This window comes from Rattus rattus, chromosome 10, assembly GCF_011064425.1.
Source record: "Rattus rattus isolate New Zealand chromosome 10, Rrattus_CSIRO_v1, whole genome shotgun sequence".
NCBI lineage: Eukaryota > Metazoa > Chordata > Mammalia > Rodentia > Muridae > Rattus > Rattus rattus.
This window is the reverse complement of record NC_046163.1, coordinates 59690251-59819285: the sequence shown is the minus strand read 5'-3', so window position 1 is coordinate 59819285 and position 129035 is coordinate 59690251. Positions and strand designations below refer to the sequence as shown.

General features: G+C 48.8%; 1 protein-coding gene across 2 annotated transcripts; it reads right to left on the bottom strand.

Annotated features, from left to right (window-relative positions):
• Positions 1–9302: 9302 nt before the first annotated feature.
• Cnih3 (cornichon family AMPA receptor auxiliary protein 3) lies at positions 9303–116622 on the bottom strand. Of its 2 annotated transcripts, XM_032915262.1 has the most exons (6): positions 115554–116593; positions 63671–63739; positions 59463–59564; positions 20030–20142; positions 15254–15397; positions 9303–10109 (listed from the first exon to the last, which is right to left on the bottom strand). In XM_032915262.1, the coding sequence occupies exons 1-6, from the start codon at positions 115632–115634 to the stop codon at positions 10082–10084; spliced, it is 537 nt and encodes a 178-aa protein (XP_032771153.1). In that variant the 5' UTR covers positions 115635–116593; the 3' UTR covers positions 9303–10081. The 2 variants fall into 2 exon arrangements, with proteins under 2 accessions (XP_032771153.1, XP_032771154.1); XM_032915263.1 differs by lacking the exon at positions 15254–15397 and having other exon boundaries at positions 59517–59564; positions 115554–116622.
• Between the last annotated feature and the right edge of the window lie 12413 nt (positions 116623–129035).

Sequence of the window (129035 nt, the reverse complement as noted above, 5' to 3'; positions counted from 1 at the left end):
AAAATCAGTGGCCCCACGTAAAACTCACAGTGGCGGAAGCTATAATTTTAGAAACCTGACTAATCTTCATGAATTTTGCACACAGGATAATTGATCTTGGTGAAAATAATCTTAGGAAGCTGATAATGGAAAGATTTGGGACTGCCTTAATGAAGCTATGAATTAAACCAGCTGAACAGAATCCACCACAGAAATAGCTTTCTCAGTAAAGTCATCAACACAGACAAGGCTCTCATGGAAGGACTCAGATTTTTAGACATGGCCAAAGCACTTACCTTGGGGACGATGTCAAACTACAGCGTCAGAAATATCTGTGTCCCCCATTGCCTTACAGACAATGGGATAGCCTACATGCCAAGGATAACCTTTCTCTCTTCCTCCGGTCAGTCCTCTCAGCCTCTCCCTCTAATAATCTAGTTTATTATTTATATATTTAATGTATTGGTCCTTTGTGATGTGTTCTCACCCGAGTCCCTGCTGTACTTGTGACTATCTCCCAACCCAGCTGCCTCCCTAAAACAGGAGTGGACTTGACCACACAGGCCTATCAGGTTTCTGGCCGTCTTCCAATGCTTCAGTCACACTGGGACATCCCAGCTCCCCCTTATCCTGACTCTAACATCTCTACTTTGTTCCAACAAAAAAACATGAGTATAAAATTATAATTTTTTGCAGTGCTAGAGATGAAGCCAGAGCCTTGCCCATGCAAAGCAACTATCCTACCACTGAGTCACATCCCCAGCCCTTAGATGATTGAAAATCACTGTAGGAAAACTCCTGCTGTGACTACTATATTAATAGTCCCTCATATGTCTACTGCATAGTCTATTCTATAAGTTGATTTCATATAAATAGTTTTATTCATGACAACCTTTAAAAACCATTCATTAGTGCACACACACACACACACACACACACACACACAAACTAAGAAATGTGACCAACATTACACAATCAACAAGAGAAGGAGTCAGGTCCTTCCTACGTCAAGAGCAGGGCTCATTCAATGATGTAAGAGTTCATAGATTGTCTGATCAACCACACAGCCCTGGTTGAAAATTAAACATAAAGAAATTATCTAATCATGAAGGTCCCCATCACTCCTGGCTGCCTTTTGTCCTAGTGTTAACTCTGAGTCCTCGGGGTCTAATCACGTCTGACAGCTCTGTAGCACAGCAGGTGAAGAGACTTGTGTTTGAATGAACCCAAGCTACATCTTATTACACACCTCAGCCTAGCCTTTCTCCTACCTCCCTGATTTAATTGATCAGCCAAGCTGACCCATCCCCAAACACTGAACATGCACAAAGACGGTTAGAGAGGAGGCTAAAGTCATTCTCTAAATGACCCCTGCCACTCTCTTCCCTTCCAGGATCTCTGTATCAGAGAACTGCCACCGAGGGCCAAGGGAGACACCGAGTTTGTTACTTCCAGAGGTTCCCCACAAGAGCCAGCTCTGTGAATGACTCCAGGCCACTTGGTGGGGAATTAAGCGTAAGATTCTTTATGACACTCCTCAAAAAATATTGTCTGATCACCAACCAGACTCTGAGGCCAGTAAACAACATCCAAAGGCTCTCCTTGGACCAAGGTTTCCTAAAGTGTTCTGCGCCTGAAAGATGATGACAGAATTCCCTATTAGTCACTCTGGGTCTAAAGGGCCAGATGTCTGCTCCCTTGTCTAAGACTCCATGCTTCTGTGGCCGGAAGATTCTAGAAGGTTGCACTGATAAACCAGTCTTTTCCATATATCTCTGCTGTGTGCTACTGAACCCAGAATGTTCTGGCGTGCAGGCCACAGGTGGCTATCGCATAACTGAAGCATTGTCCCTCTGCCCTTGTCCCTGTAATACTAATGGACACTGAGAATCAGTTCTGCAGGTTCGCAGAGAGCAATACAAAAGTCGATCCAATTCAACCTATTAGGCCTCATAAGGACAAAGGCCAGCTCCTAATACATAAACATCTGTTCTCAAATGGCCTCTAACCCCTTGGATCCAAAAATCAGCCCTTTCTATTGATTTCTGCCCTAAACTTGGCAGTGTGGCCCTCAGTTGTCCAGTGTTGGCCTTGCCTGGCATTCTTTACGGTACTCCTGATGCTGGGTTTCACCCATGGAATTCTCCTTCCACAGCACATGCTAGCCCTTTGCTCTGCTATTCCCTCCCAGAAGCTCTGTCTCCAGCCTGTCCTCTCTAGACCTCCACCTCCCTATTCTTTGAGAAAGGTCCTACAAGCTGTCCTCCTTCACTTCATCCCTCTCCATGCTTGTGATGGGGCCCTGCTGAGGGGCTGGGACGGCAGCTATGGATGTGGTCCATTCCTCCAACATTAACCTGCTTAATGCTTCACAGAGCTTTCAACAGGAAGCAATTGCCCTGGCCTCTTACAGAGAGGAAAGAGTCCAACTTGTGTTTTCTGCCCTCTTGGAACCTTTACTTTTGAAACCAGTCTTCCAGATGTTTCTCTGCCCAGTCTCATGAAGTAGAAATACCAAGCTCTGGGCAGGTTCACAGCTCTCCGTGTTCTGAGCTCCAGATCGCAGTGACTACTACATTCTCAGGGTCTCTTCTCAAGCACAGAGCTTGAGCTGCACAAGCTCCTCACAGTGAACTAGCGAAGCAAAGGACCCCATCCTTTTAATAGCGGGGGTCGGGAGGGGTGGCTGACTGTGTGGTACTTTGAGGAAGGCAGATGGCACTGCTAAATGCTTGAGCTGTGCAGCTAGTAACACTCCCCACTCAACCCGGTCACCACTCGAGCCTACGTTAGTCCTTTTGTGTCTTGCTACTTCCTTTAAGCTCACTTTTCAGTGTCCTATTTCAAGTACGACTACAACGTCTGGGCTTCTGACATTTTCCTCATGCTCCCCTTTCCTGACCTGATCTAATTCCTGCCCTGTACTGATTGGCTGTGCTCATATGCAAACAATGAGAGGAGAGGTCAAGTGCAAGGCCCAGTGATGTCCACTCAAGCGGACCATCAAGTCACCTTGGTTAAGTATCCTGTACAGTGCCAACATCTAAACGCTGCTATGTCGGAGTCTGGCATGGGTTCACCCTCCTCACCTGTGCCACTGAAAGCTTATGTTGAGTCTCCCAGTAACCAACCCAGAGCAAGGTGACACATGTCTTAAATGCAAACTACAATCTGTGCTCTTTTTCTTATAGTTAGACAGGGTTAGTGCTGGGGCTGCTGCTGAGTCTTATGGGTAATTTTTTTACCCTGGACTTATGACTCAGACGGACGAGTTCTGGCTCTTAGGGCTTGACTGTTTTAATGCAGTCTTGAAATATTCCTTAAGAACAAAGCTAGTTACTCCAGGCTGAGGATTCCACACAACGTCTTCCAGGGGTCTGATCCCCCTGCTGGGTACCTCCACTTCTTAGAGAGGGCTTGATCTGTTTTATGGAGCTTAGGAAGTTACCTCTACTTATGGATCATTTCCCACTTAGCTAAAGGAAAATAAAATAGCATCCTAAGAGTTGCCCATAAGGGCAGTATTGGGCAGAAGTCCCCTCAGCCTTTTGCACTATTGGGCTGTCTTCACTGCAGGATCCAAAGCCACCATCCTGGGCCTGGGCCGACGGCTGAGTCTCATGACTGTTTACTGTGGGCCTGGCATTCAACTGGGATCCCGTTTTCTTCCCTTCTCTTGCACTGAAAGAGACACACATCATCCCACCGCAAAGGTGACAATATTTTGTGATGAGTCAAGCGTTTCTGAAAAGGACGAGGGTTGACTATTCACACTTCTGGGGACGTTTGAACAGGGACTCAGTGCTGGCATTTAAGCCTGTCTTGCTGGCTTCTCAGATAGTCAGATTCTAGAGAACACCATGATGTCTGAGACCGCCTTGTCTCTGAAGCACAAGGCAGGTGTCTTCCCTGAGGCACCTGGGGTTACAGAATGGAGATGGAGTGGAAGAATCTGTGCAGGGGGAGAGAGCAAAGCCTTGAACCCTGGAGGAGGGAGGAGCAGCAGCGATGGGGATGATTTTATGCACCAAGTGCAGGACTGGGTATGGTACCTTAAAAAGCTCTCTTTCTGCTGGTTTGGGCCACCCAGGGAGGTAGATGGATGCCTACTGTGACTGTCCTCCAAGCCAAGCAACTGCCATTTTGAGGAATACATCTGAGCACCCCTGTAAAAGGATTATCCGGGATGCTCTTGTTGACTGTTCACACCCCATGGTGGACAGTTGGGGAGGGTCAAGACACTCACCTGAGTATCCAGCTGCTCCTTAACAGCTACTGTCTGCCATGCTGCCTTAAGTGCACATGGCCTTGGCAAGGAACTAGAATTAAGCTAGCATGGCTGAGAGGGCCATCCATGGCTGTGGGGAAGCCCTCATCCCTGGTAGATAAAGGCTCTCCAGATGTAGCATTTTGTGGACAGGACACCCATACCCCTGTAACACCTTACCTACACTCTTCCTGGAAGCCCAGTGAATTCATTGCTTTCCCAGAGTTAACTTTGCTGAGACCCTAGGCAGAGGGTAGATGCTGCTTGTGTCTCCCCCTGGGGAGGAATTTTAGCAACAATACCCAGCAGAATATGAATTCTATTCACCCTACTACCAGGAGGAGGCATGGACCCCACTTGGATGGGGATGCTAAAGGCTCCGGAAGTGACGTGTTTCCAAAGAACGAAAACCCCAAGTTAGCTTAGGAAAGTGGAACTAGGATCTGTGGAACTAGGATCTGTGGACCAAAGTGGTTTCATGCTTAGCAGAGAAGGTGTCGCTCATCCCGCACCCCAGGTCCCTCTCCCTGCAGTGCCAGGCATCTTAAAAGGCTGCCTTCCTGCTGCTGAAAGTTACTTCTATTGAAAGGCAGGGTCTCACTGTGTAAGCCAGGTGGCCTTGAACTCATGGTTCTTGTACTCGTGACTCAGATACTAAGCAAGTGACACCACTCCTGACCTGTAGGTTGGACATATCTCCCCAAGGTCCCCAGGGTGGCACCTCCTACATGTGCCACCCTAGGCTCAAAGGCATGGCATCAACTAATCACATTCAGAAACTTCTATAGCCAGGGGACAAGAGTAACTCTTTTTTTTAAAGCTGGTGCCCGACCATCAAATCCACAAGAAAGCCGGATGCCAGCCCCACACGACTTCTAGTGAACAACAGTAGCAGCTGTCACAGAGATGATGACAAGGCCTGGTCATGAAGACAGTGCCACCAGATGCCCAGACCCCCAAGGCCACCAGCCACGGCACACCACTGCTTTGAAGATGCAGTTATGGTTGCTTGGTTACGGGCTCCCGCACCGTGGTCGCACAACTGTGCCAGAGTTAAGACCGGGGTGTACTAATCAGGGCCTTCAGACGGGGTGAGGAAGAGGTCCATTGGCCAATTTCTGTGAGGTAAACACTTCTATCATGGACAATTTTCTGGTACTAAGGGCATCAATGAACTTGAGACTAGGAAGAACGAGTAGGATCACATAGTCACACGGTATTCATATCTGTCACAGACAGGACAGCCGTATCTTAAAAGCATTAAAGTGTGTGTGTTAGGAGGTAGGCTTGTAGCTATATATCTTGTCTTCCACATAATTAATCTATACTTACATAACTTTGGTTTTGACAGTGGCTGAGCTCAACAACTGCTACCAAATTCCCTACAAGTCAGAACCGTTGGTTCCTGTAAACTCTGATGAGCCACCTCAAATACACAGCTCACCGGAAAAGAGGACAGCGTGGTGGCCATGTGGTAGCCAAGAGTCCAGGGTCAAGGCCTAGAAAAGCCTCCCCAGGACATCCAGGGATGTGGTGAAGAACAGTATGGGGCATGGGGGTGGCAGGGGTGGCCCTACAGTGACCAACATCTGGACGTTGTCGCTTTTGTTGTGGCTGTTTCTGGATCCCTAGCAGTAACTAGAGGTTGGGTCACTGAGGTGTCCTTCCGGTTCTAGTAGAGCTGTGAAGAATGTGTTGAGCATTCCCACCGTATGCCGCGCTCTCCGTAAGGAAAGAGTGTTCCTTTTCGCAAGCCGGGACCCTAACTTTCCCCCAGAAATGCCTACCAGGCAGTGTCCTTTCTCCATTCCACAGAGAGGGAGTCCTGTTCTAAGAGCAACCTAGAGTCCATCCCTCCTTCCTCGCCTCCCATGCTTCCCTTTTGGGCTCAACTTTGGAGCAGAAGCCGTCAGGAAGACGGACGGCCGGTCTGGCTCTGGGGAGCGGAGGAGGTTCTGCAAGTCACGTGCCAGAGCACAGGGGGGGAACAGAACAAGCCAAGCCCCCCACCCCCCAAAAAAGAAAGGGCTACAGAACATAACTGCGTGTTAGCACACTGTGAGCACAATTAGTTGTTGTCAAAGCACTTTGCTGGCTGCGTTCATCTCTTCCGTGGGAGAACGAAACTGTCATAACGATGACAACTTTATTCAACATTGGCGCAATTACCAAGCCTAAAAATAGGGAGCAAAGGGGGTTCTTTTCTTGAGGCTGAGCTCCTACCCCTGATGCACGGCTGGGACAGTGACTCCCCCACCCCACCCCCAGGAAGGGGAGAGGAGGGGAAGAAAGCTGAGACTCGGTGAACAATGCTCTGTGCTCCCATGAGGCACGGCTAGGTTTGTTCTCCCCCCCCCCCCCCACCCCCCCCCCCCCCCCCCCACCCCCACCCCCGGACATAATCATCTGGCACAGAGGAGGGAGGAGCAATGGAGGGAGGACCAGGAAATGAGATTTCCTGGGACAAGATTGTAGAGCCAGGCTATCACAGCCGGGGGAGGCGGTATGCTGCACTTCGTGAGATAGATGTGAGATAGATGAGAAAAGCGCCACAGGGTTCTCCAGCCCCAGACTCTCTAGCACCCCAGGCCGCTTGCTGTGAGGCATTCGAGGCCTGCTGCTCAGCCCCTGCCCTGTCCACAGTCACTCCATTCCCTCTTTTTTTCACATCCCATCACCCTTCCCGCCCTGCACCACAGAAACATCAAGGTTCCAGAAGCAAAAAGACCCAGGTTGGCAACTTGGCCAACTTTGGCTTGAGTCCTTGACCCCTGTAGGGTTTGTATCAAAGCTTTCAACTGTCATTTAAAGACAGTCATAGTTCCCGATTTATAGTGTCACTGGGAGAATTGGATGGGATGTGGGTCGATCAAATTTTTGGCAGGAAGCTGGGACACTGGGTAAAGTGTAGAGAGCAGGGCACACACAGTTCCCTATATCTATATAGGGTACTCACCGTTACCAGGCACGGCAGACATGATGTCACACCATCTTTATAGCAAGCTGGGACAGAGCCCGTCATTCTTCGTTCACCTTAGCAAAGGGGAACGTGACCTTGGGACTCTCCACCATCCAGGTCACACGAAGCACAGCCACACAGGGCCCATACTCCAGGCCAGTACTGGCGCATGCTATGCCCCTAAAGTACCCTTGGTCCTAACCAAGTATGCTTGGTCCTAACTTGCTCAACAAAAACACTTGCTTTAGATTCTTGAGGCTCCCAGGCGACAGCCTGCCTTGCTCCCTCCTTCCTTCCATCAGGCACACAACGGAAGAACGTTAGTCAAGCAAGCAAAATTCCGTGGGAAGAGGTCCGGCTGCATGGTTTGAAAGCCCGGCCTCGGACCAGCTGTGCACGTCTACAAACAGCTTTTCTCTTTTACCTCGGCACCCGGCACACCTGCGCTCCGTCAGTAGCCACCCCCCCACCCCCATCTTGCTTATTTTTACCATCAGGAAAATGAGTTTCTCCTGTGGAAACCCAGAAGTCATTCTAACTCCCATGGGAACACCGGACTTATTTTCCAATCACAATTGATGGCAAGGGAAAGTTTTGAACATTTTTCTTTCATAAAGGTAGGACCTGCCCAAGGGGCATCAGCAGCTCTTAAGGATTTCAAAGGACTAGGGGAAGAATCTCTCTCTCCACACACACACATCTTCTCCCTTAAAGAAATCCATGCCCCCGAGCGCTTCCTCTAAAGCTCTCCGCTTTAAAATCCTTTCTCATAAAAGTCAAGGCTTTTGGTGGGGACAGAAAGGGCATGTTCTCGTACAGTCAGACACCAGGTTCATAGGCAGGTCTTGTGAAGTCCCCCACTTGAAAACAGAAAACGAGGACTGTGCAGAGGGTTCAGTGTGCTAGGAAAGCCGTTTATAAAATGTACAGCCCTGTAGTATATGAGCTGGGACCACTTAGTGCTAAGGGGTGAAGTTAAATCCATCACTCAGGAAGTCGGTATGTGGCACTGACCACCTCAGTAGGCTTGAATTTCCCCATTCCACATTAACAAACTTGGATGTTGGTGTCTCCTGTCAAAAGCTACTCTCAGCTCTTTTGGGAGAGGGTGAAGTGTAAAACAGACTCCTGGGGAGAGGAAAGAAGCCGCCTTCCTTCTCCATGTTTGTTGGGTCGTTTTGTTTTGGTTGTGTTTGGCAGGATCATCATAGAGTTAGTGTTGCACCTGACACCGGACCCTGCTCTTTGTTGATGGTAACTTAGCCACCGCTGGGAATGGTACCCAGCTGAGCTTGGGAAGCCTAGACAAGTTTACCCAGCAGCAGCAAGAGCTCCTGCCAAGGAAAAACATTTTCCCCACCCAGGCTGCAAAGGCTGCAGTTTATAAAGCTGGCCCCTTGGGAAAGTTGTTTTGTTTTTCTTCTTTCTTGCAAGTTTTTTTCTCCCTATTTTGTTTTCTGTGGATTTCTTTTTTTATAGAAACAGTGTTTCTTTTTGAAACTGCTTTTCTACCTACTACTTTGCCAGCCATCTGGAGAGACATGCAGCCCCGGATGGGTTGAAATGAGAGCCGGTGAGGTGAGCTGCTGAAGTTGTTGCTGCATTTTAAACATAGCACACAATGTGTTACACAAACACCATTCAAAAACCTGAGTCACAGAATTCAGATGCGAGCGGTACATATATAAATAGCCTCTCTCTCTCTCTCTCTCTCTCTCTCTCTCTCTCTCTCTCTCTCTCTCTCTCTCTCTCTCTCTCTCTGTGTGTGTGTGTGTGTGTGTGTGTGTGTGTGTGTTGGTAGAAAGCAAGGAAGTTTGGGGAAATCAGGTTAAAATCATTGTGCCCAATTTAAGTATCATTAAAACTCAGCCTTGTCAGTATTTACACCCGTCCTACAACTCCCACTCCCCCTAACCCCCCAAAGGGAGCAAAAGACAAGTGGAAAACTCTAAATAGGCAGATGTCCCCACATTGAACTGAACAGCACAAAGGCTGTGAGGCATCGACTGAAGTGATAATGGTGGTGTCTCATTTCCTGGCTGTCCAGACCCACAGAGCAGCTCTCTCTTTCTGGACTTCACACTGTTTTGAGGGTTGTTTTTTTTTTTTTTAGGCTTTGGCTCATGCCAGACAGCTAACAGGCATGTACTGACTGATGCATTTTTGGTACAGCAGCAGAATACATCTTGGGATGGTGAAGAACTCACACCTGGGACATGTTGCAAACGTTTTAGAAATCCATTTTCTCCCCTCCCCAGTTCCCACTGGATAGGACTTGCTGCCCACACCCAGCTCAGGAAGCCAATGCCCAGGCTCCCAGACAAAGAGCATAAAAGTGACATGAGAGGTGGCTCAGGGCAGTCCCTGTGGCTTTTAGCTTTGCACTGAGCAAAGCATGTGGCCACAGCTCTGGAAAAAATATGACAAGAGTCTTGGGCAGCCCATGGTGTCCTTGTGGGTCTCAGCCATCCCTGAAGATCTGGCACTGACCCAGAGCCATTCTGTTCCTTGATTGACACCTTCCCGGCTTCTGGCCTCATTTCTACCCTCTGGTCGAGCTCTCCGTGTGAACTCGCACCGTTCTGCTGCCCAGTGAAGAAGTGGATGAAGAAAGTAACCGCATCTCCGGAGGTTGAATGTTTCATCAGCTACAGGCTGCCACCCCCATGCTCAGGGGGGCTCTGCAACCCATGTGGGAGGTGAAAGGCGAAGGCAGAAACGCATATGCATGGGTAACACGGCCCTGTCCGTGGTGCGACTCCGTTCCTTCCATTCAGTCTCTGCCAGCCGGGTCTCTCCATCATCCCCACCTGGTGCTCCGCTAGCCACAACTGCAGTGGTTCCCAGCCTCGGTCTCTCCACCAGCAGGGTCTGAGTTAGGAGCTCACTAAGGTGTAAATCATGCTGAATGAAAACAAGAATAGGAAAACAGACGTCAGCAGGAGCCTCTGGCTCTCAACAACCCCCTCCCAAGGCTGGAGCTATGGATTCACCTCAATCCTGTCTCTGTAGTCTCCAAGTCAATACTGAGGCCTTGCTACAGCACACAACGCAGAAATCAATGTCTGTTAGGATGGCATCCCACGGCCCCCATGAAAGGTAGGTTGCCTCTGGAGGCTCGTGAGCATGCTCATTGGTATGATCGCCGTGTGTCATTGCTTTTCCTGCAATTATAGACCAGGTGCCTATGGGGTTCCTCACACCACCAGCTGCTTACATGATGGCTAGCTACATCCAGGAACCCCCAGGGTGGTGCTTCGTGATGTGTCAATTCCAAGGGTCAGGGTGAAGATCATTGTCACTGATTCCAGTGGGGGGGGGTATGAACATGGTCCTCAGGGCAAATGACATAAGTGACCTTAACTGGGCACAGGTCCCCAAACCTCCGGCTTGAGGGGATTAGTAGTGACCAAGTAGGAGGAGGGGACTTGCATTCCTGTGGCCTGACAAGGACTTCAGGCTAATTCTGCAAGGCTGACAAGTTGACCAGAACTACAATCTACTACTTAGTCTATTCAGAAGAAGAAACAAGTCTTTTGACATTAGAGACCCCACCCCTGACTCTAAGAAGATGTCTAGGGAGCAAGCCCAAATAAAAGAACCTAAACTATTTTCCTCCTAGCCCTGCACAGCTGGGAAGTCGGTGAGCCCCTCTAAGATCTGGAGCTCCCTTTCTAGAGCCAGACATGGCAGCCATGCCCAGTGGATTCTCACTGTACAGCTCATGGCAGATCAACCAACCACATTCTAACTGCAAAGCCAGTCCTCTGTCCATTGTGAACTGAGCCTAATTGTGGATAGTTGTGGTGGTTTGAACACGCTTGGCCCAGGGAGTGACTCTATTAGGAGCTGTGGCCTTATTGGGTTAAGTGTGGCCCTGTTGGAGGAAGTGTGTGTCACTGTGGGGGTGGGAAAAGAGAGCTTCCTCCTAGCTACCTAAGATGCCAGTCTTCTTCTGCTTGCCTTCAGAACAAGATGTAGAACTCTCAGCTCCTCCAGCACTATGCCTGCCTGGGCATTGCCATGCTTCCCACTGTGACGATAATGGACTGAACCCCTGAACCTGTAAGCCAGCCCCCATTAAATGCTGTCCTTATAAGAGTTACCTTGGTCATGGTGTCTCTTCACATTAATGGAAACTCTAACTAAGACAGTAACTCTGTCTAACTCGCTGTAATTCTTTTATGTTGGGAGCGATGCCCTTGAAGCCCTCCATTGTTGATGTTATTATTATGGTTAGAATTAAGTATGACTGGGTTCATGGAAAATCCCCAGCCAGCTGCAGAAGACTAATACAATATGGTGGTCAAAATAATAATCATATGATAAAGACACCCAATGTGATGACCTGTAACCTTTCTGAAAAACCAACATCCTGCTGACTAATAGATATGACAAACCTGTGACCTTTCTGACATCCTGTCAACATCAGCCAACTCCCTGACCACACGAATATTGTGTCCTTGGCCTGCGTAAATGTTTCTTATTTTCCCCCTCCCTCTGTTACCCATGTTATGGTATAAATTCAGCCTTGGGGAAAAATAGGATTGTCGCCTTGATCAGACTCTTGTCTTGGCGTCCTTCTTCACATCCCTTGTCCCCCATTCTCTTCCAGGTACCCTCAGGCCCTTCGTTTACACTTTTATTCCATACTAATTGAACACCTTCTATGCACCAAGCACTCACCTCAGCGCAGGGAAATAATGGTGTGTAGGCTGAGCCCTGGTCATGGGGGAATAGGCAGCCAAGCTATGACAAGAAACACCATGGATGCCTACTATGTCCTGTGCAGGGCACTACAGAGGCAGAGTTTAAGGAAACAGATGAGTTCTCTGCAGTCTAGAGATGAATAGTGTGGGCTGGGGCACACTTGTGACCCTCAGCCAGGCCTGGTGGCACAGGCCTGTGATCCCAGCTACCCCATAGATGAGGCAGAAGGTTTGGGTTTAAGGATGGGCCAGGCAATTCAGCAAGACCAGGTCTCAAAATCAGAAGTGAAAGGAGGTGAGGGCATGGGACATGGTGGTAGATTGATTGTCTGGGAAGGATGGGGCCCTAGATTTGCTCTCCAAGACAAGGAAAGAGAGCAGGAGAGGAGGGGGAGGGGAGAGGAAGGGGGAAGAAAAGGGAGGGGAGGGGAGGGAGGGAAGAGGAAGGAAGGGAGAATAGGAAGACTGTAGAGAAAGGGAAGGAGAAAGGGGGAACAAAAGAAAGGAGGATAGAAAGTGGAAGGAGAGAGGGGAAAAGAAAAAAGGAAAGGTCCTTCTACTGAGGGGACACACTGTCCACACTGGACTCACTCACCAGGGTTGTCATACACACCTGTCACACATTACCCATAAACGTCACCTGCACCACAGCACATTCTAAGACGGAGACAGTGCAGTAGAACTTGAGAGACTCCTGTGCTATCCACAGCTCAGAGGCTGCTCTGCAGACGGGGACCTTCCCTCCCTTAACAGAGCCCAGGCTGATGGTCTGCACTCTCTGCCAGTTCTGGGTCTGGGTTTGGGAATTCCCGAAGTGGAAGAAACAGGGAGACGTGAGAGGCACACTGATGCTGGGCTCTGTGAGCATGCAGGCACCCTGAGCTGGTGTGTGGGCTGCAGGAAGCCCAGGAATGCTGTGTACAACCATGGTGTGAAGACAACGCCACGGTTATACTATGAATGCCATGGCGAACTGCGGCTGAAACTAGAAGACAGAAAGTTCAGTGGACTATGGGGAACTCGGTTATAGAATGACTGCTCCTGGTTAAAGGCCCAGAGCCTCCAACATCGTCCACACAATCCCTCTCACTCTACAGCCAGGTAGAGAGCGGTGCTTGGCTCGACAGCTCAAACCCAGAAGGATTGGTCCTGCTTCAGTTTCACAAACTAAGGTGGATCCCAGAGTAATGGACCAGAAGACAGGGAAGGCCTAGCCATGCTCTGCTGTCTTGGGAAAGGCCACTCTGCCTATGACTTCAGGTGGCCAGTAGTAGCCTCATGGAGAAAGGGAGGCTGAGTTTGCTCCAGAGAGGAAACTCTGAGGGGATGTGGAGGTCAACCTTGTGAAGGAAAAAGTGGGATGGAGAGCCAGGCACACAGGCTCCTTCGACTCTTTGAAGAGTCATGACCTCCCATACATGGTCACACTCCTGCTCCTACTGTGTTACCTCATCAGGCAGGGCTTTCATTGGGGCACGGTGAGAGTGTGGTGAGGTATGATTGGCTGAGGATTTAGGGGCTTGAGATTGGCTCTAACACTGCATAAAATGCTATGCATTGGGCAATAAACTCAGCTCTCCACCCTGATGCTGGTCTCTGGAGCCCTGCTTGGATGCTACCCTGCATGCAACACTGTCATCATGAAAACATTGATGATGGCCTCTAAACCAGCCCAATAGCCATGCTCCGGTGGCTGGAATGGACCAGTGTCCCTTAAAAGTGACAGCCAACAGGAGTCTCTGGAGTCTGATTGCCTGGATTCTTCACAGGACTCCATTGCTCTGTCCTCTGTCCTGTTCCCACAAAACTTGAAAACTCTCCGAGGAGTGGCTTCTGCCTTCAAACAACCTTTTCTCACCCTCTGGGAGAGCAGCCATCTTAAGGCTGCTAAAGCCTGAAGCCAAAAGGACTTGGGTGAACTGCTGGTCACCTCGGCTTTCTTCAAGGAGGACCCTACAGCCTCTCAGGCTTCCACAGCTTACAGCAGGAAGCATCCAGACCACTCATGAAGGGGAAGACTCTGACATTGGAATAACCCCTGACTTCAGGAAGAAAGCACTAGAATAATTCTCTGACCCCCTCCAATTCCTCACAGTTGAGGTGAACCGTGAAGCTACACCTCCCTGGCTTCTACATCTGCTGATTCTGGGGATCGAGGAGGGACTCGGGATCAAGCCAACCTTCCAGAGTGCCAGTTTCACCTCAGACACATATACCAGCGTTGTCTGGAGCTCATGGAAGGTGTAGGAGTATGGACAATAGCTCTATTCCTACTGATGGCCTGGACGCCATGAGCTGTCCTGTAATCAGCCGCCTGTCTCCCTTCCCTGGCCCTTGCTTTGATAAAGACTTGTCTAGGGGTTCTTGATGCAGTTTGAAGTTCAGTCTTTGAATTATACTTGGTGTGACCATTAACTGTGACCTTGGGAAGTGTTTTGACCTTCACAGACTCAGGTTCCTCATTTTAAATAAGCGCACAAGGGCAGAATTTATCTCACAAATTCAGCAGTGCACATGGAGTTTATTTTTGAGTGTCCAGCAGTGTAGCCACTTCCCAGCCTTATGCACTCAATTTGAACCCAGGGATGGCTGAAAAGTTAGCACCCCCAACTTCCCCTTGCCTCCGAAGAGACAGCACTGGGACACGAGGACATGAGTGACCCTGCAAAGCTAAGGACAGGATAGCAAGGTGATCAGGAAAAAGCCCCAGAGATGAGCACAAAAGGGATCGAGAGACATTTCCAGAACAAGCAGCGCCAGAGTTCAGACCACAGGATGACAGCTCATAGCGCTCTGCTGAGCAAGGGTGTTCAAGGGACAAGGTGAAGGAAGGGACCCGGAAGCGAAGCTGCAACGTCGGCAGGATTTGCTCAATTAGGACGGTGTTATGAAACATGGAGGAACTGCAGTATAAGCCTTAATGACCCAATGTGCCTCTCTGTGGGGTATGACTGCCACTGTGGCGGGGATAAAAGCCACTAATATGGTTCCCAAGAATCTTCCCAAACAGGCTGAGGGCAAGCTCAGTTCACTGGGTCCCTGATGAGAGGAGCTGCTGAGGTCTGTAGGGCTGGAAGCCATGCTAGTTAGAAGCCTGACAATCCCTCAGCCGCCTCCTCAGAGATGTGATTAGATGTCTCCCGAGTTGCAAAGGATGTGTACAAAGGCACCTTTCTTTCCCAGAAACCTCTGCTCCTGAGTCAGGGTCAGTCATCTGGGATCAGATTCAATCAGCCATGTTCTGTCATGGGCTACCTCCCTCAACCCTACCTCTCCAAGGCCAGCCTCAAACCCCCTTCTGTTTGCCGCTGAAGTCAGCAGGAGGAGGGCAGAACTTACCAGTACAGGTAGTAGAAGAAGGAGAGGAGGTAGAAGGCCAGCTTACACCAGGCCTCCTTCTGACAGTAGCTCAAGGTGTCGGCATTCATGACAACTGGTGGGTCGTAGGCTAGTTCTGAGCTATCTGCTGGACAGTGGAAATACCTGCAGGGAAGAGGGCAAGATAGCGATGTCTCTGAGGCTCAGGGTTCCCCATGTTGTCAGGCCGAGGCCCCCCAGCATTGATTATACGTTTTCCTGAAGATCTGTGGCTCCTGACAACCTCAGACTCCAGCCATTGCTATAGTGAGACCCGGCCACAACCTTTCAGCAGGTGTTAAAGTCTCCCAGCAGATCCATGGTATCATATAAAGGTGCTGACAGAAGGAAACATGTCACCCAGGACTGTGGTTTGAATGTGGGAGCTCTGCCCTATAGGCTTGTGTGTGGATGCACATGGTGCCAGGCTCATAGCCCTGTCTGGGGAGGTCACAGAACCTTCAGCAGGTAGGGACTCACTGGGGGAAGTGGGGAAAGTCATAGGGCAGCCCCACTTCCTGTCCCAGCTCTCTGCTTTCATCTACCAAGATGTAACAACCTGTGAGTTCCTGCTGCCATAGGCAGAGCCCAGCCACCATGCCTCCTCCACCAGAGTGGGATGCACTCCCTTCAACTATGAGTCCAAATAATTCCTTCCTGCTTGGGGTTGATTCTGAAGACACCAAGAGCTCCCTTTGGGTATAAACATATGTGGAAGAGTTGTATGACCACCTTCTCTATGTCTATATTCTAAACACTAAGTGCCTTGAGTTCTTTTAAACTCCAGAATACCATAGAGAGACATTGTAGAGTCATGTTTAGGGATGTGGGTTGTTGTTGCTGTTGTTTGTTTGTTTGATTGATTGATTGATTGATAGAAAAGCCCAGAAGAACAAATGGAACATTGGCCATCTTTGGGGAAGCTGGAAAACAGTACCATGGGCAGATGAGCCCCCGTTAAAGTCTACAGCCATATCAACTCCACAAATGCTGCCCAAGGCCAGGGGGCTGACGTGACAACTGGGGCCCTTGCAAGTGTCTGCAGCTCTCAGTTCATGTCCACCAACATCTGTAGGGCACAGCTTCCCCATGGAGCCCACTGCCCCTGGAATGGCCCCATGCTGTGCTCCTTGGTCACTGTGGGGAAGGATCCTGGGAGGCAGGAGTGCACACTGCTGCTCCTGTCAGGCCTGGAACAGTAGCCGTTCCCCACCCTGAAGAGACACCAAGCACAGGTCTGACCTGAAGACTGCTGGTGGCACATGCTCTCTCGCGAGCTGGCGTCTCTGTCCCCTTTTCCTTCCCCTTCAGAGGACCGCACTGGCATTATCTGTCACTGACACTATGCTAAGAGGATATCAGAAGCCAGATGACAGCTGCCAGCTCATAGCCCTCGGGCCACTCACCTCTCCTCTTCTCCAGACCAGATTTCAAAACCTATTTGCTGTCGCCGGGCTTTGTTCCCAGGTGACCTCATTAAGTGGAGGCAGAGGAACTGGGCTTGGCAGAAAGGACTAAGTGTGACTCTTTCTCTTGCTGTTCACCAAGTTGTCCTTCCTTGGGTCGGTCATCAACCCATCCTGGGCACAGCTTTAAGAGGGGGATGAAGATTGCCCACCTCAAAGGACAAGTGTGACGCTGGTGTACACTGATGTGTGCAACTAACCTCTCTGAACAGTCACTAAAAAGTGACCAGGTCAGTTTCATGGAAGCAAAAACGAGTGTGAACATAAAAGGGACCATGGACAAGGAGGCGGGCAAGCTGGGGGCATCTGATCAGTCTCTAAAGCATGAACACCTGGCACTCATGGTGTGGTGCTGGGTGCAGTGTGGGAGGCTATAATTTCAGCTCTGGAAATGTTGAGGCATGCGGCTCCCTGGGGCTCACAGCCCAGCCAGCCGAGCCTCCCTAAGTTCCAGGCCAACAAGAAACTCTGCTCCCTCCCTCCAAAAGTTAGATGTCACCTGAGGAACTACACTGGAAACTGTCGTCTAAACTACACACATGCACACCTGTGCACACACACAGACATAAACACATGGAGGGCAGAGGCAAACAGAAAAAAAAAAAAGAAAAGAGACTCAAGGGGGTTAGTCTAGGACTCTAGGTGTTCAGGAACCTTCTCTGTCTTCATTCTGTCTGTCTTTTGTATCCTGATAACTTCCTAAGAGTAAGTAGACTAGGCCATCAGAGATTCAAGAACCAAGACAGGTCTTTACAGGCAATGAGACCATGGCTACTCCCCACCTACACACACACACACACACACACACACACACACACACACACACACACACTCATCCCAGGTGTGAAAACAATGGCTGACTTTCCTTTTCCACTCTTGGGACAAGTGCAGCTCTGAGATTAGAGGACAAATCCAGCTTTACAAGCTGATTGCCACCTCTTTATACCTGTGGGGCTAGAGATAAGCCCCAGGGCTGTGCCTGTGCAGTACGTACGTCTCCCCAACCGCTCATCACAGTTAGATAGGCTTCGACTACGACAGACCAGGACTTAAAGACCCTCAGGGGAGATTTCGTCTGTAGGGAGGAGATCCAGCCCCTGTGAGATGGCGAGGACACAGACGGGTTCTCACTGGTGAGGTGAACCATTACCCTCAAAGCTGTCTAGCTCAGAGGCTCCTGTCCCTCACCTACACTCAGCCATGGGTCAAAACCTCAGTCTACTTCCGGTTCCGTTCTCTCCTGGAGCCAGCCTTTGCTCTGCAGGATGGCTCGCCCACTGTCTCGTCCCTTTATTTCTTCACCTGCAGCCCTGTCCTGTCCCTAATTAGTTTTGTCTTCAATATGTCTCCTTCTGACCCATCCTTCACACTTCTTCCAAGATCACCTTCTAAAGCTCAGATCAAGTCGCGCCACTTTCCTCCTCCAGAATGCCTCATGGCTTTCCGGTCCACGCGTGCTCCAAGCTCTTTATCAGAACTTCTTGGCCTCTCAGTATGAGATGGCTGGCTGCTCATCCACTGCAGCCTCCAGGAGCCCCCATCCAACCACGCAGAAACACGAATATTGTCTCCTAAACACGCCAAGTGCTCTGTCACTCCTGGGCCCTGGCACACGGTTTTCTGGACTTTTCCACACTCTAAAGACTAACACGTCTCGTTCTCTACATTCCTACACACAATCCTCGTATATCTGGTAAGAATATATACTCCCTTCTGCTGCAAGGGTATTCCTAGGATAAAGATTCACACATATTTTCATCTAGGAATTCCCCTCAATGCCTAGCCAAGTAGTGTGTGCTCCACATGTTTACTAGTGAAATTGGCCATAATGGACCAGCCGACTTGGGCGCCCAGAGCTCCGGAATTACAGGCTTTGAGGTAGGTAATTAATTGATCCAGGCAATTAAAATCCCCACTTCTCTGGTATTTCTCACTTCTGCTCCATATCCATCCTGCAGAAAACTCACTCAAGTGAGCCAAAGCACAGCCTTACATGAAGAGGGAATATTTGGCATCCTAGCTGCCCCAAAAACCTAGTGCGACTGGTGGGTGTGTTTTTTAAAACGAAACAATTTACACATCATACTGTTTGCCCTTTTAAAGTGCACGTACAATTCAGTGTTGGCGTGTTTATAGAGTTGTACATCTATTCCTACTGTCTGACTTTAGAGCATTTTTATTACTCTTACCCAGGGAGGGAGGGAGCGAGGGAGAGAGGAAGAGAGAGGAAGGGAGGGAGAGAGAGACAGAGACAGAGAGACAGAGAGAGTCAGACACAGAGAGAGACAGAGAGAGACAGAGACAGACAGAGACAGACAGAGACAGAGAGAAACAGAGAGAGACAGAGACAGAGGGACAGAGAGACACAGAGAGAGAGAGAGAGAGAGAGAGAGAGAGAGAGAGAGAGAGAGAGAGAGAGAGAGAGAGAGAGACCCTGTACCTACTAGCAGTCATTTCCTGTTCTCCCTCTTCTTTGGAAACTACTAGCTTATCTTTTGACTATTCTGGAAATATCATGTCAATAGAATCATATAATGTGTTGCTATTGGGTGTGATATCTTAATCTTAGATTTTCTTTGAGGTTCATCCACACTGTAGCACATTTAAGTACTTTCTGCCTTCTTAATTTCCGCACAAATGTTCCACCGTATGGACCAACCACATTTTCCTTATCCGGGTATCCACCAACAGTCATCGATACTGTTTCATATTTTGTCTCCAGTGAATAACATTGTAGCTGTATTTCACACTCACACACAGGACTGGGAGTGTCCGGAACAGAGCCAAGAGGGACTTACTTCAGGCTCAGGAAAGTCAGTTTGTTCTGAGTATCTTTGTATGTGAACTTGAAACAATCTACAGTCATCTCACAGGACAGTCTTGACTGGGGAACTGCCTCGATCATATTGACCTTTAGGCCTGTCTATGAGGGAACATCCTGACTGTTGATTGATGCAGGAGGGCTCAGTCCATTGTAGGTAGAGGGTATTGATTAGGTGTTCCTGAGTTGTGTGAGGAAGTTAGAAAAACATGAGTCTGCCTGGAAGCCAGCAAGAAATAGTCTTCTAATGTTTCTGCCTTCAAGCAAGAGTTCCTGCCCCTCAATGAACTATAACCTGTATTAAATAACCCTATTTGCTTTTGGTCAGAGTACTTAATCACAATGCAATTGTATCTAGGAAAGGGTTTCTTTAAAAGGGGATAAAAGAAGGCACCTGGTGCGGATCTAACCGGGCACACTGTCCTTGGGTGCAGAAGTGAAGGCGGATGGACCAGTCCCAGACAGACCTACCTCCAGAAGTGATAGAAAAGCAGAGGAACATTGAGCCCCAGCGTGAGCCACTCCTGCGCACACAGGAACATGATGCAGAAGAGGCTGTGGATGGAGTACTCTGGCAGCACCAGCTGGAGAGGAAGCAGAGACACACAGGCCCGGTTAGAGGCAGGCAGTGCTCCTCCCACTCACTGTCCCCATGCACAGGTGCTCCCTGCAGCATGGTCACTCCCCTGTGACTGACCACTCTGGGAAGTGCTCCATGTTTTAGACCCAATCCTGAGTAGACACAGGCCCTCTGTACTTGCCTGGGAAAGGGGGAGGAGGTTGCCCAGCATCGGGGCTGTCTGAAGGAACTGGTAGTGTCCCGTGTCACCTTCCATTGTTTGCACTATGTTACCAGCTCCTCTGTGCACCCCTCTAGCCAACAGTGTGCTTATTCCTAATGCAGGAAGGTCGGGAGAACAGAAAGGCCGATGCAGGCCAATCAAGACCAGCACAAGAGAAAAGCCAAGTAGCAATGGTGAAAACAGGTAGCCTCTTTGAGAAGGGAGACGATGAGCTCAGACTTCCTGGGGAGATGCATGGGGACGGGTGGAAGAAGACAGACACCCTTCCTGGGTAGGTGCATGTGGTTAAAATAAAAACTGAAAGATGACTAGAACGTAGATAATCAACCCCTTCAGTAGGGAAAGCCGAAGGTATGCAAACATAGTCATGTAGGCAGAACACACACACACACACACACACACACACACATACACACACACACACACACGTGCATGCATGGCCTGTACACCCCACTCAGACAATCTCAATTGCTCTGCTCCAACAAACTGTCTTTCGGGGCCCATTCTAAAGGAATTTCGGCTCATTCTCCCCTGCTTCTCTCGGCCCCATACCTGATCCTAACTTACATAAAAGAGAAATACTTATGCTTTAAGTTGCTGACTGTAGTCCAGAAGGCAAAAAGTTAACACATTTGCATGTATACATGTGAACATGCATGAGCATGCATGTGTGCCTGCACACATGTTTGGAGGTCAGAAGACAAGCTCTCCTTCTACCTTGTGGATCCCAAGGACAGAACTCTGGCTACCAGACTTAAGGGCAGATGTCTTTGCTGAGCCCTCTCACCAACCCTGCCATAGCATACTTTCTGACCACCCATGGAGACGACCCCACAGGCTAGCCAGCATATCATCTATATGGGCTTCTCTGCCACTGCCTCACACACACACACACACACATACACACACACACACACACACACACACACACACATGCACACACGCACATACACACATACTCCATAATCTGACTCAGCCAAGGTCTGTCCTATTCCAGTCTCCTTTTGCAGTGGCCGTTGCATGTTGCCCAACACATGTGATCAAGTGTACTGTTCTGACCAATCACATACAGAGATGCATTTTGTAACTGGGGGTTGTTCTTTGTCCTTGGCATCTGGTGAAGAACAAACGGCATTAACCTTTTGTGACTCCGGCTCAGCACGGACTCAGAACACAGGCGCCGTCCCTCCAGGGCCAGGACTTCAGTGGGTGAACCGGGCACTGCCTGCACCTATGAGTCTTAACTATGTGGTAAGAGAGGACACGTCCCACCATTTCTCCTCAGAGAGCCTCAAAGCTCTGCTTCTCGACTTCAGCTGTACCCAGGCAGGGCTCCACCCTGCCACCTCCCATGCAGAGAGCGAGCCCACGTTCTCAGAGCCAGCACACCAGCCCTGCTCTAACGTGCACGTCTCTACATTTCCGAGCCATCACTTGCAAGCACTTACGACAAATACTTAACGTGCTCCGAGACAACTACTACAGGCTGGAATCCTCCATTACAGATCCATCCCCTCTGAATGAGGACAGTTCAGAATCCAGGCGCTCTCTCAACCACACCGCTCCTCATTCTCTGGGACTTGGTTGATAATGGAGACTGCGACTGGTGGGGAGGATCTCTCACCATCCCCTGTGTAGAAGAAAACGCTTAGCAGAGGCCAGCTCTCCTTTTAGGGGTAAAGGGAAAACTAGCAAATCCTCCAGCTGTTGTGTGTGCGTCTTCCCACTGCCTCTCAGTATCTAAAATACTGAACAGGTGTGGCCCTTAACCCCAGGAGACTTCAAGTGTCTGCAGTGCCCTTGTGGTACATTTACTGTCCCTCCTTTTTCTCCAGGTGTCCTTTGTCACACTGATGTGGATGATGTAGGGAACTTATTTCTCTCAGGTGAGACGGAGCTTAGCCAGGCCACCCACACCGGCCTGCACCATGCCTTGCCCTAGACCATCCATGCCTGTCCACTACTTGGCCTTTGAAACAGAAGACATCATGTCTCAGATCCCAGCAGCTGGGAGGGGCCCCATGGACCATGAGTGGAAACTGTATAAGAAGCCTGGAACACTTAATGGCCAACCAAAAAATGCCCCGAAGCCCTATTTTGTTTCCTCTGACATTGCAAAGAACAGTCATAACAACAGGCATACTTCATCATCCTGACACCACAAGTGAGGAGAGAGGCCCCCGGGCAACCCACAACGGGCAGAGTGAGAGCAAGCCGTAAACTCTGGCTGTTCTGAGCGACTGAGAGTCACGTGCTCCTTCTCTCTGGGACACACTTTGGTCCATCTTGTCTGCTGCAGTCAGAGCCGAAGAATGGGAAATCGATGAGGAAAGCGAGGCTGTGTTCTTCCCGCTTCATCCTCCCGAGCATCCTTCTGAACCTTTGTTTGATAAGCCACCGAGGCTGGCGTGACGGGCTCCTGTTGCCGGCCGCCTTGAGCACCAGGCGAAAGGCCACCAAACAGGTACAGTGCTTATTCATACGGGTGGGTGACCAGCTGGCTTGCTCCCAGCTCAGAGAGAGTAACTGCTATAGAAAGATGCCCCACGCTTGGACCTACCAGAGGAAGTATAGAGAGGCAGATCGAAATCTGACCGTGCCCGTGGCTAGTGTCATTCATATCGTCGGCAGACACTGTTTCCTGTTGAACGGCGCCGACACCTGTGAATCCCCGGATGAATTATATATAGTCACCACTTCATGTAGGTCACAGCGTGGGACCCCCGTGGCCCGCTTTCTGCAGTTATAAATAGTAAGAGTGGTCTCACTCTAGACCTTGTGGGGTTCTGAAAAGGTAGCAGCTAAAGCCATGCTTGCCCACGCGCACCTGTGATCCCCGGCTGAGGTGACAGGCTACATGGTGAGAACTGGTCTCGCAAAGATCCAAAGCCTAACAAGCGACGCCTGCCAGGTTGAGAGTAGCTGAAGGCTTCGTGATGAAGGCAGGACCACTGTTAAGGAAGAATAAATGTAAATATGCACGGGGAATCCGGCGTTCCATAAGACAGGGCTAGCAAAACCAGAGGGGCTGAGGAGATCGCTCAGTGGTTATAGCACTTGCCACAACGCATGAGGACTAGAGCTTGGATCCCCAGAAACCTGCACAAATATCAGGTAGGCACTTTGTCCCACCTGTAATTCCAGCCTCAGGAGGAGGAGACAGAGGATCCTCAGAGCAAGCTACCACAAGACCAGCTATAAAGGGCACGCTCTGGACTTGATTGAAAGACCTGCCTTCATGACTGACTAAGAAAGAAGAGTGATCGAGGGAGATCTCTGCCATCAGCCTTGCTCTCTACATACTCATACATACATGGGCATGTGTGTACACACATTTCCACATATACATGTACACATACATGTATGCACTCATCCTCATGAGTCCCAAGATAGCAAGATTCCTGGAAGTGTGTGTGTGTGTGTGTGTGTGTGTGTGTGTGTGTGTACAGTGTAGACATGTGCACGCACACACTCGCAACTTCACATACCTGTGTGCGTATGCATGCAGAGGCCAGAAGGGGACATCGATACCTCCTACCACTCTTTCCTTATGCCTTGAGGCAAAGGCTCTCACTGAAGCTTGAGCTCACCTTTCTTTTTTGTTCTTCTGGCTAGGCTAGCAGGCTTTTAAGTCCCAGCAATTCTCCTGCCTCCACTCTACCCAGTGCTAGGGTTAAAGTTGTGTATAGCCACACCCAGCTTTTTCTGTGTTTATTGGAGATCTGAACTCGGGCATTCATACTTGCCAGACAAGCACTCTCATTCACTGAGCCATCTCCCCAGCCAGGGGACCAGATCTCTAAAAGAAACAAACACAGCCCACAGCCATGGAAGGCTGACAGTCATGGAAGGCTGACAGCCATGGAAGGCTTGCTGAAGGAAGATCCAGACCTGAGTTTAGGTTGAAGACTGCAGAAGCTGCAAGGCTTATCTCCCCAGCTCTCAATGTTGCCTGTCAGCTCAGACAACAAGCCTTTCAGCTAATATCACATTGGCCTGAAATGGTGAGCATTATGTAAATTCCTTCCGGTTACATAAGGATTTAACCACATGATATGAAGAACTGCAGCTAACTACACCAGGCCCTATGTCCCTTATCAGTAAACCACCACATATGCTAGTGGAGGATGGAAACTGAACTAGGAAGGCTCTCAGAAGTCAGCCAGCGTTAGAGGACCATGCCACTGCAGCCCCGAGGATGACCTTCAAATTGTGAATAAACACATCCTGGCGAATTCCCTACTCAGGAAGTAACTTGCCCTTCTTCCCTGAAAGTCAATCAAACAGCCCACAGTCAGATTTGGCTTCCAACTTCTCGATCTAGGCTCCTCGGTCTTCTTTGACATCAGCTTCCATTCTCCACAGGTGGGAAGAGAAAGAAGCCAGGGGCTGCTTCAGTGGTTTGCCTATCAAGCCAATGTGCCTGCCAGTGTACGTGACCCTAGTGCAGAAGCCCTCCCGGGCTAAACAGAATTGGGGTGACACCCTATTGACCTGCAGCATGGAATCTATCCCTCTGTGTTCTCGAACGAGCAATCATCAGCAGCAGCAGCCCTGGGCTCTGGTTGACTTACAGGAGCAAGGGAACAGCAGGATGGTGCTACAGTTTGAATGTCCCCCAGAGGACTATGTGTTAAAGGCCTGATCCCCAGGGTAGCACTATTGGGAGACATGGGGCTTAGAGGGAGGGCTTTAGGAATTGGAGGTGTGCTCTTGAAGGGGATCCTAAGATAAACCCCACCCCACCCCTCTCTCTTCAGTGAGCAGATCTGCTCTGTCACATACCTGCCATGACGAAGTGCTCCATCACAGACCCAAACAGGAATGACCACACTAGCAGATCAAGGCCCCTGATACATATACAGCAGAGGACTGTCTGGTCTGGCCTTAGAGAAGAAACACCTAACCCTCAAGAGACTTGAGGTCTCAGGGAGCAGGGAGGCCTGGTGGGGTGTGTGTATGGTGGGGGACATTCTCTTGGAGATGGGGGAGGAGTGGGATAAGGAACTGTCAGTAAGTGGATTGGGAAGAAGATAAAGTCTGGACTGTAAAAAAAAGATTAAAGATAATTTTTTAAAAAATTAAAAAAGAAAAAAAGAAAGACTCTGTAGCCAAAATAAACTTTTCTTCCTCACAAGCTGATTGTCACAAGTATTTTGTTGTGGTGATGGGAGCTGGAAGAGAAAGGCCTGCTTAGATAGGAAACTCTGATTTTGCTGGACTGTGAGGTTCGGATAAAGTGTCTCTGAGCGCAGTCAGGAAGCTACACTCTGAAACTGCCTGCTGTGAAGAAGCCACTTCCATTTGGTTGCCCCAAGTGGTGACTGCCTTGGGGAAATCATGTGATGCTCAGGGAAGTCAGTCCAGCCTCTCCTGTCACCTCTGGGGAACTAGGACCCCGCCTCAGCTGGCACAGGGGAAGTCAGTGCTGAGACCCAGGTTTGAGGTGACTTGAGTTCTGTCTGTTAGAGGACAGTTGAGGGTTTTTATCTGGAAGTTATGCTAAGTGACCTGGCACAGAATTACAGCCTAGAATCATAATTGCAGTTATATCTGCACCAGGTGTGGCTCAGGGCCTGTCACTGCCAGAAGCTCTCCTGAATGTCTCAGGGAAATGTTTGGATGTTGGCCAGTCATAGCCAAAACCAGACCCTCATGGCTGACCTCAGAAGATGGGGACTGTCTTCAAGGAAAACAAATAGATCACCCCTACCCCCCCCCATTTCCTTAGACCAGGAACATGAGGGGAAAATGTGGCACAAAGGCAAGGAAAGAGGTTGCCTGCCTGAGAGACTCAGGACCTGAAGACATGACCATCCCTTCTCCTCTGTGGATTCCCAATGGTCATCGAAGCATGGAGATTCTGAGTGCTCTTTAGGGCCTAGAAGACTTCCTCTTTAGATAGACTGTCTGGGCCTCTATTCCTCTACCACCCAGAGGTCTGGGTGTGGCCTGACCCTTCTGGTGTTCCCTGCTCCTTGGGCTCTGCTTCGAGGTTTACTGACTTGGGCACGTCCAGTCCCACCGCCATCTCCCTCAGGAGCCTCACGGCCTGCTCTGTCACACACTGAGCATACTGGTCAACTACCTGTACACAATGTTTGCACAACCACTTGCTGCCCACTGGGGAACTTCTCCTGTTTTGACCCATGAGAAAACACACACACAACACTCTGAAAAGATGTTTCCTTCCAAAGTATTCATGTAGGGTGGGGGTGGCTTTGTTGTAAGTGGAAGGCAACAGGGCATGAGGTGACGAGACAGACATGGCTCAGTGTCAGGCCCCACCCTCCCCTGACAAAATGGGTCACATTTCTATGAGCTCGTAGCTCTCAATAGCTCCCAGATTTCATGTGCTTCAGAATCATCTGGAGGTTTAGCTAAAGTGGGGTTTGGGGAGTTGCTGGGCTGCCTCTTGCCCCACCCCACATCTGAGCTCCAGATTCAGCAGTTCTGAGAGACTGAGTATCTGAGTAAAAGTTCCCTGTGAGGGATGGGGACAGTCCTCCTCCATGTGTGCTCTGGACCGGCACCCCTACCCCAACAACACCCCACCCCCAACACCCCAGGCCCTGGCACTTGGCAGCTTGTTAGGAATGTAGGATTTGGGTCCCAGCCCAGATCTGCTGGAGCAGAACCTGCCTTGGAAGGTTTCCAGGCGGCTTATGTATGCACATCAAGGTTTGAAAAGCTCTTCTTAACACCGAATCTCAAAATAGAGTTGAGCACCTCGGAATAGCACGCAGATGTGTCAGAAGTGCCGATCTCCGATCTCCGGGTCCCACCCTAGGCCACAGAGACAGATACCACGCAGAAGCTGCAGGTCAGACATTTCCCAGACACATCCGTCAGAATATTTAAGCTGAGGTTACACCTCAAAGCTCTCGCCAGACCCCCAGCCCTCCAGGGAAGTCGAAAGCTTCTCCAGCGTGTCACTGGGACAAACTGGAGCCCTCAGAACCTTCACACCACTGCTTGGGGACTGGGGTATGATCATGAGGGTGAGCAGTCCGGAGCAGGGGAGTGGAGCCTCTGACTCTCTGGCTCTGCTGTAAGAGATGGCTCTAAGGCTTCCCTACCCCAGGGCTGGTGGAATCTGCTTGGTATGGAAGTAAGCACTCGGGCTCCCTGCAGTCTCTATAGTCCCCCCTCAGATTCCCATTGTATTCTTCCTGTGCTGTGCAGGCCGTCTCTCTCCCCCTCTCCCTCTCCCTTGCCTTCTTCCTCTCCCTCTTCATCGCCAGCAACCTCCATCTGTCTTGGTATTTCACTAGACGCTTTTTAGGTAAGACAGGTGGCTAGCTACTTTTAGGACCAAGCTTTGGACTCTGGCCAGGCTGTGCCCCCTCCTCCAAGCCCACTGTGTCTGACATTTTGCATGAGGCAATAAGACACACTCCAAGTTCAGTAACCCTCCTGAAAGGTTCCTCACATACGTGCTGAGTGACTGATCCACCTAAATACCATGGTGGGGGGCAGGGTGAGAACTGAAGCCATTCCTCATGTAGTACTGTTTCCAAAGCAAAATTCTCCTACCATTTGCTAGCAACTCAGGTGGTTGATGTTAGCGCTTACAGCTAGCTATGAGCACACTCCTTTTTTTTTTTTTTTTTTTTTAAATCTAAGCTGGAGATGAGGGAAAGAGGAATTGTGTCCAGACCGAAGGAACCACTAGGAAATGTTTCTGACTGTGTGGAGGGAGGGGCATGAACCAAAGGGAATGTTCTAGAATGCAGAGGAATCTGACTTGACACATTTACATTCTGAGGTAAAGACATAATAACATTGTAACTGTTGCAGCTTCTTAAGGAAAATAGCAGGGTCTATTTCATATGAGCACAGGTATGAACTTCCCTAGTTCAGTCTGCGGTGGAAGAGCCCCAAGTGTGACACACTCACAACTCACAGGTCTTCACGCCCATACCTACTAGGTACTAAGCTCATTACACAGTGTGCCCCCAGGGACAGGACAATATGAAGACGACATTATCTACAAATAAAAATAAGTGGGAACCCAGAGACATCGTGATGGCAAAGAAGAGAAAAAAACAACCAACATTCATCATGACTGGAGAAAGGGTACTTCTTCCTCAGCCACCTCCCAGTCCTCAAGGGAGGAACTTGGGGAAAGAAGGGGCAAACCCTAAGGCCATCTCCTCTCTGTCGGCAGCTTCCCAGTGCACCTCCAAATGAGGTTTCTGAAGACGGGCGATTTTCCACACATGCTTCAAGTATGTGCCCTAACAAAGTCAATTGGTCTTCAATAGCATCACTGCCTTCCAAAGGCTAGCCCTTCCAGGATAAAAGCGGCGGATTATCCCATGTAACAGCTATTAAATGATGCTAATTCCCTGTGAGGTGCAGCAGGTTGGTAGAATGTTTGCTCAAAGCAAACAGAGATGGTTAATCTTACTAAGCATGGAGAATTGACACCTAGAAGAGTGCACGCATGCAGTCCCGTCTGTCAATTAGTGGTCTCCATTTGTTTGTTTGTTTGTTTGTTTTCTGCAGTGATAAGAATCAAGCCCAGTATTTTGTTCACATCCCCAAGCCACCTACTGTTGAGCAAGTCCCAAGTCCCTGAGTTTTTTGATGCAAGGTTTTTTGATGCAGGGTTTCACCCAGGCTGTAGCGCAGGCTGGCCTCAAACTCTCATGGCTCTAGCTTCCAAAACTAGAATTTCAGATGTGTGGCAAGACACCCAAGACAAGAGATATTTATGGACCAGCCTGGATATTTATGTCCAGAGAAGTGTCTTTACCCCACACAGAAATGCTAAGACAAGATAAAGGAGCCCAGTGCCCCAAGTAGACCAGGTGGTCCGAGGCTGAACACCAAAGTGTGGACTTTAGATCCGGCTACGTGCATATAAAATCCGGCTACGTGCAGTGCATATAAAATCCGGCTATGTGCATATAGGTTGGGAGATCCAGATTTACCAAGGAATCTGACTTGATACATTTACATTCTGAGGTAAAGACATAATAACATTGTAACTGTTGCAGCCTCTTAAGGAAAATAGCAGGGTCTGTTTCATATGAGCACAGGTATTTAGAGGCAACGTGTGTGCAGCTCTTAAAGCTGCGTGTGGCACACAGCCACCTCCGTAAATAACAGCCACTGCCTATAAGATGAGGCATTTGACCTGCACAGTCTCCATAGAACTTTTCAGTTCCAGTCACTTTGCAAAAAAAAAAAAAAAAAAAAATAGCAACTGAACTCCCTTAAAAATTAAGCTAATGTGTCTTCCCTCTCTAATCTAGGCCCAGGGCTTGCACTTCGTTTAAATCCTCTCTCTTCCTTCACCACTTTCTGTCCTCCGAAATGTCGGGAGTTTGTGGGAAGCAATAGTGATGCTGTTTTGATTTGAAGACAGTTTGTCCCCTTGAATTTTTTTCGAGAACTTAGTCCCTGGAGTCTTGTTAACAGAATTCAGAGGGTGGAACCTTAATGCACTCTACATTTGGAGCCTTCGGGAATCGGTCAGGTCAGAACACTAAGCTAAGAGCTCTGTCTCAGCCACTGCTATTGCTGTGACAAAATACTACGACCAAGGCAACTGATCAAAGAAAGTGTTTAATTTGAGGCTTATGGCTCCAGAGAGTTGGGAATCTGTGGCCATCGTCATACGGAGCAGGCAGCAGGCAGGCAGACGTGCGGCTCGAGCAGCAGCTGAGAGCTCACATCTTGATCCACAAGCAGAAGGCAGAGAGAGCTGACTGGGAATGGTGTGGTTTTTGAAGTCTCAAAGCCCACCTCCCAGTGATAAACTTTTCACAACAAAGACACACCTTCTAATCCTTTCCAAACAGTTCTAACAACTAGAGACCCAGGAGTCAAATATATGAGCCTATGGGGGCATTCTCTTTCGAACCACCACATGCCCCATAGCTCACTAGCAGTGGTTTCACAAGAAGAAACCATACAGAAACACTCACTCACTACAACCAGGACCTGATACAAACAGGGTCTCTACCGGAGCCTGCACCATACTGTGTGGGGATACCTGGAGCATGGGATGGTTCATCCTCCAGAACCGTGAGCCGGAATAAACTTCTCACTTATAAAGTAATGGAGGATAGATTGATAGAACTCAGTCATAAAGCATAAACACTCCTGTGCATATGCATTTGCCTGGGGGTGGGGGTAGGGGACACAGATGTCAAAGGCAAGCACTGTAGGTACCAAGGTGGATTACACTGTAACTCGGGCGGCCCCAGGAGCAGGTTTTCTAGCTCATAGCTTTATCCAATGCCTGTACCAGTGGCTGGCATTTGGGGGGGGGGGCAGTGAATGAATAAACTGATATTTAGGTCATTTCCCGAACAAATCTCTCATTGTCAAGAATATTTTTAAGTGTGAAAAATTCTACCAGCCCTCCCAGTAGTCTGAAAACCGAGAGACCAGTCAAAGACTAAGTTGGTAAGTCGCAGAATCAGTAGGTCTGTCCCTACTTTGGTGTCTGTCTATCCCACATCCTCAGACTTTGTAGCCCTGGCCATGTTGGTCCTTGACAGGTACGTGCCATCGGCCAAGGAGGGATCTGAGTAGATTTGATGAACTTTGGCTCAAGTCTCCAAGCGTTCACCTAGAGCAGTGACTTAGACATGGCAGATACAGACATAGCTCAAGGCCTTACATAGGTCAGGGAGGTTAGCTGAGCACATGAGCAGCAGCATCCAGCGAAGAACATGGGAAAGTGTAGTGGTAAATAATAAAAATAATTTAAAAAATTCACTGACCCATGCTATCACCAGCATCTTAGGGCCACATGGCGTCTGCGGGGTATTTTCATCTCAGTTAGTGGGACTCAGCAGACTCTCAGGCCCAGAGCCCTCAGAATGTCTCTACCCGACTCACCAATCTCCCAGTCTCCCCATGTCCATCTCCCGCTGCTGTCGGCTACTCTCTGAACCCTGCAGCCATCTCGCTGCCATGGCTAGCCCCAGAAGTGACAGCCCTTCTTGTTCCCATGGCACGGGTCATCGCCACACCAGCCCCATTCAGCCATCCACCCGCTGTGGTTATCGTCACAATTCCCAGTATCCCAGTAAAACCAAAACTCTAGAGGCTTGTAATTTATCAATCAGATTTATATCAGTAAATCCTCACCCTACAAATTGCCCACGCCATAAACTCAGAGCCAATTAATATCAACATAAACTGCTCACCTAGATAAGACAAATTGTCCTATAATTGTCCATCCCTTATGTGATTTTCATAGCTACCTGTGGCTATTTAAAGCCACATGGGGGTGGGCCATCCTTTTCATTTCTTCTTCCCTTCTCCCCATCCCCCTTCTCCCCTCTCCAAAACTCTATGCCTGCCTTACTTTTTCACTGTCCAATCACAGGCCTTGCCTTATCTTAGGCCTGCCCTCACCTGAGTATAGACATCAATCCACAGGGACGATCAAGACAGCAGAAGCATGGTAGCTTCAAAGAAGGAAGACCTACCCTGATGCAAGCCTGGAAACACACCGTGCTGGGGTAAGGGTATCCATTCCAGATCCCTGCAAACCCTAAGGCCAATGGAATGGTATTCAGTGCGGGAGCTCCAGGAAGTAACTATGTCACAACAATAGAGCCCTTGTGAATGAAACTGGTACCCTGAGAGCCAGCATCGTTCCTATGGTGGAAAGAGCCACTCAGAAGGGAGCCAGCGGCGACCCATGTTGAGGTGTTGAGGTGCTTCAAGAGCTAACCGTTCCCTTCTTCTCCCATCTCCACTTGTCATCCTTCTCACTGGGGCAACCAGGATCAGAGGAAGGGACTGCCTGGAGGCCTCTCTCCTAGATCCACAGTTCATCATGATAGGCCCCGGTTTAAACTTGACTCTGAATCCCCTAGGTCCTCTGGAAGCTCTTCAAATCCCAAACATCATTATCCTGCTCGCTCGCCTACAGACATCTACTCCTGAGAGTTCTTATTCCTGTCCTCCCCAGGGCTTCCATTCTTCTACCAGCCCCAAGAAGATTGTCCCTTATAGATCCTCCTCAGCCACCCATAAGCCCCCATTCTTGGAGCTGGTGACATTGGCTTGTCTTTGGAGGTCCTAATACAACAGAGAGGACAGAAGGTGCTTGTGATTCCCAGACAAAGCTCAGACCACATGTTCACCACCTTACCCACTCGCTCGGGATTCACTGTTCCCCCAGGGCGGCAAGCTGTGTGCAACACAGATGCAACATCCTGTCTGTGAGGGGCACACGTCCCAGTGTAGAAAACATGGCTGGAGTGATGCTACTGGAAAGACGTAGCTGGTTGGGAGGTTAGGGGCTGGGAGGGTGGAACCTGTGGGGACTAGGGGACTGGAAGGCTGGGAACTGAGGGCTGGGGGTGCTGATGGGTTGGGAGGTTGGAGACTGGGGACAGAGGGACTGGGAAGCTGGAAGCCTGAAGGCTAAGGGCTGGGGGCTGGAAGGCTAGAGTTAGGGAGCTGGGGAGCTAAGGGCTGAGTCTGGGAGGCTGGGGATAAAGGTCTGGGGCTAGGAGAATGGGGGGTGAAGGTCTGGGAGGGTGGGGGCTGGGAGGATGGAGGCTGGGAGGGTGGAAGCTAGGGAGATGAGGGTCTGGGACGGTAGGATCTGGGGGGTTGAGGAGCTGGAAGGCTGGAGGCTAAGAGTTAGGAAACTGGGAGACTGAGGGCTTGGGGGGAGACTGGAGGTTAAGATGCTTGGGACTAGGGGACTTGAGGCTGGGACCTGGGGATTGGGAGGCTTGGAAGCTGGGAAGCTGGGAGGCGGGAATGGGGTCTGGGGTCTGGGAATCTGGGCCTGGGAGGTTGGTACTGTCTGGAAAGGTTGCTGTTGCAAACCAAAGCTTGGGAAGATTCATGCTCTGACCTCACTTGTCATTCGCAGCTGTCCAAGCAAAACATGGCAATGGTCAGGACAGTTAGCAAGAGGGAGAAAGGGCAGGCACGCACTGATGGAGTTGGAAAACACTCAGGAAGTCTTTATTGATTATCTGAAAGGAGGAAGGGGTAAGGGTGAAAGGAACTGACTCACGCTGATGGAGTTGAAAAACACTCAGGAAGTCTTTATTGATTATCTCAGAGGAGGTGGAGAGGAGACATGGGGAGGAACATTCAGGACTCCTCTCAGCAGCTGGGCCCGCCTGGTTGGAGCAGATGCCTGGCTGGCTCACTGAAGCTTCAGTGACATTAGGAGTAAAAACCCTTTCACAGAAATATGTGTGCTCATACGTGAGCTCAGCAGAGGCCAGGGTCTGAGGTACACAGACGACACACTGGACAGTGGGATGCAGAAGTCAGTCCTAGAAGGCAGCTTTGAAGGCTGTGAAAGTCGTAGTGTAAATGAAGTCTTGGGCTTAGATCTGATGTTTAGGGGAAGTGAGAACAAGAAGGCTGAGAACAAGCTCAGGGCTGTGTCCTTGGTGTGACCAGTACTCAGAAACAGGGAGAGAAAGAAAAGCAACTGGAGATGCCCAGGAAAAGGCCAGCCACACGGGCAGAAGGAAAACACAGGGCATGCGGCAGACCTCGTGCTTAAGACAAAGCAGATGTGGCTGGCCAGACACTGCAAAGGAGGGGACGGCCACAGGGAACAAAAGTGCCATGGTTTCTGTGATATCAAACTCGCTGCCATCTCCCACACTGTCTGGAGTGGCACTGTGGCCAAGGCTGTTGTTGGAAGGCAACGGTTAGAAAGCCACGTGGAAATGAGGGATTCCCTTGTTGGATGCATGCAAGAAGAGGCCATCGGTATGTGAATGCATTCTATGGAAATACATGTCCCAATGTCACTGTCTGGGTGACATCATACTGGGGTGAACATTAGGTCTTCACTTGAAATGATCCACTTACAGGTGAAATGCCCGAATGCTAGCAACATACTCAGAAAGTAGAGGCAGTCTGAGTTTCCTGTGTTACCCATGGCACTCAGGGTCAACGCTGTCATGTTCAGAGAGTAGGTGTTCAATGATGACCAATGAGGAGATGCATGGAATGGCCTGAGGTCCAAGCAATCACTTCTCAACAGAATGTCAGTCACGCCCAGGTCATCCTGTCTACAAACTCCCCAGAGGTTTTCATTTACTAACAGATGCTAGAGTCCCAGGCCAGGTGGAATTTATGCTACCTGAGATCACAGCCCTGGAAATGTATACATGCTCAGTACTTCCATACACAGCAAGGCATGAGAAGCATGCAGCAGCCCCATTCCTACCCTCACCCAGCCTGAGATATGAGTGAAGAGAAGCGGCCAGTACCTCTCCTCAGTTACTTTACCCCTATAATCTCTTATCCTGCCTTGTATTTTCCCCCAGGCCCAAGGAAACTTTTGTCCTAATAAGTTGATTCTCAGTAACTTAAGTATGCCTCATGACACTCTTCTGATAGAAAACTCCAGAAACGGTTATCAGCTCGTATGATTTCTAAACCTATTTCTAGAGCTCTTGTTTCAGGAAGGCCCAGGTCTAGCCAAGGCTCCTTATAGAATATATGATGTATCTCCTATGTTTAGGCCGATTTTTAAAAATTGCATTTAAATTAGAGGAATATAACACAGTGAGAACAAAGTAACAAAGCAACAATTTTATTTAGGATGGGGAAGAGTTAATGCTATGGGAAGGCAAGTACAAGACCCATATAAAGTGAATTAAAGGCCACCTTGTGTAACGTAGAGAGATCCTGTCTCAAAACAAAACCATTGTATAAGGGCAGGGGGTGTAGCTCAGTGATAGAGTGCTTGCTTAGTTTGTGCCAGTCCCTGGGTTCAGTCCTCAGTACCGATAAAAAGAATGCTAAAGATTCTCTCCTTCATTCCAATAAAACTGGGTTAAGTGAGTATTATGCTGATAATAATAATAGCAGTTATATACAGGGCCTTTCACCACTGAGTGCTTTTCTGTGTTGTCGCCTCTAGTAAGTAAGCAGATGTTTTTATAATTCCCACATCATGTGCTAGGAGATGAAGTTCAGGGCAGTGGAAATCTGGTTCCCAAGGTCATTAGCTTACTGACTTGGCCAAGATTGGCTGCTGGGCCACACCCTATGCAGACTGATGGAAATCAACTCTTGGGTTGGCACTCTTCACATGTATGTGGGCAGGGTGCCCAACAACCAAGGCAAAGCCAGAGCCAGGGGGCAGCAACAAAAAATAGGAACTGTGCAAAGATTAGTCTGTGACAGTCAAACCTGTGCACTTACCAAAGCATATGTGTTGTTTCTTCTGTTTGGCGTGTCAATAAATCCAGAGGCACTTTATAGAAGTAATGGGTTCAGCGATTGTAGTTTAAATCAATGGCCAGAGCAGTGAAGGCCTTCTGGGCAGTATATAATTATTAGTCCCCCAAAAGATGGCATTTCCCTGAGTCTGGATCTCAAATTAGTATGGTCAAGGAAAGCAAAAGTAGCAGGATGCTCAGCATGCTGGGGGCTTTTCTGAAAGCACCTTTGTTAGGAGGTAGTTAATGTGACTTAATGGTAGCCTTTCAGTCAGCACTGCTGACAAACAATGAGGCAGTTGAAACCTGAGAAGTTGGGGAACTTGGGCTAAAACTTCAGAGTTTTCAAGGTGGTTGCCAGAGCAACCTCAGGGACTAGTCTCTGGAAGAACTCAAGCGTTCTATTTTAGAAACAGCCAGTGGATCATCAGAGCCAAAGGAAACAACCAAATAATAAGGTCCTGAAAATTCTTACAACATCTTATATAAAGATGAATGTTTCCCCAAACTGAAAACAACTCACCCCAGGAAGACTATTTGACCCTGGAAGCAAAATGATTTCAAAACGACTCCACAGAGGTCCGATTATCACCTGCCTCCCACACAAAATATCAGGATATAAAGCTTCTCTTTCTGTTTGAATTTTCTCTCAATCTTGGCTACATTACAGGCTCTTTTGATTTTCATCTCTTCAAAAGTCTCTCCTGCATGCATGAGTTCATTTATTCAACCAATACTTGCTAAATGATTTACCTTATTACTGTATAAGATGTCCTGTCGGTTGAAGCACAAAGGAGGTGAACTAGTGATACTGCCCTGCCTTTAGGAAGGGTGAACACCAGAGGATAGGTACAAAGGACAAACATATCGTAAGATCATGAGTCCATAGCGTATGACTGTAGAGTCTCCCAGAGACACTATTTATTTGACTCTTGTCTATAAGAATCCTTCGGTGGATTATTATCAAAATGCAGATTTCCAAATATCACTTCCAAATCCAAAAGATATGGTGCCTGGGGTTGTATTTTCAAATGCTGTGTATATGGGGTCTGCTAGGGGTAAGAGAAAGATCTCATTCCTAGCTGAAATGATTGTTAATGATTTCATGCAAGGAGTGGGGCTTAAGAAGAGGCTTTCTCACCTAGAGAAAGGATAGCCCACCAAAGGTGAGGATATTGCCTAGCCAGCTTGGATTTGTGCTGAGGGGAAGGATGGCCATGGGAGAGGCCACTGTAGAAGGTCTTTGGAGGACCAGCAAGAGACTTGATGCAGTCATCAGATCCCCATGAGCCTGGGGATCACACACAACAGTCTTCACAAAGGTAATTCAGTAGGACTATGATGGACGTGTGGGCATAATGTGAGCATCTGAGGAAAGAGTCTGCTGTGCTGTGCATTTGCTGGCTGTAGTTAAAAATGGACAAGCTCGTGAAACCCAGAATGGTGGTGATGGTCCTGCTTGGATATTACCTTGCATACAATGTTGTCATCATGAAAACATTGATGGTAGTTTCTCAAACCAGCACAATAGCCATACTCTGGTGGCTGGAATTGAACACTATCCCTGCAAAATGGCAGCCAACATGGGTCTGACTGCCAAGGGGTCAAAGGTCAAGTCTTTTGTAAAAGTTTGTAACTACAGTCACTTCATGCCCACATCCATGTGAATATCCCCTTTGACAAAACTGGCATCAACAAGGCTGTCTTTAACCAATCAGAGAGCATACACAGACTAGACCTACCCCACACACACAACACACATGTATATACCAGATATACAGCTTGGTCTTCATGTGGGTCCCCCAACAACTGGAGAGGGGGCTGTCTCTAAAGCTGTTTCCTATTTGTGGATCCTGTTCCCCTCACTGGGCTGCTTCGTCTGGCCTCAGTGAGAAAGGATGTGCCTAAACCTGTAGATACTTGATGTACCAGGGTGGGATGGGAGGAGGGTGCTCCACATTCTCAGAGGAGAAGGGGAAGGGGAAGGGGAGGACTGTGTGAGAGAGGAACCAGGGTGGGGGGCAGGAGGAGGGGACAGTGATTAGAAGGTAAAGGGAATAAATAAATGGGTTGTCTTTTAGAGACTCAGCTCTGAAGTGTGAGGTTAGATAAGAAACCAAGGTCAAGTTTGGGGAGAAACCTAAGTGGGTAAGAATAAATGGTTCTTACAGAAGCTATGGCTTTAGGTGTTCCTCCCCCTTGTTAAAAATAAGAAAGAGGGAAAATAAGAAAACAACTGGTTCCTAAGAGTAGCAGAAATGAAGAGGGAAGACACGAAGAAAATTATCTTAAAATCTCAAATAGTGCTTTGTTTTAAAGCAGGCTGTAGGGGGCTCACAATGTGCAGTTAATTAATTGTGACATGTTTGTCCCTCTACCGCTATATTTAGCAAGACTAGGGATCATACTTAATTTATTGGTGCCTTAAAACATTTTTCCTCTGAATTTTCTCAATTTCTGTCTCAGAGAAGATGCAGGTTTATGGACAGGCAGCAATAAAGCTAGGACCTCACCACACTGTGAGGAAGCAAGGTTGAAGGAGACGCAGCCTTGGACTTCAAGGAGAATATAGGCAGACATGAGAGATCAAACAGGTAGACAGACATCATCTTACAACAAGATCGCTTTAAACATCCAGCAAAGGAGAGCGGATCAGAAGCATTTCTTCGGAATGGAAGAGAGAAGGTTTTGTGTAGGGAGGGGTGGCTAAATTGAAACGCAAAGGCTGGGTGGTGCAGGTCAGTGATACAGTAGAGAGATAACACGCATGCACAAGGCTCTGCACCCAAACCCCAGAAGAACTGAAAAGCAATGTTTGAGCCAGGAAGAGCATTCCAGATAACAGAATCATGTGACAATCGGTGCCAAGAACAGGACAAGCCAGAGACTGTCTGGTGTGTCTCTCTTGTGTGGCTGGCATACAGCAGGCACTCAGTAAATGCTGTGTGAGCAAATGAGTGTCTAAAAGCAGTCTTAAAGATATTGAATGGGTCAAACGAAACAAATCCGAAGGTCACACACAGTCCATCAATTACAACTAACTCTTAACTCAAAACGGGAGAAAACAAAGGGCAAACTATGCATGAACTGAATTTGGAGAAATACAAAGAAACAAAACAGAACAGGAAGCCAGAACGGACAAGGTAATCAGAGTCATCCCCAAGAGGTCAGAAAAGCATCAAACAAAGGGGAAGGACCGTCTGGATTTGGTAATTAGAACACTTGGTGACCTTCCACTCTTCCACCAGGGATCCTGACATGAGTAGGCTGGCGCACAGGGAAGGATTGCAAATGCCTCTTTCCAGAGCTCAGCAGCCCACAAAAGAAAGCATGTGGAGGACGCTAGCAGGAGGGGGCACTGGTCAATGAAGGTTTTTTTTTTTTTAAGAATAGAAAGAGAAGCTGTGTTTGAACACAAGGAGGAAAGTGCTAGGTGCTAGCAGAGAGGAGATGTTCTAAACAAAGGGAGGTCACTTGTCACTTGTCTAGGCTCCCTGAAAGGGAATAAAAGGGGCCCTGAGAGGGTTTGGAGAGGAGGGACATGCAGTGAAGGGGAAAGAGGCAGGGAGCTTGGCACCACACCTCTCATCCAAGTGCTGCAGTCTTGAGAAAGTAGGTGATGAGGCAGGAAAGAGGAGCAGAACTGTGGGGAAGCATCAGACAGCAGTGGAAGTCAGCCCAGGGAGGCACTGTGATGGGAGTGGCTGGGGTGGCTTAGAGGATTTCTACAGGGAGACCCTGCCTCAGTTAGAGGGCAGAAACGTACCGGGGATCCTCTGACAGTGCCTGTGGACTGAGGCAGAACAGGCTGGGGAGGCATATCAGGAAGGCCAGGGTAACAAGAGCAGCATGCACCCTTCTGTGGTTCTTTTATGGGACTATACACACCGGGGGCTCCAGCAAACACTGAGGAGCAGGTACAGCCTGTAGGCTCCATGTCCGGCAGCCACAGTTTGTGGTGGGCAGCCATGCTGCTCACATTACGTCCACATTAAAGACCTCCAGAAAGCGAGGGCTAGGATGCCATCAGTCTGAGTGAAGCATACGGGCTGGCCTTCTTAACAAGCTTGGGTGATGGCAAAGTTACTGCCCATGGACCACTCTGATAGCAGGGTTCCAGGGCTCACACTGCTTACCAGCCGTGATGGTCAAAAGAACATGCATGCGAAGATCTAGTGAAGGCAGGTTATGCTTGGGGGTGGGGGAGAGCTGCAGCCATTTGAATATGGGGGTACTTCCCAAGGGTGGGTGTGTCAACGGTTTATAGACCGAGCTGGCACTATTAGGAGGTGGTGGAATCATTGTGGGGTCTTGTGGATGGTCTTTGGGTCATTGGTGTGCATTCAAATGGGATTGTCTCTTCCTCTTTTGCCGCTTCCTGGATCACCAGGCAAGAGGTTTGTTTCACAAGTTCCTGTCACGACGTCCTGGTTTGTCACAGGCCTAAAGCCACGGGGCCACTTAGTCTTACACTGCCATCTACGAAACCATGACCCAAAATAACCCTCCTCTCTTTGTAAGTTAATTGCTGTAGGAACAAAGATCGGACTGGTGTGGCAATCCACAGACGGGGGAAAAGCCCAGACGAGGGAAGAGGCAAAGGCATTCCCAGCATGGTGTGAGCTGAGTTTATAAGAACGAGAAGGGTCCAAGCCAGATGAAAGTCAGAGGAGTGAATCGGATGCAAGACTGCTGCTGCATCACGGCTGGGCAAGCGTCATGGCCACCCGCTGCCGCCGACAAGAGCCGAGGGACAATCAGTCACCATTTTGGCCCCTCCTTGGCGATCCTACCTCAACCGTGTAGGGCTCAATACCTCGCACATGCGACACAGAATGCACGGAAGTCAGAGATCTTGAGAAAGACAGGGGAATTGGAGGAGAAAGTGCTGAGTCACTAGAAAAAAAATTATTGACCAAGGCGATCTGTGACTCGACACAACCGGTTATAAATGTGACAGAGCTCGGCTGTGTGTGCAAGATGCAGGCGAGTATGGCCGCTGGAAGGTGGGCGGTGTCAGGGGGACTGAAAAGACAGGCCTTAGCCCTGTAGCCTGTGCCCTTGTTCATGTCCCCGTGTAAATATTTACATGGGAGGCAACCCTGCTGTGTATGGGAATGCATGGGGACTTGTTAACACTACCCTCATTTGGGGACTCTGTAAAAGGGCCCATGCTATTAAAAACAAATCATTGATCATGACAGCTTGATGCCCAATGTGTGATTCTTGATCGAACCATGGAGTAAGCTACTGGGGAAATGGCATATGAATAAGAGACCTAATCCGGTGACATTTTAATTTCTTCAGTGTGATCATGATATTTCTGGTATCCTGGAGAATCTATGTAGGGATGAAAAGCTCTGGTACAACCAAATGAACCAACAAAAATAAAAAAGCTTGTGCTCTATATACATGGCGTGGGGGTAGGGAAGCTCACAGAGCAGGTGTGGCTATTGTTAGGGAGTGACACCTCCTGAGGAAGCAGCATCAGACTCCGTCCTTACACTCAACACTCCCTGATGTGTTTCAAAGGCAAAAGGTCAGTGCAGCTCTCTGGGGATTCAGATGCACACAGTCCTATATCCCACCTTCTACTGCAGACCTCGGTCGGCTTTCAGAGCCTGTAGACTGTGCGTGGAAGATTAGCCTGTGCCTATAGCATCTTTGACAGGACAACCCTTCTCTCCGAAGCTGCCACTTGCAGGTGAGAAGGGCACATGACTTGCTCTTCTCTGAGTGCTTGTGGAGGGCCCAGTCTCATCCCGCGGGGGATGCCAGTTGACTCAACCTTAATAGTGGGTCGTGACTGTCAACTCGGCTGGATTTCTGTCATTTAGCAACACACTTTCAGATGTGTTTTGAAAGCATTTCCAGAGAGAATTAATGACAACCTGTCCTCTGTGTAGGTGGCAAACTTCAGATAGAAAGAGGTCCAGGGTGAGAGCTGTGCCCCACCTTCCCCTCCCTTTTCTTTCTGAGCAAGTCCATCTATCACCATTGCTGTCCCTGATGCTGACATCCAACTTCAGCCTCTTCCACCGTCTGAACATCGATGTCATAGCTGAGCTGCACAGGGGGAGTTCAGGCTTTCAGCCCAGATCAAGGTTGCAGAGCTGTCTGACTGGCTTCTTGGCCTGAGTAGCTACTAGGTTCTCTACTTTTCCATTTAGCCATTGTTGAACTGTCTGGTGCCTATAACCATAAGGCAATCTAATAGTGTGTGTGTGTGTGTGTGTGTGTGTGTGTGTGTGTGTGTGTGTATTTGTGTGTGTGTGTGAGAGTGTGTAGAGTGTGTGTGTGAGTATGTGTGTGTGTGTGATGTGTGATCTGTGTGTGTGTATGTGTGAGAGTGTGTGGGAGAGTGTGTGTGAATATGTGTGTGTGTGTGTGTGTGTGTGTGTGTGTGTGTGGTGTATGTGTGTGTATGTGTGTATATGTGTGAGAGTGTGTATGAGAGTGTGTGTGTGTATGTGTGTGTTTTAGGTATGTATGTGTGTATGCCTATGTGTGTATACACACCCGTGTGCGCACACACACACATGCGCGCTCTTGGTTTAGTTCCTCTGGAGAACCCTAATACGCCATCCCAAGTGGCACCCACCATTGGCCCTTCCCCCTGCCACCCTGTCCCCTTTCTAGCCAGTGAGCACTCTGGTTATCTTCAGAATAGCCATCCAAGCCCTCACCCCACTTCAAGTGCAGCCCTGGAGAGCACAGGAGTCGAGGGCATTGGCCGATCCACTGAGAGTGGCCTCCTCCACAGCCTGAAAGGCACCCTCTTGCCCACAGCCACTCTTTTTTCAATCACTCTGGGTAGCTTTTGCTGAGGACTGTGCGGGGGACCCCAGAGCAGCGCTCAGGTGAGTTGAGGGCAGCGCTATGCAGGCGCTCACCCTATTCCGCTTACACTCTCACCGTGTTCAGGGCTGGCTGGCCACAGAATACTACGGACCTGCAGAACCAGGGAACAATTCTATTTATAAAGTAATGGGGATTATTCTTTGCCGCCTGGAAAAAGAAAGTAATTTCCATCTTTCAGGACACAAATTGCTTCAGAAATGACTCTAAGCTCAAACCCAGGGTAGGAGCAGTGACCGTTGGGGAGGGACTGAGCAGTTCCACTGCCAAACCCAGATAGCTACTAAGCGTGGTGAGAGACATGAGAGCCAAGGGCTCTCTGGGGTACTGTTTTGCAAACAAGGCTGCACATGGCGATGACTTGGGGAGCTTTAAAAAATACCCATACTGGGTCCCCTCCTCAGAAATTCCGACATTGTTGGTTGGGTTTGGGCAACAGTCAGGATCTTTACTCTCCCTAGGCAGCTCTAATATACTACAACATTTGCGCCCCTCTGCTAAGCCAGCCTCATAATTCACGTTCATTAACACGCTTGCGGTCCTGTGTGGTTCAGCCCAGCCGCTAGCATACTTAACCTTGGCTGGCCCTCTCCCCTCCCGGGTGCAGGGCCAACGGCAGTGTGTGGACCCCAGATCATCACATCATAAAACCCTGCCCCTCCGTCCTGCCTCTCCATCAGGCAGGAGCACTGACCAAGGAGGTCAGGAGCCCTAAAGTCAGAGGGGTTTCTGACTCTGCTAGCCTGCCCCTCAGAGCCAGTTGGCAGTGGCACAAAACGTTCAGGCCCGAGTTTCCACTTCTACAGAGAGGTTTGGGAGTGGGAATTAAAAGTCACCCCTGATGAATCGTTTCTACAGGACAGTGCAGGGTAAGGCTGCTCGCTGAAGAGGAAGCCCTATACAGTCAGCTTTTTACTCATTTAAAGGAGAGGCTTGGGAAGAAAAAGGGAGGGAGGGGGAGGGAGGGGAAGGGGAAGGAGGAGAGGGAGAAGGATGGGGAGGAAGGGGGAGAGAAAAGGAGAGAGGTGGGGAAAAAAGGAAGGAAGAAAAAGGACTCCAGGTGTTGGCACAGTTCCCACCCAGGTAGGCTAAGTAACCCCCTGGGAGGTTTTTTCAAAACACTGTTGTCTGAGCCCAGCCTGGAAAAATTAAGTGTAACTTTCTGGAGTTGAGTCATTTGGAGCCCCAGGTTTTAAATCTCCAGGGGTGTCCAATGTGCCCTGGGGTTGAGAAATGCTGGCCTATTAGGATACATTCCTGACTGCTGAGCTGTGCATCTTCTCGGGGAGAAGATAGACTGGTGTGTCGGTCACCGAAGGCCACTGAGTCACTGATCACCGAAGGCCACTGAGTCACGGCTGGGAGAAACATGCCCTCTTTTTGGTGGAGGTGGGGGCATTGAGACAGGGTTTCTCTGTGTAGCCCTGGCTGTCCTGAACCTCACTCATAGACCAGATTAGCCTCCAACTCACAGAGATCCACCTGCCTCTGCTTCTTGAAGCCCTCTTCCACCACTCAGCAGGATACAGAATGCTTCAACCTTTGGGGGGAAAGTACCTATTCATATTCCTCCCAGCCTCCCTTCTGATAAAAGCACACAAAGACATTAATTGTTGGGTTATTAGCAAGGGGTCAGGTAAAGCCAGGAACAGAGGGGTCATAAATACAGTTATGACTAAATGGTGGGTTTTGTATAGACTCAGGTGATCCTGTTTAAGGCAACAGCCTTCTATCTGCTGAAATGCCCATGACGAACTGGAGCAAACCAGTTATATTCAACGTCTCCTTGTTCTCAGCAGCCAATAGCATGAGCCCTCGGATATCCCTGAAACCTTAGCTAGTCCCGAGCCTGTGATTCAGTGTGCCGCTGTCTTACCCAGGCATGCGTCAGGCACCACGTCCACAACCTTTACAGTGCAGGTTAATCGGCAAAACTAGCAGGGGTCAGCTTTCCTACACACTGTCACAGACAAGATTTATTCTTACAGTAGATCTTGGTCAACCAACAGGGTTCTTCTCCATTTCCTCATTACGTTGAGAACTCTCGCTTTTCAATTAATGGAAGCACTTAAAGACTTCTCTTTGGGGTATTCAACTTGCTAAATACGATTGTCCTTGTACTTGGGTCATGATTCAATAAGGTAACTGTCACATAGCATGGCACTGTGGTACAATAGCAGGCATGACAACCGGGATCTGTCTGCTAGGAGAAGGTAGTGAATTCACTGTGGATACCCTGAACAAAGATATGAATCTCGTCCCAACAGGGAGGAGAGGGCAGCGTGAGATCCCATCACATTACTTAGAACAGTGTGTGACTTATTATCTACAAATCATTTATTTACGGAATTTTCCATTTAATTTTCTCAACTGATGTTAACACTGGGTAATTAAAAAAAAAAAACCTGCAGAAACTAAAGCTTCAGACGAGGAGGAACAGCTGCATATAAACCCTTCCCCCCCCCCCATTACTAGGGAAAAAACAAAATAAACAAAACCAAAAAACCCTCCAAACCCAGGAGGTGTATATACCTATGCTCTTACGTATTTGCTGTTTGTGACCACGTGGAGGCGTGAATGTGATAGACTGAGGTTTTTAGTACTAATTACGTCTGTTTCCACGCTATCCTTCTAACTGCCCACCAACCGTAGGAGAGCCCCCAAGGTAGAGCCTTTGATTCCTCATAGAAGGGGCGGTGGGGAGGGTCTCCCCTGATATCTCCCTCTCTTCCTCACATCTCAGCCCCCCATGTGTGCATTTCTGCCCTAATCACACATGGCTTTGGAATCTCTGGAGGAGCTAAAATGGATATCGTACAGGAAGTTAACTGAAGAGAGAACTCCACCTAGACAGCCGTGTGGAAGAGATCACCCAGGCTAAGAACTTCTGTAGTCCAGGTATGTTAGGGCCACTCACACTCTGTAAGTAGGCCAACAAACTCTTTGGCTCCCTAGACCCAGCTTCAGCAGGCTTGTATTTGGGCTTGTTACTGGTGTCCCCTAAAGAGGAGGTAGACCTTTGTTTCCAAACTAGAGTTGGAACAGGAACTTGTTCGCCTCCCTTTATGTTAACTCTGCACCATCTCTGTACTGAGAACAGGGCATTACGCTTTTACCATTTAGGCCGTTAATAAAAGCTGAGAAGCAAGCTCTGGGCCAAGACTACCTGGATTCAAAATTTGGCTTTGCATGTAGCAGGCAGAGTTGCTCAACCTCTCCTCCGTTCCCTCTCCTCTTCTGTAAAGAGGAGCCCACGCTGACATCGGAATCGTTGTCTCAAATTAGTCGAGCTACACACTGGGGATAAGGCCTGCAGACTAGACAACAGGTCAGACAGCGTTGTGAATGCTGCTATAGGAAAAGCTTTACTAGAGCCACCGTGGCGTGCTGACTGCTTGTCCCACTGCCCCTCCTGTGGAGGTGTGAGAAGGCAAGGCTTCGGGTAGTGGTTAGGATTCTCTGAGGGGATGGAAGTGGAGCCTTCATGACTGGACAAAGAGGTGAACAATGGTCCAGGGCCAGCACGCTTTCCCTACAATGTAGACACATCAAAATGGCAGCTACCTGTGGACTGAATCCTACCTTTGTCAGGCTTTCAGTCTACTGATCCCTTGACCTTACCCTACCCACAGAACTGTGAGTGGAAACAGTTTTGTGTGAGCCTCCCTGGTTGTAATGTTTTATTATAGCAGCACACATGGGTCCAGACAGCCAGTATGGACTCATCTCCATATCTGGTAACCTCACTTCCTCTAGCCAGGGAGACAGCCTCAGCATCCCCTGTACTCTAGGCGGAGAAGAGTGGCTCACACCAGCCTCCCTGAAGCTGCGCTTGTAACCACCTCTTGGCACAGCCTACAGAGGACCAAAAGTGGTCTGCCATCCTTCCTACCTCCCTCAGCCCCAGAATGGCCCGAGCTGGCTGTCTACCAAATGACAGCTTCCAGCCAGGACCATGCCTCGCTCTCCTGGGAAGGAATGTTCTATAAAGAGAAATTGCACAACTGTAGCCCCACTCAGCAGTCTGCATATCTGTGGGATATGAGTGTCATTTATATAGGTCTGAGTCTGACCCGGTATCTTCTGGGGAGGCAGGAATGAGAGATGATGAGAATGATGAATGACCCATGAGGCACACTAAGTTAATAATGGAGGCTTCGGTGACAAGATCTGAATGCTGCTTCCTGTGAGCTGCATGGCTTCCTGTGAGCTGCATGACTTCCTGTGAGCTGCATGGCTTCCTGTGAGCTGCATGGTTTCTGGGAGGGATACAACCAGGTCCCTTTGAGGCATCTTGCTTTCATCACAAGTGAGTTGGATTTTTCACTCAGACATAAAAGATCACCTCTTATTCTTCTAAATTTTCCCAGTAGTGATGGGGAAATGCTAGAAAAAGCAAAAGCCAGGGACTCATGGTTCACCCTATCTGCTAGTTGCCAAGAGACAGAGCCAACTGCGTACCAATCACGAAGGTTCTCTCTCATAAAGGGCTGGTTGCTTCCATAGAAACTCCTTCCTGGCACCTGCTGAGGGCTGACTCCTCACTACCTTTCCCAAACTTGTGTTGAGGTCCCAGCTCCCAGGATCTCAGAATGTGACAAGTATTTGGAGACAGGGTCTTTAAAGAGGTAATTAAAGTTATGACATCACTAGGCATGGGCCTTAATCCAACATGACCGTTATCTTTATAAGAAGGGGTTTTAGGGCACAGAACACACAAAGGAGAGGCCATGTCAGGACACAGCAGGTAGGGAGCCATCTTCAGGCCTAGGAGAGGGCCCTCAGGAGGAACCAACCTTCAGTTGCGCTGGCCTCATGGTTCTTGCCTCCAAGTCTGACAGACAAAAGATGTCTACTGTGTTACGGTAACCCAGGCTGACTCCACTAGCCCCTGAGGAACAATTAGGAGCCACAGCACCTATGAAGGTTTTCTCCCAGGCCAAGAATTTCCCAACGGCCCCTTAGAACCGAATAAAGATTCCTTGGTTCAAAATCCCATAACCTAGTTTTGACTTGGAATGCAGGAGTCACTTAAGGAGAAAGGTCATGCAGGGGAGAAACTGGGGCACACAGGCTTGTGGCTAACTGAATCCCACAGACACAAAAATGCAGAGGACACCAAACACTTAAATGTGCAGAAGTGTCTCCAAAATGTAGGGTACTGTCTTAATCTATGTGTGTAAACGAAAGGTCTACTTGGTAGGGTAGAGGCTGGGGAGGGAGTAGCGAATTTAAGCTAAGATCCAGGGATGAGTCACTAAAGAGCGGGATAAGCTCACCAGCCCCTGAGCCTCAGTTCTCCATCTCTGCCTCACGGGGCACTAAGAGGAAGGGAAATGCTCCCCAGAGCAATGGTATTGTTACCATGAGTTTGTTTTACTTGGTCTTTCCCTCATGGAAACCCAACAGGTCAGGTGCTATCTTCCAGGTAAAGCATCAGGCAGTGAACACCACGCATCCGTTTTTCTCAGACTGTGCGGGTTAACTATGATTATCTTCTTGACTGGACCGAAAAATGCCTAAAGCACACTGCTGGGTGTGTCTGTAGGATGATCCCAGAGGTCACTATACCGTGAGGACTCTCGTCTAAGCTATTGACAGGTTCAGGATGAGACCAGACAATCCGGAGGTGGCAGGACTGTGGAAAGTCAGGCTGGCTGGAGAACGTGGGGCCGCTAAAGCGAGGCCTTAGAGGTTACACATTACCCTGACCTTTTTCTCTTGGGACTTCCCTTCTGGCCACCATGATGAGCAAGAACAGCTTTATCGTGCACTCCCTGCTGTGACAGACTGTAGCCTCTGGCACCATGAACAAGATAAGTCTTTCCTCTCTTACGCAGTTTCTGTCGGGCGTTTGGTCACAGCACAAATTCTAACTACAACACTGACCTTACAGGCTGCTGAGGAAAACCTTACAGCTTCTGACCTCCCCTTCCACACCGAGGCCTGAAATAATCTGTGTTTGAAATCCTTGATCAGCAACTAAAATCAGCCTAATCAACGTCCCTCACTCTTGGCTTCTGTTAGCAGCTAGCAATAATAATAATAATAATAATAATAATAATAATAATAATAATAAATTATCACAATGGCAGGTACTGAGGATTCTGCAGAGCCTCTCGGATGCCGTCTCATCACGCATCCCGCTGAGGGGATTGGAACTGTATGTCCTCACAGCTGGAACCTTCCTGAGAGGCTCTTTACTTGTTTCCCACCAGGACACTGTTGCTGGCACTACCTTCCACTGCTGCACCGAATCGTAACGACGGAGATGCCACTGCTAAAAGGCTGTCACGGTGAAGCTGTCCCTGCTGTGTGTTCCCCGCCTACCTTCCTGGGCTGTAATTGCTGAACACTGTCCAGAATTCCATCACTGCTTTGACCACTTGGCAGATCCAGAAAGGAAGCCGCGTGGGGTTTCTGTCCCCTCCTAATAACGGCACTTTGGCTCCGTGTGTCACATTTCACTTATTCAGGGCATTCTCCTCGTCTACTGCAGAGTCTTATCCTAAATGAAAAGAAACTCCGCGTGTTGTATAATTGTCTGTGCCACAGACAGAGCTTAGGGACCGGAGCCAGTGAAACTGGGAGCTGGAGGAAGACCAAGATCTAAATTGCTTCAAGAATCACAAACCCCATAGAAGTTGCAAAGGGAGCCAGCGTGGGAACTAGAGATGTGGTTTCTCCACAGGGAAAAGACACATCTGGAAGAAGCCCTCTGGATTCTACAAGCTGGGAGCCCATGGGAGTGTCCAGCTGTAGCCCAGGGCTCTCTGTTGCTCCTGTCTAGGTATAAATGGCGCTGCTGGGCTTAGCTTTGGGGAGAGGCAAAGACAGGGCAGTGCTAAGAACAAGAAGCCATTAGGTTTGGTAATGCTGGCCCACTTTGTGACCTAGAAACACAGCTCAAGGCTGTTTCCCGCTCCTTCAGCAATTTGGAAAAGGGCCGGAATGAGGACCTAGAAAGGGTGAGCATTTCAGGGGTTGAAAAGCAGAATTTTTAACGATCACCACATCTTGGAAAAGGGGACCTCTACACATCAAGTTTGTATCAAGAGAAAACAAGTTGTCCGTGCACCACTCCAGATGAGTCACCTCCTGGGCTGACACCATCTTGGAAGTTAGGAGCCCAACGCCTCCAATCTACTTGCGCACCCGTTGGCAAATTATTGCTTTTACTCTGGTGCCATTTAGGAAATTATGGCTCTCTGAATCATACCCCGGGGACACGGAGAGTGGAAATGCCTCCCCACCTGCACTGCCAAGGCTCGGCTTCCCTGACAACTCAGGGGTTCACAGCCTGAATGCCCATTAGATTTACCCAGAGAGCTGCTCACAATCCAAGGTCTAAGCTGGGCTCCAGACCAACTAAACCAGAAACTAAACCTGGTCCTGCCTGGGGCGGGACCAGGCAGCCTACTTTTTAAGCTTCTTGGTCAATTTTTTTTTTTTAAGATTTATTTATTTATTATATATGAGTACACTGTCGCTGTCTTCAGACGCACCAGAAGAGGGCATCAGATTCCATTACAGATGGTTGTGAATCACCATGTGGTTGCTGGGAATTGAACCTTGGACCTTGGGAAGAGCAGTCAGTGCTCTTAACTGCTGAGTCATCTCTCCGGACCCCTGGTTGATTTTAATGTGCAGGCCAGGTTGGGAGGCAGAGTTCTAGGACATCCGTTACACTGCTCACACAGTGGGCAGCGAGAGATGCTCTCGGTAGCAGAGCCTGTCCAGCCTGCCACAGGCCTCTTTGGCCTCTTCCACGTGTCTCAAGCTCATGCTTTTTGGTAAGCTCTCTGCCGCGTGAACTTTGGAAACCATTATCCAGGGCAGAATGTGGCAGCTGCTCTCAGGGCCACGAATCCACTCGCTAATCCATCTACGTAATGTGAACCAGAACTCTGCTAGGCATCATGGCAGCCACAGAAGGAGGAGAGCATGATTTTCTCATTCATGAAGCATAAGTGTGTAACATGCATGTTCAGGCACCACCATGTAAATATAAGGTTTTGTGTGATCAAAGCTTTAGGGGACCCTTGGGAGGGAGTGAAGAACAAAAGCAAGCAAGCTTTCTTTCAGCTAGCTTAAACATGTCTTTACAACAGTATTCTTCTCTCTCTGTCTCTCTGTCTCTCTGTCTCTCTGTCTCTCTCTCTCTCTCTCTCTCTCTCTCTCTCTCTCTCTCTCTCACACACACACACACACGTATATGAACACACATATATGAAGAGAAACAGGAAGAGAAAGGGGCTGGTTTTGCAAACTGACTCCACATGGTCATAGGTCTGGGATGTTTGAGGATTATCTGGTCATGGGTTTCAGTCCTTACGAAGGGACTGGTATAGACCCTTCAGTACTGGGTCAGGGACCTAGAGAGTGGTTATTATATAACAAGACTGTCCTTCCCTCTTTTGCACATGACTGCTGTGCTTTTGGTTCTCACAGGCCCCCGCTCTCTATAAAGTATCCAGTCTCCAGTGTTCTGTGATAGCAGCAGAAAGTGAACTAAGACAAAAGACAATCAGCCTTTCGTAGATCTTTCCCATTTAAAGGTTAATCCCACCCAAAACCTAGTCTCTCAGAAACATCTACAGTCATGACTGACCACCAACAGAGCACCACGGCCTAGACAAGGCGATACATACAATACCATCACAGATGGAGGAGAAATCCCCATGTTTAGCAATGTACTTAAATTGCTGTGGGGCGTAACCAGGGCATCCTAAGGCCCCCAGTCCCAGTTCTTCGGAGCTGTTAGACTCCTGCCCTGCATGAAGCCTGAAGTGCAGCCCCATTTCTATCTCAAACCAACCGTCTGTTGAGCCTTGGGTAAAGATGACATTCTGTCCACGTACAGCCAAGACAGAGCAGGCTTGGACCTGACCCTGGCTGAGCCCAGGACTCTCCTCATCATGGGCTGCCTCCACTGAAGTGAGCAGAGAGCCATGCCTGCCTGCTGACCGTGAGCTTCTCTGGGTTGGTGGTGTTCTCGCTTTCCCTAAGCTCACCCCCCCCACACACACACATACACACCCAGGTACCATTTGGTGACGACTGCTTATGAATTACTGGCACACCCTCCCACTGTTCTAATCACCATGCATTCCTCAGCATGTCTCTCTACTGTGGATACCCAGGGGCCTTTGAAAAGAATGCAGACAGTGAAGCCCGCTGGAGACTACTGGCTTAGAACTCTCTGAATGCAGTTAATCGGGGAAGACATGTGTCCAAACGTCTCCACCGGGGACTTTAGAAACCTCCAGTTCCACCAACAAACAGAGACTTCAGACACTGGCATTGGCTCATCCCAGACGCTATGCCAGCAAATGGTTTCCACACAAAAGGCACCAAGGGATCAATGAAGAACGCTACCCCTTTGCCTGTGAGTTTGACTGTCCTAGTCTGTTCCTGACTCGGGCAATGAGTTCCAGAAAATAGAATGCTAATAGGTTTTATATAGACCTAGGTTCTGAAGATTTAAAAAAATAAACAATCATGTGTTGTCACTTGCATTGGACACTGTGAGGAAAACCCTGGTAGGTGCGGAAAGATGGGATGTGGAACAGAGGTGGGCAACCACGAGCAGTGAATGGCCTGTGGACAGCCACAGATTTAAAGATGCTTCATGAAGACAAGAACATTCCCTCCTCTACATGGCCCACCAAGACCTCAGAGCCCACTGCTCCATGGACTCAGGAGAGACGCAAATGGTGGCTTGAGTATGCCGGCTTGTTTCCTATTATGATGGCCACAGAAATCTGATCTGCAAAAGTCGGGCAGCTGCAGGTTCCACTGAAAAGCCAGTGTCCCTGTGTTTGGCAGGGGTGTGTGTATCAGGCCCTTGTGTGATCCTGAGGATCTCTGGGGGATGCGGGGTGAGGTAAGAACAGGCCCAGTTCTTGTGCCTACAGCTTCTGGTTCAGAGACCTCGCAACAGCACTGTTTACGTGGTGAGTAAAACGTTCCATCTCTCCCTCTGACTAACAGGGGGTTTGCCACAGAGAGTGCCTGGAAATAAATTATCCATGAGGCATGGTGTCCGCACTACTTGCAAGCTTTGTTCCAGGATATTTTTACTGTTCTTCAAGCATTCTCTTCAGGGTGAACTATCGCACCATGAAGTTAAATGGGATTAGAACAAAGCCTTAGAGGAAGCAACGTGCGTGGAGTTATCCCTCAGACCCTGTGTGGCTCTCAGGATTGGTGTCATCCCTTTTAATAGATGAGCTGTGTTACTGTAGAGGTAGCCTGAATGGGAAACACCTTGAAACAAATCAATGACTTGCCTTACAGTACAGAGAATCAAACTGTGGACCCTGTTCAGACAGACTTGCCTTCTGACTTCACTTGGGGACTATCAGACCCATAGGCCTCAGTTTCTCTATCTGTCCAGTGGGCCCATAGTTTCACATACTTGACAAGGTTGCTCTGGAGGATTAGATGGATTAATACCTTTAACGACAGAGTAATACTCCCACTGTCCCACCTTAGAGGTCCCCAAGCCATGGGTATTTCTGGTCTGGAAATTTTATCTACATTACAGATGGCTGCTCTGAGGCAGTCACGTAATAGGCTCTGAGTTTATGTGTCCCTGTTCGCTGCCTTAGGTCCTACAATTAAAACATCTCATCCTTACCGCACTCCCTGGGGCCCTGCAGGAAGACAGTATCAATAGATAAAAAGGCTTGAAGCTAAGCCAAGTCAGCTCCTGTAGCAGAGAAAGCTGGTAATCAGACAGAAAGGACACCCTCAACCATTTTCCTGACCAGAGAGTACACAGCAAATATTACCAAAACAATGTGAGTCTTTCTCAAGGTTCTGGTCTATAGTTACAGAGTATTGATTTAGTCACCTTTTTTATTCAGGGAAATTGGACAGACTTTGAAACCATATATTTGTGGAATCAGAAAATGGGGTGAATTCTGGCACAGAAAAATACCATTTTCAAAAAAAAAGCAATTTTTTAAAAAGATATTTAGGATGGTGAGGGTGCACTTGAACTTGCCATGCAATCGTGATGATCTCAGGTCAATTCCCAGAACTACATAAATGGGGAAGGCGAGAATGTCTCCACAACGTTGTTCTCTGGCTTTCACACCTGTGCCGTGGCACACCTGTGCTGAAGCACACCTGTGTTGTGGCACACCTGTGCTCTGGCACAGCTGCACTCTGGCACACCTGCACTATGGCACACCTGTGCTGTGGCACACCTACATTGTGGCACATCTGTGTTATGGCACACCTGTGCTCTGGCACACCTGCACTATGGCACAGCTGCACTCTGGCACACCTGCACTATGGCACACCTGCGTGGCACACCTGTGGCACACCTGCACTCTGGCACACCTGCACTATGGCACACCTGTGCTCTGGCACACCTGCGTTGTGGCACACCTGTGCTGTGGCACACCTGCGCTGTGGCACACCTGTGTTGTGGCACACCTGCGCTGTGGCACACCTGTGCTGTGGCACACCTGCACTGTAGCACACCTGTGCTATGGCACACCTGCACTCTGGCACACCTGCGTTGTGGCACACCTGTGCTCTGGCATACCTGCATTGTGGCACACCTGTGCTGTGGCATACCTGTGCTGTGGCACACCTGCACTGTGGCACACCTTCTTGCACATCATATAGACAGCAATAGCAGTAATAATAAAGATTTCCCCATTTGGAAGGACATGTATATGCAGTATGTACTGCCTGGTGCTCTAGTTTACATTTTTACCATCTACCAAGGGCCTATGTCATCTGAGTGTGTCATCTACTGGAGCTGGTGGAGCTGAAAGAGGTAGAGCCTCATGGGAGGCTCTTAGGTCACTGTGGATGCTTCCTCAAAGAGTACTGAGGGGCCCTACTCTTCCTCTGTCTTGTAGCCCATGAGGTGAGCAGTTTTCTTTGCCATGCACTCCCTTCGTGATGCACTAACCCTGCTAGGGGCCATACCATGAGGCCACCTGACTAGGACCTCCAGAAACTGTTAGCCGTGATAACCCTCAGCTCTTTAGATGTGAATTGCCTCAGGTATTTCATCACAGTGACAGAAAGCTGACTAATACAGCTATCGCCATAATGGTATTATATAATAAATCACTATAAAATTCAGTGCCTTAGAACAACAGTAATTTACATTTGCTCACACGTCTAATAGGTAGGTAGGTTCGTGGGAACTATGGCCTTGGCTCTGAGCTACACACATCTCAGGTGGCTTCAGCTCTCATTCTCACATCACTGGCTTGGCCTTGGGAGTGTCGGAACTTAAGCATTTCCCAATGGTTCTCAAAGCCTCAATACGTACAATCATCTAGCCATGTCCCCGTGGACAAATCTGGTCCTGTGGTGGAACCCATCATCAATGAAGGAAAAATATACTCTATAGCAGCAGGAAGAACTACAGACCATGGACACAGGTAGAACCCACTTGAGGGGCATGTGGCCCGTGTAGTGGCACAGGACACTGACCTCAGAAGGGAACCTCTTTGGTTGATGCTCTGATGTCTGCTTCTTGGAATTCTCAACTGTTTTTGTTTTTGTTTTACACAAAGTCTTAGATTGTTATTTTTCAATGTACCCTGAAAAACCACGAAGTCAGCCCTGGACATAGCATGTAAGTGTTGGTGCACCCATTGTGTGACAATTGAGACTACAGAGCCTTTTCATTCAACAGAAATGATTTCTACTGGAAAAGTGATTGCTTTTGGAGAGGCTTCATGGAGTTTTGGTAATAGGTTCAGTTGCTGCTGACAGTTTGACTTCATACCTGAGTTCCTCCCTGCCACAGAGGTACCGTCTGGGAAGCTTGGGCTAGGGAGCACGCTGGGGAGCACCTGTAGTCTCTGTGATTGGTCCGATATCAAATCCAGAGCATCCAGCCCTGCCGATCATCCCACTGGAATCGGCTCCACTACATCCACAAGCCCCACACACTCCTCTGAGACATTAATGAGAATTCTCAAGAGGAAAATGGAGGTTGCCCGTGCATGAGCGCTGAGTCCATCCATGAACACCAGAAAACCCACCGTGAAACTGGACATACTCTTGGGGAAATGAGGACATGAAGAAGGATCCTAGAGTTGTTAAGCAAGAGAGGTGTCCCAGACTAATCCGTAAGTCATCGTCCCATCGTCCCACACGCCCTACTCCCCACTGGGCCAGAGCAGCCAAACTCATAATCACTACAGCCGTAAGTTCTTCTAATATTCCAAAGGAGCACAACACTGCCAAATTCAAGACCCGGGGATCACTGCTGATGACGTAAGCCTCTTCATCCACACCCCGACTCTTAGGTTCCCTCTTAAGTCCTTTCCTTGAGTCCACGCTGAATTCACAGATACAGTAGGGCTGCGCTTCACTAGAGTGCCCCCTGTGAGAAGCCAATGTGTGTCTGGGAGCAGCCACCAAACCTCCCATGTTGTGTCTCCCAAACCAGAGTGTACAGCAGCCCTCAGAGCCTATGACACACCGGGCAGAGTGAGCTACGCAGGGAGCCAGAGGCTTCTGCCGCGAAACATGAATCATAAGCACAAGTCAACACCAGCACCCTGCGGCTCAGACTATTACCCGGAGAACACATTTTCTGATAATTATGGAGCTAAAATTGGATCCACTTTGCAGCCCCTTCCTTTCCCCCGAGAAGGCCGAGAAGGTGGCTTAGCAACAATTCGCTACTGATACGCTTCAAGCCCTGGGCTGCTGGCTGGTTCCAAGAAATTTCTTGGAAGGTACATTTCCCAGGAGGTAGCGATGCTAACTAGAACCACGGGGCCTTCACGCTGTCCCTAACAATTGCTCATAGCCTGGGAACCTGAACACAGCCCGTTTGGAACACGGGCAACAGGAGGGAAGGGCCCAAGCTGTACCACTTTTGCGTACAACCCTGTCTCCAGAACACCACATGGTACTCACCCAACATACGGGAGGAGGCCGCCAGCCATCATCTCAATCCGAGTACCCACGGAAATGTCATAAAGGGTTTCAGAAGTGAGGGGCGGGTCACTAGCAATGGCATTTAGTAGGTGTTAAGCACACATGTGTATGTTTTCTCTAATGCTCAGGATAATACCGTGAGGATGAATTCTTACTGCTTTCTCACTCTGACCTCTGGGGATGCAGCTCAATGGTAGAGCACCTGCCTCTCATGCATGAGTCCCAATGATCCATACCCAGTGTTACCCTCTTGAGAAAATATTTACCCTGAGCCACACCCTACAGGTCACACAAATGCTAAGGTCCCAGGCAGGATGGGAAGGTTTGCTGACTTCACCTCTATGGTGGTTTGAAAAGGAACACTCCCACCCCTCCCTTACAGGGTCATATATATTTGAAAGCTTAGACACCAGAAAGTAGCACTATTTGAAAGGATTAGAAGGTGTGGCCTTGTTGGAGGAAGTGTGTCACAGGGGTGGGCTCTGGCTCTCTCCCTCTGCCTACAGATCAGGATGTAGCTCTCCACAACAGCTCTGGCATCTGCCTGCACGCTGCCGTGCTCCCTGCCTTGATCATGATGAACTAAACCCCTGAAACTGTAAGCGAGCATCCAGTTAAATGCCTTTTTCCACCAGAGTTGTCTTGGTCATGGTGCCTCTTCACAGCAAGAGGACTGTGGCTAAGATAACCACCGTTCTTTAATCCTAAAGGACCTGGGGTTGGCTGGGAGCCAGACATTGGAGTGTGGAGCTAAAAGCTCACTTCGGAGAGCATGGGGAATACCAACACAGGGGGGAATGAGTGGGACCACAGAAGCCACGATTCGAAGTCTTCTGATTCAGACGTGGGGTTAGCCTGTAATCCCAGCCGTAGCAATGTGGAGGCAGGAAGATAAGGAGCTCAAGGCCAGCCTTTGCTACAGCATGAGTTCAAGACCAGCCTAAGCTACATGAGACTTTATCAGGAAGAAGACAGATTAAATACATAAATATATAAATAAATAAATAAATAAATAAAGCCATATTTAAGGGGTACGCAGTATTCTGTAGATATTTGGTACTGTTCTGCCACCCCCAAAATCAAGACTATGGCAGTGATCCTAACAAGAGGGATCAAAATGGCTACCATTTATCACATAATAAACACAGAGGGAGCATCTTACTCTCTGCTTTTCACTCGCTGCAACTACACCTGATGATCAACTCAACATCGCGACCTTTCTGAGCTGGCGGCATCCTAGCAGCAGAGACGGATGTGAGCTACACCCAAGCACATCCATGAGAAGGGCCTATAGAGTTACCAAATTAAACTAAAGAATGTGTGAATTTCAACAAGTGCCCAATGGCCAGGTGCAGACGTCTCAACAACGCAAAATTACACTCACCAAGAAATCACGTTCAGCCGACATCAATGAAAATGGTCTTGGGTACCTAGGGCAGCCAGACCCAGAGGCAAAGAACAGAGAGTAGCATCTTAAGCTGGACGTCAGCCTTGTGGCAAGAGCCTGGAGCAGGAGGGAGACACCCGGAAGGGATAAAGGGGTAGGCGCTTGACTGGTCTCTCTGCCTTGTTAGCTCTGCAGAGGCGGGGAGCCGTGAGGCTACAGGGGATGCTATCACACAGCCACTATGCCTGAGGCCTCCAGCTCAGTGTCTGTGCCCTCCGATGTCTATCTTGACGGCCTTCCCTCACGTTGCTCAGCACAGAGAGAAGGAAGGAGTCAGGGAAAGGCACTTGGAATACAACCATAGTCCTGATTAAAACACTGTTCTAACACAACCCGTCTCCTGCTTAGAGGGGCGTATGCAAACCACACGCACATTTGCATGTGTCAAAGCTAATTCCTGTACAGTTTACTTCGCATGCTCCCTCTGCCCTTGGAAAAGCCTAGGGCTTTATGACTGTAGGCAGCGGGTCCTTCACAGGGGCAACGTCCGGCCATTCCTCCTGTGACCAGTCTGTGGTCAGGCAAGATAAGGCAGAGAAAGGCTAGGAGTCACCTCCTATGGATGGTGACCTGCCAGAGAACACAGTGTGACGTACTCAGGAGGAGAGGGCAACAATTCCGGGGTCTGAGAAACCACAGTTTGATTTTTGTCTTGCCCAGGCCCATGGCTTTATCTTAAAGAGCAAACCGGAGATATGGAACTGATGACCGGAGTGTGTCACTGGGGTCTGTGATATTATCTACAAGTTAATTTGCATATCTTGATGCAAATTATATGCTATTCTCTAAATTATTCCGTATTCCTTGGATCACTAATATTAGCGAGAGCGTGCTTCTTATCTGAGAACGCATCCCTGCTGAGCCAAGGAAGACGTGGAATTCTAACATAAGGGGTTTCTCAGAAAACATTAAAGGGGTAAGTAATTAGCTAGCTAAACGATTGGCTTCCAGACCAGACTCTCCCTGGTGAAATATAGACAAGAACTTTAAAACTTCATAAAACTATCTCCTTTCTGACAGTGTTGTACGGTGCTTGGCTTTGCAAAAAGCTGCATTTGGGCAGATGGATGGCTTCCCTGTAACCTGTGCCGTCCACTCTGTACTGAGAGGTCAGGGATAGTCACCGGTTCAAGGCTGTGCACCTTGCTCGTTTCGCCCGGGAGTCTCTGTTCTCTAAGCTTTGCTGACTCGCTTGCCTGATGGGAGGACAGAGTCTGAACAGACAGTGTCAAATGCCCACCCAAGTGGCGTGCACACACTTGTGCTCCTAGAAGGAGCTTTGGGGCTTTTGGAGCTGTAGTCTACTGCTCCCCACTTTAACAGCACCCCCCATTCCATCCCTCCAACCCACAGAATGACCAGACTTCAAGGTTGAGTTCACAAGGTTAACCCCCAAGACACCCAGCATTTAGTTAAAAACTTCCTTCTGTCAGGAGGTGTTAGTAAAATCCTGAGCCCAGCACAGACAGGAACAGAGACGGGGAGGCAGTGGGAGCTGTAAACGCCAACCATTGGGAAGAGAATTCCTGCAACTCCAGCCAGAGAGCCCTTGGACATACCCAGTGTCTTGCTGATGCTTGATTCAAGGCCACCTCCTGCAATTAGCTCCTCTTGCCTCTGAAGCTTTCCAGAGAACCGAAGCCTGCTCCCACCTTGCCCTCCCTGCTGCCGTTCACCCGACGACCCCTTTCTCTGACCCTTCCTCTGTCCACCTGGGGGACCCCTCTGACCTTTCTCAGAAGGAAGCAGATGCGTTCGATGTTCCTCAGCCGTTCCCTCTGGGATGCACAAGAAAGAAAGGAGATAGGAGGTTATGGGTGAGCTGGGAGTAGGAGAAGCATGTAATCTATCCCAGCAGAGGAAGCAGAACCCACCAGAGACCCAGACTGGGCACATGCCAGGAACACCCACCCAGCAGCTCTTCCCAGTCTGAATCGCTTGCATCTATCTCCTCGGGGCCACTTGCTTTTTCTCTTACCCTGTTGTCTGTCTGTCTGTCTGTCTGTCTGTTGTTATTGTTGTTGTTTCTTTAGAGAGAGGGTGCTACTCTGCAGCACAGGCTGGCTTGGGATTCATTGTGTATCCCAGGTTAGCCTCAAACTCATGACAACCCTACTGTGTTAGCCTCTGCAAGGAGGTCTTACAGGCATGAACCACCATGCCTGGTAGACATTCACCCTTAGAGAGAACTTTCCTGTCAGGCTGGGGAGATGACTCAGGGGTAGAGTGTTTGCCATTGCAGACAAGAGGACCTGAGTTCAGATCCCAGAACCCACATAACAAGTCTGGAGTAGTGACATTTATCTGTAATCTGGGGACAAAGAGACATAAGGATACCCAGGGCTTGCTTACTAGTCAGTCTAGGCAAATCTAAGACTTCTGGATTCAGTGGAAGACCCTGTCTTATATCATCATGATGATGGTTTTAATTATGTATACATGTGTGTGTCCAAGTACAGATATGCAGGTATCCACAGAGCCCAGCAGAGGGTACCAGATGCCCTGAAGCTAGAGTTACAACCCATGTGGGTGCTAGGAACCAAACTTGGGTCCTCTGTGAGAGCAGTACAGGATTGTAACCACTGAGCCATCTTTCCGGTTGTGCAAGAGAACCAGCCTTAAAAAGAAAAAGAAAAAGAAACAAACAGAACCTGTACAGAACAGTTGAGGAAGACACAGGGCATCAGCCTCTGGTTGATGTGCACATGTGCACACACATGAGCACGGACACACGTAGTGCACCTACTTTTTTTTTTTTTTTAAAGAAAACACCCCTGGCAAAAAAGCATCCATTCTTCCTTCCCCATTCAGCATTCATCTTCCTGTAGTTGAAGTGTCCGTGCACACACGGCAGATGGCCTGGCTGCAGAGTGACCACCATATGCTCCCTAGGTGTCTAAGAGCTGGGACACCTCCCTGGACCTTGAGGAGTAGCACCATTGTATCCTCATCAGTGGCTCCTGTCTGCTTTGCCTTTTCCGAGTGAGTGTACTTGAGGAAGCAAGCCCTCCCGGGAGTCAGCTCCCAATTGTGCCCTGGCCTAGGACTTTTCTAGAAGTTCGTCTGTCTCCAAGGACTGGCACATTACCAGAGAAAGATGTTAGGAAGCCGGACAGAGGATGCTGTCCACAGCAGACGTTAAATCACCCGCTTCCTCCTCTCTCTCTCTCTCTCTCTCTCTCTCTCTCTCTCTCTCTCTCTCTCTCTGTTGCAACTGTCAAGATTTCCGAGCTGTGCTGAACACAGATGTGGTGTCTCTGGTGCTTCATTACCAAAGCAATTTGGTTGCTGTCGACGTAATGGTAATGAGTTTCCTTGTGGGCTAGGGGAGGGCAGGTGGCTGAGACACTTCAGTTTCCCTAATTGAATCATAAATATGGTGATCTCTGTGCAGCCCAGAAGCCCAGAGGAAGGAGCCACATCAGGATGAGTTAGTATCCACAGGGCGAGGAAAACAAGTTACACATGTGACAGAATTCATACAGATACACATGTGACATGAGACGCCCACACCCTCCAGCAAGCCAGAGTCTTCGGGGAAACACCGTCTCTGGATAGAGACTTCCCAAGATGGGTGGAGGATAGAAAGGGAACACTCCCACCCCCAAGAGAGCCCCACCAAACGTTCCATCAGTACTTGAAGTGTTGGGGCATCTTAATCTAAATGGAGCACGGGTTGTCACTCAGTGGTAGAGGGCTTCACTGGCATGCCTAAAGGTCTCACTCCATAACTACCACAAGTGGGGGATGGGAGGGGGGGGGGAGGAGGGAGGGGAGGGAGGAAGGAGGGAGAGAGGAAGAAGGAAGAAAAAAAAGAAAGGAAGGAAGGAAGGAAGGAAGAATGAAAAGAAAAGAAAAGAAAAGAAAAGAAAAGAAAAGAAAAGAAAAGAAAAGAAAAGAAAAGAAAATTTTCAAATGGGTCTCATGCCCTCCTTAAGAAATGCACTGTACAGTCAGGAAGTTCTTGGGACCCAAGTTCTTCTAGGGCCCAAATCGCCAACTGGTGATACAAGTTTGTAAGTCTCAGAGCCTGGAATGTGGCTCTGGAGGCTTCGAGGACACCAGAGGACTGGAGACAGTTAAATGATGTAGCTGAACCATGTCATCCCCTGCTGGGAAGTAACGTCCTGACATCAGGGAAAATCATACCATGTCTACATGCTCACCTAATTACAGCTTTTAGGATGTTTTGGTTTTGTTTTTAGTCCCTCTCCCCCAGGGGTACCTTGGGCTTTGGTTTGTCCATGAGATGTTTAGGCTCCGCAGGACTCAGCTTCTTAATTAATCTGATAACTAATTAGAAATGTTGCTGTAATAGGAGTTTACCAGGAGAGGTGGGGAGGAAGAGGGAGGGGGGGGCAGGGGGAGGAGGAGAAGTGAGAGAGAGTGTGTGTGTGTGTGTGTGTGTGTGTGAGAGAGAGAGAGAGAGAGAGAGAGAGAGAGAGAGAGAGAGAGAGTTGGAAGTACTTCGGTGGTACAGCATTTGTCTCAGGTGTATGCAAAGGCTTGGGCTCCACCCAGCACCACAGGAAGTGAAGAGAAGAGGCCCATGCCTTCAACCTTCATTATCCATTTCTGTTTCCAGAAAGAAGTTCTGGATGCTATCTAGTGACTTCTGTTTCTGCACTATCCTTTCCCAGAAGAACCCACCCCCCACTGCCCTCTGTGGTGAGAGGGGGGAAGGGATAAGGAAGTCCTAACCTGATGCCTAAATAAAGGACTTGTCGCCATCAGCCAAAAACAGACTCCGCAAAAGCATCTCCAGGTTTCACCAGGTGCCTAAGAGCCGGCATGGGACAGCCATGGTGGAAACAGGGGATGGATAAATTTCAGTTCTTTCTGCTCCGGAATCCTACCAAGCTCTAGACAAGATGGAGTGGGCTCACACTCCTGACTTCCCAGCATTCAGGAGTGAACAGGCTTGGCTTCCAGCCACTCTGAGCACCTATGGGTAACTGACGAGCAGGTGTGTGCTGTTCATGCCAAACTCAGTGTCCAGAAAGACCTGAGCCTTAAGGCAAAACCATTTAGGCCTGGCAAAGCCAAGCCATCACAGGTGGATCGTAAGGCTGGTAGAGGAGAATAAAACGGGTTTTAAAAATAATCACAACTTTCATGAAAAGCACTAAGCTTTCAAGCAGTTCTTAGGGGTACTTTCAACAAACCCAGTTTGCTTTTTATAGCTGACTTTGAAACAGTTTGGCTTTACTTTGTAGAATCAAAGGCTGCTGTGCCGAGGCGGGGCTTAGATATCATAAAGCCGGGTCTTTTCAAGAACTAGCTTGAGGTAGGAGTCAGGAGATGGCTTTGGAGATGGGCAGAGGTGGGTTCTAGACCAGGCATCCAGAAACTGAACCCAGAGTGCATCAACTAGGCTGCACCAGACTCCGTGATGTACAGCAAGCTGGCCCCAAGCCGCAGGCGCAGGACCTGAAAGCCCACTAGATAAGGGAGCCATTCCTGGCACTTCGTCTATCCATCGACCCTCCACTGGGAGAAACTCAACCACTGACCACCTCCTCAGGACAAGAGATCCAGACATGGTACTTGCACACCCTACGGATATGCTTGCCAACACAGGGCCTTTGTCTATGGTCATAGATAGGGAACCAAAAGTCATTGGCACCAGAGTTTGAGGACTCAGAACAACAGCACAGCAGATCCCTCCCCTGGGCTACAGGAACCACCACACTTGACTGGCAGTGTATTGCCAGAGCTCAGCCAACCTCAGCAAGAAGAAGCTTTAACAACTGTCAGCAAGGAATAGAGGCAGGACCTAGATAGTATGTTCTCCTCCATGCTGCTCTTTAAGACCTCCACTGCCCTTCACAAGCTGGGTGACTTATGGGGACATCACCTGCACACCCCCAGCACTGCTACTTACCGCATGGACAGGGTTGCACTGGTCTATGGGACTCTTGAAATCCGTTCTTAGCTCATCGAAGGCGATTATCTGAAACAGAACACACAGTCAGGATCCTGTGCACATGCGGTCAGTGTGCACATGCGGTCAGTGCGACCACCAAACCCTTCCTGCAGCTCTGCCCCCAGACATCCTGGGAGGAAAAGACAGGGACGAAGCTGGCCACACAACGCTGGCCAGGAGCCAGCCACTGTCAACACTGGAAATGGACGCAAGAGTTCACTGTCTGTCTATGATGCTTGCATTGAAACTTCCCAGATAACTCTTTTCTGTTCTCTCTCTCTCTCTCTCTCTCTCTCTCTCTCTCTCTCTCTCTCTCCTTTCTTTCTTCCTTCCTTCCTACCTTCCTTTCTTCCTTCCTTCCTTTCTTTCTTTGTTTCTTTCAACATTTTTTCCATTCCTTATGCAATCGATTCAAAGATATAAAGAAACCATCTGACAAACCCAAGTTTGGTAAAGCCCTAAAAGTGTAAAACCTCTAACCTATGCTTTTATTTATATTTGACAGAGATGGCGACTGTAAGAAAATAGAAATTAGGGGATGTGGGGGGGGGAAGCTGAGCTGTCACAGGAGAAACATCTCTGGATGTCCAAAGCTTTGGTCAGCGCCCCCCAGCCAGGTCATGCTGAACCCATAGAGTATCCTCTGGGTTTGAACTCCAAGCTCCCTGGGGAGTTAGGGTCCCCCATTTGTCAGAGGAGGAGGATAGGAAGGAGACCTTGGGCAATCACAGGGTGAGGCATGTCTCATCCACTTCAGGAACCAAATAAGGATAAAGGCTCAGAAGCCCTCATCCTTACCCAGCCTCCCTGTCTGCTACAGGATACTCAGTGGCAGGACATGGTGGGTTGACCCTGGGACTGGAGAGAGTCTTTGAAGGGAGGCCTGGGTGTCCTCAGTAAAAAGTCTCTTCAGACCTATAGTTTGGATCTTGAGAGTTATCGGAAGGCCCATGTGGTAAGGGGTTGGTACCCAGCCCCTGGCACTCTTTGTTTTGAGTTTGTTTGCTTGCTTGTTTGTGTGCTTTAGTTGGTTGGTTGGTTGGTTGGTTGGTTGGTTGGTTGGTTGGTTGGTTGGTTGGTTGGTTGGTTGGTTGGTTGGTTGGTTGGCTGGTTACTTGGTTGGTTGGTTGGTTGGTTGGTTGGTTGGCTGGTTGGCTGGTTGGTTGGTTGGTTGGTTGGCTGGTTGGTTGGTTGGTTAGTTGGTTGGCTGGTTGGTTGGTTAGTTGGTTGGTTGGCTGGTTGGTTGGTTGGTTAGTTGGTTGGCTGGTTGGTTGGTTAGTTGGTTGGCTGGTTGATTGGTTAGTTGTTTGGTTGGCTGGCTGGCTGGAGGTTTGATTTTTGAGACAGGGGCCCAAGTATCTGTGGGCTGGCTTTGAACTTACTATATACCTGAAGGTGACCTTGAACTTCTGGTTCTCCTGCCTCCATCTCCTAAATGCTGAGACCTACAGGCGAGTACTGCCACACTCCATTCACACGGTAACTCAGAGCTCCAGGCTAGGCAAGCATTCTCCCAACTGAGCTCTATGCCAGGCATTGCTATACTGGGTAGTAAAAACCTTAAAGAACTTAAAACCAAAAAGGTCTAATTCACCATTGTTTTGGTTTTGGGTTTTTTTTCCTTCCTGACCACTTTGCAGTGAAGGGGTGAACAGGTCTCCTCTGCTGCATGGTTCCCTTCTATGTTGCTCTGCCTGACTACAGGCTTTAAACAATGAGGCCAAGAAATGATGGGCTGAAGCATTTGAGGACACCATGAGGTAACACAAACCTTTCTTTCTTATAAGTCACTCCCCTCAAGTATTTTGTCACAGTAAGGGAAATAGGACTACTGATCATAAGCATGGCCTCCACTAATGGGGAACCCTGAATAAGTCACAGAAATAATGAAGTGAGGAAAGCAGCTTAAGGCCCAGAGTTCCTAACTCCGGCTGTGAGTGAGGGTGAGTGACTATAACCTGCAAAGCAGGGTATGTACAGCATCCATAAGTCCCCTGAACTTCAACACGTCCACAGAATTAGAGGACGCACCGGCACTGCTCGTTCTGAGAGGACACTACCACATCGCCTTTGACAGACAGTTGGTTATCTAGCCAGGACGATCGTTCTGCTGCTGGCTCCCTCAAGCTGAGCATCGTCTTTACTGAACTGACCTCTGACTCTCCCTAAAGCATCCACCCACAGCCAAGGTCAGTGCAGTGAACTCCAGCCTGCAGGCCCGGCCAGCCTGCCGCCTACTCTCTTATAGCCTGTGGGCTAAGAGTTGAAAAATATCATCAAGAGGAAAATGATGGTTTTGCAACATGTAAAAAAAAAAATGCTAAATTCAAATCTTGGTGTCCATGGATAGAGTTTTACTGATTCTTTGGTCCTGTTCATTCCTCTTTTTGGTTACGGCTTTTGCAGACTCTGAGGCAGGGGTAAGACAAATATATCCACTAACATGTTTCTTAGAGGAAATAGCTGATCTCTGGTCTATTCTTGCATTTGTCCTCTCCAGGGTTGGTATCCATACAGCAGCCACTGACCACATGAGGCCAATATTCCCATTAAAATTGTACTGTTCAAAATTCAATCTGCAGTCATACATTAACTGTTTAAAAAAAAAAAAAAACACCAGGGAGACTCTAGGGAGATAGCTCAGGTGGTGAAGTGTTCACCGAACAAGCACAAGGAACCCGAATTTAACCCCCAGCACCCTTGTAACAGCTGGGAAACGTGGTAATGCCAAAACTCGGAAGGTAAAACGGGAGGAGCCCTGGGGCTTGCTAGCCAACCAGACTACAAATCTATGAGTTCCACGTCTGTAATCTATCAAATAACTCATCTATAAAACCGTTCTATTCCTGGAGAAAGCTCTATAGGACAGTGCTGCATTAAAGATACGTCAACTGGATCTGATCTCCTCCACAGGAGTCCTGTTAGATAGCGTCCCTATTATGATCTCTGACCCCAGCACACCTCTATCCCCTAAACTCTCTCCAACCATTGTTTACATAAACCAGTGCTGGGTCACCTGGTCATCCTAGTCACCATCCAACTGGCTAGATGTGTCCACCCTAAAACATACCAATCAGAACTGAGATGTGGCTGATCCAAGAGAGAGAGAGAGAGAGAGAGAGAGAGAGAGAGAGAGAGAGAGAGAGCGCATTGTCACCATCTCTGCTCCCCAAGCCTCTGGGGATGCATCTTGGCTGTGTCAGCCCTGGATCTATTCCATGGGCTCCAGCTAATTCAGTCCCCCTTGTGTCACATGAGTATTGCTGGCTTTGGGGACCTGAGAGCAGGCAATGGCCTTTGTTCCTATTCATTCATTTCCCAGTCTGTCAGTCCAACCTCCTGTCTCCCATCTGTGTATCCTGGTCAGTGTAATATCCTCAGCTCCCGCATCAGTATCTTTCTCTGTAAACTCACAACAGGACCATGGACAGGACTCCCCTCTGCTGATGCTCCTCGTCTCAGATACAAATAGGAGGAGGACAGAGGACCATTGCCCTGTCCTCCAGCATGAAATAGACTGACTTTAGCATTTCCTGGGCCTGGCATTTACACAATTAGAAAGACAGTCAAGTCCCCACACTTTCATCCTGTTCTTACCCCAGCCTCGTGCCTGAATCTCTGCCCCTGTACAAGTAGGTACAGACAGGTGAACCTGGGCTGACTGGATCAGGGAATGACTGGTTGTAAAGCAGGGCAGAGGAACTGATTTAAGGAACTCCTTAAGTCCCAATGAGGGGGTCTTGAGATGCTCAGTTCTATGCCTGGGCCCCGACCTGGAGGAGGGTGAAGACAGGAGTACCGCTCACGTCAGTGATCTCAACCCATGTGAACTGTGACCTGCCTGTTTCCTGAGATGGTCGGGGTCTTCAGCATCCCTGATACCCTGGTGTCACAGCTGCATCTGTCTACTCAGTTGGAAAAACTTCAGGAGGCATCTTTTATACCCAGGTCCTGTGCAGGCCACTTGGAGATACTAAATTCCACAAGATACACCCCCCAACTGCACGATGTACAATGCTGTGGCCGTGGGGGGACAAGCACTCTAACATGCCATTGTATGAGCAATGTAGTAAGAACCAGAACCACGACAGTCACTATATTCCTCTCAGGGTCACCAAGGCAGGTGTTGGGCCCTGCACTATACAAACTTGAATCATTTCATCCTTGGATGCCCGTGAAAGAGGTCTATTATTGCCCCCACTTTAAAGTTGGATAATGATACTGAATGTGGCTAAAGGACTCTCGTGCCAGAATAGAAACAAATACACTAAAGCTAGGCGGTACCCATGAGGGTGCTCCACAGGATAGACAGGGCCAAAGAGGTAAAGACACAGGAAGCGATGATCAACTGGCCAGGGAATGAGCACAGGGTCCCAGAGGAGAATTTAGGCCACCCTCTCCTTGTCCAGATCATAAGCAGACTCCTCTGTGCTGCCTCCTGCTTGTGTCTGAGAATAGGGCCAGTTTGGCAGAGGGCGATCGTCTCCAAACCCTATGGGTGTGAGAGGCACAGGCCGCTGCTGTGGTTGAAGGTAGCCAGACAAATGGCTATGACTCAGTTAAGCACACTTGAGCCTCTGTGTGTCCCAATAATCCACTGAACCATATACCCCAATACCAAACAGTAGTAGGCAAACTTGAACTCCTGACCCAATGATAAGGTCAGACCAAATCTCACATTCATTTTTTTTATTTTAATATTGTAAAATTTACTCTTTTAGTAAAAAAATCCTTAAATCCCAACGAGCGCACAGTCCTGTGAATGTGCTGTAAGGGTAATACATGGTTTCTCTAGCTCCCCATCCCCTCCTCTTGACTCTGTGTTAGCTTCTCTCCCACTCTGGACCTTGCTTTCCCGCCTGGCATTCACGGATGTCTGCCTCATCCCGAAAACCTTGCCTTTGTCCAAATATCACCGACACGGAACCATAAAGCATGTGGGATTTTCAGACTGCTTCCTTCCACATGACGTGTTGAAGATTACTCACCGCGTTGCTCTTATCAATAATACGTTCCTTTTCGCTGTTGAGCTGTACTAAAGAGACACTAAGGTTCATCTCTCCAGTTTACCTGCTGGAGGAGGTTTGGTTGTCCCCAGATGTTGACAACTGTCCCTAGAGCCGGTGTGAACATTTGTATGAGAGGCATCCGTCTTCCCTGGGTGATGAGGAGAGAAACTGCTAGGTGGCCTGGTAAGTGTATGTCTAGGTTTGTAAGAAACCGATAAACTTTTTCAAAGGACCCGTAACGGTTGTGCCAAACACCACGTGAGAGTTCCAGGCAGGCCACGTTATTCTGGTGCCTTGGCTTAGCCATTTCAACAGGTATGCAGACGAAGCCACTGGGGTTTCAGCTGGTATTTCTCCAGCGAGTGATGACACTGGGAATTTTTTCATGGGCTTAGCCGCCGTCTGTGTGCCCTCTTTAGCGAAGCAGGTGTTTAAATCATTTGCCGCTTTTGTAAAAATAAAATAAGAATCCGTTGTCATATTGATGGCTTCTTTTCAGTGCTGGGGTTGAGCCCAGGGGTTCACACAGGCTAAGCAAGCACTCGACTTCTAAGATCCATCTCTAGCCTATTTTTTTTTTCCTTTCCTTTTTAAAAAAATTTGAGGCAGGGTTTTGCCACGCTGCCCAGGCTGACCTTAAGTGACCAGAGCAAAGGCTTTTATTGTGGCACTTGACATCTATTCTTTTATGTACCCCATTTTTGTTCCTGGACCCAAGAACTCTCACTCATGGATCTAATAGCCCTTGGAGACACAGAGACTTTCTTCACCCATATTTTTTTCTAAACCCGAACTTTTCTCTGTGGGGAAATTTGCACCTCAAGTTTAATTTCAAAAATAGAGTTAGTATTGCTCTGGCTGTCTCGCTCCCATTAAGTGAGCTCTGTGCACTTATCACTTCAAAGAACTGCCCTGTTTGATCCAAGTTGCTAAATTTAGTCTGTTCAAGCCAACTTGGATTGTGACCACCCAGTCACCACCCAACCCCACCTTTTTATTTTCCTCACCATACTTATGAGTAAGGACAAGAAAGAGCAAAAAGGGCCAGCAGCAGAACAGAGTGAAGAGAGACAAGAGACCCCAAGATCCAAGATGGCTGAGGCGTGTAGAACCCTCTAAGACTGGACCCCGCTAGAGAACACAAGTGAGGCTCTGGGGCAGGAAAGCAGAGGCCTCTCAGGAACTACTGATGAGGGAAGCAGAGGCCTCTCAGGAACTACTGATGAGGGAAGGAAAGAAACCTCTCAGGAACTACTGATGAGGGAAGGAAAGAAACCTCTCAGGAACTACTGATGAGGGAAGGAAAGAGACCTAGATGTTGGGACCTGGTACAGTTCTGAGCTGGGCACCATAGAATCATAGCACTGTCCCAGTCACCATAGGAGAACAGCAGCCATGGCCCTGAACTACCCCATGACCGTGGGCCTCGACAAGGGCCAAAAGGTAAAGAAGCAAGCCAAGACACAGCCAGTGCCTCAGGTGCCTCACCAAGCCACCAAGTTCGTGTGAGACATGATCTGGGAGGTATGCGGCTTCATCCTCTACGAGCAACACACCATGGAGTTGCTCAAAGTGTCCAAGGACAAGCAGGCACTCAAATTCATCAAGAAATGGTTAAGCACACACATCCGTGCCAAGAGAAAGCAGGAAGAGCCGAAACATGCTTGCAGCCATGAGGAAGGTGGTGGTCAAGAAGGATTGATGTACCCTCCCCCAATAAATGATGGTTCCTTTAAAAAAAAAATAAACCATCACTGCATTTCAGGGCAAACATAGAGAAGGGACAAAGAGGAAGAGGGTACTACACTGACCTTGGGAGCTATTTTTGCAGTGTTGGACTCAGGCCCCATCACCCCTAGGCAGGCTCACTCTTCTCCAAGTGCCCCCACACACAGATGAGCATAGAACAAAGATGGTGGCCAAATGAAGCCCAAATGATGGTGGAGCCTCCCCAGAAACCACAGCAGCAGCAGTCACTGCTTGTGTCTGCCCCAAGTCTAGTTGTCCTCCAACCAGTCCAGCCTGAGCATCAGGAAACAGGCATCCCAGAATCAGCTTGTGAGATAGGGGAACACAATCATTCCAGAATGTCCCTTCTGAATTACATAATCTGCCAAACACAGTAACAGTGTACTACCACAAAACCTCACTAGAAGATGAACTGACCGGCGGCTGCTGATGAGTTCCCATACTGCGTCAGAGTCAGCATCTGGACGATGAGTCTCTGTGGCATCTCGTCCTTCCTGCGTTCGCTGTGGTGGCCCTTACTTTGGTTAAGCTGCCCTTCCTTGAATTCATAGTTTAGTCTGTAGAACTCTGGATATGACAAGAATTACCTCTGGGACACAGTACAGGAAGCAGAGGCCCCGTGAGAGTCTGAATGGCATTCTTAACATCACAGGCTGAGTGAGGCACACCCAGCACCTGCCTAGATGTGAGCCTCAGCCAGGCAGTACTCTACCCGGCACGCCGTGCCCACTCTGTGACTTGAAAGGGTAAAAGAAAGTGTTGAGTTAGTGAAGATGGAAAAAAAAATATATCTCTTGACTGGATGCCCAGGATTCTCTGGCACCGTTCTTTAGCTCTGAGAAACAGCACTGAGGAAGAAGATAAGGTCCTTTGTCACCACAGAGATTGTAATCAGGGACAAGGAGATAATTAACAAATAGATAAGAAGATATCAGAAAATGGTAGGTTTGGTGACGAGAATGAAACAGTTGATATGGGGAAATTAGAGTGGGGTGGGTGGGTGGTCAAGGAGGGGAGGGTCTCTCTGAGGAAGCATTGCTATGCCAAGAAAGATCTAAGCAACTAGGGTGCCCAGAATGGAAAGAGCTGGTGATCTGATTTCACTTCTGTTGTTCTCACTCCCTCTCTCTGTCTCTGTCTCTCTGTCTCTCTGTCTCTGTCTCTCTCTGTCTCTCTCTGTCTCTCTCTGTCTCTCTCTGTCTCTCTCGCTCTCTCTCTCTCTAAGTGTGTGTGTGTGTGTGTGTTATCCAACAAAAACCAACATAAGCAAGGAAAGAATTTATTTGGCTCACAATTTCAACTTACAATCCATTGTTATAAGAAATTCAAGGCAAAAATTTAAAGCCTCACATCCTCAGTTAAGAGCAGAGAGAGAACACACACATGGATCCTTGTTGCTTGTTGCTTATGTAGCTTTCTCCTCTCTTAATATAGTTCTGGACCTCCTGCCTAGGGAATGGTGCTGCCTATAATGGGCTGGGTCTTCCCCCATCAATTAACAATTAAAACCCCCAAAGACATGAATGCAGGCCAACCTGATACAGATCATTCCTCATAAGATTCTAGGTTGTGGTCTGAAGGGGTGGCTCAGTCATTAAGAACACATATTGCTCTTCCGGAAAACCCAAATCTGATTCTCAGCACACATGCAGTAGCCCACAAGTATCTGTAACAGGTGATTTTCAGGGCTGGCTGCATTTGTTGCTCACATCGCCTTAAGGTTACATAAACAGAACTCCACGTGGGGAGTGGGGGCGGTGTTGAAGACACATGAACAAGCGTGAAGTTGTACAGGGATGGATGCTGGGTGGTGTACAGAGACCACATGAAAAATATATCATGAATCCAGCAAGTCAGACTCAAGAAACCGGAGCACAAATTTGGGCTAACCACCTTGGAGGGCAGCTGGGCACTGGGAGACAACATTCAAAGAATTCTGACACATGAGCTCAGATCTTATGCTTCTAGAAACTCAGCCTGGACCAGTGGTTCTCAAGCTCCCTAATGCTGAGACCCTTTAATACAGTTCCTCAGGTTATGTTGACCTCCAGCCATAACATTGTTTTCATTGCTACCTCATGACTTTAATTTTGCTACTATTATGAATCAAACTGTAAATATCTGTATTTTCCAATGGCCTGAGGTGACCCTGTGAAAGGGTCACTCAACTCACAAAGGGGTTGTGCAACCTGCAGGTTGAGAACCACTGGCCTAGAGGAATTGAGTTCTATGTACAGAGTCCTGGTTTATTGGGACCATCAAGGACACACATTTGATTTCTTCTTGCTATGGACTCAATACTGACCCCAAAACTTCATGCCCACCTGGAACCTCAATACATAGCCTTACTTAGTATCATTACAGATTTAATTAAAAAAAGGTGAAGTCACACTAGAGCAGGGGCCCTAAATCCACTAAGAGTATCCTTATGAGAGACAGAACTAGACACACAAAGAAGGCCAGTTATATGACATAAAGGACAGAGATAGTCTTTAGAATGGCACAGCTCTCAGCCAAGGGACACCAAAGACTGAGGAGTCACCACTAGCCAAGAAGGGTCCTCAAGTGCTGTGGCCCTGCCATGCCTTGTCTTCATACGTTAAGCTTTCAGAACTGAGAGTAAGCCCTAGTGTCATAATCTACATAGTACATAATAGTCTATTGGGCAGCATCAGGGAGCTAATGCACCTGCTTCCAAAATACCAAAAGCATTACACCCATAATCTCATTCTGAGTCTGGAAAAATGAGCACCTCCTGAGAATATGAGTCACACCATTTCTGACCCCAAACAAACATTTCCCCAGAGTAGCTGTAAGTCCCTCCTGTAAGTCCCCAAACCTGTGCATGGGAGACACAGAGCGTGCACTGCCTCGCTTCCTCTCTGTGTCATGTTTTAGTAGAAGGAATGCCTTCAGGAAACTCCCAAGTTTGTGGGGTCCTGTTAGAGCCAAGATTTCCAACATTTGGAAGGAAGGCGGTCTACAGGAGCGTTTTGATTGGTTGGGATACAGAGAGCCTATGGGTGCAGCTTAGGTTCTACTGTGTCTTGCTGATTATAAGTCGCTCTGGGAAAGTGTCTCATGCACTCCCGGAAAGGATGGAGAGCTGGTTCCTGACTCAGACAGTTGCTTTGGGGCTCTGTGTAGTACCGAGCATTTATCCCAGTCCCTGCTCAGCCATCGAGGGCCGTGAAACCTATCAAAGTAGTTATCACGTATAACATTGTCACTGGATAGTCGGTACTTTGGAATGCCCAGGGCCACCCAATGAAGGGGCAGATCTGGAGTCCAGGACTCACCTTCCCCCTTAGTCGTCTTTGACTTTTGCTAGTGGGTTTCACTTTCCCTTATGAGATGGAATAAGGAATACGTCACAGTACGTCCATCAATACAACATTGGGCATGACCCAGCAGGCTTGGCTCCAATACTCGGCCATCCGAGGATTCCCAAACAAAGTGCCTGCTTAACCATATGTGACCAGGAGCTAACGAGATGAAGGAAAGCACTTTAAAGCCAACACAGAGATCTCAGTCATGTCCTAACTCCACCAGTCTCGTCTAGTAGGGGTCTTTGGAGAAGCAGAATCAACAGGTGCATCTCCCCGACACCACACACAGGACCGCTTGATAATGTCACAGTGCAGCAGCCACTCTTATCCTGAGCAGGGATCCCTGTGCTTTGGCCTGCCAAGAAGATGGGACCAGGCCAATTCCATAGCAGTTTAAACAGGCACAGCCACTGGGACTAGCAGGAGTGGGCCAATGATTAGGAACAAAATGGAACCCACCCTTCTGTCTGCTGCTTCTGTATATTTGATCCCCCACTACCAATACCCCACATTCAGTCCCATGATCCTCTGATCTCCTTATGCTACCATAACAGTATAGATCCAAAATGTCCCCAAAGGCCTATATGTTTTGTTTTGTTTTTTAAGCAGGAAACTGATGCCTTTTTAATTCATATTTTTTTTTTTTTTTTTATTAACTTGAATATTTCTTATATACATTTGAGTGTTATTCCCTTTCCGGTTTCAGACAAACATCCCCTCCCCCTCCCCTTCCTTATGGGTGTTCCCCTCCCCACCCTCCCCTATTGCCGCCCTCCCCCAACTGTCTAGTTCACTGGGGTTCAGTCTTAGCAGGACCCAGGGCTTCCTCTTCCACTGGTGCTCTTACTAGGATATTCATTGCTACCTATGAGGTCAGAGTCCAGGGTCAGTCCATGTATAGTCTTTAGGTAGTGGCTTAGTCCCTGGAAGCTCTGGTTGCTTGGCATTGTTGTACATATGGGGTCTCGAGCCTTCAAGCTCTTCAGTTCTTTCTCTGATTCCTTCAATGGGGTCCTATTCTCAGTTCAGTGGTTTGCTGCTGACATTAGCCTCTGTATTTGCTGTATTCTGGCTGTGTCTCTCCAGGAGGCGATCTACACTTCTGCACTTCTTTTGCTTCATCCATCTTGTCTAATTGGGTGGCTGTATATATATGGCCACATGTGGGGCAGGCTCTGAATGGGTGTCCCTTCAGTCTCTGTTTAATCTTTGCCTCTCTCTTCCCTGCCAAGGGTATTCTTGTTCCCCTTTTAAAGAAGGAGTGAAGCATTCACATTTTGATCATCCGTCTTGAGTTTCATTTGTTCTAGGCATCTAGGGTAATTCAGGCATTTGGGCTAATAGCCACTTATCAATGAGTGCATACCATGTATGTCTTTCTGTGATTAGGTTAGCTCACTCAGGATGATATTTTCCAGTTCCAACCATTTGCCTACAATTTCATAAAAGTCGTTGTTTTTTATAGCTGAGTAATATTCCATTGTGTAGATGTACCACATTTTTCTGTATCCATTCCTCTGTTGAAGGGCATCTGGGTTCTTTCCAGCTTCTGGCTATATAAATAAGGCTGCGATGAACATAGTGGAGCACGTGTCTTTTTTATATGTTGGGGCATCTTTTGGGTATATGCCCAAGAGAGGTATAGCTGGATCCTCAGGCAGTTCAATGTCCAATTTTCTGAGGAACCTCCAGACTGATTTCCAGAATGGTTGTACCAGTCTGCAATCCCACCAACAATGGAGGAGTGTTCCTCTTTCTCCACATCCTCGCCAGCATCTGCTGTCACCTGAGTTTTTGATCTTAGCCATTCTCACTGGTGTGAGGTGAAATCTCAGGGTTGTTTTGATTTCAGAGGCCTATATGTTAAAGGTCACCAGCCTAATGGCGCTATGCGGTAGAAGCTTGAGGAGGTGTGGCCTAGTGGGAGGAAGTTACATCATTGGGAGGCGTGGCCTAGTAGGAGGACATAATATCTTTAGGACATATCCTTGAAGGGCATGTTGGTGGGATTCCAGTCCTTCCTATTTCCCCACCCCCCCATCCCACCCCGCCCTGCCTCCTGCCTCATCTCTCTTCTTTTTCTCTTTCCCTCTAGGCAAGCAGCTGTGTTCCGGCAACCCTCCCCACAATGACCTTGTGCCTTATCACAGGCCCCAAAGCAAGGCAAGAACTGACTGCGAACTGAAACTTCCAAACTGCGAGTCAGAAGTTCCCCTCTTTTAAGTCAATTATGCCAGGCATTTTGTCACAGCTAAAAAAAAAAAAAAAAAAAAAAGCTGACACAGCCACAACCACCCTATGGTCCCCTCGTCTACCGTTCTCTCAGACACACCTCCCTTACGCCCCTCCTGTCATTATAAGCAGAGTCACCCTTAGTCCCTGTGTCTTCCATCCTGGCAGGCACCTGAAGTCCCCGCCTGCCCATCGCTAGCCCCATGACCTTGACCATAACCTTTACCTCCCTAGACTGTGGCTCTTTTGCTTATAAACTAGGAGGATTGATGTTCCTTCCTCAACTGGCTGCAGGCAGTGTGATGAGGGGGCCTAGCCGGCAGCAGAGAAGACAGAAATGAGGACTGTGCTGGAGGTGAGCATGGACTCCCACTGTGTCCACACTGAGAGGCAACTCCACAGGGAGCACAGCACGCTGTGTGAGTCACAGGGTCTCTGCTGGGATTCAGTCTCTGCCTCACTGATTTGTATGACTGCAGGCAAGTTTTATTAACCTTTCCAAACCTCAGTTACCTCAAAAAAATTACCTTAAAAAAAGGACAATAATAGCTCCTACCTCGGGGCCACTGCAAGGAGCCAAAGAAATGATGGGGGCTAAAGAGACGGCCTGGTCAGAAAAGCGCTTGCCATTCTGAAGTGCTTGCCTTGCAAACATAAGGACCCACTTAGAATGTTTCCATGTGTGCCCATGCCCATTCACATATGCACACATATACACATGAAAACACAGAGAGGGGGGAGGGAGGAGGGCAAGGAAAAGGGGAGGGGAGGGAGAGGGGAGAGGAAGGAGGAGGAGACAGAGAAGAAAAGAAAGAGGAGGAAGAGGAGGAGGAGGGAGAGGAAGAGGAGGAGGAAGAGGAGGAGGAGAGAGAGGAAGAGGAGGAGGAAGAGGAGGAGGGAAAGGAAAAGGAGAGGAGGGGGAGGAGGAGGAGGGAGAAGAAGAGGAAGAGGGAGGAAGAGGAAGGAGGAGGAGGGATGAGGAAGGATGAGGAAGGAGGAAGAGGAGGAGGAGGAGGAGGGATGAGGAGGAAGGAGGAAGAGGAGGAAGAGGAGGAAGGAGGAGGAAGGAGGAGGAGGAGGAGGAGGAAGGAGGAGGAGGAGGAGGAAGAAGAAGAAGGAGGAGGAAGAGGAGGGGAGGAGGAGGGAAGGGGGGGAGGAGGGAGGAGGAAGAGGAGGAGGGGGGAAGAAGGAGGAGGGAGAGGAGGAGGAAGAAGAAGAGGAGGAGGAGGAAGAGGAGGAAGAAGAGGGAGGAGGAGGAGGAGGAGGAGGAGGAGGAGGAGGAGGAGGAGGAGGTATATAAAGCAAAGAGACTCAGGGCCGGTGCTCCATAGGTAATGATGTCACTTTCTTAACTAGTTGCTGTCTCTCAGATGTTTTTCCCACACTTCTGACCATGAGTCTTCACTCCTGGTCTTGGGTAGAATCATCAGCTCTACAATCTGAGTCCAGTAAGAGCTGTCACTGTGGAAAAGGCACAGGTAAGAACCCAGAAGAAAGCAGGTAGGTGAGAGAGACTGTAGGGTTCACCCTGTCACAGGTGGGGACTAGGATGAGCAGACTAGCAAGGGAGACCTCGGCTGCCCTGTCCCTGGACCGACACGGAGAACATAAACTGAACACAGAACACATTGGCATTTTCAACCATTTTCTGGGCCAGACTCTGCAGATGCAGCTAGTTCTGGTGCTGTGTGCCATGCCTTTGCTAGTTGTTCAGTCACCAGCAGACAAAGATAGCTCAGAGCGCTGCATGTCCAGGATAGATGCCAAGGGAGCAGGACCCTGGCCTGTGTCCAGCCCGGCTGATTTGTGACACTTTGCAGAGCCGTGCTGCCTCCAGCCAGCAGCCACCAGGTCAGGGAAAGCCCACAGAGATGTATTTAATGAGGATGGCCGTGTACACTGGCTCGTTAACAGAGGTGACCCTGCCACTGAGCAGCGGGGAGAGGACAGGGGAGCAGCCTGTAGGGCCCTGAACCTCTCTGCCATGCTGCCAGCCTCAGGAACCGTTCTCTATCTAACCCCAACATTACAGAGGGAGGTCAGGCCCTGGGAAACAGCCCCCAGTCCAGATGAGCCTCAGTCTAATCAGGCTTATGCCGTTTCTGATACCTTGAGTTCTCTCTGTCAGACAAGGGCAAAGGATCTGCTTCTCTCCTGGTTCCAGTGAGCTCTGCTCTTTGGTTAAGCAAGTCCCTCCCCAACACCCAGGCCTGCAGCACCTGCCATCCATGAAGAATCGGCCTCATTTCCTCCCGTGGGTGCTTACTGAGCAGTGGCCATGCGCCAGGGCCAGTGCTAGAAGCAAGATGGACAGGACCAACCTTTATGACACCTGATCATTCTTCAGTGGCCAGGAGCCACAGTGCCCCCTGGGGGTGGGAAGTCACTGCTCTCACCTGGATAAGAACCTTCCAACAAAACTGACAGGAAGGCATGAAGGAGAGTGGCAATGCCCACTGAGGCCAGGGTTACCATTTGGTGGTAGATTACTTTGGGCTGGTCTGAGACCCTTGGTGACATTCCTACCATTCCTACTGCCTTCTGTTCACAACACTGTTGCTGTCCATAGTCATCATTGGTCAAATCAAGGCTCTCTCTTGCCGCCTTAACCCTTTGTGTACCTATTCGTTGCTTTTTACACTACCCACTCTTCCTGACAAACCCAGCCAATGGGTGACCACCACTCAGGGTTATCATTCCGCTCACGGTGTGCTGACACACTGCATGGTTGTGTGCTGTCCGCTCCTGCCTTGCTCCTCATCCCTTCTTACTCATACTCAGAAGCAGAGCTCTAGAGCACCACAGGAGTGAGTGTTCCACTGTGCGTGCCCCAGCAAGAAAAATACTCGACATTCATCACTTCCAATAAAGCAACGCCACCGGAGGGATACTTCAGCAATCTCCTTGGGACTTATACTCCAGGATGGCGCTCTTGGTCTCTGAATCCAAGGAGAACTCCTTAGCTGCCACACAGGGTATCCAGCTGCTCTGTCTACAGTGCTGAGGACCCTGCATCCAAGGCTCCACTTGTCAGTTCCCACCACCACAGTCCCCTGGGCCTAGAGAGACCCATTTGCTGCTTTAGTCTGCAACACACCAGGCAGCAGCTAGCCTTTGGGTTCTTCTCTATAAGCTTCCTACGCGGGCATCAGGAACCCAGCCAACAGGGAGGCTACGGTTGCACAAACTCTCCCTGGGGGGTGTGAGCAAACGCCTACTCACCCCAGACAGGACACCAACAACAAGCCAAGTACCATTCCACCCAGGTAGTGAGCAGTGAGCCAGTAAGTTCATTGCAGATTATTTGCAGAGCACAGGTGAGGGATCACAGGAGTGTGGGTGACCCCAAAGCAACTTTATTCCTGGAAAGTATCACCCTAACACAGACGGCAACTCTCCCATAGCTATACAAATGGAGATGTTCCCCTTCAGTTAACCTTCCAGTTCTGAAGACTGCAAGACCATATGTACTTAAGGCAAAATTACATAGAGCTTGGGGAGGGGGACATGGGAGTGGCCGAGATCTCAGGTGAGGGTCTGATGCCTCCCAGCTCCTTCCTTTTAGGAGGGGATGTCAACAGATCCAACCTCAGGGGACTCTGACAAGTAGTTGCAGCATCTCTATCAAAGACAGGGATGACAGGTCCGCTAGGAGGAGAACATTCTGCAATGGCTGCCCCTCTTCTGATGTGTCTGTGTCTCGGGGATGTGTGTTATGGATGTCGGTCCATTTTCAATCTTGGATATTTTAAACACCTTCTCTCTCACCTGTCACCCGCGGTCCTTCTCAGAACAGGAGTCAGGCTAGGCTCATCCATCCATATTGCCTCAAGCTCCATAAATTCTGGTTTTAAGTCTTCCTCAGCCCTGGGGTATCAAGAGTTCCTCTTACACATATGACTTTGCTTTGGCTGAGAAGTTTCAAGACATCAGTTAGTCCTCCCTTTCCTCAACTGTGAGCATCACAGCCACGTCATAGCCCCTCCAGACGGCCCTGGAGTCGCTGTGTGCTTAGCGAGCACCTACTATGTGCTGGCTCTACGCTCAGCGTGGCAGGTAGGTGACAAGACAAAGCTCCTGGGTGATGACAAGAGTGGAGCAAGGTCCATGTGTCTGCAACAAGAGCTAGGAGAGGGAGCCTGGAGCAGGAGGAATGAAGTTCTAGAAAGTCTCTCAGTAGGGAAAAATGAAGGCACGGGGCTTCGGACAGCCCAGGGGCCCAGAGATCATCCCCAAGGACAACAACGAAGTAACGAAATCCCTTCCAGTCCAGAAGAAGTTGTACAGGGGCTTCCATTTTGGGCTATAACATCAAGACTATCAAACCCCAAAGTGGGATAAACCCTCAATGCAAAAATTCTTCCTGTGTGAAAAATATTCCCTCTGGAACCCCCAGGTCCCTGTTCATCGCTGCTAAGAATTCACCAGTGGCCTTCCTTGCTCTGTGCTTGTCATCATGTTACGTCAACAGCGGGCACCAGCAGCCAGGAGGGGCTCCTGAGCTTGCCTGTTCCCTGTTCCAGTGATGCTGGACTTTGGCTTCCAGTGTCTGCCCCTCAGAATGAGGCTATGGCCCCTTCAGGAGATGACTACCCTCCTCCTACACACACACACACACACACACACACACACACACACACACACACACAGAGAGAGAGAGAGAGAGAGAGACAGACAGACAGACAGAGAGACAGAGAGACAGACAGAGACAGACAGAGAGAGAAACAGAGACAGACAGAGACAGAGAGACAGAGAGACCGAGAGACAGAGAGACAGATGGATAGACACACACAGGCATACATTCGCACACACACAGCATGACGATCTGATAACAGCTCCTTCACCCTTTCACACCCATGGGTGTCCGTACACTAACCTTGATTGTCAGAATGACTGCATTTAGATGCTGTGATGACTGATCTTGTCAGTTTGAATCTGAAGTCACCTAGGAGACAAATCTCTGAGCACACCTGTGAGGGAGTTTCTGGATTGGGTTCACTGAAGAAGATCCAGCCGTCCTACCAGCTAGAGTACGCAGCTGAGAGAGGAAGCAAATGGAGCACTTAACTAACGCTCATCCCTCTCTGCTTCCTGACTGCGAGTGCACATGACAGCCACCTCGAGCTGCTGCTTCCTTGACAGACAGCACCTCAAGCTGTCCCTTCCTTAGGTTGCACCTATTGGACATCTAATCACACAAGACAACTGGGGAATGTAAATCCTAGGAGGCTATGGGTACTCTCCAGAGATTAGCCAAGACCCATCCGAGTACCAGTGTCACCACCCCTTAGGCTGGGATCCAGAAAGTGCCCACAGCACAAGCATCTTTTCTCTTTGCATTCAGCTGCCATGACGTGAGCCACTTTGCTCCCCCAGAGCCTCCTGTCGCAATGGACCAAATCCTCTAAAGCTGTGAACGGCGAAACCCCCCCTCCTCTAGGTATTTGTTGCAACAGGAAGACAAACAGGATGACAGCAGCTTCCTCACTCCCCTCTAAACAGTTCGACACTACATAATCCCCAGGTACTCCTCTGCATGGTACCGTTTCCTGCTGGGACCCTAACTGAAACCTAAGCTGGCCTCAACTTACCTTCCCTAATAGAGACGGTTGGTGGATCAAGTCCACTAATCCCCAAGAATGGATTCTCTTGGCCTAGAAAACCTCCAGACAAATGCTTTCTGTTGCACTGTGATCATTTGGCAGAGGCACTAACAAAATAAATAAATAAAAAGTAAATCTCAGCACTGCACCTGCAGAGTGTCTGGGCTTGGACAGCACTGCTTCCTAATGACTTCTGCAGAATGAATTATCCGCTGAACGCCCCCACTGTAGGAAGTGGCCTACTGTGCCATCTAGAGTTACTGAACTCAACCAATTAAATTTTGCAGGACATTGGCTGATTCTTGTTTTAGAAGCAGGTTTCACGCAGAGTCTAAAAATAAGTGTCTCTTGAGGCCCTCCATGATATAAGATAAAAAAGGAAGGAGCCCTGTATGGTCAGCATAGAGAAAATCCTGCTTATTCAAATTTGACAAAACAGAAATAAACTCCCTAATGAAGAAGCGCGAGTGGAAGTCACTTGGAATCCATGAGCTCGGGTTTCAAAGGCAATGCCATCTCCTTCCGGTGTCCAAGCAGCCCAGCCAACCTACTAGGACATGGGACAGGCTCTAGGAGGAACGTCAGAAAGCAACAATGAAGGCCGGGTGCAGATCGTCAGAGCAGGCCCCAGGGTGAGCCGGGTCCTAGGCATCCACAGCTGAGAATTCCCGCAGCTCACTGAGTTCATAGAGGGAGAGACTGGGAGGACTTGTGCTTCCCTGATAGATCTGTCCATGGGAGAACGTGTAAATATAGAGAGATTGACTGGGGAGATGTTGCAGGCAGCAAAGCCCATGATACGCAGGCACGGGGACTGAGTGTGAGCCCCAGGAACTTATAAGCCAGGCACAGTGGCACACTCTTGTTAACCCAGTGCTGAAGAGGCTGACTCAGGGACCATAGGGGTTTGTGGGTCAGCCAGTCTAGCCTAAGCAATGAAAGCCAGGTCCTCGTGAGAGGCCCAGTCTCAAAAAGCTACATGGGTAGCTCCTGAGGAGTGACACCCAAGGTTGGTGCCCCCAGCAGGTGCCCACACATAGTGTGTGTGTGTGTGTGTGTGTGTGTGTGTGTGTGTGTGTGTGCATGATTTATTAGAGGAATACAGGAATTTCAGGGGAGCCCGATTTCTGCCTCATTCCCACTATCTTGGCCTTCTCGATAACCAAGTAACAAGGCTGCAGAGACCTTCCCATAGCCACAGTGCCTTAGGCACACTGGAGAAGAGAAGGCTGCTCCTGCTGGGCCAACCTTCATGGGATACTCCAAGGCCCCTGAGCTCAGCTGGCCTCCTCAGTAGACCCTGGGCAGGAAGAGCAAGCTACCCCACAGTGTAGAGTTTGTTTGCTGAGACAAGAGCCTACCTGCCAGGGCCAAGCTCCTCTCGGTACCTGCCTACCTCTCCTGTACAGGCCTGGCCAAGCTTCTCCTTGTCCCTTGTCCCTGCTCCATCCTCCCTCTATCGGCTGGCATCCAGCAAGTTGCACAGCCACTGAATACCTGGATTGGGGAAACCATGCCCTCGGTAGCACTTCCCTCTGCTGGGTCTGCCTCACTCTCATCAGACCTGTCAGACTGGGTTCACAGAACACCCAGGCCATGGCCAAGGATTTCCCATCAACGCCCTCCCCCATTGATCTGAGTCCAGCATCACCGTCTTCCACTCCCCCTGCCCCCATCCCTCAGAACAGCACACAGAGAAGGGTCAGAGAGAGGCCACGGGCCAGTTATCTGCTACCTCATAAACCCCAGAAGTCACAGGTCAGCCTAGCAGGCCAATTCTTGCTTTGCAAAACTATTTAATAATGTATGATAACCTTGTTGATAGGCTAAGGAATGCAAATGAGCTGGCATTGAGACCTAGCACACAGGCAGGCAGGGTTTATTATAGGAAGTCACTCTTGGGGAAGCAGAAAAGAGAAACCTCTCTGTGTTGGTGGAAAGGGGAGGCGATTGAGCCAACAAAAAGCGATCCGATAACGCTTGTTGTTAATGGGAAAAGCATGTCCTTCGTGCGGTAATTCCCCGGTGAGCATCTGCCCCATTGGAGTAAATGAAGCTGGGTAAGAGCGCTGGTCCAAGCACTTTCTAAGACAGAAAGACAGCAAGAATGTGCGTCAGTCAGTGTGCACATGGTGGGATAAGCAATAATGGTCCTAACTGTGGGGTAGTATGCAGCTGCAAGGCAGATTTATTCAGTTAACTGAGCTATGATTCTATGGGGAAAGCAGGGTGTGGAGACACAGCTACAAGACATGTACATTTGTATATGATACATGAACTCAAGAAATATGTGACTGGTCACCTCCCCCCTGAGCACAAGAGGGGCACTGGTCAGAGGGAGAGGCAGGTGCCAGGGCTCAAGGACATGGATAAGCATGTAACAAACCCACAAAAGTGGTTTTAAAGTAAGTGACACGGTATGATTCCTTCTAATTGCATTTGTGCATGCATGTGCATTCATAAGAAGGTTTGCAAAGGCATGGGCACCAGGACACATGCATGTGCATTCATAAGAAGGTTTGCAAAGGCATGGGCACCAGGACACATGCATGTGCATTCATAAGAAGGTTTGCAAAGGCATGGGCACCAGGACACTTAGCAGAGGCAGCTTCCCCTACCAGCCCTGTACTGCTCATAATTCTACAAAGCCAATTATTCATGCAATCCGAGGAAATATGCCCAAAGCTATTTTACTCTTTTTGTATTCTTATTATTCCACTCATGTCTAAGCCTGTGGCCACTCCAAACCCACTACCCCAACCACATTAGCCACATCAGAAGCCCATGGCCCTAGGCTGGGTGTTGTCCCCTCCCACCCGTGTGTGCTCTTTCCCGCCTTCTCTCCTCTCCCCTGCATTCTCCTTCCTTTCCTTTTCCTCTCCCTCTGTCTCTGCCTCCACCTGTCCTTCTCCCTACCTCCCCTCCTCCTTCTCCTTCCCTTCATCTTCTCCAACCCTTTCCTCTTCTTCCTCTCTGCACTCTCTCCCACTCTGGCCCATCTTCTACAGAGAACGGAGTCTCCTTCTCTGTGCAGCCACACAGAGCCCTGCGGCTTGTTCCAGAGAACACACCAAGCACTCAAGTTTGTGTGTGTGTGTGTGATATGATGTATGTGGTATATATGTATGTGTGATATGTTTGTGTTTGTTGTGTGTGTATTGTGGAAGTGTGTGTATGTGTTGTATTCTGTGAATGATTTATTTGTGGGTGTTGAGTACGTGTTGTGTATTTTCGTGTATATAGGTATTGAGTACGTGCGATGTGTGTATGTGTTGTGTGTATTGTAAGTGTATGATGTAGTCTGTGGTATGTACATTATATGTGTGCATGTTGTGTGTAGTACATTGTGTATGCATGTCATGTGTGTTGTATTTATGTGCCTTGTATGTGCTATATGTATGTTGTGCTATGTTTTGTGTTTGTTGTGTGTTGTGCATGTGTGCTGTCCATATATGTTGTTTGACTTATTATGTATATAGTGTGACTTATGTGGTGTTATGTGTGTGCTATGTTGTGGATATGTTTTATGTTATTTGTTTTGTGTATGTTCTATGTGGTATATATGTATGTGTGTTACGTAGGTTTGTTGTGTGCTGTATAAATGTGTGCTTTCTGTGTTTGTATTGTGACATATGCTTGTTGTGTATTGTGTGTGTTGGTTGTGTTATGTATATATTGTGTGTGTGTTTGCTGTGTGTGTTGTTTATGGGGTTCATGTGTGTAGATTTTGTGTGTACACATGCAGTGAACATGTAGGCCCTTTATTGGCTCCTTTCCATTATCCAAAGGTTCCAACATGACCTAGTGCCTTGAGGTATCAGAACTGTATCATCAACAGGAAGGCCCAGGGTCACCTGCCCTGAAGCTGGACTCTGAGGTAAGAATGACTGCCTCTCAGAAGCTCTGGAAAGCTTCATTCACAGGCAATAGTTCAGTTTGCTGGAATTGTTTAAACTGGAGCAGCCCTTCCTTCCCTCTAACACCTTCCCACCTCTGCCCACGTGAGCCAACACAACAGCCCAGGGCTTCAGAGGCCCAAACAGAGCCATGCACTGACCATCAGGGCCAAGGCCTTTAGAGGGAACAGAGCAAGGGAGGCTGCTTGGTCCTGGTGCTCATTTTCATACTATTTTTACATAAATTTGCATGTTGGCCTCAAGGGGGACAGACTTTAAGAATTTAAAATCAAATTAGTTTGTGCAAAGTCCTGATGCTATACGACCAGTCAGCCTCCTGCTGGTCTGAGCACCAGAAGACTCGTCTCCTCTACAATCTGGACCCTCAGCTGGATTATGGAACCTGAGGGTACGTCCATGAGGATGATGCCATAGCTAGCAAGTTACACAGGCTCTGAGCTAATAGACCAATGGATCCTGTGGTTGACTCCTTAAGCAAACACAAGGGGCTAAGCGATCAAGGACTGAACACTCTGAAAATAGGTAAAAATAGAGAAGTCCTCAAGTTGTTCTCAGGTACTTAGGTCTTAGTGATACAAAAAGAACCAGTACACTCTGAACAGAACCAGCTTCCCCAGTCACACAGGGAGACTCTTCCTAGTTCCCTGGTCACTAGAAGCTGTTTCCCAGCCTGGAAGGTAAGCAGAGGATGTGGGCAGTGTGGCCACATGCCTGGTAGGGGACTTGTCACATGTAAGACCCTCAGGTGCGGGGTTGGGGATTTAGCTCAGTGGTAGAGCGCTTGCCTAGGAAGCGCAAGGCCCTGGGTTCGGTCCCCAGCTCCGGAAAAAAAGAACCAAAAAAGACCCTCAGGTGCATACAAAGCTCTGCTTTGGCTATTGAGCCAGGCACACATTCTTGTGTCCAAACAAGATCCCTGCCATAGATAACTGTGCCTAAGATCTGTTAGACAGGGAGAGCCAAAACACACCCAGCTCACTCTTGTCCTGCTACCTCAGAGCGCCAAGGTTCTTTGGTTATTTTGTTTCCTTTTGACAGTTGCTATTTTGTTTCTTTTTTAGGGGTTTTCATCCGTTACTGCACCCATTTGTTACTTTGTTTCACTTTGAGGGTTTTTCCTCTGCTATTGTACCCATTTCACTTACCTTACTCTGCACTGAGTTTCCTAAGACATTATCTACAAGCATAGGATGTGTTCCAAGCATAGTTCTGAGGTCCTTCAGATATACCCACCTGAGTTGTCACCCTGGGGGCTCTTGAAACTTGTTACAATTCTTTAGAATTTGGATTTGCAACAGAATAAGCGGAGCATCAAAGTGAGGAGCTGGCTGGAGCCAAAGGAGGCAGGGCAGGCTACAAACCCTGCTGGGACAGTCACCATAACAACTGTGCTGCACTAGAGAACTGTATCTTCAATCCACAGAGGAGGACCCCCACAGGGGGGATTTCTGTGGGCGGCTTTTCCCCTCAAATGTCTAAATAAAGCAGTGTTTCAGGGCTTCCCACCTCAGAGGTCAGGGTCAATTAACCACTGGATCCATTATATATACACAGTGAACTACTGTGGGCACTTAAACTGGGACAATGTTTGTTCTAGAAAATCAGGATACACTGTAGTATTTGTTTCCTATTGCTGCCGTAATCAGTCACTGTGAATTTACTGCCTGAAAGCAATACAGAAGGATCCTACAGTTCTAGATGCCAGAAGTCCAAAATGGGTGCGTTCTTTTGAGGGGCTTCAGAAGAAAGCCTGTTTCCTTGTCCTTTGGAGCTCTTGGGGGTCACCTGCGTCCCTCGACTTAGGGCCCCAACAAACAACCTTGTTGCAGTAACCTCTGCCTTAGGTATTGTATCACCTCAGCCTCCCCTGTGTCTTCCTTCCACCAGTACAGACTCCTGGGATTACAGTAGCTCCATCCAGGTAGCCCAGGATCATTTTCCATCTGCACCTAAAGTTACTTACATCATTCAAGTCTGTCTTGTCATCTGTGTAAGGTAGGACACTCGCCAGTTGCAGAGTTAGGAGGTGGGCAGCTTGGGATGCCTTTTACAGATGGTGAGCCTCGCAAACATGGAACCACTAGCTGTGGACAGGCCACAGATCCCAGGGAATCAGGAAGGAAAGAAGCACTAACTGTGAGGAGTAGCATAGTCCAGGGCAGATCAAGACTTCTGCCCTCTCGTCTCTCTCTCTCTCTGCATATAGAGTTTGCTGTAATTTGTGCTTGTGGGACTCGAAGCCCTTCTTCCCTCCCCAGGAGGGATGGTTCCTGACCAACCTGCGGAACCTGGAGGGCCTTGCTCACTTACAGACAGTACCGCTGTGCACTAGAACATAAATATGCCCTTGCAAGGGGTCCTTCCGTCTAGATTCTTTCAAGGCTATGACTGGTGATCATACTCCATACCTCTAACCTCAACACCATCTCAGCATGCAAGCTTCTCTCTGAGCCCTGCTGGTGTCCTGAATGCCTAACTGGTATCTATGTGTCAGACCCTGACACCAAGCAGCCCTGTGACAAGAAGAGATTGACGAGAGGTGCTTCTTTGGCCCCACGCTCCTTCCTTTGGTGGACTCATCTCTTCCCATGAGCTCACTGCTACCTCCAGCTGATGAGTGCCCAGTGAACCCCACTTGCTCCTAACTCACTGCAGGTTTGTGGCCTCTTCCCCAGCCCCTGTGGAGGCTCAAACTCAAATACCCAAAGTAGAACTGAACAATAGACCTCCACAACCCCACCCCCTGCAAGTACCCAGAGCCCCATTAGCTATAACCTCTGTCTTACCTCCATGCTGTGGACCCATGAAGCCACATGGTCCACCCAGCCCTGAGTTTGCAGTTTATTACACAAGCGCGGGACCACCAGCAGACGTTCCAGCATACCTGGGACATGCCCTCCTCTCCCTAGCACCTCACTTGCTCCCAATTTCACCTCTGTGCCACCTAGATACTAATTCTTGTCCCCTCAGCCCTTGCCCCACGCCAGCTCCGGCCCTTTGAGTAAGGTTCAACATAGATATGCAGTCAGTGCGTTAACCTTCTCCTCGGGCCTCAGGTTTTGGTTCTTGTCGTAATCTCTGGTCTTGGACAAGAATTTCCTGCCACTGTCTGGGACACAAAGACCCTGGTCCCTACTGGCAACAGCTTTCTCGGTGTTCAGCCACTCCTAAGTTCCCACCCAGATCCAAGCAGGGGGCTGGCCAGGTAGGTACTCAGCACCTCAGTACAGTTCCCAAAGGTCACACTCCTCAGACAAGCCTGAACATCCTGGTGGGCTGTTCTCCTCATTTCCATGTGCTAAAATGCACACATGAACGTGACATCTGTTATGCCCCCAATCAAAGGTGTCCTTGGGAACGGAGATGCAGCTTGGTTGTAGAGTGCCTGTCTCCCCATCGATGACAAAAGTGAACCCGCATGGCTGGCCCCTGCTGTCTTCTGTTCCAGTAGCATCCTATACCATCGGATCCCTGAAGATTAGGTTTTTATCTGTCTTGCTATGCCTGCCATCCCCAACGCAGTGGCTGACTAATGGGTGCCCAGTAAACAGAAATGCAATTAAACACGACTTGTTTTCCCGAAAGGGCTGCCTACCGCGGGGTGAGAAGTATCTTGCACATTGCCAAGGGCAAGAGATTATCTGATTTATGAATTAAACATGATCCACGCTTCCGTTCTCTTTCTCCCTGTTGCTTCCTGCCCTTTGGCCATTCCAGTCCTGATTCACTCCTTTGGGGACAGAAGGCTATAGAAAGAACTGTCTACAGCATAGACTCCTCCACTGGGGCAGGGAAACATGGTGTGGGGGAGTGGGGAGAGTGACTAGATTTGGGATGTGCTTGTCTTTAGATTTCTAGGCTACGACAGATGGAAGCATACTCTAGCCACAGTGAGAGCCGTGCCTGCCACCACGTCCGCCTTCCAGCCTGTGCCTGCTTCACACATTGTACTCCACTGGAGCTGGGATCCGGGTGAGTCTCAAGGCCCATCTGCTAGATACTTGGCCCTAGTCTGTGGTGTGTTGGAAGGTGCTAGAACCTTTAGGAAGGGTGTGGAGGCCAGGTTGCAGCCTGTTCTAGCTGACTGCACATTACACAGAGCAGGAGCTTAGGGGACATTCCCGGCTGGAGCGACTCTGGTCCACTCTATGCAGATACTGAGGTTGATTCTTGTTTACCGAGGAAACTGCCACCCTCTGTCCATGAGACAAGCCACGAGACACAGACTAATGCCCAACTTATTTACATAATAGGAGAGGATTAAATTCAATCGGGAGCACGTGGGCCTATCTAAACCATATTAGGGAAGTTTGACTCATGAACCCATCAAACATAGCAGAGCAAGGGAAGGTGCAATGCCCTCCCTCACCAGGGATAAGGAGGAACACCTCACACTGGGGCGGCAATTGCCTACCTGTCAGCAGACCGTCCAGCACAGGCGTCCTGACTCTGACCCCAGGGCCTCAGCTCAGCGCAGTCCCCCAGTTGACACAGCCTACTGGAATGACACAGCCATTCATCCAGATCTGCACTTGACAAATTGGACCCTCAACAACAACTCCACATCAGTGATTCATAAAACTGGGGACCTCCTCTTTAACTTTTTCCTGGCCATTCTGTAAACCATCCTTAAATTTATCATTGTGGGCAGTGTAATATCTGGCCCGAGAATACTCACTATTAGAGTAAGAGAACACATGATTGCCACTGGCCATGGCTACGAGGTGATGTTGGTAGTGCTTTGTGAGTCAAAAAGAAACTGGTACAGCTTGTAAGTTTACTTTTATTCCATAAAGCCATGTTTCCCCTCCCCCACACGTCCCCCCCCTTCCTTCACTTCTCACGCACAACTGTGAGCCTAGTGAAAGGAATTGGGTCTTTGGAGACAAGAATATTGAGACCCCAGTTCCTTCCTGTGTCCACCTTTGCTTGCTGTTCTGTGAGGCACACAGGCTTCCTCTACCACATGTCCCCGCATGTAATGCTCTCTGCCACCTCATGCCCAAAGGCATGCAGACCAAGTGACACTGGACTAAAAGCTCTGAAACCATAACCTGAAACAAACTCTCCCTCTGTTGAGCCAGATATCCAATACACTCTGTCACAGTGAAGGAGAGACAGTTAATGCAAACGCTTAAACTGGAACCAGACCTGAGTCTCATCGGCATTCACGCACTGAGGAAATGCGTGCATCCAGGCACCACAAGGCCCTGGACGGAGCAGCAGGAAATGTTCGTCAATTTGGGCTTTGTGTTTGTCACAGCAGTAACATGTGTCACACAGGCTCTTGGGACAAAAGAGCAAGGCTAGAGGAGGCAGAGCAGTACTCTCTGTCACCTCTTTTGTGATTGGTCTTCTAGATCTGGGCTATCCACCTTAGGAGCCTGAGAACCCCTCACAACACCAAGAGATGACCAGATGCCAAGCAAGACTCAAAGAAACAGCCCAAGGGGAAGCTGGGGGGTGGAGGCGGGAGAAAGTTGGAGGGGAAAAGAGAAAGCAATTTTCTGCCTCTTGTGGTGTCTGTGTTTAAAACTAAAAGCAGACCCATCACTGAAAGAGAAAAGGGAGGCGGGTTTATACTGTCTGCTTCTCCACCCCACTCTCCAAACTCACAGCCACCTGCCAACATCTAACCCTTCCACGGCCCCCATCAGTCACACAGACCACAGCCACTGTCCACACAGGGTGTGGTAGAAGTACAGAAGTCACCTTCCTCCCACTCCCCGCTCCGATGTGTTGCTATCATGTCTGCTGCTTAAGTCCATTTTCAGACTTTTCCTTGCCTGGCCTCCTCAGCTCCTCGGGAGACCCATGAACTTGAAGGTGTCCCGTCATTGTGCAAAACCTCAGCCCTCTAGTGGCAAGGGATGGGCACTGCAGCGTGGTAGAGGGGAACCGGTCAGATATTCAGGGCACAGCCAGGAAAAACTCAGTAAAATGCATGAGGGTAAAGCTGGGTGGGCGTCCCAATGTGTGCTTTTCCTGAGAACAGAAAGGCCCCTCACACACCATCTAGTGCTACCCTACTCTCTGACATTCTGTAGTCCATCTCCATAGCGACCACTGTTAAGTGCTAAATCATCCACCAGAGACACTTGACATCTCTTCAACCCTCAGAAGCTAAACATGAAATGAATACCTGCTTTGTGAACCTTTCAGTCTGAAGAGACAACAGCCTCACTTAGCCTGGACTGTATAATTCAGACACCCCAGTAACTTCACCAGAGCCGTCATGAGGAGATGCCCGCCTTCACTGTGACAAGCTCTTACTCACTGAGCCGCTCTACATATCGTGCCCACCAAGCCATTCCAGCCAACCCTGACTGGCCTTCTGGGTCCACACAGGTGGCTCTAGGTAAGTTCTCAATGGGTTTCCTCCAGTTCTCTTAAGTATAACCAACTTCCACAATGCTATCCTTCACGGAAGAGCTCTTAGGGAGCTCTCAACTCAGATGCCTTCAGTTCACAGTGTACCCTCTCTTTCCTTTGTCTCTCATATCAGATGGTAGGGTTCTCTGCCCCAAAATGGCAGACCAGTTATCACAAGGTTGGTTTGTTTGTTGTTTGTTTTTTCTGTAATAAGAGAGCTACTCTGATATCTGGAGTTCAGCCATATAGATCCTGGGAAAAGTCCTATAGATTTTACACCCACAGAAGACAGGGAGCCTGGCAAAGTAACATCATACTGTGCGTAGTTGGGACCATGCTCTGGTCCACTACCAGACATAGGGCCTGGTTCTGCCACCCCCTGTCTGTGTTCCCCTTTCCTTATCTGGAAGGTGGGCATAACACAGAATTCGCACTGGTCAATGAGGTGAGATTCAGTGAATCGCTCTCGATAGAACAGAGCTTGCTTGAATCGGTGATCCGTTTATATCAGCCGTCACTGTAGGGCCGTCAGTCCTTCATCCCTCAAAAAAGGAGCAGCGGAGCAAGTGATACAATATCACATAGAAACTCTCTCCACCACGGACTGTGCCTACCCAGCCCCTCTAAGCCACAGATCTAAGGCAGGACCGATAATCCCAACGTTGCAACTGATTGTTGGTCATTATCCTAGGCACTGAGGTGAGTCAAACAGCCAGCCAATGAATGTGTTGCATGGAGCTTTAAGATACATAAGGAGGGAAATGTAAGCTCTTGCCAGGTTCACAAAAATAACCCAAGTGCCTGTCGCTCATCCGTCATCCAGCACCAGGGAGGAGAGAGAGAACGGAGCGGCAGGGGGAGTCTCATTCTTGTTATATGTGATACGCAGGGGCTCAGAGGTAACATCTTTGTTTTCCTTGAAAATCAACTTGCACGCCCAGAAGCTAGTCTTCTAACGGACAACCAGTTTCTTCCACTATTAGCTGCCTGTGGGAAAGTGACTGGGCAGCTGAGAGAACTCAGGAATGCAGCCTTCATCCCTGTCCAGTGACAAGAGACGCTAACAATGGAGAACACGGAGAAGAGGATGTGCGTCGAGAGGGAGGGCAGAGGAGGAAGAGTGAGCTGTTCCTCTCTGGTGGAAGGCATTGGTAATCAGCATGGGCCCTGGGCTGTGTTCAAGCTGTGTGAGGGAATTTGTGTGTTCAGCGACATAACGACAGTGATCACGACAATGATGGTTGGTCCTAGCTTCCTTCAGAGGCTGGGCTGGTGGCAAGCACTGGGAAGCAGAGATAGGAAGAAAGGTGTGGGAGAGACCTGATTCTCCACCAGAAGTGCTTGCTCCCTGAACATTTCCAGAACATTGTACCAGGGGACAGGGGACAGGAGAGCAGTAACAGAAGCCAGTGGAGAGTCCAGAGGGCCCAGCCAGGAGAACGGCAAAGGGCTCCCCGCTCTACCAGGCACAGCCATGTCTAGTTGCTATTGTAGGGAAGTAATTGCGGGCCCAGAGATGCACATCTCACTAGATTCCTGTGCTGGGCTCCTGCGGTGAGGTCAAACCTCTTGCCGTCTAACAGGTACACTGTCTGGGAGGCTCGGCCCAGCCACTTCCCTTTCCATCTCTGTAACAACCCTACCCCTTCTACACAAACACCCACAACATCTTCACGTGCCAGTTACACAGAAAGCAAGCCTCAGCGTCCTGGAAGCTTCAGTGTTTGTGAAGCAAATATAGTATACATAATGTACTTTTAAAAAAAATCTTTGCTGAATGTCAGTTCTTTCCCAGAATCGTAAGCACTGCCATCCTTGCTCCTGGTCAAGTGCTCCTTCCCCCTCGCCTTCGGAACTAAGGCTTAGGGAAGAATTTGTAGCTGCAGCCAGCCAGCTGGGACAGCTCCGGACCCGTATTGTCCAACCACTCAGCCACCTGCAGGGCGGCGACACACACAGTGAAATCTCAGCAGATGATGACAAAGTTCCCCCCAGCACCACCCAGCATCTTGTGCCTGAGTTCAGCACTGATCCCTGCCAAGACAGTGGGATGCCAGAGAGTCATGAAGGGGTTCTCATTTCCACGGCTCTTCCTCCCTGCCCACTCTGGGCACAGCACTAATGAGCAGAGAATAGCTAGAAAGGCGAGTGGGGGTGCTGAGGGGTAAATAAATTATTCAGTGATCACAGGATCCTGAGAGACACAAAGAGTCTAGGAAGCTCTGAGTCACCCTGGAGAGCATGTGACTTCTCCCAACAACTGACACCGACATCCTTTGCAAAGAAAGGGCTTTTCTAAGCAGCCCTCCTCAAGCCAGAGTGCTCAAGTCTGGGCTTCTCGGCCCTGCTTTCTAGAAGAGGAAAGCATGGTCTGCGAGCACAGGTAGCTGGGCAGGGAGCACACAAGTGCCATGAGCCTAGGGTACCCTTACACACTTACACACTTACACACAACTGCCACGAGCCTAGGGTACTCTTACACACTTACATATAACTGCCACAAGTCTCGTCTACCCTTACACACTGACACACAACTGCCACAAGTCTAGGGTACCCTTACACACTTACACACTTACACACTTACACACAACTGCCACGAGCCTAGGGTACTCTTACACACTTACACACAACTGCCACGAGCCTAGGGTACTCTTACACACTTACACACAACTGCCACAAGTCTCGTGTACCCTTACACACTGACACACAACTGCCACGAGCCTTGGGTAGCCTTACATACTTACACACTCAAGTGTAAGCAAGAGAGAATGGAAGGTGCCAAGACATCCATTGCTATGGATGGACGATATGGGGAGCCCACACAGGTCTGAATTCCATCAGCATCCAGGGAGGTGTAAACGGAACCCTCAGGGCAACAGCTCCCAAGTTCCCACAGAGGGCTACCAGAAGGGTAACAGCCTTTCTGGAGCCCTTGGGTCCCTGCCTTCAGAGAAGGGATGAGAGGAGTGATACAGACGTCTCCTTTTTTATTTTATCTTTTAAGATTTATTTATTTATTTTATATATATGAGTATACTGTAGCTGTCTTCAGACACACCAGAAGAGGGCATCAGATCCCATTGCAGATGGTTGTGAGCCACCACGTGGTTGCTAGGATTCGAACTCAGGACCTCTGGAAGAGCAGTCGGTGCTCTTAACTGCTGAGCCATCTCTCCAGCCCAAGGAGTCTCCTTCTTAATGAAGAAAAGAATTCACCGCTCACCCCCAACCAGGGAGTCCGTTTCCTAGGAAACGCAGGAGGGCTCCCTGCCTGTTGAGGGAGGTATGCAGCACCTTAAGCAAACAGGAATCAAACAGGAATCCTGGATGTGAGAGGCAGAATCATCAGGGCCTTCCCAGAGGGGGGAACATGGAAGCAGGGACTCTTTGGGAGGACCAGGTGTTCGAGTCAACTGAGGGGAAGAGGAGTGGTGACAGGATGGACGTCACTTGATGCAGGGTCTTAGAAGGAGAATGACAGAACACCGCTCACAGAGACACAATGCCAGAATGATGGACAGGGCCAGCACTTCAGAAGCTTCCTAAGCAATGCATGCCCAGTAGGCCCTGCACCCTCGGAAGCCTCTGAGAGACAATGCCAGGGGTGGGAGAGGGGAGACGGCAAGCCGCTACCCCTGCAACCTCTTCCTTACAGGGCAGGAAAATAAGACCCAGGAAGATGCTGAAAAGAAGAAGAGACAAAAGAGAGAAACCAAGCAACATGATCTGAGCCAAAGCCTGCCCATGTCCTCTGCGCCTGGGAATCTCTGACTGCTCTTAACTCTTCACCAGAGTCCTGTGCCCACACTCCAAAGTGTCTTACCTGGGACGCCTCTCAGGGGCTGGGTATCACCTAGACAGATGGCTAAGACCCCTAAAGGCTGCTTTGGAGTCTAAACTGCAGGATATCCTTGCTCTGCAGGCTGCCCACACCTTCCCATGGACCTGTTTCTGAATCTCACAATGTGAGCCTTTTCTCTCCTGTATTGTTAGATGGGGAACAGCCAAGCAGGGTTTCTATCCTGGAGACTATAAACAGGAAACGCTACTTGCTTAATTTCTATTTCTTTCTGACCTGCCCGTCTGAAAAGCAGATATGACAGTTCTCTGCAGACAGGGGTGGCAGATGCCACTGGCAAAGTGGAGATAGCTAGAGGAGCACAGAGGCCAGATATTGGAAGTGCTTTGTCCCTATTGGCTGAGACGGTAGTGACAGTAAGCAGACAATTCAAGCAATAAGACCTCAGTCACCACTTGGGGACACCCAGTTATAACCTGGCCCAGCCTCGTGGCCACTAAGACTCTACGGAATGGATGACGCCACCACAGAGAGAAAGGGTGTGGCTCCCACAATGGTTTGCAGTGGTGGGATAACTCACACCTGAAAATACATGGCCTTCACACTTTACACAAAGACTGTGTCAAAGTGGAGGAGCGGGGGACGACCAATGCAAAGCTCGGGGAACAAGTGTCTTGTCTTGCGTGATAATTGAAGAAAAGGCAAGCCAGGGAGGGGAGGGAGGGACTGTTGGTCAGTGGTGGTTCTGAGCTAGGCTCCCAAGTGCAGCATAACTCTGGGTTAGGGTTTGTGTTCACATGCCTGCTCCTAAGGGGACAAGATAATCTCCTAAGTATGAATGCTAACTCATACGTGACTAGGTAGATAGACAGGTAGACAAATAAAGATAAGTGGATGATAGGTGACAGAAAGATGGATGGATGATAGAGAGGTGGTATGAAGTATGATAGACTGTTAACAGACTGATTGATAGATGATAGAGGATAATATATAAATTTATATATATGAAACATTCAAGACCCTCCAACACTTTCCTCAGGGCTGTGCGATATTTAAAATATGGGGATTGGGCTAATATTATATGAATTATATAATTCTCTCTGTGTATGTGCGTGTGCATGTGTGTATGTGCACGAGCGTGCGAGTGTGTGTGTGCTTAGACTAGAGGTCAATGTCGGGTCCACTCTCCGCCCTATTTCCTGAGACAGGCTCTCTCACGGAAACTGGAGCTCACCGGCTAGACTGGTAGACTGGCTGCCCAGGGAACCTTTAGGATCCACCCGTGTCTACTGCCCAGTGCTGGGTTAGAGGTGTACATCACCGTCTCTGGAGCCTCGCATGGACTCTGAGGATCTGAACTCAGTTCCTGATGTTTATACAGCAAGCTCTCTGCCCACAGAGCCATCTCCCCAGCCCCTCTTGATACTTTGTTTTTGGGCTTTTTGTTTGTTTGTTTGTTTGATGTTTTTGGTTTTGTTTTGAAAGTCTTGCTATGTAGTTCAGGCTAGTCTTAAGTTTATCATAATAGTTCTGGGATTGCCACTATGTACTTCTTATTTAATTAACACATTCCTTTTTATCCCATCTAGAAAACAAGCTAATTCGCCAAATCCAGTTGTGACTTCCTTGCACACGCAGCTGAAAGGACCAAGGACACGTGACCATATTCTTGACTTACGCTGCTGTAAAGCACTTACAGACCATGAATCTGGTACATAGGGGACTAAGAACTCCCTCTGGGGTTTGCTTCCCACAGCTGTGGCTTTGGCCATGTCACCTTGCCACTGGGGTTAAAGGACTCTCAGTTTCAAATGGGAAGGAAAATCCAGTCTGGATTCAGAACAGCAGAGAAGAAACCCAACCTTCCCCCCACCCCCCAACGTCCACCACAGGACAGCACTGTCAGCCAGGATGAAGTGCATGCACTCTTAGCAACAAGGTAGTCACACTGCTCCTGGCTTAGCTGCAAACCCAAGCCCTCTCACTGCCCTGAGGGTTTGGAGGACTACACAGCTGCTTGCTTGCTCCTCTTGCACAAATGTGGTGATTAGTGTGTTAATAGAAGGAGGAAATCTTTAAACGAGGAAGCAGGTCAGTCGGCAGCGAAGCTTTTCGCACGGCTTGGGCGGGGCACGCATGCGTGTGAACAACAGCCAGCCGGGCTGTCCCATGGCATCTGGATCAACATGAGTTCTAGACCCTGCATTCACCGTCTTCCTTAAAGAACTTACTTCTAACTGGCAATGCCATAGCCACAGCCATTTCTCTGGTGGCTTTCACTTCCTCCTCTGACCCCTGTGTAACCATCCCAGCATGGCGAGCAAAACTGCTTTTATCAGAAGAGCCAGGCAGCCCACAGCTCTGAGACAGAATCACAGTTCCCCTGAAGAGGTGAACCATGCCAACCTCCCATTCACAGAGCCAAACCACGTACTCTGTATACAGAGAAAGTTGCCAGTTCTCCAGTCCCACAAGCGAGGACACTGCTGGGGATGTGACTGTCATATCAAGTGACACAGACAGGGTCCTGCCTGGCTGGCTGTGTGTAGCAGGGGACTTCTCAGCACAGGTTCACGGGGCCATGGTGGGTCAGGAGCAGAGTCAAGGGAAGAACCACTCAGTGTGTGCACAGGAATGTGTAGGAGGCCAATCACTGCCCAGGCACCATCCGGTCTCTCCCTAGCCTGGGCTCACCCACTAGGCTAGGTTGATCGGTCAGCCAACTCAAGGGATCTGCTTACCTTTGCCTCTGTTACCTCTGCTACTCTGGAGTTACAAGCACGTACCACCCTACCTAGCTTGTTTATGTGTGCTGTGGGATCGAACTCAGTTCCTTATATTAAGCCAATCTCCCTAAGCCCAAGCCCAGGGACTCCTTTTTCCTCACTCTTGATTTACACTTGCTGCCATTCCTTCTATCCAAGGAGCTTTGCTCAGGTGCTGGCTGTGTAGCCTCAGGGGTGGGGAATGATGATTGACAAAAGCATGCTGCTGCCTCCTGGGCCTCAGAGTGCTGATGAGGAGAAGGCGGCCCTTTGCTAAGAGCTGGTGGACAGCCATCACCTGGGGGAGGGACACATTCAGGGCTGTCAGCACAGTGAGTCAGTCTTGCTGGCCAGACCACAGACGGCCGGCCTCATCGAGCTGAAAAACCCAAGCTAAATAAGGTCTTTGCTCCCAGCTCACAGGAAGGCAAGGCATTCAAGGCTCTGTGACGACGTGATAGCAATTCTGGTTTTAGAGAGATGCTTGTTTTTCTTGAGCATGGGCAAGATGAGAGGCTAAGTGACCAGGCAGTGCATATTGGCATTTCTGGTCCCCCACCCTTATAAAACATTTTCCCTATGGTCTGAACTCTGTGGAATTCTCTCTGTTCCCTCTCCTTTAGCACAGTCCTAGAGGGACAGTGACCCAGGTCCTTCCATTGTGCCTGAAACTCATGCTTAGTCAAAGGTATCATATACAAGATCTCCTAGGGAGAGAGAGAGAGAGAGAGAGAGAGAGAGAGAGAGAGAGAGAGAGACAGAGACAGAGACAGAGACAGAGACAGAGACAGAGACAGAGACAGAGACAGAGACAGACACCAGAGCAGAGAGCCAAAGCTGGTCATTCCGCACTTTAATGCTGGTTCTCAAGATTGTTTTCTCCATTCAGTGAGTACCAGCTCCTTTCCAGAAATCCCTCTTTAGACTGATTTCCACGAACCTTAATGATACACCACTTCACAGAACCTGAGACTATAAGAAAGACCAGAAAAACTGAGGAAGGAAACAAAGGACCCTGGCAGCGTGTGGGGGAAGAATGGTGGAACCCAGAACTGGTGGGTCTCAGGTTTCCTCCTCCAGGTCCTGTACCTCATAAACAAGGAGATGGAGACTTGGGAGGTGTGGGGGCTGCATGAGATTGGGGGAGGTTTGCTGAGAGCGCACAGCCTGTCAGCTGCTGGCCCCTTTCTAGGCCACGACTTTATGTCTAAAACTGCCAACCAATGAGAGAAAACCGTGTCAAGACCAAACACCAGACTTTTCTCCAGTCAGCACATATGTGATGCTGGCCTCTGCTCAATTCCCAATCGGTTTCCAGAACCTCCAAGAAAAAGTAGTCTGGGATCAGTCTCAGCCCAGCAATGAAGGAGTGGCTTCAAGTGACAGCACATCGATTCCAGCCCTGTCCTGTCCTCAGATAATGATCCCAATCTCTCAGAGACCATCTCACCCTGCCCACCATCCAACACACTCCATCTCAGCAGGGCTTAAGAATTCGTTCCTGAACTAGGAGTGGTGGTGTATGTAGGTCTTTATTCCCAGCCCTGAGAAGGCAGAGAGGCCAGCCTGGTCTATAGAGCAAGTTCTAGGATAGTCAGGGCTCAATTGAAAGACCTTATTTAAATAGAACGGGGGAAGCAGGCTGGCAGGCATGCATGCATACAGACAGACAGACAGATAAACATACAGACAGAAAAACTTCCCAGCCTTTTCTCTTGCTCCATCCTTGTGAGCCCCCAGCACCAGTTTGTTGCCATGGCAATCCAGAAACACACACCCCCCCCCCATCAAATGAAGGGCCCCTGCTTCACCCAATGACCTACAATGACCTGTGACAATAAGGATAACAAATATCTGTTCCAGATTTTAGGCAGCCTGCAGAGTCGCTGGAATAGAATGTGACCACAGAACTGGGAAATGCGACCATCTACACAACAATTCCAAATTGGTCCTGTGGGGTCCTGGTCTGTCTGGAAACACTGTGAAGCAGTTTACGAAACAGACAACAGCAACCAGACATGTAGCATGTTGTCCACATGCACAGGTTCATACTGGACCTCTCTCCTGGTATCCTGGGACACCCATGAAGTAGAGTGGTACCCTCACAATCTATGCCCCCCATCCTGACTCTCAAGACTTCTCAAGTTCTATTTCCTCATCCTGCCAGAACTAGATCATCATTTAACCCCTCCCTAGCCACACTCCTTCAGAGAAGTTACTAATTCCTTTTCCTAGTCAGGTTTGCAGAACACATTTAAATAGTTCTTTAGCCAAGATACAAATGTCTCTATTATACAGGGGGCCATCTGGGATGCCACTGCTAGCCAGCCATGTTGCTATCAACTCTTTTTTTAGAGTTCATGAATCAGTTGCCAATGAGGAAGAAAAAAAGGAGCTGGTGCCAAGACTCCCTTCTCCTCCCCTGCACTTTTCCCCAGCAGGAGAAATGGATCCTAAAGTCAAAATGGACCATGTGAACAGAGAACCAGAAAATATGCTGAAGACTGATGCTCTGGAAATGTCAGCCCACGGTTCCAGACATCATGGAGGTGGGAGGTGGTGGCAGCTTACTTCCCAGCCCTGGAACCTACCAGCTGGGCTAAGCGACACTGTGCAGTCTTCAGGAGATCTGAGGCACATGCAGAGAAGAAATAAAAGGAACCCAAGAGCAATGGAGAAAGGAGCCAAGAGGGAGGAAGAGCGGACAAATAAAACCGAGGCACGGAGGTGGGGGCTGGGATGGCGGAGGGAACTGGAGTCCCCTGTTCTAGGACCATTACAACAACCACAGACTTCTGAAGCAACCTCCCCAGAGCCCCTGCAGGGGAGTGGTGAGGAGCTGAGCTCTACCTGCCTGCTGCTGGATACAATGTAAACAATGTAAGTGGCAGCTGTACCTGCAAAGCATATGAATGGGAAGCCAATGAATGAAGAAGGCCCATGAGGAGCCTGCCTGTGGCTTTTCTCTATGAGAGAGAGAAAGACCGGGAGAAAGGGAACCAATGGGTCAGTCAGAGCCTATCTTAAACACACTGTCTGTGGCTTTTACAGACCTTCAAAGGGTCATCAGCTCTGGCTCCCCCTGGCCAGACAGTCTCCTAAGTGTGGCTCCTGGCTGCTGGCACTCCGTAGGAGGGTGGGTAACGGAGTTAGGAGCCCTCAGCCACAGGTTCAGGGTCCAGCTAGAACATTCAACCACACTCTGCCAACTACACCAGTGTAGCCTCCTGGACAGTTCCTCCCCTCGCTCTGCTACAGGAAAGAGAACAAAGTATCGCCTACAAGACAGGTGTCTGCATCAGCATGAGACTTGCGCAGCTGTGACTTTTTTGGTGATAATGAGGTAGGGATTCGTTTTCCTTTTTTTTTTTTTTCAATGAATGGGTGTTTTGCCTGCATGTATGTCTGTACAGCACATGAATGCCCGAGGCCTAGAGAAGCCAGAGGAGGGTGTCAGATCTCTGGGTATTGTAATTATAGATGCTTGTGAGGTACCACGTAGGTGCCTAAAATTGAACCCAGGTCCTCTGCAAGAGTAGCAAGCTCTCTCCACCACTAAGCCATCTCTCCAGCCCCTAACTATATCTTTTAATGAATCTGGCTGAAAGCACACACACTTTAGTGTTTAATTCTCCAGGCAGAATTTAAACAAACAAAAAACCTAGAAAATACAACTAGCCTCCAGTTGTCACCAGTGAACTGACAGATGTCCTATGCCCATTTCCACTGCCATGCACAGCATAGGCCCCCACAGTGAAAGTGTGAGTTCTCAGCTCCCTTACAGGCCAGATAAGGCTGCCTGCCTGGCCCACCCCTTTCACCCCAAGGGCAGGCTGCACCTCTGTAGTGACTCGAGATAAAAAAATGCAAATCAGGTTTTAATGAACTACAAAATTTTTTTTTGCAAGATACCCTTTTTATCTCCTAATAGCAGACGTACTTGTCAGTTCCTATACAGCCCTAAATGTTCTCAGCCCTAAAGTCATGGGAAACACTGGCAATCTCTTCCTGATAGAATCCCCTGGAAGAAATGGTGCAGACTACAATAAAACCAGCCAAGTATTTCAGTGTACACATCTGGGATGTCCCAGAGGTCCACTGTTGGAAGCCTGGTCGCTAGTGATGTTAGTTTGGAAAGTTCTGGAAACTCTGGGAAGTTGGGCCTAGCTGAAGGAATTAGGCTATTGGAAGTTTCTTCTTATGGGATAAGTCTTAGACCCCTCTCTCTTCTCTGTTTCCTGGCTGCACTGATGAGACCTATTCTGCTCCACCACTCTCTCCCTGCCGTGATAGACTCTTAAGTCAGCAAAAGAACTCTTTGGGTCCTTAAATGGTTTCTCTTAGGCATTTGGTCCCAGTAACAAGTATGATTAACTTCAGTGGTACCTGGCAGGGGCCAGAGGATCAAGGAATAGCAGAGAGTTAGTACAGAAAAGATGACTCAGAAAATTTCTCTACATAAGATTAGAAGAACCACAAAATATCATATGATCATGGAGTTCTGCTTCTGGTATTTACACGGGAGAACTGGTAGCAGTCTTGGGCAGACATCTGCATACTGTGTTCACAGCAGTGTCATTTACAATGACAAGACGGAGTAAGTCAAGAGGATTAGTCAGGGTTCTCCAGAGGACCTAAACCAAGAGCGTACATGATTACAAGAAGGAATTTATTAGTTGCCTCACACAGTCCACGTCCCAGCCTACTAGATGGGGCCACTCACATTCAAGGTGAGTCTTTAGAGTTTCCTACCTATGTGCCAGTCGTATCTGGAAATGCCCTCACAGCCACACCCAGAGTGTCCCTCACCCATTCTCTAGGCATCTCTCAATCCAGTCAACAACCAAGATTCAGCATCCCGCCAACTGTACACTGATAGATGAATGGATACGTAACCTATAGCACGTACATCTAATGGAACATTATGAGATCTAATAATATATCATGATTGTGATATATGCCATCTCCTGGATGGGCCTTAAAGATGTGCTAAGTGAAACAAGCCAGGCCAAAAGGAAAAATGGTGCATGCTCAATTTATATAAGATACCTTACTTAAATGAAGAAAATATATACATCATAGGAAGTGGAGAGGCAGATGCCAGGACTAAGGGGAATGGGGGGGGGGGCTATTTGACTGGTGGGTTTCAGTCTAGAGGTGAAGTTCTAGAGTTGGGTGGTGGACGGGTACAAAATACACTCCATGCACTTAGGAAGGGTCTAAGGGTTAAAACAGTTAAAACAATAACTGTCTTCTGTATTGTACCACAATAAAAAAAAAATCAAATTTTAAAGATGTGAGAGAAGCTCTACAGACCCCAGAGCAGAAACTGCAGGCCTAATGAGACCCCTTTCTCTCTCGTGGGTAATAGGGGACATTTAGTTAAAGGGTAGATGCAGGACAGAACTAAAGGAAACAGGCAACCTGGGGAGCAGGGCTGATTCTAGCCATGCACAAGACCAATTAACCGACATCTGGGCAGAAGCCAGTTCAATCCAGTACTCATTTGACTGGCGTTTGCACAAGTTCTAGAGAAGGAAGGAAGTAGCCAGCTCCTGACCTCCATGTGCCTGAATGGATCGAGGCCATAGTCAAGCCTTTAGCTACAGTGGGCTAATTGTGTTTTTCTTGTTTGCGGTTGTTTTTCTGCTGCCAAGAACTGAACTCAGGGCCTGGCAAATGTCACAAAGACACTCTGCCAAGACTATACTTTCAAGGATCATTTTATGGTTCAGATATTCTACCACAATCCCCAGTCCAACTTCTTATTCTAAGACACTGGCCTCAGAGCCAGGTAGTTAAGGAAGCCTCGGAGGCCCTGCAGAGCAGATTGGGCTAAGGAACTCCTCACTCAGAGGGCTGTGAGCTGTGCCTTCCTCACCAGGAGCCATCCCGCACCCTTCCTCTGCCAGTCAGCTGCTCTCCCACTCTTCCCGTGCCCCTCTGAGCTGCATGTATGCTGTCCACCCTGGGCAGCCAGGAGAATATGAACAGGCAGAAAGCTGTAGGGGCAAGCCAGCTGGCCACCTTCCTACCCGTGCCTCTTTCACGGCTTCCTCTGAGCTTGTGAAGTGGCAAGGCCCTCCTCACCCTAGCCAAACTTCCAGCCCTCCCACCTGAAAGTGAGATCATACACTAACGAGAAAAAAGAGAGCAATGTGATGTTGGTAATGTGGAGACTTGGAGTATCTGTAATGCTTATGAGAAGAATATGTGAAATGCCTTTGTAGAGGAGAGAGAGAGAGGGGAGGGAGGAGAGAGAGAGAGAGAGAGAGAGAGAGAGAGAGAGAGAGAGAGAGAGAGAGAGGTGCCGAGTCCTGAGGTAACAGGGAGGCTTGGAGAAACCATTCTCTCAGGCAATGGTATCTGGGCTCCTGAACTCTGTACCAAACAGGTACACTGTGCACAAGTCCTGGAGACAGAAGGAAGCGGCCAGCTCCATACCGTGATTCCTCTTCCAGGCACAGGGAAGATGCAGGAACATCCCAATGTGTGCCGTGCTCGTCCTCTGTACACACTACCCAGCAGGGCCACCTGCTTGGCAGAGCCTTGCAGGGGTCACCACGATCCCCAAAGCTTCGGCTCCTCTTCTTCAAATGAGAAAATGCATAAGCCTCTGGTTTCACGGGTCAAATGAAGCTCCCAGAGGGTACTTATTCCTGTCAGCCGTCTGAGAGCCACCCCCCGTCAGCCATGCACTCAACATGCATCCAACGTGTTCCTTAAACCTCTCAGCGAGACTGTAAGCATGTTGTTGTGGTCAGCTTCTACATCTGCTGAGAAGCCAAGGCACACGTTCACACATGAAAATATATGCACACACAAGAGTGTTTGTACATGTGCGGGCACACACACACAGGCACAAATGAGCCTCCCAAGTTTGTCATGTCATGGGAGCAGGCGACAGACCGAAGTGAAGAACGGTTAAAAAAAAAATGGGAACAGAGGCATACAGTAGAAAAGAACATGGAGAATTTAGATCCAGGAGGACATGATTTTTTCCTTGTGGCAAGAGTAATAAATAACCATATTCAAGGGTCAACAGTCTAGCTTTGGTGCTGGGACCCTGAGATGGTGACTAGTGAGAGGCTAAGCTCAAAGGTCAAAGGTCGGCAGATGTCGACAATGCCCAGTATCTTCCTACAGCGCATAAAGAGCTTAAGCTGAGTCTTCAACCCCATTCCCTGCTGCAGGATCATCTAACCAAGCCTCTCATGGTTTTTAATGCCTACAACGCTGTTCTGAGTTTCCTTTCTGTTGCTGTGATGAAACATCCTGATATAAAGCAACTTTGGGAAGGGGGGGATGTTTGTGCCAGCTTACAATTCCAGGTGGCCATTCATCATTGTGGGGAAATCAAGGAAAGAATTTCAAAAAGCTTGACCCTGTTACATTCATGATTGTGAGAGCACAGGAGGATATATACATGCTTGCTTGCTTGCTTGTACTCAGCTATTTCTCCACTCTTTTAAACAGTTCAGGAACTGTGCCTAGGAAATGGTGCCGCCCACGGTGGGCTGGATCTTTCCATATTGATTAAGTTAATTAAGGCAATCCTTCATAGACAGGTCCACAGGCCAACCCCATGTTGACGGTTCTTCATTTAGACTCTCCTCCCAGGTGCTTCTAGTTTTAATCAAGCTGACACTTAACCATCGCCAGTACCACACCGTGCATGCAAAAATGCTGGTGGCCCCGTTTCAGTCTATCAGCCCACTCTTGATTTGGATGCCTTTCTCATCCTTTTCGTTTCAGCTTCGTTTTAGCACATGTAAGAAAGCCTTGTGTTTGCCTCTCTTTCTATGCTAAATTAAAAAATATTTGCCAGCCTCATCATTAAGTTCTACATTGGTATTCAGAGACCAACTCAGGATTTAATTGTGCACTTGGGAATTTTCATGACCTTTATGGGATTTAATCAGACTCCCAGTGCTATTAAGCATTCAGAAGTCTCGGTCACCCATGAAGATTCAGACACTGGACACGAATGATGCCCCCCCTCCAGCAGCAGCTGCCTTAGCCCCCTCCCCTCCTAGATCTGAGGTTGGATGCATGGACACAGCTTCCCTGTCTTTCCTGTCTGGAGCAGGACTCACTTGGTGCATCTTCTACTCAGAAGAATTCAGTTTCCTCTCTAAAGTCCCGTCAGCCACCATAAGAAGCAACCTGAACTGCAAAGACATCAGCTGGAATTTAATATCTGCCCCCCCAAGCCACAAGGAGATTATCTACATCTGGTTGCCGAGTGGTGAGGGAACTGCGTATTTCATAATTATGATCAAAAATGGGTCTCATGGGGACTGGAAAGATGGCATAGCAGGATGAGGCACTCGCCACCAAGCCTGACAGCCTGAAGTATGATTTCTAAGACCCACACAGTAGAAAGAGATGACAGTGACTCCCACAAGTTGTCCTCTGACCCCCATGCATGTACTGTGGCTGTGTACATATGCACATACATGCACAATATACACACATAATAAATGTAATAAAATTTCAATGGTGAGATGGTTTGTATATGTTTGGCCCAGGAAGTGGCCCTATTAGGAGGTGTGGCCCTGTTGGAGTGGGTGTGTCACTGTGGGTATGGGCTTAAGACCCTCATCCTAGCTGCCTGGAAGCCAGCCTTCTCCTAGCAGCCTTCAGATGAAGATGTAGAACTCTCAGCTCCTCCTGCACCGTGCCTGCCTGGATGCTGCCATGCTCCTGCCTTGATGATAATGGACTGAACCTCTGAACCTGTAAGCCAGCCCCAACTAAATGTTGTCCTTTATAAGACTTGCCTTGGTCATGGTGTCTGTTCATAGCAGTAAAACCCTAAGAGAGATGGGTAATCACAGGGTCTGGTGAGATGGCTCGATGAGTAAGAATATTTGCTTTGCAAGTATAAGGACCTGAGTTTGAATCCATAGGACCTACCTTAATAATAATAATAATAATAATAATAATAATAATAATAACAACAACAACAACAACAACAACAGGCATGGCTATGCATGCCTGTAATCCCACCACTGAGAAGTGGAAATAGGCCAATCCTAAGAGCTCACTGACCACCCAGCCTAGCCAAAAGTGCAAGTTTTTAGTTTAGTAAGAGACCCTATGTCAAGGCAGTAGAGGAAGAGACTTGACATCCTGCTCTGGGCTCAGCATGTACCACATGACACATCTCATCATACAAACACACAAGTCCCAGCTACCCAGTGGGACTTCTATCTAACACCAGCATCAGCCCCTGCAATGGCGATACAGTGCCCCGAATGCAACCTCCTGGGCTGAAGTCGCCTGATAAGATCATTGTTGAGCCTCCATCCAGCAAGGTGAAACTCACCTTCACCCCCCTGCCTTGGCCCTTTGAGCATCTCCCCTCTGCCTAGAGATACTGGACTGAAGTTCACCACTGTGGTGATTTTAACAAGGATGGGCCCCAGCATCCACATATTTGAATGTCTGGTTCCCAGCAGGTGGACAGGTCAAGGATTATGAATGAGGTATGGCCTTGTTGAAGAAGATGTGTCACTGAGGGGGTTGGGGGCTTTGAGATTTCAAAAGCTCGTGCCAGGTCCAGCCTCACTCTCTCCCTCCCTTGTGCTTCTAGATCAGATGTAAGCTCTCAGCTATTGCTCCAGCCTCATGCCTGTGTGATGCCATGCTTCCCGTCACGATGGACATGACTAACCCTCCAAAACTGTAATCAAGCCCCTAATTAAATGCCTTCTGTGAGTTGCCCTTCTGTGAGTTCTCTCTTCACAGCAATAGAACAATAGGGAACCTTCCCTCTCAGCCAGAGCCGCCAGACCTGAGATGCCTCCTGCAGGTCCAGGAATGTATAATTTTAGAAACCATCTATAAGACTGTTATAGGTCTAGGAAACTATTCGTCAAGGCAGAGTTTGTCAAGCTTGGCTGGCCAGTAAATTAGCCAGATGCTGAACTGACTTGTTCTGCAGTAACTACTCTAATCATCACGCCACCCATGGCCTGGATATTGAAGCCACACAAACGGGAGCTGTTCCAGTCCCCAAGGACCTGTAGGCCAGCGGAACCTTGGGGTATAAGGGGGACAGGGGAAATAAACAAGGGGCAGTGGAGTCTTTTCGGGAAATGTGAGAGTGGAATTCAGCCAGTCCAACAGGGAATGGGATGAGTAGACAGCCTTCCAGGGAAGCAAACGAGCCCATTTGGGAACTGACTGGAGCGGACAGTGTCAAATGGGGTGAAACCATTATCTGGACTTAGCTTTGGAAGGCTGCTAAGCTTTGTGGGTAAGAGAGGCCAGGAAGGGTTTTCTTCTGGAGATGGCACGCAGAGATCCTCTCCGCTATTGGAACTCACTCTGGGAGGGTTGCAGCATATGGATTCATGTCGCGGTATAATATAAAAAGGGCGCACAGCCTAGTCCCTCGAGTTCCCACTCCGTGTAGATCCGCGTGCTCCAGCTGTTTCTCTGTTACTGCGTTCACACACTGTCCCCTTGGCCAGTTGTCACCGCACCTGTTATCATCTCATTCCACAGGCCATGCTAGCATGGCCCCCGCCACGCTAGCCCCAAGCATTCTATAGCCTATCACGGCTTCCTGTCACAGACTCTGTCCACACTCCCAACTACCCAGCGAAATCATTACTCAGCAAACTGGAACCCAACAACCAGATTTATGTGTTCAATGCTCAAGGTACAATATATCCACACAATTAATTTACAACCAGTTGATAAGGATATAAACTGCCCACCTAGGTAAGATATAGTTTGTTCATCTAGACACATAAAATCCTGTACACATCCATCCCTTAAGAATAGTCATAACAACTTGTAAATGTGCAGAGGAATCTTATCATCGGCCTCCATGTTCTCTCGGCTGCTTCCCTCTCATTACAGTCTCCTCCTCTCTCAAACTTTTCTCCCGCCCATTCTTCCTTCTCATCCAATGACAGGCCTTGTCCTATCCTGTACCTGCCTTCACCTGCATAATGACATCATCCTATAGATTCAGTCGGGTGAGACGAAAACCCAGAAGGCCAGTTTTGATGGGATACAATGCTCTCAGGAAAAACAAATCAAACCTTGCCCAGAACTAGACTACTTCCTGCTGATTAGGGGGATTGGCTTCCTTAAGTTTAATCAGGATATCTGATTTCTTCTTGTTTCTTCTTTGCACACAACTACGTAACAAACCACTACCAACAACAACCAACCCCACACACACACACTTCTCAGGGTCCTAGCATTTTCATTCCCTCTGAAAACCCCCAGAATTCCAAATGTCACACAATCGCAGAGACCATCTGCAACTGGCAAAAATCTCACCCCTAATAGAGCACGAGGCAAATCGTAGTCAGCCTCTGTGGTCAAGCTGAGGTAGTCCCACATCCCATACCTGATTGAAAAGGAAACACATCCCCATACTATTTCTGTGTTTTTCAAAGAAACCAAAACTCCGAAATTGTCACTAAATAGAGGGCACCCATCACAAAGGTAACGCAGTCACATAAAGGAGATGTACACAGATGAGCCAAGAGATGGATGAGCTTAAAGAGAATCATGTCCTCAAGGGGCAAGGCCCTGAGGAAAGGGGAAGCTACAGTCAAAGCAGGGATCCCAGGCAGAGTGGAAGCAAGAGGGCCAGGGCTGCCTGGAGTGACAGGCAGAGGTAGTCTCTGACAGGAGGTCAGGTGACCGACCACAACGTAAGTCAGTGAGGAAGTGTCCACAACTACATCCAATCCTTGGTGGGTCCTTCAGGGAGTGGCCCACAGAGGCAGATGACAGTGACAGCAAAGGGTGGAGAGGATGCTGTCCAGACAGCACAATGGTGGGAAAATGAGACGCTTCTCTCCTTCTGAAAAGGATATTGGTAGGAGAAAACAGGTCCAGAGAATAAAGCACAGAGCCACAGGAATGCACAGCACAGAACAGAATGCAGCGGCCGGAGGGAACAGGAGGAAAGTAAAGCCAAGTGTGGTGTCAGGTTTGGTACAAGTAGAAACACCCATGACGAGACCACGCAGCTTCACCTGCCTTCCTTCAGAGACTGGGGAGTCAGGGGAGACTGTGGCTCTGCCACATCTCACCTTAGGAAGTCTGGAAACATCAGCGACTGAGGAAGCTCTGCCAGCCAGCACGGGCTTGTTTCCAGAGCCTCGAGTTCTGTCCCTTCCTCTATCCTTACAACATGATTGATGAAGATACAATGGTGACAAGACTGTCTTTGGGAGTGGGCCAGCCAGCACTCACCACAAGCTAAAACAAGAAACAAATACCACAGCAGACAGGAAGAACCACCCCCCAAGTTCATCAGTGCTTTCCATCTCCTGTGGGAAGACCGCCCCCCACTAGTATGACCGGTCACGAGCCTCCCGAAAGGGTTGGTCTTCTTAGCATCAGTTGTAGTTCTCCAACTTCCAAAGCACCACGGTTCACAAAGGACGCCTGTTCCCTTGCTACCTAGGGCATGGTCTCCAAGAGCAGCCAGAAGTGGACCAGGTGAAAGAGCTGGAGAATCTGCTGTGAAGATGATAAGGCGTCTCTGAGCCCCCAGAATCATCCTCAGCTGTGGAGAACAAGGATGGACAGAAAAGGTTCTTCTCTTTCTGCAGAGATGGAGAGAGACCGTGGGGAGGCAGGGGATGGAAAGGACAGGCGACTGCTGCAGGTGCCTTACCCTGGATGCAGAAGGATGGCTTGATCCAAACAGACCAGCAGTGTTAGCCAGAGAAGCCCTGGAAAGTGCTCATGTTTGCCCTCAGCTCAGAGCAGGTCAAAGAGGGTCTCTGGGGAAAAGGTTACAGTGAGCCCCAAGTGTTCTGTTTCACAAAACACCCCTCTCCCCTTTCTTTTTTCTTTTTCTTTCTTTTTTTATTTTTTTATTTTATTTTATTTTATTTATTTATTTATTTATTTATTTATTATGGTTGGGTAACTGGAGAAACTGATATCTATTCCTAGTGGCTGGTCTGAAACAGGCTAGAACTGGCTGAAAGGTTCAGAAATGAAGGTGCTTTGTCTAGGAAAATTTGCCCCTCCGCAGACTGGTACTCATTACTGCCTGTGAAGTCCGTTCAAACTCCAAGGGCAAATGTCACCATGAGCCCAAATCCATTTCAAGAGGGGGTGATACATCAAGTCTTTCTAGAGAGCTTCACTAGGAACTAATTTTATTTGTTAATTACTGAAGTTCAGAGGAACTAGATATTAAAAACGTGAAAAATGGTAACAGAAAGATAGCTCAGCAGTTAAGAGCACTGGCTGCTCTTCCAGGAGAAGGTTAAATTCCCAGGACCCACATGGCAGCTCACAATTGTTTGTAACTACACCTTCAGGGGATCTGACACCCTCACACAGACATATATGCAGGCAAAACACCAATGTAGATAGATAGATAGATAGATAGATAGATAGATAGATAGATAGATAGATAGATAGATAGATAGATAGATAGATAGATAGACGGACAAATGGACAGACAGATGGACGGATAGATGGATGGGTAGATGGGTGGATGGGTGGATGGATGGATGGGTGGGTGGATAGATGGATGGATGGATGGATGGATGGATGGATGGATGGATGGGTGGGTGGACAAACAGACACATAAATATATGGATGGATAAATATGAAAAAAACCTGGAAAACTAAAAGCCTGAAATAAACAGTAATGCATCTTTGATCTTTTCAAAGAACGGCCTCATCTGTGTTTACATAATGAGACCGTCTGCAAAGAGCCTCGGCCAAGCTGGAGCAGAAAGGATTCTGAATTGTGAGTAAACACTGTTCATCTCAGACTGGCTGGAAACAGACATCACTCCACAGAGTGAACTGCTCAGAACACTTGTGAGATTTTTCCCTTCTAAACATCCACGCAAAGCTTTTAAAATGCACGCACACGTGTGCACACACACACACCCCACCCAATCCAATCTTTTATGGACAGAAAGGTGGGTGGTGGTTTTCTCATTGCATATTGTTGCTTTTCAAACTTTTTGGAAATGAATCTGTATCCCTTTGCTTTTATAAGTAAAGTCTAGTTTGTAAGAGGGTGAAACAGAGGCTCTTCTTTTAAAGAGGAACGCATAGAGCTGGGTGTGGGTGTACTAAATGTCTGCAGGCCTAGCGCTTTGGAGACAAAGTTAGGATGAGCGTGAGTCCCAGGCCAGGGTGGACTAAATGTTAATACCCTGAGCCTTGCTATCTTCCAATCAGAAAGTCTAACTCTAAATATCTCCCTTACATAGAAAGGAATGTTTGGAGAAGAAACTATCGTTAAATCAATAATCCAGAGCCAGTGATTACAGCTGGGGCAGGGATTTGACCATAAGAGTCTCACAGACTCAGTTCAAATCCCAAGCCTAACACACACTAGAGCACAAGCTTGGACAAGTTTCAGAGCCATAGTTTCTTCACATGTAAGAAGTCATCTGTGGGGACTAAATGATGCCCTGGTGTGTAAGAGACAAGATGCATGAAGAACACAAAGCCGTGGTCTAAAAACAAAACAAAACAAAGCAACAACAAAAACAAAAAACAAAAACAAACAAACAAGGCTTAAATGTGCAGTTAGCCAGCCTTAATCCATCTTTGCTTCTAGATATCCAGGGGCTGGTGGGGGAGGGGAGGAGGGCTAACCAGAGATAGATACATGTGACGGGTCCCCTCCAAACTACACAGTGGATAAATAGTAACTTCTATTACTCCCCTTAAGCAGGTATGCACATGTACGTAAATAGGAAACAAACACCCCCTGCATCTCTTTTAGCCCAGGGTGACTGGCATTTCGACCACTGCTTATTAAATGCTGATTTGTTACTTGGGATGCCAATACATACGAAGCAATCAGCATGACTCACCAGGAAATGTGTAGAAATATAAGACGGCGGAAAGAAGGCAAATGCACCATCGACTAACTCTCCTGAATTTTCGGTTGAAATGATTACACCATTCCACAAATAACCCACAAGCACAGTGTATGTGTATCGGGAAGTCAGACTGTTTCCGAGTTCCCCTTTCAGCGTTCAGGTACCAGATCTCTGTGGTGGGGGTTGGATTGCTTGATTCATACAGAGAAGGAAGAGTCTAGGAAGTGGACTGACCCTGCTGTCACTGTGCTGTTGCTCCCACTAGGGATGCCAACAGGACCTGACTTGGGGTTTGATTTCATTATAGGGAGGGTAGTTTGGGAGGGGTCAGATTGGGAGAAGAGAGTTGGGGACACCAGGACATGCAACTGTCATTCCCATGTCTCTTGCTCAACTTCACTGCCCAAATCATCTACTTGATCACCTTGTTCTAGAGTATATGTATTACCCTCCCCATACCCCGCCTCCCACACACACATACACTCTGAGGGAGAGAAGAGACTTCTCTCTGGTGACTGCACCCTGCTTCAGGAACCAGTGCAGGGACTGTCAAGTCTGAAGGAGATATGGGTAGTCTCAGGGCCTGCCACCAGGAAAACCAGGAAAAACCAGGACAAAGCAAAACCAGGGAGAAACATCAAACTAAGTGTTAGCCTTTCCAGATATAAAGACGCTGAGAAAGTTCCTTGGGAGCAGAACTCTACTGTATGTTAAAGCACTTCCTACCTTGAATCCCTGCTCTTCCTATCCAGAGATGGCGACTGGGTTTTTTTGTTTTGTTTTGTTCTTTTCCTTATAACTGCCAACATCCTCGAAGTCCTACTGTGTGCAGTAGAACAGATCGAGCAATCCAGGGCAGAGAAGACAGACAAAATCCCATGACATCTAACTGACTTTTCACATTAGCCCCCGACTTCCTACATTGGACCCCCTCTCCCTTATTTCTACATCCCTAAACCAAATGGCAAGTGATTACGCAAGCATAGAAAGAAGTGGAAGCTTAGATGTGATCTACAGGGTTTCTTTTCAGGGACCGGTGGTTAGAAGTCCCTTTCTCTTCCCCAGGCGCGCTCCCTCTGCTCCTTGGCCCCTTAGAGCTCTCATACTACACGCCACTCAGACAAAACATCGGCCTCTCAGCTGCTCCTCAATCTCCTTCCTTCTGGGTCATCTCCTGTTTGCTGTACACAGTCTCTCCAAGACTCCCCAGAACCAGGCCTCCAGGAGCTGGTCTCAGGGTCCCTCCATCACCCAACCCTGCTGGAAGGGCAAGGCTGCTAATGGTGCCCGTGAGGCGCTGGGTCCTTGACTCTCCTTAGCCTTCCCAGAGTGAGAATGGGGCCCTTAAGCAGCTTCAGAAGGAAGCTAGGGGGTCAAGGGTTTGTGAAATGTGACACAGTCCCCAGGAGACGAGGACCTCCTGCACCTCCTCCTTACTCCCCTTCAGGAGTCCTCCGCTCCACATCGCTCCGCACACCACACCTGATGGATGACCTAGGACCTGTCTGCTCACCATGCTGGGTGGAAGCTTGCGCCCTGGAGATGATGGGACTTGTCCAGATCCACAGCACCTAGAACCTTATGTATCCTGGTCTTCCACCCTCCCTCTTCTCTCTTGACTCTCATCTCTCTTGATTTCCCTTCCCCGACTGCCTGGCCTCTCCTCGCTTCCTCTTACAAGGCGCTCTGGTTGTGTTTCCACTTTGTCTCCAATTATGTCTAAACGCAACCCACCACAGATGCTGACATTTTAAATGTTTAGTTGTTATAGTTACTTGACTAATTGCCTGGGACACCGGCAGCGCTTCTTCTCTCCTGCAGGCAAGAGAGGAGGGGGGTGGGGTGCGGAAGCTGGGCAGAACGGCTTTTGAGCCACTACTCCTAGCCGGGCTGGGACACCTGGCCACACCAGGAATGTGCCCCGCAGGGAAGCTCCACGGGCTAGAGGCTTCATTTAGCCAAGGCAGGTAGGCGCCCGGGGCGGTACTGCCTAGCCTCGGGATGTCAAGAACTGTGTCCCCTGCCCCAGACAGGGAAGATGGACAAGGTCTGCCCAGCAAGTACTTCTGCCTGGCTTCACGGTCCGCCCACGCCCGCAATGTATGAAAGGCGGGTGAAATGAGGAAGTAGAAGTGGGCTTGGGGGGGAGGGGTGGGCTTAGGAGGAGGGGTCGGCTTTGGAATAAATGAGAGTTAGAAGCGGCTGCAGGTTACTCACGTGCCAGATAGCGAAGAAGATGAGCGCAGCGCAGAGCACCAGGGACAGCATGTAGCAGAAAGCAGCGAAAGTGAAGGCCATGGCTGAGGACCACTGATCCCACCACACACAAAGCCGCTCCTTGGAGACCAGTGCCTTCCCAAATGAGAGCCAGAAAGATGTGTAGTCTGCACAGTCTCGTCAAAAAACAAACAAACGGCTAGGAGCACCCACGACTAGCAGAGACAGAGTTGAGGGTCAGCGAAGCCAGGACGATTCCGGCAAGGCTGGAGATCCAGGACCTGGAGCGCCCATAGGCACAGAATGTCACTGGCGACAACTGTTCCCCTAGCCGAAGAAGAAACCTAACCAACAAAGAACACCTCCAGACCGGTGTCAACTAAAGAGGTTCTCCAGACCAACAGACATCGGGTGCGAGGACTCCACTCAGGACCAGGCAAGGAGGTCTGGTCCCCTGGAAAGAGCCCTCTCTGTCCGTGCCCAAGCAAAGAGGTGGGGCGAGCACGCCACCCAGACTTCAACAGTGCCCGGCCAGGTGCCCGGGCTCCGGATCCCACAGCTGCTCTGTCCCCAGAGCACAAGTCTTTAGGTGGCCGAGGTGGGCCAGGTCCCGTTAGCCCTGCGCCCCGGGCTAGGGTCTCCCAGCGCAGCTATGCGCACTGAGATGCATCCGTCCCCGGCCCCAACCGCGTCCCCCCGGCCGCCGGCTTCGGTAACCCGGTGCCTGGGAAACTGGGTCGGACCGGGACGGCGTGGGCTCCAGCCTAGATGGCCAGCTCCCAGCCGGGCGGCTGCGGCGCAGGTTTCCGGCCAAGTGCTGCTCGCAGCTGAGCGGGGCTCCACCTGCTGCTGCTGCTGCTACTGCTGCTGCTGCTGCTGTCGCGGGCGCCGCGAGGATTGCGGCGCTGGGACCCCTCCCTCGCGGCGCCCCACCCTTGCCGGCTCCAGAGCGCGCCCTCCCCGCAGGCGGAGACTGCGGCGGCGGGGGACCGGGGAGGAGACGCGGTGCGCGCCCTCCTCTTGTAGGAAACTTGCCGCCCCACGCGCGGAGGCGGGAGGGGCAGGGACTCTTTGTGCACGTGCGCCCCGAGCGAGTGGGAAGGCGGAAGGCTATGGCGATGACACGACCGCAGCCCCTAAGCTTCCAACCTTTCGTGCACACCAGAGCGGGAAGTGAGGGGACTTGGTTGAGGGAGTGGTGGGCTCCTGTTGGTTGGGTTCTTCTTAGGCAGATTTCCCAAACTGTAATGATCAGAGCTAGGATGTCTTTACAGCTCTGCCTTGAGCCCCTCACAGGATCCCTGGCATCCTCCACTATCCTGCTCCCTCTGACCTTGGGATTAGGGGAAGCCGGGCTGCGGTGGGATGAGGCGAGGCTTCAGCAAGTGTTTCTGTGTTGCTCTGCGTCGTTACTAAGAGCTTACATACACTGTTGAAAGCAGACTCGCCCCTACCTCCAACTTTCTTAGCCTCCTTAAATAAAACCTGAAGGGCGATGAGTGTCTTCAAACCCAACGGGACCTAACAGGGAGCACGTGGAACCCAGTCAATCCATAAATGTTAGGGACTGATAGATAATACGTGCCTCTGCGGCAAAGATTAGCATCTTAGAAATTTGTATCATAACGGGTCAATGAAGAAAAAAAAAAGTTCCAATCCTGCAGATAGAACTTGGATTTTGGATGAGTCAGCCCAGGAAGCAAGAAGAAATGTCCTGAAAGATGACTAGCAAGTAAGTCCCCTGGGAATCTAGATGTACACAGTGGTTTGGGGTGCATCTCATAACATCAGATTTATGCACAGAAAAGAATGCTTCACTCCCACCCTCCCCAGCCTCTGTACCTTAGAGGTTTTCGTCCCCTCTTCTGCCACCTCTCCATGATGGTCCCTGAAACTTAGGGAGAAGAGGTGTGAGAAGGCTGTCCATTTGTGGCTGGCTGGGCACCCCCTGCATCTTGACAGGTTGTGGATTTGCACTAACTGCCCTCCATTGCACAAGCCACTTCTCTCCTGAGGTCTGAGAGCTGCGCTAACCTATAGGGAGAGAGAAACAAAGTTAGAAGACAATTTGATACTTCCATTGAGCAAAATAATTGTAGACAGTTGTCCTCTGGGCATTAACAATTCCCCAACCATGGATTCTTGATCAGATATATAGTAGCAGGCAGGAGTTTGCTCCTGTAACAGACTTTAAAACCAATCAAAAGACAGCTGGTTACCCCCTTACCATCCCCGCCACTGTTGTGCCCATGGGCTTATCTTGCCACATCAGTCGTTACTGAGAGTCATTGGTTTCACAGCTGGGTAAGACTGTTGATGAGGCACACATAGACCCAGAAGAAGCCTGAACTTCAGGTACTATGAAAGAGAGACAGCTCAGAGAGAGAGAGAGGAAGCTCCCTAGTCAGTGCCAGGTTGATCTCTCCGTGTCCTGAGACCAACGTGTCTTCTCAATAGAATCTTACCCAGTTCTAGTGGGCAATGCAGAGCAAATGACAATATCCCTCATTCTTTGCCAGTCTCTGAGACACCCCTAAATTCTACAGACTCTCCAAGTTAAACCCATAAATCTCAAGATTTGGGGCTAGGACCCACTGTGAAAAACATGCAATGTTTCTCTTTCTGCATCTGAAAACTCTGTACTTTAAACACTTAATATACACTAATGAAGAAGCATTCTGAGATGTTTCTGAGATCTGGGCTGCCAGACTTTCTTTCTGTTGACACGAACGCAGTCTGTATAAGGGATTTCCATGACTTGCTTCCCACTGACACCATTTTTCTGAAGTATGAATGACAAAGTATAATATATCGTCTAAGGTGTTATTCTCAACTCCACGACATCAAAGGGGTTTAAATGTCTCATTTTAAATAAATTATTAAAATGCTGTACGTGAGAATTTCCTAGAAAATAAATATTTTACTGTCTTGATTTATAACGTGTCAGCTAAGTTGCTTTCTCACGTAAGCAGGTATGTTTTCCAACAAGTGAAATCATGAATTTAAAATGAATGTATACTTATATAGACACAGTTATTTTTTAATGACTATTGAATATTTCATGTTTGAAATGCTTGATTATGCTTGAGTACATGTTTTAACATTTGAAGTATATCTTCATAGAATTTTAAATTGTTTTTTTTATCAACATTTGTCTAATTCGGAAGATTTTTCAAATGTTTTATGGTATAAAAATATATTTTATTTTTAATCAATCTTTTGACCGATAATTATCATTTAAAAAATTAAATCCTAAACTTTTATATAATGTGGTTGACATGCTGATGAATGCGTGTGTGGGTTATAGGGATTAATAACGAGTCTTTAAGCCCTCGTAGAGTCTTAGTTTGCAAGAGACCTCTATGACAAAAAGAGAGGTTTACAAAGGGAAAGCAAATAGAAATTTACTAACTCATACATTTCATTTACCCGTGGGAGAGGCACAGAAAATGGGGAGCTCTCAAAAAGGCGGCTTTGAATCCCAGTTTATGTAACATCTTCAAATGACAGTACATCCTGAGAGATGACTAGGCAGAGGACAGGACTTTGAGTATGCAGGTGTGGTGACTTGGAGGAGAGCAAAGAGCAGGCAGAAGGGAGGTAACCGTGGCCTCATTTGGGTAGCTGGGTTCTGGGTCGGTAAAGTCCAGAATTGCAATGGTGTGATCGATCACCAGTTCTCCATGGCTGGAGAATGTGAATTCATTTGCATTGGATGGAGGCAAGTCTTCTGTCTGTCAGTCTGTCTCCTGCCTTTAAGCAGGTAGCCCAGAGGGCAGAGCCCTCCCACAGAGGCCCTGTCTTCATTGCTTTCAACTCAGTGATCATTCCTGTTTGGGGGTGACATAGTCAGGTCTCCCACCATCTTTTAAGAATCTATTCTGAGTGCCATTTGAATCTGTCGTGTCAGAAACAATGGCGGGAAAACTATGTTTTTGTAAAATTCACAAAACTGTTGTGTATTGAAGAAATAAAAAGGGTGATGCTCCTGTCCTGGTTCTTTCCGGACATTCTGTCTAGGTGGCAAGGACATTCTGGGTATGGGGCGGACCCTCCAGGGTGCAGCTTACTGTAAACATCCTTGTGTCCTCAATAGACGCAGGTGACTGGGGTGTGTGACTGGCAATGGAACGCTAGTAAGTGTAGCCTCAGTCAGTTGTCTCTCCATTCTGAGATAGTTTTTGATATTTTATTGATGAATTCCCCAACTTGTAAATATTGAAACACTGCGTTTACAATGTATGCAAGAATCACAATGTGCAAACGATACACCTGAAGAGGGGATTATTAGCATCAGGGAATAACTATGATTTCAATAGTGATAAGACAGGGAGTGTTCTGTAATAAATAAGTACTTGGGAGGTCTATCTATCAATAGCCCTGGTGACATCCTGTCATGGTTAGCCTAAATTAATGAGTCTAATTTAAAATTTAATTATTAATTGATTTTTTTATCATGTTCTGCCATACTGTTTACCAATCAGAACAGAAATCTTTCAATACTGCAAGAGTCAGGGCAGGTACACTAATGGATGTTGGCTGAATAAGGTATGAGGTAGAAAGTAAAATGACTTTAAAGACAAAGTCTTTTTCTACTTTGGGGGAAAGCTTTGTTCCTTGGAAGACCTCTGGGGAATGCCTGGAGTTAGGAGAAGAGACAGAGAAGCTCTGCCCAAACCCAGAGGGAAGCAAGAAGCAATGTTCTGCACACTGGAGAGGCGGGTCCAAGGGTTTAGAGAAGAAAAGACACACATTATTTCACGACAGTGTTGTAGAAGATACAACTGTGGCTGTGTGGTGCTGGGGAGGCTGAAGTCAGGCCTAAGCCTTCAAGGCTCTCAAGTTAGCAAAGACAAGAAAGCCAGAAGTAAAAGGACCAAGACTCAGGAAGACCCTGTGCCACCAGTGGCAGAGGTAGAAGCTTCTGGTACTTCAGTATTGTACCAGTTCCCCACCCCCAGCATCTTTGCCCAGACGTGTGAGGATCCTCCTGCATCCCTAATAACAAATTTCCTTCTAGTCAAGCATCAAGGGGGCTCAAAGTTGAATTAAACCACTTTAAAGAAAGTCAGGAGCTTATGTGTACAGTTCTCTCGAACCTGCAGTTTGTGGTATTTTCCACATGTGAATGGGGGCTGGGTGGGTTAGAGAAACAGTCTGCACCCAGCCAGCAGCAGCCTGGTCTAGGACAGCATGCAGAGTGACCCAGGTTGTGTGGACTAAAAGCACCAGCTCTTCACGGAGCTGGCAGCGGCCGGCTCCCAACTCTAGACAAGTTATTATTGAGTCAACTCTATGCAAGAAAACAGGGTGACGTGTCGTGTGGGCACGGAGGGCTGAAGAGAAAACCCTTCAGATCAGCTGCAAAACACAATTTGGGGACAACTTGGAGGCATTCGTGTCCCAGTGCTGACTACTGGCACGGGACAGGAATGTCTGGGAAGCTTTTTCCTGCTGTTTTGCATCCCCTGGGTTTTTATGAATAGTCACTATTAAAGCCCGGTTTTCAAGGCACTGCAAACATCTAAACTCACCAAGAGAAAGTAACAGGCTTCGGCAAAGTGCCTCCGGTTGGCAGTCAGGGAATGGTCCGACTGTTGCTGAGAGCCAGAGTGGTGGGTGTGGAGAAATTGGTGAGTGGTTCTAAGCTGAGAACTAAAACGTTGCTGAAATTCCCACAAGGCCTGACTGGGAAACAGGAAAAGAACTGAACTTGTCGTGTCCCATCTGCACCAGTAGCCTGAACTAATGCCAGTTAGGGGACGTACTTATGCTAAAGGGAAGTGTCTGGTCAGGTCCCCTATGAACGAAATGGGATTACTAATGGCACGAAAGAAAGGAGAAGGGGTTGGGGATTTAGCTCAGTGGTAGAGCGCTTGCCTAGGAAGCGCAAGGCCCTGGGTTCGGTCCCCAGCTCCGAAAAAAAAAAAAAAAAAAAAAAAAAAAAAAAAAAAAAAAAAAAGAATTACTGCCTATTGAACTCAGCTGCCCAAGAATTCAAAACACTCCCTTCCATGCACCAATCATTACCCTGATGCATGTGAGCATGGGGCTCGGAGGGGGTGAACTAGAGGCAGGAAGGGGTCAGGGTTGGGATAAGCATGAAAGTAAGTTACGTCTTAGCTGTGTGGGGACATTCATTTGCCATCCCCTTCAGTGAAGCGGGGAGTTATTACGCACATGATAAAAGGCAGAAAAGAATTCAAGGAGGAAGCCAGGTGTGGCGACACTCACCTCTGATCCTAGACAAGAGGAATTCCAGGCCAGTCTGGGCTACAAAGTGAATCCTGACAGAGAAGGAGCAGGAACTGGCTGAGTGTCTGGACAGTGTGGTGCTAAGTGCAGAGAAAGAAGTGCGCTGCACACTAACTGACTAATGTCACCGCCTTGTCTGTGATGCCACTCTGAGCACTCAGCCTCCTCTCCTTTGCTTTACATCACTGGTACCTGGACTAGAGAACCTGTGTGTTGTTTCGAGCTGCAGATAACAGAAAGCCAGGCCTTGGCAGTACAGCAGAAATGTGGATGGTCGATCAAAAGCCACTCAAAACCCCTGTGCTTTCATTTCCTGTCCTATAAAAGCCAGCAGGAGAAAACCCATCTTCTCAGACTGTTCAGCGAGGTATCTAGAGGTGGCCAAGGGTCAGAGTTTTGGCCAATGAGGTAGAGGGGATCTGTGGAGGAAGCATCGCCTCGGTCTTCCATAAAACTATGCTTTCACAAGATAAAAGCTTTGGGCTTTTTTCTGTCTGCCCACCTGCAATACGGGTATGAAGGCTGGAGTTGCCTTTTTGTGACCATGAAAAGCAATTCCACATGCTAAGGAGGAAAGTCCAGAGGGAAAGGGTCCAGGACACTAACGGTGTCAGGAAGCCGCCATATTAGGTCTAAGCTGACAAGTCTGATGTTGTGTTATATCTGGACCCGTTCTCCTGCCAACCCACTGCATCAGTGAAGAACTGTGTTCACCTGTCAGCAACAGAACCTATAGAGATTCATAACATGCAAAGTTCGGGGCTGGGAGATGGTTCAGACCATAAAGTGTATGTACTGTGTATCCATGGGGATCCCCAAAACCCATGTAAACGCTGGGTGTGGTGGCACAAGTTTATAATCCAGTACTAGAGAGGTGGAGACAGGTGGATCCTGAGGCCTGCTGGCCACCAGGTCTAGCCTAATCAACATCTCTAAGTCCCAGAGATCAATCCTGTCTCAGAACACAATAGGGACAGCTTCTAAAGGATGATACCCAACATTGGCCTCTGGCTTCCACATACACACATGCACCAGCACGCACAAGAACACCAGTACATACAAGCTCACTCACATGCACATGTACCCCCTCTGTCTCTCTGACTCTCTGTCTCTCTCTGTCTTTCTCTCTGTCTCTCTCTGTCTCTCTCTGTCTCTCTCTCTCTGTCTCTTTCTGTCTCTCTGTCTCTGTCTCTGTCTCCCTGTCTCTGTCTCTGTCTCCCTGTCTCTGTCTCTGTCTCTCTCTGTCTGGCTCTCCCTCTCCCTCCCTCCCTCTATCTCTCTGTGTCTCTCTCTTTCTCTCTCTGTCTCTGTCTCTCTCTCTCTGTCTCTCTCTCTCTCTCTCTCTCTCTCTCTCTCTCCCTCTCTCTCTCTCTCCGTCTCTCTCTCTCTCTGTGTCTCTCTGTGTGTGTGTGTGTCTGGCTCTCCCTCTCTTTCCCTCCCTCTATCTCTGTGTCTTTCTCTTCTCTCTCTCACACACACATACACAAGAAAGCAAGGAGCTTCATTATTCCATAAGAACTCAAAGGATAAGCAGTTAAGGATGAGCAGAGTGGACCATTCCTGTAGCCAGTGACTGTGGCCCCCAGTGACTGTAGCTCCCAAATTCAGTTTTCCCATTCTGAATTATTTATTTGCTTATTGATTTATTTCATTACATGATTTATTTGTGTGTTCGTGCACACATGTGCCACATGAGAGTGCAAGCATGCGCCACGCTGTGTACATTAAGGTCACAGAACTATTTGTGGCAGTCATTTCTCTCCTCCTGTGCGAGTCTTGGGGACTGAAGAAGCTTCTCCTCAAGTGCCTTCACTTGCTGAGCTGTCCCCTGCCTGTGAATGTGCTTCTCCTTCCAAGCTCACCTTCCAGAGAGAAGCTTGAATCAGCAGCTCCACCATGGTACCTGGCCAGGCTTGGCAGCACGGTGGCTAGGAAGAAAACCGTGCAACTAGCTGTTCAGCATTTGTGACTGGAAACAGTGTGGGCGCTTGGTACTGATTCCCAGACACCGCCCCCTTGCTTCCCCCGTGCCCCAGGCGTGGTTCTCTCATCTCCTTTAGGGGAGAAAACGGTCCCTTTCCAGTTAGACCTGAAACTGCATGGAACCAGAACAGTGTGGAGCAGGCGTGGATCAATAATAAATACTTTTATTTTTAAATTAATGAGCAGGAAATGCCCGAGGTTCTGACATCCCGCGTTCCTATAGCTCCTTTTTCTGACATTTCCTGGGGTTCTGACTTCCGGCTTCTATAGTTCCCTTTCCTGACCTTGTTCTTTATTGGTAAAACAGGCAGCACAGGGCTGGGAAAGGAGCGAAAAAGAACCTGGCCACGATACAGAAGGAGGCCTGAAAGTAAGAGGTGGGATGACGGGTCTATGCTATTGTTTAACGTTCTCTTTTAATAACATTCTCTTGTGATATGGAGTGGCCCAGTTCTGTGATGCTCGGTCGGATAGTTCAAAGCCCCTCACTGAACACAACTTAGAACGCTTGGAGGAAATGTTTAAAACATCTGGAAAAAGGAATGCCAGGCATCTCTAAGGCTAAATCCCAAGTGACTGGGAAACCTAAGAAGCTGGCCTGGCCCTCCTCTGAGGGCATCTGAGGCGATGACTGAGAGCCTGTACTCCACTGTCACCTGTGCCTTGAGAGGTTGGAACCCCGAGTTACTAGGCTCCGTGCTTGGGAAGCCGCTTCTTTGGCATGGTTTGACAAGACTGCTCTCTAAGAATCACACAGAGCCAAAAGTAAGTCTTAAACCAACGCCATCCGGTCAGTGAGAAATCCATCGCTACAGTGTGAGAGAACTACCCCGCTTAGGCTCATGGGTTTGGACACTTGGTCTTGAACTCAGTGTGCTGTTTTTGGAGACTGTGGAACCCTTGAGGTGTGGGCCCCAGTTGGAGGAAATGGGTCACTACCTTTATATATAATATGTATTTTAAACTATAACTTTATCTTAAGTATATTTTACATATGAGCTATAAAATACATTATATGTCCATATAATCATCACGGGCAGATCTCAATCATTACTGTAGCTCACAGGGTTCACAGCCTGGTAGGACACTGATGACTTTCCCCCAGCCGCCTGTATGGCACCTTCCATACTATGAAAGCTAGCCAGGAGGCCGGGAGCTTCCTAGTCAGGACCAGTTTGATTTCTTCATGGTCTGTGAGCTAATCGTGTGGTGTCATCAGCAACACGGTCTTACCATTATGTTCTGGAAGGCAACCGAGAGCAACGGTAACCATCTGCATTGTTTAGGGGTCTCCAGGACACCCCTGTCCCCAAAATCAAGGTCACACACCCCATATCTGACACTGGGCTTTTTATCCAGCAACCTATGCCACCTGGGAGGAGTATCATCACCTGCATGAGGTAATCCCAAACAAGTGACTTTATATAAATATATGTGATAGCTTATAAAGCAGAGGGTTTCCACGCGGTTTCCTAACACTCTTAATGTTGGTTATCCTTCCTTTTACCCCTCCACCCTCTCCTCTCATACCCTCCCCTACTTAAACGTTCCTCCCCATCACCCCCTCCTTGTCACCTGTGCTCTAGTCTCCCCCCCTTAGGGTCTTTCTTCCCCTCCCTACCAGTGGTCCCCTTCTAGTTGCCTAGATTCTACAGTTACTCCAGGTTAGGCACACAGATCTAAATTTAACCCTAGGATCCACGTGGGAGTGAGAGCATGTACCATTTGTCCTTCTGGGTCTGGGTTACCTCACCCAGTGTTCTAATTTTCTTTACGTTATTGGGATATAAACACCATGGCCAAAACAACTTTGAGAGAAAAGAGGTTTTTTTTTTCCTTACACTTCCAAGTCAAAGTTCCATCAGAGTAGGAACTCAAGAAGGAAAAGAAGCAGAATCCATGGATAGACGCTGCTTACCGACTCGCTCTCTTATCTTACACAGCCCAGATCGCCTACCTTGGGTTGCTGCCACCCACAGTGGTCTGGACTATCCCCTATCAATCATCAATCAAGACAAGTTCTCACAGACACGGCCCCATCCAAAACCCTGTTTAGCGTTCAGACTAACCAGTCCTTAAACTGTCTATGCTGCCCTAGTCTATTTTTCCCTTGCAAACCCCAATACATGCAGAGTCCCCTCTCTCCCACATCTTCTGGTCCCTGGTCTTGGTGCCTTGCCCGTGGCCCTCTGTGATAGGCTTCCTGGGCCTAGAACCCATAATTATAAGTTCATTCCTCAGACCCATTTCTGCATAGAATGACTCCTCTCCATTGTGGACTTGATCAGATCTGAATCACCTAGGATCTGAATCACACCTCTGTGTGTGTGTCTGTGAGGGCGTTTCCAGAGACGGTTAACTGGGGTGGGAATACGTGCCCTAAATGTAGGCAGCATCAGCTGACTGTATAGAATGAGAGAGAGGGAGCGGGGAGAACGGCAGAAGGAAGGAAGTCCCCTCATCCCTCCATGCCCTGCAGATTTGCTACCGTTTCTACGGTCTCCGCTCACAAAGCTTTATCTCTGTCCCTGCTGAACTCCTGCTACAGCTTGGATCCAAAATGTCCCCCCAAGGCTATTGGTGAAGACTTGGTTCCCCTCCCTGCCTGTGACACTATTTCCACAAGTAGCAGACATAAGCCAGTTTGGCCTGTGCAGTCAGGATGCCAGGAGGCTGCAAATGAGGAAGGCACAGTTTTGCCAAGAAATTATGGGGTGTTGGGGACTTGGGGGACAGCCTCGGGCACAGGAATGATGATTTCAGAGTCCTCCAGCCTGAGGGGCAGGCAACGAGAGGAGGCCCAAGTCTATGTTCCCCACTCACCTGAATATCATCTTCCTGTGAGCACTGCCTTCGGAGGAACTTAAGTGATTTTCCTGTTATTATCAGCACACTAAACAGGTCCTGTAAATGGCAGACAATGGGCCTTTGTCAAAAGGACCCTTTTAGTGCTGATCCCTGGATACCTCCGTCCCATTGTGACACTTAGAAATGATTACACTTGAGTACAGGAACTTAGTGCACACTGGGAGCCCCAACAACCTCCCAACCACATGCCTGACACCGAGATCCCTGATGCAGTCCTTTGTCCTCTAAGGCACGGGAGTCGGCAGCCATGTTGGACGGGACGATCATTGTGATTGTTCTGTATCTTTTGATAGTTGCAATAAGCTTAGAACTTTTCCATGGGACATGAAATATCTTCCTATGCTTCCCAAAGGAAGGGAGATGTGATTTTCTTCACAAGTCCAGTGTCCTGAGGAAAACCTGAGGCGACTCACTGTTTAACCACCCAGTGAATGGGCCTGTCACTCCCAAGAGCCATGTTGGGTCTAGTCTTACACAGTCCAAAGGTTACTGCCATGACCGTTACCTCAACTACACGCTGTCTTCAGTGTGTCCGCACTGAGCTCCGCCCTCCTGGTCCCCCACTCCCCGTGCACTGCAGAACCTCAGTTTTCAGTTCTGAGTTACATGGGCAAAGCCTGCCTGCAACTCTCATGGAGGTCAGAGCACATGCACACAAACACGCAGATTCGTAGGAATGAAAGCAAAGAGACCCAGAGTCTCCTCCAAGCAAGCAGAGGGAGTCCCTCAAGATGATTACAGCTCACAGAGTTATGTATCCATGAAAACGATTTATAAATAGCCACTATTAATAGTCAATGCAACAGCTTTCTTGGGCTCCAGATGTTATGACACTTGCTTGCTCTGCATCATCTCCACAGATGCGCATAATGTACTGTGCCTACTGACAGCCACCTTTTACCATAAGGAAACAGGCTCAGAGAGGCTGGGCACTGCCAGAGTTCACAGTATATACCATGGGCGGCTGGGGTTCCTGTCTGATCTGTGGACTGGAACCAAAGCTCTAACTCTCCCTATCTGGACCTGAGGTTGGCCTCTCAGAGAGATGGTTGGAAGCAGAGCCACTATGAAGAAAATGGGCCGCTCTCTAGAACAGTACTTGCTACCTTCAAAACCAGAAGCTCTCTGGTTGGGGCCAAGGTCAAGGAACAACTGTCAAAGCTGTCAGGATGTCGACCCTGGTGAGTCCAGTGTCTCCTGAGCTTTGACAATGGGTCTCCAAGAAAGTTTCCAGGCTCCTTACGCCCACACGCCATTTTTTAGGGCCCATAGGTAATCAGAAAATACAGATAACTTTGCCGTGAACAGTCAGCTAGTAATAAAGGGGTCAAGATCCAAACCTGAACAGCTGTAAGGGCAGAGCCGGTCCCCCAGTTTCGCCATCCCAGTATCGAATGTAAGTGACTTCACAACGCAGGGACAACTGGGTCAGAAGAGAAAAGTGACCGAGGAGCTGACTGAACAAATCAGGGGAGGTTTAGGGGAGAGAATTGGGCACAGACCCAACAGATAGGTGTTTTCACTGAGCACTGGGGCAGCCTGGGAAGGCGGCGTTGAAGGATGGCCAGGGTTCAATACAAACAAGACCGTGAGACATTCTCATCTACCTTTCCCAACTGCCCGATTTGTCCCGTTTGTGTAACTTTGGAATGAGAGCCGTCTCTGAGGCTTGGTCCTTATGATTCTTAGAAGAAAATGAGGTACATGAATCAAGCCCTCAGAAGTTCTACCAAGCTCCAAACTCTGGGTTGTTACAAATGGACCCCAAAGGCTGGGGGAGAATAAGCGGGTGTGTGCTAATAACGTCAGCAGTACTAGAAACCTGATCCTCCGAATGGCAGTGTTGAGAGACGGGGCCCAAAGATCAGAACATCTGCCCCTGGGAATCAACTAAAAACACCAGTCCCAAAGGGGGCTTAAGGACTGGAGTTTCAGCTCCTGACTTTGGCTTTTTACCTCTGCCATGGCATGCAAGGTCCTCGCCAGACACCAGTGGTCTTGGATTCCCCAGCCTGTTCATTCTTCTCCATTCTGGAATTATCCAGGCTCAGGACTGTGTACTGCCACCCTAGTTAGAAAACAGTGGTGTCTCCTTTGCATTCCCTTAGTAGTTTTGGCACTTCCGGCTTTAAATCAAAGTCCTTGATCCAGTTTGAATTGATTTTCGGTGCAGGGTGAGAGATACGAATCTAATTTCAGTCTTCGGCAGGTAGATATCCAATTTTGCCACTTATTAAATGGGCTATTTTTTCCCCAATGCATGTTTTTGATGCATTTGTCAAAAAGCATGTCTATGGTTGTGTGAGTTTACCTCTGGGGTCTCTTGTGTGTCCCAATGGCCAGTGTGTGTGTGTGTGTGTGTGTGTGTGTGTGTGT

Coding starts and splice junctions, on each gene's coding strand:
- Cnih3 (XM_032915262.1), bottom strand. CDS start 115,634: ATGGCCTTCACTTTCGCTGCTTTCTGCTACATGCTGTCCCTGGTGCTC. Junction 59,565..63,670: donor AGTGCAACCCTGTCCATGCG/GTAAGTAGCAGT, acceptor TGTGCATCCCAG/AGGGAACGGCTGAGGAACAT. Junction 20,143..59,462: donor TCAGAGAAAGGGGTCGTCGG/GTGAACGGCAGC, acceptor CTTCCTCTCCAG/CTGGTGCTGCCAGAGTACTC.